Source organism: Triplophysa rosa, linkage group LG8 (genome assembly GCF_024868665.1).
Source record: "Triplophysa rosa linkage group LG8, Trosa_1v2, whole genome shotgun sequence".
Taxonomy (NCBI): Eukaryota; Metazoa; Chordata; class Actinopteri; order Cypriniformes; family Nemacheilidae; genus Triplophysa; species Triplophysa rosa.
Genome location: NC_079897.1, coordinates 23,986,318 through 24,098,184, shown reverse-complemented (window position 1 = coordinate 24,098,184; position 111,867 = coordinate 23,986,318). Strand labels below are relative to the sequence as shown.

Below are 111,867 nucleotides of genomic sequence, written 5' to 3'. Positions count from 1 at the left end.
ACATCAATCTGAGCAAAACGGGAAGCTATTAGGATCTGACACCTGCAATTGACTAGACTAACAGGATAGTTAAAGGCAGAAGTGTGTTAGTGTGTAAATCCCCTCTTACTCTCATTTCCTTACCTATCTCCCATTAATCCTTTTATGAGAACATCCAAATCCCCTAGGTTACACTTTCCTGTTGCCAAATTCAAACAATTTTTTATCAACCACAAACCTTTCACTTATTTCTCTAATCGTGTAGAGATTATTGACATCTTTTACATTTTCACACATGTGTAGAATGGTGCCTAAGGCAATGTTAACATAGGGAAAATGAAATTTTCATGAACTGAAATAGAAACTAAACAAACATTATTTTTATGGCTCTAGTCAACTAAAAATAAAAATTATTACAAATATTTCTGTTTTTGATTTACCCACCGGAATGTCCGACACATAAAAATAACTGTCACTTGTATTTGTATCCATTTCTTGACACCACAGTTCAGATTCGATTTTGGCAAACAAATGCAGTTTGTGTCCAGATCAGGTTTAGGTCAATGAGATCTGCTTACCTCAAAAGTAGAAAATAACCAAGTAATAATTTGCAGAATACTGTCAGGTCACATTTTTATCACTTGACCTTTCTTGATGTTAGAATGATTTTAAACACAGACCCTTAATTTACTGAAAAACATCTGTTGGATTAACAAAAAGTATGTACATTGGTTGCATATATTGAAGTTCAGCATAATTTATCTATGTTCAACATGTTAAACAAACATGATATTTATATGCAAACGTTTTATATTATGATTAAGGTTCTCAAGCATTTTTATATGTATTTGTTACATAAATGTTCGTTTATATTTTTCAAGATATTAAGTTCACAGAGCTTTAAGGAGCAATGTGGAGATTTAGTGGCGTCTAGTGGTAATATGGTGAATTGCAACCAACGGCTCACTCCATTCCTCACCCCTCTTTAATTCCGAAGCACTATGGCAACTGACACAGGCAGTGTCGCAAAAATGGGGTATGCAGTATATGTGGTGCATAGGGGCGCCGCACAAGGGGGTGCCATTGTGCCAAAATATTATTTGAAGTTTTTTTTAATAAAACGTAATTATATAATACGTTAATTATATACAATTATATAAAACGTTTACATTTTTTGTCTAGCATTTAAAACGAGTACAACAAATATATTTTATCAAGTTATTATGTCAACCGCTCACTCTGTGACGGTCACATGACCAAATGGATCAAAGAAAGCAAAGAAACGTCCCGAGGCGCAGAACAGAACAAGACATTGAAAAACAAATTAATTGACAAGTAAAATGAGGACAACAATCTCCAAGTGGATAAATATGGTATATCATTTAATCTCTGTTTAAGTTATTTACCTTGCCTGAGAGGTAGTTCATATCATAATATATGATATATTAACGTTAATATCAGTTCACCTCCACATCTCTGTGGCTTATAGAATAAGTCTATTTTTGTGAATGAGCTTTATAATTACATTACATTCGGGAGAGTCTGAGAAGGTTGTTAAAGCTGTTTAATCTTCCCACTATCACGCATATTAGCTAGTTGTCGGGCTCTTCATTAAACGTCAGACGCATCTTCCCCATACAACGCGAGAAGTGCAGTTTGAACGTCAGGCCCGTGTTCTTCATATAACGCGAGCAGATGCGTCTTCTGCAACCAGCACGAGCTGACGCGCGAAGCGCATAGCACCGGGAGATTGCGTGAGGACAGTGAAACAGCGCAAATTAACGTTTCTTAATAAAAATAAGAATAATTTATTATTTCAGTGTAAGTGAGTTTGTCTTTGTTTTACTTTAAGGATGTTGTGTTTTCATACAATATGAACCACAAACTAAAAATGTTGGCTGTCAAACGATTAATCGCGATTAATCGCATTCCAGAATAAAAGTTTGTGTTTACATAATATATATCTGTGTACTGTGCATAATAATTTTGTAGTTATTAACACATACACATGCATATATTTAAGGAAAATCTCAAAATTAATAAACATTTATATATAATTTCAATTATTAGTAAATATAAATAAATACATGTAAATATTTCCTAAATATATATCCATTTGTATGTGTTTATAAATACAAAATTAATATGCACAGTAGACATATAGTGTGTAAACACAAACTTTTATTCTGGATGTGATTAATCACGATTAATTGTTTGACAGCACTAGTTTTAAAGTAAGGGGAAAATCCAAAGATCTTTTATTTATTTGTGTTATAATAAATGTTATGGCCTTCTTTCATTTTTCAAAAAAAGTTTTATTATAAAGTTTCAGTAAAAGTATGTTTAAGATAGGCCACTGTTATATTGTTATGTTTTCATTAAATATTAATGAACCACAAAAAGGGGGGGCACCAAAACTGATCTCGCATACCCCTCAGAAAAGGTGCAGTTGCACCCCTGGACACAGGACAAACATCTCGTCACGTTTTCGCCTCTTTGCCTAAGGAGATAGCATATTTACGAAAACGCGCTCTGTAGAGAAGTTTGCCTGTTTAGGGCTAAACATGCCAAATTCCATGTACCAGGGGACCTGCGGTGTATATAGACAGAAATATCTCATTCTAAGGTAATAAAACCATAACTTCATTGTGTAAGGTCTTTATACACCTCTGAAAACAGTTATGTATATTATATTGCATTTCTGTCAATAGATCCTTCAAAAAATGACACACTGGAGCTTTAAAAGAAATCCAAGTTTAAAACGTAACCTCCCACATGCAGCCTAAGCAAAGGGTAACCACAAACGTTTAAAATATAACCTATAAACTGTTCTAAATCTCAAAGATAAATAAATATTAAAGACTAAAAGGTGTGTTCTCTCGCAGAAAATAACACTTAATTAAGAAAATTACTCTTGCACGATTACTTTTGCATTAACTTGTTTAAATGTAGTTGCAAAACTTTTTTTTCAGGAAGTATTTGCCACTCAGCCAAAAAGAACCAATGGCAAACATTTCATTGCTTTATCTTTGATAGGCCTATATGTGTTTGTTTTGATCAGCTTATTCAAACATAGCAACACCAAGAGACAGATGTGCCAGGAGCCTGACACAATAAAAAAAGGAAAAACTGAGTGTGTTTTAATCTCCCTATGAAAACATAGTGATGATCCACAGGCACTTACTTAACTCGTTGATATAATCAGATTAGCTCGCTTCAGCCGTCCCTTCCTCTGTTCCTAAGATTGCAAACACACTAATCTACCATGAGAAACATCCTCCCATAGACCCAATTTTCTGGGTTCATCACGTAATACCCGGACACTGAGGAGTTTGGGGGAGCTGCATGGTGATTGGCAAGCATTTGTTGTAAACAGCTTTAGTAGTACAAAAAGAGAGAGTACAACTCAAAAACTTGCATCCATCAAAATTGGCTTGGTAAAAAAACTGAATGGTACCTACAGTAACATCACCGATAATTCCTTAGAAAATTTCTCAGCGCTTTACTGAAATAAACTACTTGAATATGACAAACATTTGATAGTACAGAAAAGAAAAAACGTGTTGCAAAATACAAATGACGACAAAGGACCCAGGAATGATATCCAAACTGCTTTCATCGGTTCTTTATAGTTTACGCGTGATTTACAGATAGCCTACCTCATGATTCTTGCGGAAGCAGGGGTCTCCCATCCAAAATGCCTAATGGAAAATCCTCATAATGGCTTTAGGGTCGACCGCAGGTCAGAAGGAAAGAGCCAGTCAAACTGGGGGTACGGGGTGATGTCACAAGGGAGAGGCCCAGGATGGGTGATGTCATGAGAGTTGGTGGGGGAACGTAGCCGTGCTCACCCCACCAGGGAAGACGTTGGCTCTTTAAAAACGTTTTGTTCGACATGCTTCCTCCTTCGGTGGCCCGGGAGGTCAGAGTTCGCGAAAGACAAGGTCACGTGACTCACCTCCATGCTCAATTTGCTGAGGGTGTTTTCCAAATCAGAGCAAGCAGAGGAAGAGACCACTAATCACAGAAGCAGAAAACCCTTTTGTTGAATGAGCGTTCCCTATGAGGCAAGTGGAGGAAAATAATACCGTTTTAACAGTTAAGCTCATTTGTCATCCTGACAGCGCAGTAATAAAGATTTGTGATAAAAAAACTATAAACTATTAAACAGGTTTGGACAATGTTAAAAATTATGAGCATGGACGAGAAATCAAAGAGTGAACCAAACTGTCCACATTCAATTTATTTATTTTTCCTTACATGTAGACGGGATTATGAATACAAGCCTGATGGTTTAAAGTTCAGATTTATATGACTTTTTTAAAGGAATGTTTTTAAAGCACACCTGGTCCTAACTTGGGAATGCAGATCTGGTGAATTAGTTCTGGGGTGAAACAGCCGCTCATGATGCCCCAGGTCTAAAGTTAGAACCGGTACTTTAATGAATTTAGTGGAGAATATTAAAGACAGAAGTTTTTTGAGGCTTGGTTGTTACAAGCCTTTATTAATTTCCTTAATAATTTTAAAGATATTTTTAAGAATGTGGGAAACTACACAGTTCTGGGGTACCAGTAGATTTTTTCCCTACTATAGAAGTCAATAGAGCCCCATAACTGTTTGGTTAAAAACATGATTTTTTTTGTGTGTTTAGCAGTAACCATTTGGTAACAGCTTGAGGGTGGGTAAATGATGACAGAATTTTCATTTTTGGGTGATCTATACCTTTAAGAAAGCTGTGTATTGATCTAGTTAAAATCTCCAGATACAAACCATGATGTTAACTAAAAACACCAATTAACCTCACTCTCCTGTTCAATTTACCATCATTTCTAAATGCACTAACTAGGCTTATAATGTGGAACACAGTATGGACTCAATAAGACAACTGGAAGAAGTAAACACAGAGAGGTCGATTAGAGAAGTAGAGATGTGGAAGAGAAGGAAGATGTATCTGATCCGATCAAATTCTCCTGGCAAGCAAATGAGCAAAGGAATCTAGGGTGATGTGTTGCATCATCACTTTGAGTCTGTTGGATAACAGTAGGCTGTCTTATTATTATCTGAGGGCTTATCTGTTCGCTACAACAACCACCCAGCTTCCACAAAGCAACTGCAAAGAGTGAAACTTGAATGCTACTGCTTACTTTACATTCAACATTACATGCTGTCAACTAGCTTTGACAAAAGAATTTGCAAAATATGCATTATGTAAATTATAAATATTTCAAACAGTAAGTCTTGTGTATTTACAATACAGTAAATATTTAATATATACAGTATATTAAACAATTGAAAATTATTTAACTCGTGGCAGTCCAAAAATTACAAGGTGCACTGAAAAAAAAATGATTATGTGCCTTAGTAGATTTTATGAAAAGAAATGATTACAATATACTTACTATAATTATGTTCCTGTTTTTAACAAAAAAATTGAGTTCAAATAACGTAAAAATCTTGGGATTACTAATTTTGGTTGTTATGATTTTAATTATTTTGTTTGAGTAATTTTAATTGAACAAATTATTAAGTACAGTAAATCCAACTAAATTGTATTATGTTAAACCCATTTAAATTGGTCAGATTAAGTTTACTTCTTTATTTTGTGTTGAGACTACATAAATGATTTTTGTAGATATAACTACCTTGGCAGTTGATCTGTTGTTCCCAGCATGCTTTGTATCTGACTGCATTAGCAGATTAATTTTCCAGATTAACTGTAATTTTAAGTGTTTTTTCGTAAAAAGAAAGACTTGTTTTTTGTTTTTTGTTGATTTATCTTTGAGATTTAGTTTGGATTTTTAAGTTGTTACCATTGTTAAGAAGATCGGTGCTTGTGCTTTTTGTTCAGCGTAAGTTTTTATTGTTTACTTTAAGTAACATTTACTTGATAATTTAAGAAAAACTAAATGTATTTGTAATAAAGCTCAATAAAATGGAAGGAAGGAGGCGGGAACCGGCGAACATTCAAAACATTTAATCAAAAATAAATACACCAAAACTACAAAAGTAACAAGCTGGCAGCCACTCGCGGACGACTGCCGGCAACACAAACATAAACATAAACAAAACTTAACTAATGTCCGGGCCCGGTCCTCTCTCGCCGTATTTTCCTGCCGTTCGTCCTTTTATGCTTCCGATCTCCTCCGTGAGAGACACGAGGCCGGAATGACGCCCAGCTGACACTCATTATCAATCGCATCCCGGCCTCGCTTCCTCCTCCCACGGCTCTCGTCACGCCTCCCTCGTCACAGTATTTAACAAGTAGAATTTACTTTATTCTGCTTAGTAAGTTGTACTTGAATTATAGCAGCACATTTTACTTCAAAATGTTCGTGCACATTGTTACGAGGATTTTATTAAGCAAAAAAGTTATTTTATTCAGTGTGGGCTAAAATAATTTGAAATGTAAAGTGAAAGGTGAGCATTGCATTTAAGATGTAGTGCACCCCAATTTTGTTTCATTCTTCTGCAGAACCCAAAAGTAGATATTTCAAAGAATGCTTGTAACCAAACAACATTGCCCCCCATTGACTTTCATTAAATGGGCACAAAACCACTAAGACATTTCAACCTGATATCATGGAAATTCTGAATAATTTTATGAGGTGGCTTATGAATTTGTACGTTGTGAATCGTTCCAAAACGTACAATTACTCGAAAAAAGCAATACGGAAGCCCCGCCCCTAATCCAAACCCTAATGTCACAGGCGTGAAAGCATATCATACTAAAATGTATGAATGACATTGTACAAATGTATGCGTATAGTTACGTTTTTGCCGTGATATTGTGTTGGACAATTCGCAAAATATTTACTTTTTTGTTCCACAGAAGAAAGAGTCATACACGGGTTTTGCACAACGTGAAATGTAGAAGATTTTATTTGGGAGGTGGGGTGAACTATACAGTATTCTGTTCAATGTGCTCCAATCTATATTCGCGAAAAATCGACACAGTAAAGTTTCAGTATGCATATTGCAGAAATAGTACCAATACTATTCAAGATGTAGCCATTGTTTGCCTAATAGAGAAGCTTCAGTGGGTACCTGGTCAAAAAGAACATTTCACACTCTCTTTCCTGCTATCTGATATCGGCTTTATTCAATTTCTGAATCAATCCACAGGCTTTCTCATTTGCACTCACAAGGCAAACTACACCATGCGTCTGATCTGTTTGTAGCGCCAGAATCCAAAACGTGAGTTGGCATGTGACTAGCAGACCACAGTGTGATAGGCTACACCCATAGTTTGCACCTGTATACGTAATATATCTTCTCAACATTTACGTTTGATGTTTTTTCTGGCCCTGGGCCCCTCAATATTTGAAAGAAATTGCTACTGTGTGTGCGTATGTCGCACTTGTGTGCCATGAAGCCATTTTTCAGATAGCTGAAGGGAACTGTCTCCGCACATTTGGATTTGGCTCACAGTGACCTGTTCTTTTCTGCTTCTCTCCTTCGTTCTACTACATCCAGCCGGAGGCATGGAAAATCCCGACATCAGCCAGAGAAAATATTCCAGCAGACAAACTCAACTATTTGACGAAGCATAAATTTAAGTCAGCGTGCCGGGAGAAAGAGCAGAGAAGTTGTAAAAAGTATGTTGTAATTAAGATATGACCGGGTCAAAGACACCATTTTAAGGATGGCCTGGTATGTGAAAAACATTTCATCAGGTGTGAATAGTTTAGTGCGCCTCCTCCAACTAATATCGAGAGGACAAACACGCTCAAGAATGTGCAGATGCCCTTTTGAAGTTTATACTGTAGAAATGATAAATATCCAAACAATAAAAGACCTATTCCTCTTTATGTGAACCTGACAGTTTGAATATAAGACAGTGTGAAACTATGAGACCTCAAATGAAGGTAATAAAATGATGGATGAATGAATAACTAATATTGAAAACTGGTTTGTGTTTTGTGAAGGAGCAAACCTATCTACAAAGAGCTATAAACAACATACCTTTTTGTTCCATCAGTATCCCCCCATTGTAAGTTGAGACCCTTATTTTAATAAAGAAAACCTGTTTTTCTAATCACAGACAGTATTATGTTGACAACCAGTCTTGAAGGAAAACGAGTCGCTTCACTTCTGGTTATAGAGAAAATGATTTTGAAGGGTCTTGATTGCAATCAGTACCAAATTTGTCAATATTCTTTTTGGCACGAATATGAGGTGAAGATTACTTTACGCTTCGTTTAAACTTCAAACATGCATTTCAAGCTCGCGTGTGACAGGGAGGATCAGTGCGCAAGATACAGTTTCAAAGAGAGGAACTTTTTAAGTTATCCTAAAACATCTACCCCGCCCACCTACACATGTCAGTCACCAAATCTCTTTGGTTTTCTCTAGTTTTCTTCACACATAGAGCTTTTGTGTGTCTCGTACAGGATCTGAGCATAGACACAGGAAGTTCAAGCCGACCAGGGAATTGTGGGTGGACATGATGTCACAGTAGAGTTTTCTGGACAAAATATAATCGTGCCACCATATACATTTTTACAAACAAAAAGAATTGTGAAATATTGTACATATTTTTAAATATATTATTTGCAAATAATGAATAAAAAGCAGCCAATAAGAGGCCAGCATAGATGGAAACTCCTTCAGAGAGTGCTGTAAAAAATCTTTCCAGATCGAGACTTCAAAAAGCTGGATGATAAAATGCCAACTGTACGATTTGCAACTTTGAAGATGTTAAAATGTAACAAAAAGTAAATGCTTTTAGTCACAACATTATTCCCACAGTTACAATTGTGTGATGGGTTTACAATTATTCTAAAATGTAGAAAAAATGGTATACATATTATTTTTAAAAGTGCCATTTAAGTGGATGTCAAGAAATGTAGGAGGAAATAATTCTATCTTAAGCATTCATTCTTTCTTTTCGCTAGATCCATGCTTTTTATTTTTTGAAGGAATCGCTAAAAACATGGCTTGAAGGGATAGTTCACCCAAAAATGATCATTTACTCACCCTGGAAATTTCGCTGAACACAAAGAAAGATATTTGGAAGAATGATATTAACCAAATAGTTCTGGGGCACCATTGACTTCCATAGCAGGAAAAAACAGAAGAAATCATTTTGTACAGTTTTAGAACAACTTGAGGGTGAATAAATGATGACAGAATTTTCATTTTTGGGTAAAGGTTTTTCTATTTTAATCAACATACTTTCTGTTGACTTGCTTATCAATGTCTTTGTACTTAGACTGGGATAAGAGAAATGATGATGACATGGAAAAAGTTACACAGGCTGCTAAAACAGACACTCCTCATAAGTTATCACATGCTTCAAGGGGGAAATATTCTTCAGTAGTGACCTTGGGAATCTGGCTCATCTTTTAGCCAAACAAAATATCACCCAAACAAAATATGGATAAAAGTATCTTAAAGTACAACATTCCCTGGAATGCAACCAAACTATTGAAAAACAGCTTTTTCCTCACGAGAAAGAAACCCATTCCATCTGACCTCTTTTAGACCCACAAGATTAAAATCTGATTTGATCAGGATCAGAAATTCTGATGGATATGGAGAATGAATAAACACCACAATTCGTTTAAAGAGAGCCTAGGCTAATGCTGAAATATGAGAAATACTTAATACTTTGTGCGCGATGCCGGCCTTCTCTGTAAACCGATACCATAAAGTAGCAGACACGTGTGAAATAACCAAAGAAACGTTTCCAAAGCAGTGGAGCTGAAGGAAAGAGTGCGATGCCATTGGGGTGCCTCTATATTTTTTCAACCCCGATCAAGGACCAAGAACACTATACTTCCCAGCAGGCCTCTTTGGCAACTTCTGAGAAACAAGGAAATGGGATCTCCACAGAGTTTCTCTGAAGCCAAATCCCAATCTCACCCCACTCACTGGAGCTTCAGTTCTAATGAGTGATGTCTCCTAGTAATTACTCTTCTGTAGCCTATGTCCTTACGGTCAGCCACACTGATGATCCCCCTAAAAACAGAATCAACTATAACACACACTGACACATGCACAGACATTTGATTTGAAAAATAACTGAATTGTGGTAAAATTATATGAACATTCATAGGTTAAAATGCATAATTTCATATATCCCTACGTTTTACTGTAGTCGAGTAATGTAATGACCAGAATTAGGAAAATTTGCTTTAATTTTGAGCTTTAATTGAAATAGACAGTTTACAATAAGTCTGCTGGAGTAACTTTCTAAAAAATAGCAAACTAAAAGAAAGGGATGAGAGAAATACACTGTAAAACTTTGCTGTAGTTTTGCAGCAGGTTTGCCAGTAACTTACTGTAGATTTGATGACTAATTCATATTTTCCTATTAGTACTGTTTTTAAATTGAGTTTAAAACACTTTTGACTTTTGAGATTCAAAATGAGCAAGAAGACACGGGTCTCATTACTGGCATTAAACTGCAAAAATGACATTCTTCGACATTCGTAAAAATATTTAAAACTTCTTAAATTATGCTACATTTACATATCAAGAAAAGTGACCTACGATATTTATAAGGAAATATAAGAACTAGGTAAGTTTATGTTTAAAACTAAATTGTAAATTAAATCTACAGTAAGTTACTGGCAAACCTGCTGAAAAATTACAGCAAAGTTTTACAGTGTACTCGAAGGATGCACAAATAGTTAACAGTTTAAAGTTATACAGAGTGAAAAAATCAGAACAAGCATTACTGTATAACTTAGAGTAACGTTCTTCAAAAACAAAATGTGCCTACAACTAGACCATTGAACAATTTTCTATTTCTGATTTATTCCAAAATGACATTTATTTTGATTCGAGGCTTTACACGTAAGCCTCCGAGTTCCAGCGTTCCCATAAAATGGTTTTACTGTGAAAAGGGCGGATGTTGTTGAATTATGTGTGCTTTGAAACAATTTAATGTGGGCTTACTGCGTTGTTATTTATAGAAGGCGAGCTTTCGAGCGTGTTCCCGAGGTTGTGTTTATTTTGTTTCGCAGGGAGGGTGAAAACATTCTCCTCCAGAACTTGTATAAAGTCCTTCGCTTAAAAACACCACAAAGGAACGTAAGACAATGGCACTCTGTTGGGCAGACGGTGGGATGATCTGTGACTTTGATCTCGACTCCCTGTGCTGAGAACAGAGACCGTCCCAGAGATCACAGCCCCACAGACAGCCTTGCGTCTCCCTCAATACACCGCTGGCACACACTTGGCTCGATCAGCCCGCGATAACATCCGAGTCTGATTCCTCCCGCAGACTTCACACATGTGGGGCGAGACGACGACCAACGGAGCATCTCTCTGGCCTTGAGAAGCTGGGGGGTGGAAAGAGTGAGTATTGTAAACACTAATGCTTTTTCTCTTACGTTGGCCCACGCCATTTGTCATCATTTTTCTTTTTAAAAAACATCAAAACTGCTCTCAGATCACCTTTCATATTTGCCAGCAGCTGTAACGACAGTGAGCTCATTCAGTCCGTCTTGGACTGCTCAAATGGATGGGTTCTGTTTAAATTAAGCTCCGTTTCGAAGGAAGTTAAGTTGGATGGCAAATAACCTGGTTGTTTTTAACCTTTAAGACTGCCAAGTCTTCGACGGCTGCCCGTGCAGCTTTCACGAAAGACATGAACCCGGAAAATACAACACTGGCGCATTCACACGAAATGTGTATCCATGCAAATCAGTAAATACAAAAAAAACCCTGCTTCCTGTTAAATAGATTCCAAACAGCCTCATTTATACTACTACGAAAAAACTTTTAATGCATATGCAGCGGCATGAGCGAGCGCTGGCCCTTGGCTCCTGACGGCCCATTTTCTGCCAGCACGTCTCTGACTGCATGGTGTCCGCTCTGGCCGACAGTAGCACCTAAGCCAGGCCTGTGTTTGGTTTGGGAGTGAGGAAGTGCGGTGGGGCAGTAGAACTCGGTCTGGGCGGCACTGCCCTCCCCCCGTGCAAAAACTCCAGAGGCCTGCGTCCCAGACACTACTGCCATTCAGCTGCCCCGCGTGCTGGGGATAAAGTTGGGATTGTTTGTCAGCGTGCTGCAATGCGAGGAATGTAGAGCTCCGATTCCCCTCTGGGAAAGGAACATCGATGGGTGGACATTCTCTCCGTTTTCCTCTCTCTCCTCATTTTTCCTCAGTAACATTTACCCATCCAGCAGTAGCCACAATCATAGCGGTTGTGACTGAAGTGGAATAACAGATCGGATCTCTCCCTGGTGAGCTATTCTGAGTCCTAGCAACGCTGAGCTTAGAGGCCCGCAACCCCCTTTCGCATGAGGATTCCATATCCACAGTCCACCCCGCTGGCGTTTCCTCGCGCACTCCATCATTCGCCGTGACATCACGCTACTGTCGCACACACGCACGCCATTTCCTCCATAACACGGCCAACTGCACGCCACCAGCGCTACATTGTGACATATGAAGCCCCAGACAAGGGCTGTAGTTTTAACGAATATGCTCCTGAACTATACAAACTCGGCCTCTGCTGAGATTTTAAGGCTTCCTTTGAAGTCTTTTCCTCTACACATGAGCCCCCGGATCTGAAAAGAGAGGCTAATGCGGGGAGAACTTTCTCTTTAACTCGTTTAGGGTCCGAAAAGCCGGAGAGGGCTGGTGCTTGTTAGCTTTTGCAGGCCCACCAGGTCAGCCCTGTTATTGAGAGCAGCAGTAGCATGTGTTAGCCTTTAACTTCCACAGAATGAGGTCACTTTATGGGAGACATGTGACTACCAAAACAGTTTAATTAAAAACACCTACTGTAGTCAGACTACATCTGGTCTTCTGGACAGCTGTGTGCTCACGTGGCTCTAGAAAAGTACCATTGGCACGTTCTCTCTGCCAAGACTCAAAGGCGAATTAAACCAGGTGTAGGTCAATAGGTAACGGTCGTTCAATATGTTGGAGGATAATTTGGGAATCTTGGTCCCTGTGCTTAGTGTTTTACATTGGTTTTAAAGGGACAGTTCACCCAAAAATGAAAATTCTGTCATTTACTCATCCTCTTGTCATTTTAAAACTTACATGACTTTCTTTGTAGAAGATATTTTGAAGAATGTTGGTAACTGGACATTGGAAACTTATTAGCCTGTTAACAGTTTTGTGTCCATACAATAGAAACGAATGGGTACCGCAGTTGTTTCTCAAAATGTCTTCTTTTGTGTTCGGCAGAAGAAAGTCATACATGCTTCAAATCACAAGAGGTTGAGTAAATAATGACAGAATTTTCCTTTTTGGGTGAACTATCCCTTTAAGGTTAGCAAAACTGTCACTGACGGCGATACTAACTATAACAATATGCTGTGCCAACACAATTTCATTGCAATTCGTAACTATCATTCGCATGAATTCATACAAGCTCATTCGTATCTTTTATTAAAATCTGCTTTCAAGCCACTGATGGTTTGGTTTAGGGGTGGAGCCTCAGTATTGCTTTTTTAATCATCTCTTTTAGTACGATCATACTGTACAAATTCATACAAATTATCCATCTCATAAAAATAGTTTTGAAATCCCATGAGATCGTGCTGCCCAATTCGTAACTATTTTATGAGGTGGCTTTTTTGTAATGAATTCGTGTGATTTGCATGTTGTGAATCGTACAATATGATTACTAGAAAAAAGCGATGCTGAAGCCTCACCCATAACCCCGCCCCTAACCTTACCGTCACTGACATGAAAGCAAATTGTGCTAAAATGTACGAATGAGATTGCGCGAATTCATACGAATTAGCCGAAATTAGCCACAGCGTAAAATAGTTACGTTTTTGCCGTGAGATTGTGTTGAGCTGGCAGTGCACATGTGAAATATCTTAATGACAATACATGTAAAAATAAATATATTTAAACATAATTCCACATTCATTCCACACTATGTAACAACAAAAATCATGTTTTTTTTACCGTTCAAGCATAAAACATTTTTAGGATAAGCCATAAACCAATGGCAAGTCATGTTTGCATGCGTCAAAAATGGTTGACCCACTGATGTAAAGTCATTTCTCCCCTTGGTTTTTTTTCAACTCAACTCACTTTTATTGTCACATCACCACGTGTGGTGAGTGAAAGTCTTGGGTGCTTACTCCATACAAGTAGAATGCAGTTGGACAGACAACTGTATGACAAACAACTGTATGACTTTACAGACTTAAGTGACAGTATGTAGTGCAGACCAACAATGCAAAGTACAAAATACCAGTGGTTCTCAAACTTTTTTGTTGTAAGGCCCCCTTTGTGTAGAGTGCATTGCTTTGCGGCCCCCCAAATAAAGACTTGTAATCTTAAACTTAAAATTTTAATTAAACCAAGAAAATATTCAATGCTAAAACATCAATTCGTTTGGTTGGTGGCGTTGTTTTTCTGATGTTTGATTGCACAAAATTCATGATAATATCCATATTTCTAAAATGACGCAAAATTTGTGGCCCCCGGAACAATCTTGGGGACCCCAGTTTGAGAACCACTGCATTATACACATATGGACAGTATATACACAATATATACACATAAGTCGTTGAACATACACATTAAATATACAGGCGTACACGTGAACGTGCATGTGTAATGGATCAACCATATAGTGCACATAAGTAAGTTCAGTAAACCTGCTGTGATCTAATAGCAGTTGCTCAGCAGATAAACTCGCTGTGCTGACGGTGGGACTTTTGAACGTTGAGCAGCACTGCCGGAGGTTTCATCGCCTGTGCTTTACGACCTGTGCCGGCCTCTGCCAGACCAAATCCGTTGGAGCGGTAAATAGCCTATCGAGAGCTTTCTTTCCTCATCAATTTGCTCACACACTCTTGTTATTCGGACCACACATGCACAAACACACATGCAGATCGCCAGACCTCCTGTGAACATTAAATCTTTGCACATCTAATAAATACGCAGAACGTGTGGCAATAACATACATCAGATTTAATATGCCCGCAATGTTGCGTAGAAATGTCATAATGGCTGAGAGGCACTAAAAATGGGACAGCAGTAATATTAGAACTTTAAAATGAAAAAAAACAAAGCTTTACTTTTTTATTTTAGAAACCAAGTAGTTCATTCCTGGAGTCTCGGAACACATTATAATAAGTGACCTACCTTTCGCGCATCTTCAGGTTACAACTTTAATACATTCCTTGCAAGAATAGGACACCAATATTTGGTTTCTGCCTATTGAAAAGAGGCTCGCCCTAGTCATTTTTCCTTTCTGTCCTGTTTAAAATGAGAAAACATGTGATCACTTTCTTTTTCTTGCTTGAGGCTTAGGTGCACATGTTACACATTTCTGTCTTGACTTTCTGGGACTGTGTTGTTTCTCTGACACTCAACACTTGTTCTAAATGTTTCTTGTTGACGCCTTGTGATCTTTTTAATAAATCGTTTGCGTTGCCTGCAGCTGATTCTGAGTTATAATTTATATTCCTCATTAATGGAGATCATTATGCTTATTTGTGTGTCATGCATGTCAGACAGTTTTCAATGTCCCAGACAAGTTTAAATGCTTTATTAAATGACACAGAGTCATTTGTGTGTGTCACACACCTTTAAAATCAACTATTTATTTTTCAGATCTTACAAATTTAGCACATAATCCAATAATGAGTTGCGCTGTCAAATTAAAAGATCACAAATATTATCTATAATGAAGAGCTCTGACTTTCCAATTGAAATGAAAGTATAGCTAATTTGCATCTGTTCCAAATGCTACACTCGGTCACATTTATGAACACCATTTACATAATTCTCTAAACATTTAATATTGCACTTGTCTAGTGTCACACTGTCTGGTCAGTATTCTGGCTAAGTGAATCATGAATGAAGACAAGGACCGCCATTGTTCTAGGGTAAACAAGACAGACAGTCTGATTCATGGATGTTATTGGCATGGAGGGCAGAGACATACTTCCCAGCCCTACCAAAATATTAAACATCATATTTATATTTCCATGAAAGTTTTCCTTTCATACACATGGCACACACTTTTGGGAGAAATACATTTCTCAGTGTGGAATATATCTAGCAACATCGCATAGACAAATCGGCATTTCCATAGAATGAAATGATATTGTCGTGCGAGCACCCAAGGTGTTTGCCACAATTTGCGAACAATGTATTAAGTTACTGGTTTTGGGTTTCGCGTAAATGTAATGCTCCATTCATTGTAATGTTATTATTCGGTACATTTTCAAAAGCTTCTTAAGTTCAAATTGATGACGTTAAACGTGGGGATTATAGCGACATAAAAACATCTTTACAGACGACAGGTGTAGATAACAGATTACATCACAGGCCGAACTAATGTCATAGCTTGTCGCTTCTTGTCTAAAACAGGACAAACATGTCTATACGTGTACTGGCACGTCCCCGTTTCCCACATCCCACGGAATCAAATAACACTACGTCATTGTAATTTTCAAAACCACTGTCTGACAGGGTAAGTTTCACTAATGACACTGTTTGCAATGAGCAGGGACATTGCACGGTGCGTTTTTCCTTAAAGTTTCTTAGTGTTCTGAGTAACTAAGCAAGTTTATTCATATCCTCTTTAATAATGTGAAAACCAACACGAGGGAATAGGTGGAATAATATTTCCCAGTTATTCGAATGATTTAAGCCACATTACAGTTTGTTCTTTTGATATTATGTAAATAGAATGAGGCAAATATGAAAGGAAAGTTCCTCTCCGCTGACATACTGCCATGAAATATGTGCTCATGACCTTCCTGGAGAAACACCGATAGACACTTCGTGCAGAGTTTTACGAAAACCAAATAAAAGGCTCCGTAAGAAAATGATTTACGCCTCTTCTGTGGGACTATAATATATCCATGCTGTCAAGACACTGGTCACAGCTTAAATATCGAGTGAGACAGAGAGCTCTTTGCATAAACAACTACAGCATGATAAAGCGTGGGGCTACCAAGACCAAGTTCAAGGATTCAGTTTCCATGGAATGCATGAACTGTAAACTGCTTTGGATGAGCTATGGTCAGCTATAGGGTTCCCAGTTCTCACCGGCCAGTTTCATAATCGCATCTTCTTGAAACTAATAAGGTCAATGCTCACAAACCAACGTCAAACCTGAGACACCACTTTCGCGAGTTGTCACGATGAAAAATGTCAAACATGTTTTTGTGAAATAAAAGTATAGTTTGATGTTTTTTTCACTCTTGGTTTTAAAGAAAAGCTAAATATATTTACAATGTGTTCAATTATGTGATAGAAAATTTGTTGTTGTACAACAACCCTTAGGTTTCCACTGAGCGCCAAAGTATTCAGACCATTGTCTCCTTTGGATAAGCCACGTGCTATTACCAAGACTCTAGACAACATAACTCTAACTTTTCTCCCGGTGTTTTAATTACCTGGACAAAAATCTCATCTAATTCGAGACCAAAAGAGAATAACTAAAACACACCGAACTGAACTGCAATGTAACTTTACAGGGTAATTTAAAGTAAACGAAAACTGGGACGTGTTCAAAACTGGACCAACTTTTTAATTTGGCTGTTCGTCACTCATGTCTGCAAGTGCGTTTTTTTGACGAACCAAGATTAAAAGGCATAGTTCACCTAAAAACGAAAATGTTTTCATTAATAACTCACTCTCTAGTTGTTCATTTCATTTAGTTGTTCAGTAAGTTCATTTCTTTGAACACAAGGAAAAGTATTTTGAAGAATGTCAGCAACTGGCTTTTATGGGGCATCGTTGACTGCCATAGTAGAAAAAATAAAAATTATTCAAAATATCTCATTTTGTTTTAAACAGAACAAAAAATGATAGTTATTTATCCTAATACACGGACGCTCTTAGAAATACAGGTGTTTCACGATGCCGTAGAGCAGCCTTTTTTGTCTAAATGGTCCCATTACGAACCTTTAACATCCAAAGAACCTTTCTGTTTCACAAAAGGTTCTTTGTGTCGATAAAAGGTTATTCAGATTTTAAAGAGATGGTCCTTTTACTGAATGGTTATTTGTGGAACCAAAAATGGTTCTTCTATGGCATCACTGGGAAGAACCTTTCAAGCCCCTTTATTTTTAAGAGTTGGAAAGAAATATTTTGAAGGAAAAGATTGTTAAACTATTATAAACCAAAATGTAGTAGTGAATCGAACTGCAACTTGTTCAATTAGCAAATCCATGTGAACCTATTGTTGTTAAAAAAAAATAGTTTAAATCTACAGTATTTTAATAATCTTCAACATAAATTTTTTTATGTCTCTAGCTCGAACACCCTGTTTTGCGATGCAAGATAGCTGATGTTTACAAAAACAAAGTCATGTATATGGGATTATTCAAAGAAATATGATTCAGTCTCCAGGGGCAGCATGGGTGGGTTGACAAAAAAGCTTTTGTCTGTTACCTTTAGTGTCACACTAAAAAGAGGGGCCATTGTGCTTTAGAAAGGATCCTTATGGTTCATGACCTGGAACTGTAATGGATCCATTTCCTTAGATTAAGTGTCTGCGCATATTCAGGCCACATCAACACCACTCCATTTCATAAACACTCAGTTATAGAAAACCTTTCCAATTGCATTTCCACAGGCACACAAAGGCCTATGAATATATAACTAGGTTTAAATATCAATATTTATTCTTTTATGAACATGCTTGCTTAAATTAGATGGCAACCGCTTTATGATGTAAAAGAGGTCCAGAGAGATGAGTTTTGTGCTTTTTTTAATCACATGGAAATACATATGCCTCCATCCCTGAAAATAGAGATTTACAATCAACTAGGAGACAGAAAAAAATCTTGCGTAGAGAACACAGGTCTCAATTTTTTGTACAATGTTTTTAGGCACTTGGAATTACAACAGCAAACATTCCTTTCTGAATGACAAAAATAAAATATCTTTGGTCCTTTAAACAACCAAGAAGCAAAACAGAGGTTGATTGAAACCACAGTCTGGCAAAAAAAAGAGAATACATATTTAGGTTCACAACGACTTTCCCCCAGAACGCATTCTTCTCTTCCCATTTTCACATCCACTGAGCCTTTGACCGAAGCTATGATGCATTTAAGAAAAGAAAACGTTCAATCCCAAGACAATATTTCTGCTACATGTGAAAAGAGATTGAAAAACCCTTATACGCTTTGCAACACAAGTTACGATTGTAAGGATCGGCTCAAATCAGACATACAGCAGTGAACAGTCATTCAATACACGTCACATTTAGAAATTTCGCCATCGTTTCAAAAACTTCTGTACCAAAAAGTTTTTTAAACATTGACTTCATGTATGGTATTCATGGGCGCCATGAAAGGGGGAGGATTAAGATGATTCTAAGGGCCGTGGTCACACAGGGGCCCAGCACAAAATAAGACAATTTAGGGGTGGGACCTTGGGGCCCAAGTACAAATTAGCCGGGGGCCCAGAAAGCCTAGTGGCGCCCGATGGTATTCACTTGCTTGCATATCGACTTCACCACATGGGAAGTTGATGTGTATCTCTCTCTAACAGAGGATCTCTGGGTCAGTTACAGGGCAGCCACGTTGGGTAGGAATTACTGCAGGTGTGCACCAGCGGCTGCACACGAGCTATGTAGTAGTTACTGAAGTTGATGTCTCGCACGTAAGGGGCCGGCTGGTAATAGCACGTGACGTTGGTGACCGTAGGGATGGCGTTTTGTTCAGCCAGCACCCTAAGCGCTAGCATCGAGATAAGATTCAACGTTTGCCGCCTTTCGTGTCCCATTAAGCACACCGTACTTTCGTTGACCACGTGGTGCAACGTGACCAGACAGTCTTAACGTTTGTGTTCCATTCCGGCAAAGTGATTCTGCAGATAAGCCTCCAGCTTTCTCTGCTGTTCGACTATGTCTGGAAAGTCAATGAAGAACCGAGAGCACATGTACCGCTGGAGCAATTTCATCTCCGATTCGGAGGTGGCCTGAAACCCTCGCACCAGCAGGTGGCAATATTTTAAAAGTCCGCCTCCACGGATCTCCTCCGGGTTTCGCGTGGCGATGATCTTGTTGCACATATGGCCGAGAGCTTCTTCGAAGTCCCCGTACATGCTTTCTCCCAACACCGTCGGGTGGAAGCACTCGGACATGGGTGTCTCTGAACAACGGTCAAACAGAAGCAGAGAGTCCAAAACGATCTGAAAAGAGTCTACGCTGAACTCGAACTGGCGCCTCAGAGAGTCCACGAACTTGAGCTCCACGTTCTTCCCGGTGTTGTTGGAGAGTGAGATGAGACTCCAGCGGTCCGTGTCGTTGCAGACCTTCACCAGCTTTTGCACGTAGGCCTCTTTCAAAGTAAGTGGTGAGATCCTCTCCTTGCTGACACCTTCTGGTAGGAAGTCCAGCAGGCTGTCGAGAACCACGTCTTTAACCACGCGGAAGGCTTGATCGTCAGACAGTGAAACTCCAAATATCAGGTCCAAATCCTTGTACCCAAGCCCAGTGTCCTGGTGCAGAACGTGACTGGCAGCTGAGCCGTTCAACCTCACGTCCCGAACGGTGATGCCTCGCTCCTCCAAACGTGCTCGAACCACCTACGGAAACAGGTCAAGTTTAGAAATCAAGCAGTGAACGCAAAAAACTATGAAATTTGCTTTAAGATATGTACAATAGACAGACATAAGATGTGCTAGAAAATGTTTAAATCTATAATGAAGCTTTGATAGATGGTCACATGTTCTTCTGCATTTGACTTTGCGAACCCAAATAACTTCTTAATGATGACTACTTGCATATTAGCTCAAAAGAACTTTACTGCTCACACAGTACACCAGATGGTTCACCCAAAAATGAAAATTCTGTCATTATTTTCTCACCCTCTTGTCATTTTCAAACCTCCATGACTTTCTTTCTTCTGCAGAACACAAAAGATGATATTCTGAAGAATGTTGGTAACCAAACAGTGATGGTACCCATTCACTTCTATCGTATGGACACAAAACCAATGCAAGTCAATGGGTACCGTTGGTGTTCGGTTACCAACATTCTTCAAAATATCTTATTTTGTGTTCTGCAGTAGAAAGAAAGTCATACAGGTGAGTTATGACAGAATTTTCATTTTGGTGTGACCCGTCACTTAGAAATATGGGAAACATCTGCTGCATGCTGCTATTACACCACACCCAAGTCAATTTTTGTACTGTACATCATGTTCTGGTTGGAGCCATACAAAACTGCTTACTGAAAAACACACGAAACTACATGCTAAACGTTTCGCATGCAAGCACGTTTATGCATCCATTAGAAGATTAAAATGTGCTTAAATCAAACTCGCCGTCTCCATCATGAACGCACGTAACCTTCATTTTCCATAGCTCCGTCGGATTAGTTTCAATCAGTACACCTACTTTTCCTTCTGTCAATCAAATCATTAGCTTCCTATTTTTACATTATAGGTCAGACTGCAGCAACTGACCTAGTGCAAGCAGTGAAATTATACCCTGTGCGCATCCTTGATCCCCGTTGTGAAGGAAGATTTAGCACAGTATGGATATATTGCCCGTAAGGTAAGAAAAGGTTTTTTAAACGTTTAATGTCCATTCACACCAAAGACAATAACTATTTAAGACAGTTTTAAAGAGAACAGTGGGGTCCACATCGAAACTATACGGAGGAACAATGCTGTTAGGTTCACATTCAAATCGATTTTCATTTTTTCAGGTGATTAACGATAAAACAATAACAGAAATCCATTATGATTTAAAGGGCTTGTGCATTTAAAGTGTGAAACTGCAATGAACAAGCTTGATAACTATGTTTATTTTATCTGTTGGTGTGGACATTAATATAGTCATCATTATAGTTATTGGTGTTTGTCAACAAGCCTATAATTTTCATATTTAAATAAGGGGTGTATATAGGGCACACAAAAGTCGCAATGATATGGAAATCACAATATGACACCGTGCAATTATAAAACCCCTAAAGGGTATGACTGAATTAGTTAATAATCATTATACAGTACATTTCATCTCTACAGTACATAACACGGAGAACAGATCACATTTTTATGATTTTTTTTAAAGGAATAGTTCACCCTAAAATTTTAATGCTAGGGCTGCACCAGAATATACTGCCAGCGCAGTTGGCAATCAAACAAGAAAATACTCCAAACATTTTTCTAAATGAACTTAATACAGAAACGAAACGAAATATAATTTGCCAATAAAAAACAATAGAAACTATGTTAATCTGAGGCGTGCCGCTTCCGGCTCGCGCTGTTCTGTAGTTTATTAAAAGTTTATTCATTCTGAACTTGTCACGTGTCCATATTGCACCTAAATGCGACACTGCACTCCCTTGGGTCCGCAGCAACACACGTGAAGTCGATTGGATGAAGCGTTCTCGACAAATTAAAATGCAGACAGACAGACACAGAGATTCCTGCCTTTATTAGAGAGAAGCATATGTTCAGCCCCCTCCCTCGGAAGCTTCGGTGTTGATTACTACCGAAGCTCCAAAAATGGTATTCGGACCAGCCCTAAAAATGCATCATTTACTCACCCAGAAGTTTCAAAACTTGATGCTGAACACAAAAATATTTGGAAGAATGTTTGTAACCAAACAGTTCTGGGGCACTATTGACTACCATAGTAGGAAACAAAACTACTATGGTAGTCAATGGTGCCCCAGAACTGATTGGTTTTGCACATTCTTCAAAAAATAAGAAATTTATACAGATTTGTATATATTTGCAAATCATGACAGAATTTGTGTTTTTGAGTGAACTATCCCTTTAACACCAAGAGAATATTAATTTAATTCACAGGGGTGTTCCAATCCCTCTTCTGTTTTCTTGAATTTAGCCCGAACCGTAATTAAACACACCTGAAACAGCTAATCAAGGTCTTAAAGATTACTTGAAAATCACAAGCAGGTGTGTTTGATTGAAGCTGGAGCTAAACGCTGCAGGACACCCGGCTTCCAGGAACTAACTTGGGCACCCTTGAAATATAATGCAAATCTACTGTAAAGAAACGCTGACATGCTCGAAGCTCCGAACACGTTTCAATGCGTGTTCATGTAATTCCGTAGCATTTTATTACAATAGACTGAAAGTGATCTGGGTTCCAAAAGATATCTAGGAGAAATCATTCTTTCATTGACTTTGTGCTAATGTTCGGAGTTATAGAGTTTGTCTACATCACATGACAATTCTTAACACAAGGGCCATAGAGGGAAACCTGCCATGCTGAGTCAGATTCTCGATTGCATTCAAATGCTAGGTTTTATGGTTTAATTGTACATCACAGCCAAAAGCTCAGCAACCAGAACACCGTTTGATTGTGAAAACAGAGACAAAGTCCAAGTGATTAGATGGTGCCTTGAAAACCATCATATTAGATGAAAAGATTGAAAGAAAAACGGTAAATGGGCAGCCGACGTTCATCAATTTTGGGTTGTCATGTGGAGGTTGACTAATAAAACATCAAAGTTCGTTTTTTACAGGTTTGCCATTAAAAATAATAGGCAACACACATTATGGTGTTCGCTCTGAAACTTAATCCCTTCAAAGGGATGGCCTATTATGAAACGGAGATCGTCAAAAGTTTGAGTATTCGTGATTGTCCAGAAGAACTGGACACTAGGGTCAAGAGGGGAGGAAAATATTAGGTTCCACAACCATTTTAGTGTCTCAGTTTTATGCCACCGTGTAAAGCATTTACAGCATTTCAGACCACTGGAATGAAACGTCAGAACTTTCTAAGGGCCCTGCAACAGTTAAAGACTGCCATGGTCTCACGCAGTGCTGCCAGATGGGACATATGAAGTGCTGAATCTCAAGTAGAAGCCTTTAGGAGCATTTTTCAGAAACCATTTTAAACAGACCCTCTCTTGATGGGCGAGATGGGAAGCTGTAAAGGAAGTCATCTGGAGAAAAGATCAATATCTACTTGCGTGTAGATGCGAACTCGGTGCTTGTGTGTGAGAACAACTATTCTTTTCATGAAGAGAGCGCAGATTGTGGTTATCACTGGGCTGTGGGGAATCACGCAGTGTTGCATTGCATGGGATTAGGATCGGTCATGACTCAACTCGGTGCGGCAATCGTGAGAACGTCGAAGTCATTAACGTGGCTTAAATGTGCTCAGCGCACAGTTTTCTGGGATCTGCACGAGAGCCAAAGGCTGATAATGTTTCGTTGATTCTGGGGAATGCGGTTAAAAATCAAACAACCAAGCCACCTTTTTTTCCTTTCACATTTGGAAAGAATACGTCCTGAAACGCATAATAAATCGTTCGTGGTTTCTGAGCACTACTTATATTAGTGTTAGCTTTTATGTTACAAAATTTGACCGTTTATGGAATAATACAAGTATTAATCGATATTGTTAGCTTGTTGTTTGGGTGACTTACAGTTGGCAACGAAGCGTGTAGAGATGGCAGAAATAAAGTTACATTCGTGAATTTGCAGGACGATGTGCATTTAAGTCATACGTTTTTATCTCGTTTTGTTCCTTGGGATGGAACCCATGACCTTTGCGTTGCTAACGTAATGCACTACCAGCTGAGCTAACGAACACGCAAAAAAAGATAAGACGTGATAAGAGCCAATAAGACAATTAATAAAGTAAAAGCATCGTTAAGCAGACAAGCGATTAGTGACTGTCTAACATTATTCGTGTTCAAATTAGAAAATGTATAAATTACAAACAGGAAACGAAACAGAGCTTTTACTCGTGTTAATATGCAGAGACTAAAAATTTTTGCGTCACGTGCTTCATAGTTACCTGAACAATCTGTCGTGGCTGTACCGAAAGAGTCGGGAAGTTTCCACGTCCGTGAACGGGAACCGTCTCGCCAAGAATAGAGTCCAAACGTTGTACCTGCTCCCAAGATAACACGCAAAACCGCCGACACTGCTCTGACACATCACCGGAGGACATGGCGATGGAAAGAACAACCGAGTTGTACAAAAAAAGGCGAAAACTTCTGATTTATTCCGACAGATAACGCTGCCCTTTGAACACTTGCGTGGATAGATCTTCAGGTGAAGATCCTGAGCAGAAGTGTTATTTTTGCCAAAGCTCTTGTTATCGACTATATTGCAACGGTTCTTTAAATCATCCAGCTGCGCTCACGACTCACTTTCCCAATCCGCGTGCAGTCAGCAATTGGGTTACGAAAGCTACAGTGTGCTGGAAAGGAATTGCACGAGTGCTTTTTATGTCCGTGAGATTTGCATACCAGCGTCTCATTGGTTTGCTCATGAATTATTAAGAACGTTCGTTGGAAGACGTGCCTTGTTCATTGGCTTAAACCGCACCGTTGGACACGCCCATTTGTTTGGAATCGACAACCTAAGACATATGTTTCAATGGAAGTTTTAAGTTTCGTTTATTTATTTTAATAACAAATGTTTCATTTAAACAAAATATGTTTATCAGAAGCTATTTTGCATTTACATTCTATTATAAAAAATATATTTTAAAAGCACTAAACATTTTTTGCAAAATGTCAGATTAAAAGCAATTATATAATTCATGAATATCTAAAGCACACATATTGTTGCCTTTGTAAACATTTAACCCAAGGTTGCAGTCTGTAAATATGCGTTTCACTTTTTGCCTTGATCAGGAGAACGTGTAAGGGGGCCCAATATTTCTCACAAAAGATCTGGATTTTTGCATTATTTTTGTTAATAACACACAAATTCAAAAATAAAAAAGGGAAATTTTCCAACTAAGGAACTAAAAGATAGCATAAAGATCCTAGACAATGAAACGTAACATGAATGTATGGGAATTCACATGATACAGATCAGCAGGTTAGACATTTATTAATGTTGCCATTTTACTGCTATATTTATTTACACTGGCTTCTGGAGTAAGAGTTTAACATCAGGATCATGGATCTTTCTGGTCCAAGATTGGCAGTCAGAAAACCGAGTTAAAACAGGTATACAAAACACAACATGCTTGTTCTCCCAAATCTCAAATGTGAGATAAAAACGGAAAATCCGCAGATCCAAACTGCAGTAGGCTACATCAGAAACAAGCACTCGACATACAGGATGTTTTGAAATCACATTTACAGTTCTGATTAAACACAGCTGGAACGGTCAACTTCTACTGTTAAAAATGCAAATATTGTAACCACAGGGAAATCACAACTGTGACTGTCCTAAATCTGAACTTATTCCTCATATGCATTCGTAATAAAGATAATGTGCATATCAATTCCAGACTGTATACTGTTAACAGCATGTTTGTATGGAGTTTGTGAAAGACATCCACACATCTGTTCTGATTGGATTTATTTGGCTAAACAAAGGATGAAAAGAGAGGCGGCTAGAGGATGATGCTCTGCAACGTGGCATTTATGCACTTCATGGGATGACTCACAGCTTGCGAGCTGTTGAGCGGTCTTTGGGCTACAACAGCGGGGGGTTAGTCATAACAGATTTGTGTGTGTGATCAGACGTCTGAACCTCATATGTTTTTAATAGGGGAGGTCCTAACAGCGTGTGATGTCAACCAGATTTGGTTCCCCTGGCAACAGCATCCCCCGTCACCAGGCAGCGTGGAAGAGGGAGCCGTCATCAGTGTTCTGAGCAGGTGGTGATATGAGACACGTGCGTCATCAGCCTAAAAATAGCTTGCCTTGAGGTAGGAGGGCATTGTTGGTAATAACCCTTGACTGAAATGATTTAGAAAGGCAGCGCAATGTTAAAATGGGAGGAAAACAAAAGCAATGGGGAGACTGTTAGTTGTAACGTTTTTACTACTGTTATTATTTATTAGTTTTGGATTATTTTCTTAAAATTTAGGCATTTATTATTTATGGAGAATAGAATTAAAAAAATAAAAATTTGAGGTATAAATTTTCATTATCGCTGGCCCTGCGGACGAGTGCAGACGGGCAAAGGTAATGACAACCGTGGAACCCATATACGCGTCACTATTTGTCAACAATGAGAAAGGTGGGGCAGTCTCACACCCTTGAGAGTGTATATTTAATCCATTTTTTGTTTGTTTGTTCGTAATCCATCGCTTGCACAGTTCTGCCTCCTTTGGACATCTGAGACTTGTGGGTGGAGACTATTTGATAACACCCTGTAAAATGCCACATAACATACTGTAGGTTCAACAAGAAGACAGAATGAGAGAACTGCTGGTTTAGAGTGTTTTAACAGGTCAGCCAAACAAATTCAGGTCACAGGAGGTTTACAACCTCAATCTTGCTGTTATTAAGATTTTCATGGTCGCTAGTTCCTGTCAATGACTTACTCAACTATTTAAAGAATAGATACAAGGGCAGTGTATGTATGGAATATAGCAGTGTACCACTGCATAACTTGAGGACTGTTCATCAAAACTCGCTGCATGTAATAAATAGAAAATGACAAACAAGGCTGCTTTTGCCTCTGCGTGACCTTTGCTATATCAGGCGTAAGGTCCATGTAAGACAGAAAGAATGTACAGCTTCTTTACTAGCATGACACAAAGCCTGGAGAATGTCACAAGACTGATGTCCCCATGCAAAATAAGGCTGTAAATTAAAGTGATTAAGTAAGGCTTGACACAATAATGACGAGTACATAGAATTTGGTGTCATACTTTGAGAATATAACAGAAAAAGCAGATTAGCAATACCAATGACATTCAGTTACATAATACTGCCATTGGAAGAGCTATCCAGAGAGAGTTTTGGCTATCCATCATTTCAAAAACTGTACTTCCTCATGTGTCAAAATACACTGTCTGGACATGACAATAGAAAACTGCACAGCTGAAAAACTGTGAATAAGTGTATATCTTTAAAGGTCCAATGTGTAATTTTTTAGAGGATCTAATGACAGAAATGCAGTATAACATAACTATGTCTTCAGAGGTGTAAAGATCTTACATAATGAAGCGTTATGTTTTTATTACCTTAGAACGCGCTATTTCTATCTACATAGACCGTGGGTCCCCTTGCATGGAATTCGCCATGTTGTTTCTACAGTAGCCCTAAACGGACAAACTGCTCTACAAAGCGCGTTTGCTAAATACATTATCTCCTTCAGCAAAGAAGCGAAAACTTGACAACATCTTAGCCCTGTGTCATCTGTCGTACTGCTCCAAAAAGGAGGGGTGGAGTGAGCCATTGGTTGCAATTTGCAACCTCACCCCTAGATACCGCTAAATTTCATACACTGGACCTTTAAATAGTCTATGACCTATAGGAAAAGTCATACAGTATAATTTTAATCATTTTTAACTGCGTAAAAAAAAGAATCTCAACAGAGAAAAATATTGATGCAGATCAATCATTCCTCATGGCAACACCAATCTGTTTTATAGTTTTGGTGTTACTAGGCCATTTGTATTCTATTGTAGGCTTTGCTCCTGTCAATGTTTGATGAGATCCACAAGTTCTTATCTGGAAGTCCCATGAGGCTGTTCAACTTCTGGGATTGTGTTATGTAAGCTTAGCAGTATGTGCGATTCAAAAAACGCATTCTCGCTGACTCCAGGACTTTTACGGTACTGTGATGTTGCTCGAAAGAAACAGTCACTTAAACGCAGCTGAAGCAACATGATCAGCTTGTCTCATGTGGTTACAATTGAACAACCAAAAACACAACAGCAGTCCATTAGCACTGTTTAGTAAGTGTCTTGAATACCTGGTCAAGGTGCACAAAACCCAAATACTTGGTGAAACCAAACAGACAAAAGAAACAGCCCAACCCTTTATAATCTTCATACAGTCCATCTAACACACACAACTCTTTAAGTGACCTCCCTTTGTGATTAACAGCTTATACTGGTATGTTTGCTTTAGACTTGCGTCACGGATGGCCAGGTGTGCCACCTGCATGTTCTACTTCATTAACAAAGATTATATATACAGTACATGTATTTATTTATGTAACTATTCTCAGGTAATGCTGCCTGCCTACATAATTATAAGGTAAAGAAGCTGAGCACAATGAAAGATTGTGGCTTGGTGGCACTTATAGGTAGAGGGGTGGATGCTCTAAGCTTCGTTATGTTGCTCTTTTAAGAACAAGGGTCAGATTTACTGCCAGGCCTGTTGTTGCGCAAGGACATCTGAATTTGTATGTCGCAGGGGAAACTAAACGCGTGGGTGTATATTCACGAATGTAAGTTATGGTGCATACAAAAGGCACTCTCTAAAAGCATTTTTTTCCTTTTCAAGGGCATATTTTTGAGGGTGTTACATAGAACGGCTTAGATATCGTCGCTGTCTTCCGAAACCTCGGATGTCCAAATTCGCTGGTTTTCCGGGAATGGTAAAACACTGTACTTTTTAAATGATGAAATACTGTATTGTCAAAACTTGACAAGCACCTTTTAATACTTTTTATTGGTTACAAATGCAAAACCCAGTGACAAAGACAAAGGGTGACTAATAAAATCGCAAAATATGGAGATACGAGGTGTCAGAAGGACAGCAGCGATATATAACTGGATATAATTGCACATGAATGAAATGCATCCAAATTCTGGTATTGTCATTTGTCACAGACATTTGTAGTAGTAAAAATACAATATTTTGAATTTTAATATACTGGATTCGATTACAAATGCAGTAAATTTCAAAAGCGGCTTGAATGGATTTAAATCGCATTCAAATGCACTTGGGAATCTGATCCCTTTGTAAAGGGGGCGGGGGGTGGTGTACCTAAGAATATATTCAGGGTCTCCCCGGAACGGAACATCCCAGATTGGTGAGCAAACCCCAGCCATAACCATATCAGGAGTTACGCAACAAACCCTCATCTGAAATTCTATATTTCTCCTGGGTCCCTGCAGAGGCGGAACAAGAGAAGCAACGGTTGAATACTAAAGACCAGAATTTTCCGCTTCACCACCAGAGGAATCCTCTAGAACGCAAAAAACTGTCATCTGTTACTTCCATTGCAGCTCCAATGTATGCTATACTGTCCTGTTAACAAAACATTATAATAAACCTGTCTGTTATTTAATCCGAATGCTCTGTCTTGGCCTATGTCAATCCAAAACTTCATGTGGAAACATTTCATGCATTGCTGGCATATCTAAATACGGACGAGTGCTTCTCTGCCAAAGACTGAAAATGTGATCTACACTGTGAATAGATCAGCATGTGTCCCAAATCTAAAGCAACTCCTTCTAGACTGTTCTCGAAGATGAACAAAACAAAAAAAGTGTTGGTGCTCAGACAACCCAGTGTGCATGACTGAAGCTGCAAATCTAATCCTGAATTTGTATGTGGGGTGAAGCTGAACCGAGTATAAACCCAACAACGCCTGCAGCAAAAAGCTTTGACTTGCTTTCCAGAATCATCTGCCACATTGGAATTCAGCCTCACAGATGTGAAAAAGTGTTCAGCGTTTACTGGCAGCAGCACAGTCAGACTGGACACAGTGAAATGCATTCAGAAATTAAATAATAAATTGTTCTGGTTGAGACTTAAAGGTCCAGTGTGTGAAATTTAGCGGCATCTAGTGGTGAGGTTGCGAATTGCAACCAATGGCTCACTCCACCGTAGAGAGAAATAGCTCGTTCTAAGGTAATAAAAACATAACGCTTCATCACGTAAGGTCTTTATACACCTCTGAACACATTGTTATGTATATTATATTGCATTTCTGTCAACAGATCCTCCAAAAAAATACACAGTGGACCTCTAAGATCATTGAAGTTTTTGGTGGCTAAAATTTTACGGAGTGTCTATTTACACTGAGTACAAATAGCCCGCCTTGTTGGCAGAGATTATTTGCACTAGCTCCACCCACCAATATGTGATCGGAATAGAAAAAGTTTAAGAACGACACTATTTCTAACAGCATCTCTAGTGATGGAAGGTGTAAAGTCTGTATAACTTGGCACTGGAGACCAGGGTTCTAACCCACCTCTCACTGAAAAGGCTCTATTAATTTTTCAATTACATAACAGATCATAAAGGCTTTTTTAAAATAAAATTGATGTAAAACTTAAAATTAATTTTTATTCATAAAGTTTAGGTTTAGGGTAAGGTTAGGGGTATAGGTGTAAGGCTTTAATATCTCAGTAAGTTGCCATCATTTTAGTAATTTTTATCAATATAATGATTTACACTCTCCACTTACATTTTCTCCACTTTGGACATTATCTTTTGGATGATAAAGAGTAAAATAGACTAAAGAAACAGTCTGGTACATTTTCTAGCACAATTTAAGCGGACTAATTCAAGTTGCGTATCAGTCGAAATAATGGAGAATGAAAGATTCTCAAACCTGCATCTCTCTCTCACGAGCAAGGCTCCGATGAATATTTTAGGGATGCTATAGATGGTCACACGCATTCAGCGTCCCTCCACAGATTATACATCAGAGAGCACATCCATCTTTATACAGCTGCCACTCTATCTGCTGAAAGCAAAAAGATGCTACTGCCAACATTTTTTTTAGTCCATAATGACAGCTCATGACCTGCCAATGAAAACAGTGAGATACTATGATTTAAAGAACTGGGTTCCATCTTTAGTGCCCACAAGTAAAGAGCAGTGACAACAGATCCAAGACAAACCTCAATGATCCACAACAGTTGGACATTTGAAGGTGGCTCAGTTGTTATTCTTGTAATGCCACGCTGTAGTCCTCAGCTTCAACTTTAATGTTTCTTCTCTATTTGAAAGCTTAGTATTCATGGGTATATACAAATTCGGGTAACCTTTTCCTGCAGTGCTCAAACATTATATAGTTTTATCCATGAAATCACGAGCCTTCGCTTTGGTTAGTGATCTGAAGGTTGTTTAGATCATTTTTACTAACCTCTTTCACATATCTCAAACATCATTAAATGAATTTAATAAGGAAGACATGAGTAAGCTGGGATTGACTCAGAATCCGTTTACTACGTTGTGATGTCAGTTTGTGATCCCTCCTGACACACACGGTTTTTAAAATAATGTACAGATATCTACGTATGTTGCCATGTCAACCATGCTTGTGAATGAATCAGATGTCACTGAATGCATTTATATGCATAGCGTAAGAGCATGAGTTGAGGGGGTGGATGGCCGTTTGGTCCTTGTACACAGAGGGATTCAGCAATCAGGCAATTCCAGCATTATGGGTGTTATTTTCAGTAAAAACTTGAAATACAAATGCTCAGAAAATATATTACTAATATATTGAATCATCTGTTTATCAATCTGTATGCTCACGTATAAAGCACTTCATGGTCTAGCCCCCCAGTATCTCTCAGCACTTTTGACTCCCTATATACTCCTGGGCGTACTTTGCGTTCATCTCAGGCTGGGTTTTTGACTGTTCCACAGACACGCCTTCGAGATATTGGTGACAGGGCTTTCTCTTCCTGTGCTCCGAGACTGTGGAATGCTGTTCCCTCCCATATTAGAGATGCTCAGTCTTGAAGTATTTTTAAAACATGTTTTTTCGAGATAGCGTTTTTCTGATGGTTTTATTGTTTTACTTTTGTATTGTTGATTTCATGTGTATTTCGTTTTCTGTTTTTATGTAAAGTGCCCTGAGAAGCTGCTTTAAAGGCGCTATATAAAAATAAAGTTATTTTTGTTATTATTATATTTGACTAAACCCCTGTTGACCAGACGTCAGAAAAATCCATCTATGCACGAGTTTTCTATTTTAAAAGAGAGAAAAATGCATGCGTTGTGGAAGTGACGAAAAAGCATGCACGCTTTTGAGAGACAACATTGTAGGATTTTTGTGAATTAAAGTGTACCAAACCAGAAGCAATAATCACCAACAAATGCAGAAGATTAATTTAGCATTACATTTATGACGATCTAACAGGTAGCGTTCACTGGCAAGTTATGTAACCCATTTCGTCACTGCCTCGCTGATAAACACATTTATCAGTCACGGTATATACTATCAACCGATTTTATGTCATACGTCCTAAATCTAAGAGAGAAGTAACCAGGCAAACAAAGACGTCACATTGCACCACGGTGGACTGCACACCACTCTCCTACATTAGGTCTTGTGGAAGTCGACCTTTCAACAGTGCATGGTTTTATGGGGATTTTGCAGGGTTTATGACGGTGAGGAGATTGTTTTGGACGCAAAAGGAGTTTGTTTAATGTGTCACTATGCTCTTAGATTTATGAGTTCTAACATGCAACATTTTATGCTTTCCCATTTTTCCCATGCATGAAAGAAAAGTCAAATGCTTTAAGCTTCTGAACAGCATCATCTCTCTACCTTCACACAGAATTTACACAAATGTCAACAGTTGTGTTGACACTTGCTATGGAGAGAAAAAAAGTGCAGATAAGTTTGCGGTCCAGCTATGGTAAAAAACAAGATGAAGAGGTAGCCTATCTGCAAAAGATGTGGGATTACAGGACTCTGATAAAGTCTGACCTCCTAACAAACCAAAGACTTTCCACTGCACGTTTTTAGCTGAGAGCACTTTCCAATGCTATACAAAGAATCTCAAAGCACTTTGTGCTTAAAGTGTTATCTGTATTGCAATATTGCCAAAAACCTTTATTGTACTCATTTCAATAAAATCCAACAGTCCTTAACATTTAGCACAATCATGCCATGGTTGATGAATACCAGAAGCCATTAAAAAGATTCAGAGCACCTCAAGGTCCTAAGAACAGAGTAATTTATGAACACTTCTTCATCTAACAAAAGAGAACAAAATAGGGCTTCTTTCTCCCTTCTGGCTGGGTGAAATGTTGATCATCAGCCTCAGGAGGTCAAAATATTTTAGGACCTAAACATGTGAATATATAGCCTACATTTATATAATTGGCGCCATTTGCTGCGTATATCAAAATATTAAATATGGGACATTTGTAGGACATTTGAATATAAATTAGACCTGTCAAAGGATTAATCGCGATTAATCGCATCCAGAATAAAACTCTGCGTTTACATAATATATGTCTGCACTGTGTACTGTTTTTATTAATTTTGTATATATACGTGTATATATATATATACTGTATACACGTGTGTGTGTTTATAAATACAAAATGAATATGCACAGTACATAGACATATATTTATACACAAACTTTTATTCTGGATGCGATGAATTGTTTGACCTATAGATACAACCTAAAATTCTGTTGAAACGGGCCACGTTCAAAGCCACTGAAAAACACGAAAACATTTATGTTACTGTATGTGAGCTTATTTAACATTTATAACAGTTCTCACACCAACAAACCCATGTTTTTGTGACTCTTTTGCTTAAAAAAGGAAGAGGAAACGATATTGCATCAAACTGTACCACATTCCCGGAAAGTGTCCCATCTAACAGTAGAGAATCTCCCTGCATTGCAACAGCTATATGTTCTGTAGACACAGCCGGGTAACAACCTCAGTGCAATTATTTGACTAAAAAAAACCTTCACCCTTGGACAGTACATAGCAGGGGCATGCAAAGTGTGTGGGTGGTCCATTGGAACATAAAGGAGCGAACGGTTCAACCTTAAAGCCTAAAATAAAAAACTAAACCATAAAAAAAAAGTTTGGTAAAAGAGGACATAAATGCCTGCGTGGCCCGAGGGACCATCCGGTTCCAATGGGCACCGCAACATGAGGAGAACGTATCTGAGAACTGTGAGTAAATGCAACTCGCTGTCTATTAGCCAGCTCGGTCTAATCCTTTACCTGCCGAGCTACTGATCCAATTACGAGTGAAGGGCGATTTGAGGAAGCTCTGAGCTGAAGCCATTAACAAGTCTGTTACAAGCGTTGCCCTCTACACCGTGGCTTACCTTTGTCCCACATATGTGCCCCGTTCATTAGCAAAGGCAGCCGATGGAGTCAAGGCTTTTCCAACCTCCTGCAGGGCATCGTGAAGCAAATTAAATCTGAGGGAAGAAGAAAGTGGTGTGTTGCTTAAGGCTCATCCGTATATGAGTATTTCCTCTCAGTCTCACTTGGTTTAAGAACTTATAGAGTGAGCATCTGTTTTTGTGAATGATTTGATAAGCAACACAGAAGCTGTGAACAAATACCATAAACCTATACATTCCCCTTTTCTTCTTCTCCATGTGTTTGAATGAGGTGCTCTTTTGACACGTGAACACACTGTAAGGCGAAACTTCGCCCTCCTGCGATGCCACAATCGCTGGGTTTATAGTATTTCCCTCTCAGCACTCTTTATGGAAACCAATTCAAATTCTTGAGTAGAAAGGCATTGCCTAAATGCCACGCTATCAATATCATGCTAAATTTGAGATCCTGGGAAGTTCAATAATCACAGCGCCGTGCCCTCAAGCTAACAGTGTTTGTTCACCATTCATAAATCAAGTTTATGATGAGACCTTGTTGTTACATTACATGAAATGGTGAGAAAAGGCACATAACTCAAATCTTTCCTAATGATCACCTTTTTAAAGTAGCTGCAGATGCGGCACAGTTCAAATGTTACTTTACTCACCCTCGAGTTGTTCCAAATCTGTATACATTTCTTTCTTCTGATGAACAAAGAGAAAGATATTTAGAAGAATGCTTGTAACCAAACAGTTCTTGGCTACCATAGCAGGAAAATGGCTTTATAAATGTCTTTGTTCTGTTGAACACAAAAGAAGATATTTTGAAGAATGTGGGAAATCAGTTCTTGGGAACTTTTGATAACCATTGTAATTTTCCTACTATTGTAGTCAATGGTGGCCAAGAAATTCTTGGAGTTTGGATAGATGCAACTCTTCAGCTTTGAATTAAAGAATCTTGACTATTCACAAGCCATGCCTAAATCAATGCAGGCTTGCTTTCCCGGCTTACAATGAATCAGACGGAATAGGGCATAAACTCACATCTTTGAAGGGCTACACGTTCAAGTCTCTGCATATAGGATAAGCCCTTTGTACTGAACCCAGTATCCATCTGAAGAGCATTACGGTTTTGCCCTATACATCAATGGTTTGACATCTACTATAAAACGCTGCCCTTTTCATCTGACCAGAGCAATGCCTTTGTAGAATTCAGAGGACTATGGAACATTTCTTGGTTAACTGTGATTTATCATTCCGTGAAATCCAGTGCAAGAAATCAGAAACAATTTGATAATGGTTTAAAATTGAACAACTTTGATTTTGCATAAACAAAATAACCAGTGCATAATAATTCAAACTACACTTTAGACCTACCGATTTAGAATGCTCACAGGCATCAAAACTGAGAGGATTAAAAATGAACAATAAACTGAAATGATTTAAAAAGAGGTGAAAACAACCATTTAAAAATTAATGGAAAATGGATACAGAACACTTTTGACCTGTAAATGGTTTTTTGACATGTGGTAATGGTAATATTAGACACAGATGCTGAGAAACCTTGCCTTCATATTTTTATAGGCCTGTAAATCTATGGCTGTAAGCTTGCTGTTAAGGCTTAGCTAATGTAAAAAAAAGAAAAACATAACATGGGGTGAGCTTTTGAAGTCAGGCTGAAATGAAATTCCAAACAATACGTAACACCAATATGTTGAAAAGTATTACTACTTATGACTTGCTATTGAGGAATAGAAAACATAATTAAACTCTTTGTAAATCTGAAAAAAGCTAATTGCGATCTTGTTCTGTCCATATAAAGTGGTCTTAAAAGGTCCAAAAGTCTATAGAGAGCGGTCAGGCTGTGTTTTATAACCAACACACACCTTAACTTTTTTGCAAACGGATAAGAGTAAGACACTTATCATCTTTAGAACATGACTCCACCAGACATGTAACAACAAAGCAAAACAGAAAAACCCAAAGCCGCACATCAAGTTGATAACTTCATCATCTGATTATTAGCTTGACCCAGAGTCCTTTCAATGACAGACACCCAGATTCCTTTCATTGGGAATAATATACTGTTGGTTTTACTACAAAGACAAAAGCAAACTTCAACTTTTGCTAATATTTTCCTCCTCTATCGTTCCCAAATCTTGATTAAAAAACCATGTTGGCCATAGTTTAGAGAAAGAGGATGCAGAAACCCCAGCAATATGCATTTCCTTGATTTCAATTTGCAAAAGTTACATCAAACCAGAGTAAGTGTTAGCTTGAGGTCCCAGAGGTACAGCCAAAACAGTCAAGCTGACTAAGTAATAACTCCGCATCGGATCTTTGCAATGTGCATGAAAGGCGAACCCGTTCTGACATGTCCAAAATAGCTCAAGTATTATGAATGTGAAATGTTTGATAAGGCTATTAATAATAGCTCCAGGAAAAACAATGTCCTCATTTAATTCATGCAGAAGAGGTGGAAAACTGTGCCATCTACTGTTTAAATGAATACTACCAGATATACTGTGGCACATGACAAACAACTGTTATGACAGTTTGTCTTCCTTAAAACAGAACAAATGATTCTGTGTAACTTTCAAACAAAAAACCCCTGCATTGTTTTAACCATGCACAAAGCAATCACATGCCCATATCTAAAAATGACATTTGTTTATTTCCTCATCCTCACATACTTTCACTTACACCCTTGAGATGGAATAAAGGACAAAAATACAACATGTAAGTCAAAATGTAAAAATAATTGTATCTTCCCTCCGACACGTCTGGCAGTGATAATCTATTCTATTTAAGGTCTAGTTTTGAACACATAGCCATCAAATGCACTGTGCCAGACTCTCGATGGCTCTCGTAATTCTAATGGAAATAATCCATATTGCACCGGTTATCCATTAATCTGAAGGCAAAAGGTTTCAGTTACAATAGCTCTGCTCTCAATCTTAGAAACAAAACTTTAATAATAACAATCACGTCTTTAACCCACCAATATAAAGACAAGAAATACTACAGAGGCCAAAAACAGTGAAATTTATGTACACAATCATCCACATACATTGGTCGACTATGTTTTTGCAATTAATTAATAATTACATTTTATTTCGGGATTATCATCATCTAGACATTACAATTTTCTACTTTAAATTGCTAATGGATTTTAAATGAACCTAATGTCCAATCCACACATGGCTAGTTTAATTGTACTCGTGAGTACTTGAGTTGGGACTGTGCTTTTAATAAAAATGTTTGTTCTTAACTATCAACAGATATCACTTTCCTTTCATCTGGTTCTTTATGATTTAAGTAATCTCTTGGAATATCAGAATGCAAACAAGGAGTACAATAAGAAAGCGTTACACCCGAACAGATTGTACTTGAGCAGATTGAAGGAAAAGTGAAAACTTTGTGATGGAAATCTACACTTTGAAGCCCTTTAAAAAGAAACCATGAACGCAACTGCCATAGATGTAATAATCTGCTATGGGAAGAAAGAGCCATCATTTAAGTGCATGAATGTAGTAAACAAACCATTTTTGCTCAAATATATCAGTTAAGAGTCAACGTTACAACAGTAATAGCACACGTTTTTCTACTGTCATTGCGCCCTTGTTGTATTTGATATTTAATACATCTTTACAGCACTTTAACGTAGAAAAATCACAGTAAAATTCCAATCAGTCACACAAGTTTTGTGGTCTGTGCTGCTCTGTACAGTATTGTAATCGGCACAGATAATGGATATGATATAATTTATTCATGTTATTACAAATCATTTCTAGAACACCAAAGGAGATATTGGGCAGAATTTTGGGGACCAACCTCATATCTTCTCATGTGTGCCACAGGGTTAAAGTCAAAACGTGAATGAGTAAATGACATAAAATGTTCATTTTCTGATGAAATGTCCCTTTCAATTGAAGTCAGAGGTGCATACGTTTGGTTGTATGCCCAAACAAAACTGAAATGGTTAAAAATTCTACACTATGACACAAAGAGAAATACTAAGCAGTTAATACACTGTAACACAATAAGCCCTAACATTATACGGGAGGTTAAAACCCCTGAAAAACAGTAACAGCATACCGCGTACACCGTATATAAATGAAATCTAACACTTTAACAGCGAACTCTCCAATACACCATCAAAAAAGCTCTTCTATCTATTTGCCTGTTGGTATAAATACTTTTAAACCAATGAATATTGTAGAAGGGCTTTAACGCCATACAAAATGAACACAAGCACAGCATGCCTTGTGACTAAGACGCAAGGCTTTTCTTAGAAAAAAGGTAACCCTTCAAAGCATATTATTATTGCATTCAGTCTAAGCAATATGGCAAAAGGCTGAAAATGGCTCAGGGTTCTGAAAAACACTGTTCATCCGGTGACAATTTTGTGCAAAATGACTGAAAACAAAGCATCTCCTGAAAGACCCATTCTCATCTGTCGATTGATGGCGTATTTCCTGAGAGACTCCTGAGTATTAACGGTTGACAATTCCTCAAACAGTGTGACGCTGTTCTCAGTGGTAAGAAACCGAGAAGAGAATATTTGCACAAGGCTGCTGGTGGCAGATACATAGCGCTCAGTGCAGTGGAATAAAACCCACGTCAGGAGCGTCACTTAGTACAAGTGTTCTGTGGTTAAAGGTGTACGGAGGACTGGGTAGACGTATGGTGGGATTGTGGGTGTGAAGATCAGCCTGTTTGCTCCCTCTCTGAGAGCAGGATGTGTTTATTGGGCGTTGGGCCTGGCAGGCAGTGCAGCCGGTAGGGGGAGGCCTGCTGGGGGAAGAAACAGTGATGGTACCGAGTACACCTTCTTGGGTCACCGGGGTGGTCTTGGGCGCGCCCGGAGCACAGGTGCTCTGGATCACTGTGGAATGCGCCACGGATTCTAAAAACTCCTTTGTGCCTTGTGTGCACTGCAAAAAGAAGGTAACGTATGAATATTATAAACAATCAAAGACACTTACAAGGAAAATCAGAACCATCAATTGGAGGAAAATGTTATTGTTTTGGGTAGTTAAAAGGACTAGTTGATGTTAGACAATACAGCAATATAATACAGAGCATGATGCCAGAGGATGGAAAAGAAAGAAGTTAGTTGGAAAAAAAATGGTCCATGAGCTCAGGATGATACAGCGTGGATCTCCTGGGGACTCAAGTAGTGAATGAAAAGACTTCCTACATATTAGGATGAACATGCATCATGACAGATGGACGAGCGGAACATTTGTGCATGATAAGTACACTGCAATGAGCATTATCTACAAAGCCCATGACCACAGTCAACAGAATCCCCAGAGAGCGGGTGACAACGAGATAAGCACGGCCGAGCCGTGATGACACGGTAAGTAGGAAACAATGACATAATATAGGAAAAACTGCCGATCTCTGAAGACAGCACTAATGTATGAACGCATGACCATTACGAGATGGAGTGAAAACAGATGTCGGCTAACACTCGACACACCAGGAGCGGAATGGGAACAGAGAGCAGAAAACCATCCTAACAATTTCCTCTCTCATAACAAACGTGTCTCATGATTGTGGTTTCAAAGCAAAGAATGAAAGTCAAGCAAACAGTGTAAATAAAAAGCAGAATAACGCCCAAAGAGCCACGAGGAGGCTACGGAATGGCATGCAAGCAGCCCTGACACACCCTTACCATCAAACTTCACAGGATTGCAGGGTCATCAGGCAGTACATGAGAGAGCAAACTCCTGACAGTTCTCCTCCTGTGTGAGGTTTATATCTTAATACATCAGGGCTTGATACAAGTACATGTCAAAAAACACAATGACCTGACCTAAATATGCTAAAAATTCCAGGCTATAATCATAAAAGACACTGCTTTTACTACTTTCTCTGTCTGTGATGAATGAATACTCAGAATGAGTTTGGCCAAGCTTTGACCAAGGTGTCTAAATGTTAAGCATGTAGGAATACTACAATCATCACAGAACAACAACTCCCTAAAATCAGACTAATGAACAATATCCCAATTACTTATTTGAGCAACACACACCAAAATATAATAAATGATTAACTTCTTAAAAAGAATGAAAACTGAATAATTGATACGGTGACCAAAGGCACAATCATTTCTCTATAAAAATGCTTTAAAAACGCATTAAAATGATTTTAAAAGTCATCCTTTCAAACACCGATGCCATGCAGGCCAGCAGGTGGCGTTCTTACCATGTTTGGGTCATTTTTGGCCATGAAAGAAGGCAGATCAGCATCAGAGGTGACTGTTCCAGGTGCGTCATCGGAAGGCAAAAAGCCTCGTCTGTCGATCAAGCTTCAGAACAAGGTAGCATGAGGAGTCAGATTTTTGCTTCTCATATCATGAATTCTTAACTAAAAACTCTTCTTCATATTAAATACTTAAAATGGACATGAATGTTGACAGTAAATAAGTGTTAACCCTGCTTGAAAAGTATAGACAATGCATAGAGTTGTAAAAATAACCACTTCAGTGTTATAAATCAGCTTTTCTAACTATATCCTTACATCATCATTGCAAAAGTTGCAAATATGTTACTAATAGGTTACACACTAAAATCCTGTTTTTATGCATAATCTCCATTAAAGGGACGGTTCATCCAAAAATACAAATTCTGTCATCTTTTACTCACCTTCGATTTGTTCCAAATCTGTATAAATTTCTTTGTTCTAATGAACACAGAGAAAGATATTCGGAAGAATGCTTGTAACCATATACTACAATACTACCATATACACATACTTGGAAAACAAATGTATAGTATAATGCAATGCAAGTCACTTTGGATAAAAGCGTCTGCCAAATGCATAAATGTAAATGTAAATGTAAATAACTAAACAGTTCATGGCCCTCATTGACTACCATAGTAGGAAAAATGACTTCATAATTTTTTTGTTATGTTGAACACAAAAGAAGATATTTTGAATAATGAAGGACAGCAAACAGTTCTGGGGCACCTTTGACTACCATTGTTATTTGACCTACTATGGTAGTCATTGGGGTACAAGAACTGTTTGGTTACAAGCATTCGTCCAAATATCTTTCTCTGTGTTCAACCAAACAAAGAAAATTTATACAGGTTTGGAACAACTACAGACGAGTAAATCATGACAGAATTTTCATTTTTGGGTGAACATCCCTTTAATCACATACACTGACCTTTGTATCTTAAGAGGTTGGTTGATACTAAAAATACTTTCTGCCATGATGTTTACCACGAAATGTAATACACATGAGGGCTTTTCACACTGCGCTTAACCCCGGGTTATCTTCATTCTAAACCCTGCTTTCAACCCCAGGTTAACAAATGTTTCACACCTGTAATTTTGAAGCGGGGTTATCCCTTCATTTTACCTGGGGTTATGAAAGCAAGGTTAGCACCGCTTTTGCAGGGTTAACACTGCATTGCGGTGCCAAACGTGTTCAGTGTGAAACGAAGCGGGGGTAGAATGATACGAGCAGACACTTCGCAACAGACATCCAATCAAAAACTGAACAGCGCTTACCTCATTTCACAAGCTGTGTACAGTCACAGAAACTCCGTGTGTGCCGTGTAAACAATCTTTTGAGGTTTTTATTTATTTGAGCAAGTAACGTCTTAGGAGGCTTAAAACAGCCAAAAAGGATTTGCGAGGCGTAATTTTTTCTCGAATGCGAAACAAGGTATTCGTTTATTTAAAGGGACCACGCACTATTTTTATTCAGTCAGTTTGACGCTGCAGTATTTATCCAATCATGACTGTTGACTCCGCAAATAAGAATGTTAACCCAGGATTTAGTGATGTACAGTGGGAATTGTCAGGTTATGAATACCCAGGGTTATCTCTTAACCTCTGGTAAATTATAAGCAGTGTGAAACATGAAACAGATAACCCAAGACTCTGTTTACCTGGGGTTTAGAATAACCCGGGGTTAATGATTTCAAGTGTGAAAAGCCCTATGATGTACTGACCTGGGAGGCACGGGCCCACACAGCACCATACAGCAGTTAGTGAAGATGTTGTTATAGCTGTAGGGATTCCCTGATTCTTCCCCTCTTTTACTGGACCAAGAGCCTTTGATCTACATATATCAAAAACAAGAAGCGTTATTCAATTTGACTGTAATCTTTGCATTAAAAAATTGATTACATTTTTATAGAAATTACCATTGTATAATTCAATATTCTAATATATACATTTATATGGCTGATTAAATGAGCAATCTTTGTGATATTTACATCTTCGTTAGTCGTGAGATTAGAGGCCACCAGGTAAGTATGGAATCCTGACAGACCCAGAATGGACCAGATGGAGAAGAAGCAAATGACCAGCTCCGCAATAGTGCAGGAAGGGTTAAGGGTGCAAATCAGCTGTATAGTGTGTTGATGTCCAATAGTAAAACAAAAGTTATTAAAGGGCCATCTGTCGAAATCTATCCCATTTGCTTGTATTGTCATTCTGCCAGACCCTGTGGCCATCAACCAAAAATATCTCTCGGAGGTCATCCAGACCTGTGGCCTTCAACCGCAAACCTGAAAAGATGCTGGACACCTGCATGTAGTGGCAACTCTGGGCATGCTGAGAGAAAGGCAGGGTGTGGCGAGTCTTATAAACTGATTAGTGATGAAAGGGATTAGGACAATGGCGTAACCTACAGCAATGGTTCTGTAAACACAAAGTAAACACTGTTAACCTTTCTTTTGTGTTTTTAGGGATGGGTTGTGAAGAAACACGCATACCAAGGGATGGACAGAGGTATGAATAACGGTCCTGTGCAAATGTCAGGATTTTAGGTCCCAGAGAACACACATACTGATAAAATGCATAAAATAACTGACAAAATCATCTGCCAAATGCATAATGTAATATGTAAATGCATAAATGTAAAACAAAAAGGATATCTGGCTGGAGTCTCCTGTACTGCCTGGATGATGCCGTTCACACGTTGTGATCCTGTTGACGAAAAAAAAGAGTTACTGTACAATGACATCACTATCATCCGTTTTTGCTCCAAGAAAATTAAATATTTACAGGTTTGGTGCCATTTTAATTCAAAGGTTTGTGTCCAAAGCCCCCACTGACAGTACATCACAGACCTGTTTACAGTCTGTTTACTTTACCTGTTTCAGGTGATTTGATCACAAAAAACAATGTTAATGAAGTGTTACAATGTTAATACTGTAAAGATACGAGACTAGTAAACAGTACAGTGACTACTATTTACATAATTTTTTTGTTACATTAAAAAATACATTAACTTCATATAGAATTTATACATTAATTTTGTGTCATTTGCGGCAGGCTTAGATGTGACCATTCAAAAGACTAGCAATGTCATATAAACTGTCACGTTAAACTAGCATACAATATTAATAATAGCATATAACAATTCTAATGGAGACCATTTTAAGCACAGGCATGTTTTAGCATAGGAGAGACAAGAGGATGCAAGCAAATGCAAATCATTCACTTCAACTCGCCGCCGCTGTGATCCTAATTGAGTTTAAACTAAGTTAGCATGTCTCTCGCTGAGATAAATTGCTAACATTGCTAACCCTTAGTTTTGTTGGGGAGAAGGCTTCAACAAGCCTGAATACACAATCTTTTGCCATCAGATCACTCAGACTGCATCTGGAAGTAGTCAAAACACATTTGACCACGTTGTATGGCACTACTACAAGATGTCGCTGAAGTTGTTCCGATTCATCCTGAACAACAGCAAAAAAAACTCCCATATGAATCATCTATTTGATTAAAATAAGGTTGTAAATCTTATCAGTCGCATTCAAGACTAAAAGTGAACTGAATGCTAAATTAAGTGTTTTAAATGACAGGTAGAAAACATAAATGTAAACAAAAATGTGGCCATAAGCCATAGTCAATTTTTTGTTTAGCGAACCAGAACACTTTGACTTTGTGTCTGGCAATCATTTTGCACGTTTTCAGAACAGCCCACATATGGGAAGCAGGAGGCCAAGAGCATCATCTTGTTTCACGTGAAAGCTATTTTCATGATATTTGACCTTCGCATGATCAGTGTAAAGTTCAATTCTTGGGGGACTGTTTTTTGTACATTGCATTAGCATGATGCTACTTCTCCTGCTCAATCTCTTATCACAAGAGATGTGAGCTCAAAGCTTCTTTGTGTACGTGCATGTGTGTGTGACACTTCACTCGAAATCCAATCACAAGTGTAAAAGTAGATGCATTAGAGACGTGTGCACCTCAGCTGACCACTTGTGATCAGATCAAACCAAACCATATTTCAAGATGTAAACCAGGTCATGATCAAAAACTGCAGAGATTTGATCTCTGTGTGACGTAAAAAGCTTTGTGAAAGGACCAACTTACGCAAAGTGAGGTGAGTAATCACACAGCCAAAAATGAAGGAGGTCAGAAAGGACAGTGACACTATGAAGGTGTAAAAAAAGCGATAGTTGCGTTTCCCGACGCAGTTCCCCACCCAAGGACAGTGGTGGTCAAACCGCTCTGCAAGGGGAACAGAGAGTGCAATGTCACTTACAGGAAATGTCTGTGCATTTTTCATTAGTCACTTAAGTTGTCATTTGAGGAAGTGAAGGGTTAAGGCATTACCCTTTAAACGTGGAAATACTTTGTATGCTCAATAAAGAGATGCTGTCTTACCCACACAGTTGTCACACAGGCTGCAATGGGATGTCCGGGGTGGACGGAACATCTTGCAGGTGAAACAGTACTTGAGTTTGACCACCTGGTCATTTATAAGAATCTCTTTAGTGCGAGGAGGTGGACGATATGTTGAGGACCCAGAATTATCTTTAAAACATGATACACGTACATTAAAAACAACTTTCATGTCATACACACCAACCAAAAAATTTAAACTTACGTTTCTTTTTTAACAATGTCGCAATTTTCTTTCCGGTTAGGGACTCACCAATTTGTTTCTCAATGTCTGCAGCCTCATCTGGCAAAGCCCTTGGTAATATCCCTGGATCTGTGAAACTGGTTTGAAGGAGGGTGACGACCACGAACACAAATAACACCCCAGCAATCACTGGAATGAAGATGGTAAGGTGCTCCACCAGAAATGGGCAACTGTTAGAAATCAGACACAAAGTTAAAGACATAGACAATTACGGTAAGTTTGTGTGCTGGTCAGAGCAACATTAACTGGTGGAGATGTCTCTATTGTCAAACAATGGCGCGTGTGTGTGTGTGTGTGTGTGTAAATGTATACTCACTCAAACGTAAAAAATAAGCCACTGGTGATGAAAATAAGGCAGATGGTCATAGGGAGAACACCACATTGTCTAGATAACATAATACGTCCATCACAATAAAAGCGATTTTTTCCAGGAAAAACTTCCCATTTCCTCCGAAGGCGGTGGGAGCTTTTCCTCCCGCAGGACGGGGTGGGGGTCCGGGTGGTAGATGCTGTTAGTGCTCGGGGGTCTATTTGTTGATACTCACAGTTTTTCATTGTAAAAAATGTAATCGAAAGTACTATTCGACACTGTTTATTACACAGACTGCGACTTCTGATTGCTAACAGTTAACCTAAAACCAAGCCCAGTCTTAGAAACGAAAGCTTTTTTACGATTTTGCTTTCTGTTTATCAGCTGTGAACTTCCACGACATCTGCTGGTGATACCGTCATAAGTATAAAGTCTTTTAAAAACGACTTCTGATGTTTTTGTAAGGTAACTTAAATGTCAATACCATTTACAGGACGCAGAGCTAACGTTACCAAAATAAGTTAGCTCCGCAACAGAGGTCAACAAAGCACTATGTGCCGCTCAATGCACACGTTTGCCCCAAAATATCCAATTCAGGGAATATACCGACGAATTCATTATATTTTCATGACATGATAACGTTTACAGTCTTGCAAAATATGAGTCGCCATGACACTGAAGTCAGAAAGCTAAGCTAATACGGTTGACATTCCTCCTCACGCGCTAACTTACTCAACCGTCACGCAGACGACGCTCAGCTTCTCGCGTCACGGGCGCTCTGACGAAGATATTTAGTAGTTCAACCGTTAGAAAAATGTCTAATATTGAAATCTAGTTTAGATCATTGTAACTATCTGATTGCTAATGCAACACCCCGTTGATCGACGGACGCGACACAATGTTTACCCTAATGAAATCACTTCCTTAGCAGAGAATTACCTGAGCCAAGCGACCAATAACTCGAAAGGGTAGCGGCATCTCAGTCGACCAATGAAAAATTGTTTCCGGGACGTTACGCCCCGCCCTCTGTGTAGTGATTTCTTATTTACGGGAGCGAACGGCAGATGGATAGGGTGTAACGTTAGTATGTGTAACTGTGAACAAATGAAAATTACTACATCAACTTCATTTCAAACCCTTATTTATACTGTTAGCATACTTTTAACCAGCTAGATAGTGATATAAACAAAAATAAAAACAGAGGTAAACTGCAGACAGTTTACAATCTCTTATCAAAAGCTCAATTTACTTTTCAGACTGTTTACTTCAGAACTAAAACAGTCTGAACTTTCATGGGCGAAAACATAACAACAGTCAAGCATAGCATATATTTTCGGTTTGGAAACAATAGAACGTTTTGCCACACCAGCAATGTTTTGTTTAATGCAAGGCAAATCTTTGATACTTGAAAACTACTATATGACAAAAAATGTTTTCATTAAACAACTTGGCTGCCACAATATTTGTCAAGTTGTACAACATTCAAATATCCATTGGAATGTTATGAATAGTGAAACTATTTGGTCCAACAACGTTTTAGGTCCAGGGAAGAAAGTTACAGTGCAGAGCCAGACCTAAAAACCAGTATGATATGAAATACCCCAGGATGCAGCGTGTATAAAAGGAGCAACTCCTCCAGTGCATCAAAAGGTAAATAATTTGATTATTGCTACACATCCAGTCTTTCGCACTTTTGGCCCCAGATTTTAAGTGATCCTTCTGCTGTTGTCTTTGATCAGGGTTTAAACGATTTTCATCTTGTAGTAGAGGTTCATACTGACAAAGCAGGTGGCTACTGATCCAGAAAATCACAGGTGAGGAGGATGCAAGAAATCTTGTCAACACCTAAAACGACAACAAAAAACATGTTGAAATGACCAGCATATGTCCTATGTAAAACATGGTTCTTATCAATTTCAAGAGTCTTACCTGGACATGCATGCAGAACACTCCAAACAGAAGCAGGACAGAACTGTGCACAACATAAACAAAGACTCTTGGGTTATAAAAGCCATGTGTCTTTGTATGTTTTCCTTTGTCTCCAAGCCCCAGATACATACAAAACACTGGGGTAGCCTTTATGTATGTGTATGAGGCTACAAGCCCCAGAGTAGCAATGGGGAGTGCTAAAATAAAATTGGGAATTTGCTTTAAATGGAAGTATCGGAGAAAGCCCACGTCCCAATAAACATCTTGGATGTAGGAATAGAGAAGTGGAATTCGCCATTGGCACCAAATTGGTGTTGGAGACAATGCATCAGGCACGCGGTAACCTTTTTCTTCAGCCAGATTAAGCAGCAAAGGAGGAACCTGCTTATGAGTAAAAGTTGGGTGGCAGAATGTTTGGTAGCCATAAAACTGAAACAAACAAAATGGTAGTGCAATGACAGCTGAGTAAAATGCCCCTGTCAGCAAAAACCGAGCAAGTGCCCAGGCATAATGACACCATCTACTGCTCTCTATAGCTCCTTTACTAAGAGGCCGAGTATGGGCAAGCCTCCGTTGCAGGGTGAGGTACAGCAGAAATCCGGCATTCACAAGTCCATTGGCACGAGCACCGGTAGCAAATCCCAACAGAAGACAAGATCCAAAAGTGAACCCTTTTTCTAGAAGACAGAGGCCCTCAAAGGTGAGACCTGCAAAAAGAGTCTCGGAGTAGCCTGCTACCATAAAAACGTTGGCCGGCGTAAGACAGTACATTAGGACTGCAATAAGGGCAAGTTTTCTGTCTTGTAGCACCAGCCGACTCAGTTTGTATAGTGCCACAGCACTCAGGACGAAGAGAATGCTGTTGCCTATAGCTACGGCCACAAGTAAACGTCCATGCATTGAGAGCAATCCAGAGAGACCCCACAGTACAATGTCTGCCAATAATCGCAAAATGACAGGAAACAGAGGAAAGAATGCAAAGTTGTGTTCATATAAGTAACCTCGTTCTGCAATGAAGAGGAAATGCTCAGCATCCCAGCGACTAAGGCCACCAAGTAATGTTTCAATGGTGGGATCAAGCAGGAGAGGGGTCTCTGTTCGTGGTGGACTGAAGGCATCTGCAACATGGTCTGGAACAACCGCATTCAGTACAGCCTTCAAAATTCACAAAGATTTCATTTACAGACACTTGTGTAGTTCACAATTTGTGCAGTAGGTGGCACCCTAATCTCAATTTACAACTCAATGCATTTATTTATTCCATATAAAAACATTTTAAAAACAGTAAGTGTTTTTATCCAACACCATGAATATTTTAACTATAAAAACAATTTTAGGGCTATTGTATGCGCTTGTGTTTGACATACGTACCTGCAGAAAAAGAGAAAGCAATCGCGTAAGAGTGGCAAACCTTACAACTGTCCACACGTCATGATCTGTGCGATGGTTTGAAGTCGGCATATTTTGGTAGAGACTTAACGATTACAAAATTAGTGTTAGTTCAATCTCAGTATCAGGTGTAAATGAGTAACGTTAGACATGATTAATCTATAATTTAAACAATCAGCACAATTACGGATGCAGTATGCTTTCATTTCTGTAGCTGATAAAGCAACAAAATAATGCTAACAAAATACATTTTAAAGAACTGTATATTAGTGTTATTCTCTAATTTATCGCACCGAGACACTGAAGTTAGCGATAGTGCTCTCGAAGAAACGAGCGAAACATTCACTTCCGGTGTGGTGTTCTTTACATGTCAAAATAAAAGTCCCCAATCTTAAAGGTATTACGGACCAGAGATATAGATGTGTATACCAGGCTATGGATACTATAAACTTTTTGTGGTGCATTACTCATTATATATAGACAGCCCTCAACACTTATTAAACAAGTATTTTCCACACAAAATGCAGTATTACAAATGCGTTTTAGGTGTAGATTGCTTCAACTTTCACTTTACCATTAGCTTCTCATTACCCTTTTCTACAGACAATATTTTTCTAATTAGTAGCACAAGAACAATACTGAATTAAAATATTAACTAACATACTCAATTACATTCATTACATATACAAACAGCAGCTGAAAACAGCTTAAGTACTAATGCTATTCAAAACACTGAATTTTAGGAGGAGTCCATGCATTAACCGTAAATCTCAATGAAAATAATCACAAACATCTTACCAAGATTTAATGTACATTTATTCTTACCACGTGGAACATATAGTATAAAGATTTCATAGTGAATAAATGATATTCATCGAGCCAAAAAGGGAAAAAAACAAGGAATTTACATTAAGCTACATAGTCTGAGATACAAATATGCAGAATCCAGATCACTGGAGAAAAAAATATCTCAACTGTGTTTCTTCATCTAGAGTTATTTAGTTGTACCAGGAGATGAAATTAAAATTTTTCAGCCGTTCGCTGCACTATGGAGGAACCATGGAGGCCAAAAAGGTGGTTCAGTTTATATACCTAGGGATTCTGATGCAATAAACCCAACTTGAGTGTCCGCTCTCATCCTTGATAGATAAAAAGGGTTTAGAAGCAAGAATGTGTGAAAGACAGAGGGAGAGAAAGAGAGAAAAAGGTGTAAATGTACAACATCTTATATACAGAACAGCCTGGGCTGCATCTTAAGTTGAAAACCAGTCCTAGGAGGTGATTTCTTTATAGGGGTCAATCATACAATCAAGGGTTAAAGAGAAGAGGTCAGGGTGTTGTACGTTCTTGATACTTTGGGGAGTATTCTCTTCACCAGCAAACCGTTTAAAAACACTTTAAAAACTGAGCCAACATTGTCCCGTGTGGAACAGTGCAGTAGGTTTGTAGTATTAGTTGCAGTAACAGTTTCAGAGTACTGTACAGAAAATGAACGCTCATTTCTGCTGTACACACTTCTAGTAAAGTTGACTGTGTAGCATCAAAATACAACCACCAAACAAAGGTATCACCTGTATAGACTCCAAACGTGATCAAGAGCTGTGTATTATTTGCTCCCTCTTGGGAAAGACAAAAGGAACAATTAACCCCAAAACTCACTGTAAACAAGACAGTAACTTTGGTAAATAGTTTGTTTTTTCAAGCCATTTATTTTATTCATTTATTTTTTTATTATAAAAAAGTACTTCACCCCTCAGACAGGACACAAAAGTTGGGATCCCTGTCCGTGTCATCTAGTTGGCATCAGTGTTAAAGTTTGTGTCAGTGTGTTGAGGCTCTGGTTCATGATCCACAGCAAATCGTGATACCCTTCCCAAAGTGAGACGCAGAGAAAAGGGGGGGCCAGTGGGTGTATGAAAGGGCTTGCATAAATAAAAAAAACAAACAGTCATTTTCCTCTGCTTTCAGTTCCCGCTCACCAAGGGGAGGGGCAGGCATGGGGGAGGTATGAAAACCAGAGAAGGTGGAGCCACGGCTCCGCACAGCTGTCATGACTGGCCTATCAAAAACAGTACATCACAGATGACGTGGGACACCAAAGAGTTCATGAGGGGGGAGACGGAAAGGTCCAGAAGCCGTGATTCATAGAGCGTAAATTCAGAGTGGTTCTCCTCTACCTTAGCGAAAGCAAGCAGAGCCCGAGCAGCTCGCCGCATCATGTCCACACTTGTCGGCTCAAAGTGGGATCCCTGCATGTGTAGTAGGGACCCTTGGCTCTGCTGGAACTGCGTCGCAGCCAAGCTGTCCTCCAAGAAACCCAACAGATTCCCTACGCTCCCTTTCTGTACCGCAATGGCACGGGCTGCCATGCTGTCACCCTGTGCAAGATTGGCTAGCAACACGACCGCCATCTCCCGGCAGACAGGCACCTTTCGCTCGCCGACTAGTCGTACGAGGTTCCCAAACAGCTTCTCTAATCTACTAAAAGGTGGCGTTGCCAGAATGAGGTCCACATTGTTGTCCTGAATGCTGAGTTTACAGAGGGTCTCCAGGACTAGTCTCTGAGGGGACAATACACCGTTAAGCCCGAGGCTGGGGAAAGGGTCTTGAGCTTCGGCTGAAGGACAAACAGCCCAATGGAGCAAGCCATCCAGCAGCGGTAAGCAGATGCTCTCAGTGTAGACAGAGAAATCAAGCTGGCCTGAGATGTTGGCAAGAGTGACCAAACAATTTTCCCGCAGCAGTTCCAGACAGTCCCACCACCACTCGTCTTTCTTGTTACCGTGACTCTCATCCACCTCCTCTTCTTTCTCGTAGGTTAAAGGCGCCTGCTTGCGTTCTGGATGCCGATGGTGGAGAAGCAAGAGGCGACCTAGTATCAGCAACAGCCCTGGGTGCTTGGACATCTCCAAGTCGTTGCCCGGAATGAATGAGAGGCTGCGGATGATATTGGAGACGCAGATGCAGCGACGGGAGAGGGAATCTTGCCAGTCGGAGAGAGTGACGAGAGGAGCTTCATCCTTGCTGTGTGGCTCATCCTCTAGAATGGAGATGGGACGCTGACCCTGTGATGATGTACTTGGCCTGATGTTCTCTGGAGCGGTCATCTCTGATCCTTGTTTCTCTTGATCTGCCTCTTCGTTTGATTTCTCCCCAGAGGAAGTTTCTAAGCAGTCGGCAGGCCTTTCAGCTCTCGTTTCCAGAATTCCATCGGTTACTTCAGAGGATGACTGCTGTGAAGGCTGCCGCTCCACTTCCTTCCTGTGCTCTTCACTCGATGAGGATGGTGAAGGCACCTCAGCATCCTTCAGCGCTCCTCGTTTCTTGTCTGAGGCCTGGATGGGAAGCCGCTTCCACAGGTGTAACAGGTCAACTTTGCTTTCGAAGTGGGTCTGGATGTGTTCTGTTGTATCGCCTCCACCAATACTCCAGTGCAGCAGGCCGCTGTCAAATTCCTGTAACCGGCCAAGTTTATTCGAGCAGTCCACCACGAAAGGATCCTTCTTCCGTACAATCTTCAAAGGAAGTTTATCAAACTTGCTAGCCTGCTTGGGCTTCTCCTGAGTCACAGCAAGCTCGAGGGATGGTGGATCTAAAGTCTTGGCTTCTTTAGATGACTCTCCGTCTGTTGCTTGGCAGTCCATTTTCTTCCCAGAGTCTTCACAATTCCTGTGCTTTTCCTCCTGTTTTATCTGGAGAGGTTCTGGTGCTGTGTGTTGTTCTTGATGTTTTGACCTCTGCATTTCTTCTCCTTCATCTTCCTCCTCCGTTTCTCCGTCTTCCTCCATGCCCTCCACCAGTGTTTCATCATCCACAGTATTTTCATCCTTTTTGAGCACATTAGGATCCAACAGTGCTCTTTGTCCTGGATCACCAACCTCATATTCCTTCAGGATGCCAAAGATCTCAATGAGGCAACGCCGGAAATACTCAACAATTAGTTCCAGGAAACCCGGGAGCTTTAAAATAAATTAATAAATTATATGAGTTAATATGTTATGTCAAGGACGGGAATGAGAAGTATTCTTATTTCTGCACAATGACTCACCTGAACAAGGTTGAAATTCGAAATACTGTTGTCATCATACAACAGGATGTTAATGGTATCTAAAGCCCACGTGCTCTCAGCCAACAGTCCTGATTTTAGGGACATCATGACTCTCCATGCTTCTGGTGTTCCTATAAGAGGAACATAAGGTTACTCCAAATTTCACTTTTAGCTTGCACAAACGCACTCTGTAACAATTAATAACTCTTACCAATCTCTTTCATGGTAAGACGTCTACGAGGTTTGAGAACAGGCTGTGAAGCCTCTGTGGAGCCTGCAGGGAAGGGCATGTCTCTTCTCATCAGTGGAGGGTGTACGGAGGAAGGTACAATGTGTGATGCAGGGACTGGAGGTCCAGCCTTCTGCATTTTGATACTGCCAGGCATGTAGGGTGATTTGCTGGGTGAACTGCCGCTTTCCATGGGTCGGGGCATGGGCGTGGGGCTTGACACCTGTGGAATGTGGTTCTGCATGGCTTGGGGTGACTGATAGTTGGACTGCAAAGGTCTGGTCATTGGTGGGCCTGCACCGCCATACGGGGGCTGTCGAGGCCCAGGCCACTGGCCATCGTGATTCATACGTGGTTCAGATGACATCATCTCTTCGGAGCGGTTCATTGAATGGAAACCAGGGCCTTGGCCAGGACCAGCAGGAGGTCCCTGACGGTTTGGGTAACCGCCGTAGCCCATATCACCTCGGCCCTGCCACATACCGCCTTGAGGACCGTCGGGACCAGACTGCATTGGACTGCCCATCATTTGAAGCGGCATGGAACCCTGGGAGTTAGGACCCGCTGCCCCTGGCATCCGATCCCTTCCGAAAGGGAATGGGAACTGATTCTGAGGACCAGGTGGACGTCGCTCTGCGCCAGGGTATGAACTGTTAAACTGGTTAAACATATCCTGCTGACCACTTGAGGGACCACCAGGGGGAGCCTGTGATGGTGGCTGCTGCGCATTGTACGGCCCACCGAACATCTCGCCATCATGATGCCGTTTAGCTGGTGGGTAGCCTCCTTCACCTGGTCTTTTGTAGTTCTGTTTGCAAATTACATTGAAAATACATGACTAAGCGTTCATTAAAATGCAACAAGGTCTTATTCAAAAACATTGAATCATTTCATTAACTGGGACTGAAGGAGTCTCCTACCGTTTGTTGTTGCGGATAAATTCCAGGCTGCTGATTCGGATAGGAGCCACCAGGAGGCGCACCCTGCCCAGGATACTGATTACTATACGATTCATGCCTGCCCAAAACATGTAAGAAAATACAAATAAAGTATGTTTAATACAACCAATAATACAACACGTACACAAATACAACACAAATTAACTGATGGACTGACCGCTGTTGTTGTGGAGGGTAACGGTTTGGTGAGTACATCCCAGATTCAGCATTGGAAGGCATCATGTTTGGCTGTGGCACTCCAGGCCCCATGCTGCCTTCTGGGCCCATCCCTGACTCTGACCTACACAATGCAATAGACACAATAGTTCCCATGGAAACATTAAAAAAACAAAAATCAGAAGCCTAATCAAGAAAAATCTAGCAAGTCTAAGGTAAAGGTGTAAGTTTCTTTCCAAAGAAAAAGGAACTGTCCATAAAGCTATACCTTCTATCATAACTAGGACCAAATGAATATTGGTGCCTCTGACCCATGGGCACGTTCCCCATAGGGCCTGGTGGTCCTCTGTTATACTGATCACCGAGACCACTGTTAGGACCCTGTCCACCGGGTATAAACTGCTCTCCAACTAGAACCACAAAAACACATTACCTTGTGCATTTTACTCTGAAGTTAACAAAATGCCATACGTATTTAATTCTTTAGAAGATAAGAAAATTCAAACACGATATAAACCTTTGCGCATGCCACTGAAGTGGTCTTTGCTGGGTTCGTAGGGTCCCATTCGACCAGGCATCTCTGGAGTGCTCATGCCTGACTGGTAGCCAGAGTTGGGGGTCATAGTGTTCCGCCGAGAGAAGGCTGGGTCATTATCAGCAAATGGATCTTGTAGGTTCACACTGCTCCTATGAAACAGGACAGGTAAGGATTGGTTCACAGTCAAAACAAAACTAACAAAGAAAGTAGATAACCACCAAAACTCACCTGCCACTTTGCATTGGGGGCATCTGGCTGTGTGGAGTAGAGGCAGGAGTGGGAGGCTTCAAGTCTCCGCTTTCGGCCATGGAGCTGCTGGTAGACTGCGGTGTCTGGGGCCCCTGGAGAGAGCCAGATCCAGCTGTTCCAGGCAAAGAAAGGTCAAGAAGAGGAAATATTTTATATTTATACGCAAATAATTGTAGTAATAAAGCTATTCTCTTATAGAGGTTAAACATGTAGTTTAAACTTATACAACTAACCATTTGTAATATAAAGACAAAATGAATACTGTTAGCTACAATATAAATTCATAAATCTAAAAATGTGCTATTTCGCGAGTCTTTGTTTATGATCAAAAAATTTGTAAAACAATTACTCTGCCTAAGGTTTGGAATGGTAAGGCATCAGGTTGTGTCGTACATGTGATTGTTAAGGACTTGAGTTTAGAAAAGCCAAAGACACCAGCACTTACCTGGGGAGGGTGGCTGAATTTTGGCCTGATTCTTTTTGGTGTCTCCAGGAATTTCAGGTGGTGGGTCTTCTCCACGCTCGATCTTACATTCAAAAGCATATAGACACTGGATGTACTGCTTTTTCAACGAGCTGGCTGCACTGCTTGAGGTCCCCACATTCAGATTTGTGGCCAGCTCCCTCCATTTTTTATTCTTATTAACCTGCAATAACACAAAGCAAAAAATGAGCAAACATCCTTGAGAGAAAATGATAATCGTGTTGGTGATATTAAAAATATAATACAAGGACATGCGTGTACAATCTTGCTACAAAATGTTCTTTACAGCGATGCAATAAAAGAACCATTTCTTTCTATTTTAGAATCTAAAGAACCTTTTTCTACTACTATGAAACAAAAAATGTTAAAGGTTCTTTAAAAGGAATCGTTCAGACAACAATAGTTCTTCTACTGCTCCGTGAAGCACCTTTATTTTGAAGAGTGTATATGCAGATTCTTCCTACCTGTGTGAGACCTCCAATCTCCTTGACGGACATGTAGAGGCGGAAGAGATCGAGGGGTTTACGTCCCACAGCTGGTAGGTTACTCATGCCCAAGGCTTTTTCGTCAATGAAAGCCAGATAACGGTCCACCCACATCTTTCTTTCTGGCTCTGGGCCTAGCTCATACAATCGAGTGATCTTCTCATTGGTTGTTGTGGAGGAACTTGACTTCTGTGCAAAAACAATTGTTTTGAAAGATATTAGCAGGAAATGCAACTTCAATTTAACAATAACTTACATTTATTCAGACAATATATTCTCTTTTATACGCTTACGCAAACCTTTGATTTTGTTTCCGTCTTGGGTGTCCCCTCAACTTTATTATTCGATTTTTGTGCCTGGTTTGGTTTTACATCCATACCAAAATCAGGACCAGGGGACATGCCTAAGAGAAAAAGAGATACTTCAACTTCGACATGGGAGAAGATTTGCTTGTGCAAACAATAACATTGCATTTCTACCAATTGGACCAAAGAATGAATTACGTTTAAACAATTATACAAGTGTGTTTTCTATCTTACCACTAGTGTTGTTGGCCATGTTACCACCCATTGGGTAGGAAGGACCCTGGGTGTTCATCATTCCTGGCATGTTGTTCACTGACGGGCCATACGGAGGACCTGAACCCATCATACCAGGACCAGGAGACATATTGGGGTAACCTGGTAGTCTGTGATTTGAATAAATAAAAAAATCATTTAACACTTTACAAAGGCACAACTACTACTTGGTAATAAACAAAGATGTTAACCAAGGTCTGTGTACCTGTTGTGTATAGAGTTTGAGGGTCCGTGCTGCATTGCTGCAGCATCCTGCGGCTTTCTGTTGAGGCCTGGAGGTGGGCCCATCCCAGAGCCTACTTGAGGCGGCATGTTCACCATATTCGGGCCCATATTGGGACTCATGTTGGGTCCCATGTTAGGGCCGTAAGGACGTGCACCCATCTGGCCATGAGGCATCCTTCCAGAAGGCATGCCAGGATACAGTGGTCCTCCTCCTTGTCCGGACATAGGGTTCATAGATCCACTCATGCCAGGACCTGGATAATTGGCATTAGGCATGCCACTGTAACCAGGCTGCCTAGGGAAACCTGAAGAGACAACACGTTGTAACGTGAGCCCAAGTTTGTTTAGAAACACTGTCGAGGCCTTTGCTTTTTGTTTTGACCAATATATCTTACCTACAAAAACTATATTACGGAAATCCCATGATCCTCACCAAACTATTACTAATGGATATGATCCTTATTTAAACATGCATCTTTTAGAGAGGGGGGAAATGAATTAAAGTGGTAATCTAAACCAGAACTTCTGGTATGAAACTGTAAAAAAGTCTACAGATTACTTCTGGGCATCATCGATAAGCATTCAAGCAATCAAATGTTTTGTGGTACAGATGGCCCACTGTTTAAAAAAAAAATGGCCCACTGCATTTAAAGAGACTTCCGGGCCCTTGAGTGTATTTGCAGCCTGTAGTTCTGCTCTAACCCAGAGTCACTGTAGCAGCTCAACTGACGTGAGCCATGCTACGTCAATTCCCTTTTTTTTAACTGGAGCTAAAAATAGCCCCACTGTGATCTACTGGTTGCACAGAGGGAGACAGATGAAGAGTGAGGAGGATTTAGAGGGAGAGTAAGAACGGAGAACAGGTAAATTAAAAAGATCCAAAACTTAAAAATGTTTAGATCTCATTTTCACCTCCACTACAAATTAAACTTCTAGGACAAAACGTTTATGTGAAAGAAGTTCCCGTCTTGGACTAAAGAGATGCAAGACTAGAGATCACAACGATGTCATAACTAAAATGAACCTTTGACTACCATTTCAATTTCTCCTACTACTATGGTAGTCAATAGTGCCTCTGAAATGTTGGTTGCTCACATTATTTCAAATATCTTTCTTTGTGTTTAATCAAACAAAGACATTTATACAGGTTTGGAACAACTAGAGGGTGAGTAATTCATGACAGAATTCTAATTTTTGGGTGAACTATCCCTTTAATCCGTTTTCACTGCGACACCTACCTTGTGAGCCATATTGACCACCTTGAGGCGCATAGTTGGCCATAGAGTTGTTCTGCTGATAAGGAACCATCCCAGCATGGCCTCCAGATGACTGGCGAGGAGACAAAGCAGATCCAGATTGTGGAGACCCATAGGGTCCCATCTGAGGGTTTCTCTGCACATATCCTAAGACAGGATTAACGACAAGAGAAATTTAAAAAAGCACGATGATAGAAAACAAGGCCTCGTATCCTTGTGAGGTAGAACGTTTTTAGTCCAAGTTACCTCTCTCTTGGCCCATGCCAGGCATGTTCACTGAAGGGTGCATGACCCCATCAGACTGTCCACTTGAAGGCCGGGGAGGCATCTGGTTTCCTTTAAATATGCAAATCATGCTTAATGGTTAAAAAAGCACTTGGAGAAAAATGTATTGCTTGTTAGGATAAGAATGATATTATTATACTATATTCTGTTCATTTGTAGAGCATTACACACTTTAGCCTAAATATTGATAACCTTAGAAAATCATACTACCAAGTATCTTTGATGTTTCAATGACATTAACTTTACGATGTTTATTTAACATTATTTAGGGTTTACTAGCATTACCTGGTATGGTGGCAGGGGACAGAGGGCCAGAGCGAGATGCTGTGGCACTGGCGGGCGAGCCCACCGGCGGAGATGTGTGGGGGGAGAAAGGCGACTGTGCTGGATTACTCTGTTCTCCTTGACTGCTGGATACTCCAGATGTGCTGACTCCAGGGCTCAGAGCACCTTCTGTACCTGTAGGCAGGTCATCGATAGAACCGGAAAGGTCCTAGGTAAAGATAGAGGTTGAGAAAGTCAGAAATGAACGATTGAAAGAATTATTTCCATTAGACGGAAAGGGCAAAAAGGTGCATTATTTTTGCACCACTTAAAATTAAGCTTTCTGCCGTGTTAAATTTTGCAAAGCAACATTATCTACGGCAGCATCTGTATTCAACTACCATTTCATCATCCAATGAGCCACATTCAGCTTTCACAGAATTCCAAAATATCGCTGAAAACTCACGGGCAAACTCCGAATGGATCTTGGTTGTTTAAATTAGTTTAAACAATAAAGAAAGAAGAAATTACAATGTTCGAGATACATATTTGTTTTCTAGATAGCTCTTAAAGGCAGGATGCATGTTCCACTATAAAATCAACCTCCGTATTTATGCTCCAATAAACACTTCACGGTCTGAAAAATCCCCAAATCAGCACTACGATTTCAAACACAATTATACACCACAAACATTTCCTAAATAACTCCCCCAGTGACAGCTTTATCCACGCAACAATGAACTCTGGCACACTTTTTTCTGGGACACACACGCTGAAGTGCTCTCGTACACATACAATCACACAGCCAGAGGCTGCTGGCCTTGTTTATCTCATCTGGGAGCAAAAAAGTAAGATCACAGCGTCCCTGACGTTGCCATGGCTACAGCAGTCGACTGCACGTGTGCTGAGTCAGCACAGCTGGGTGTCTCCATGTGTCCTTTTTAAACACAGTCTGGCAGGTCACAACACACACACTCAAATGCAATTAAATCCCGCAGACAGAAGAGCAGAACTCACATGGCGAGGATGTGGAGGCACTGAAAGAACCATTGACGCCAAGACTTCAGGTTATCGTTAGAATTTTTAAAAAAAATAATTGTTTCTAATTGACTAAATGCAGACTTACTAAATGAAGATATAGACCAGCAAATAAAAATATGAACTTAAATGATTTTATTAGCTTGTGGAGACAGCTATGTAGGAAAACACTTTCTGGACGAGCGGGCTAAGTCATACAAAGAAAAGCTAATGGAAACACTACGGCTGCAGCTATCGATTCTTTTACTAATCGAGTATTCTACTGATTTTTCCATCGATTAATCGGGTATTCGGATAATAAGCACTTTTTCTTTATTAAAGAGCAATACTAAATATACAAGAGAAAATAAGACAGGTCTCTTAAAATGAGTAAAACAACTAATTTGTTTCCTTTTTAGAACAATTAAAGTTATTATTGCTGAAATTGCATACATTAATATCTGTGAAAATTAAACCCATTTAGTACATTCCTTTGCCATTTTAAATTCAAAATGCAATATAATACAAATATATAAGAAACATGAATAAAAATAGAAAGAATAATTTCAAAGGTAAACGACTAACTTCAGCTTATGCATGATGCATTTAGTTTATCTAAATTAGTCTTCGTTTCTTTTTTTACTATTAAATAGTAATATATAGCCTATGACTTTTATTTTGGCAGGTTGTCGGAAGACGCTTATTTTTTAGTATGTCTGTTTCTTCACTCAAACAATAACATGTTCGTGAATTAAACTCTCAGAGCAACTCCGGAGGTGAAGATCATGTCCTCATTCCACACAGACGCAGGCAAATTCATGAGCATCATGCGTGTAGCACGTTAAACTGTGCAGTTCATTCACGCAGACACGCAGAACAGCCAGATGACGTGTGTAAATAACAGGATTCGGCATCCACTAGTCCGCATCTAGTTTGATGGACTCAATGCAGCCGGAAAACAAGTTTCACTTGCAAAATAGACTAAAGCTAAGTAAAATAGCAGTTCTCCATTTCAATAAGCTATCAGTTATTTATCAGCATGAGAAATACGTGCGAGCGTGTGAAGAGTCTAAAATGCGTGTGAAGAGTCTAAAATGCGTGTGTCTCACGGTTAATGCATGAGACTTGAGAGCCCTGTAACATGAACAGAGTTTAGCGGGCTGTGCGTCAGTAATAACGGTCTGTGGGGAAACGCAGTGCTCCGTGTGTACTGTAGTTAAATGGATTAAACAAAGTTTCGAGGCAATAAAATTTGCCTCGATGATTTTTTGTATACGAATTACTCGAGTAACTCGAGGAACCGTTTCAGCTCTAGGAAACACTAAATGCTATGACTGACCAATCAAAATCAAGCATTCTACAGAGCCGTCAAATAAGAAAGTATAAAGACAAGTGCATATTTTATGGTCAAAAGTCTCTGTGAAAAGTTGTGTTCTAACTTCAGTATTGGGACATATTTCCAACTCAAACACAACAAATAAATGAGAAAAATAGAGGGTGTGGCTTGGTTTTTTCCACAGCAAAAAGAGTCACGTCTGATTCACAAATGGATTCAGAAATAGAGCCGCCCGAATCACAATAAGCTCATTAATGCTTTAGAAGAGCAATGTGGAGATTTTAGCTGCATCTAGTGGTGAGGTTGTGAATTGCAACCAATGGCTCACTCCACTCCTCCCCCCTCCCGTTCAAAGAACTACGGAGGATGACACAGGACAAAAATGTCCTTATTACACACAGCACCTTTAAGCATACTTGTATGTCTGTGAAGATCCACATTAACTGTCCGCCACTACAAAAATCACAGCCAAGTACAGCTGATGCTGAATCATATCTTGTAGAACCAGCCTTTCAGAATCACCAAATTAATGCAACAATCAGACAGTTTAAGTCAATTAAAAAGTTGCAGTAAGCACAACTGAACGCAGTCAAACGCAGCTTGTGCAAGATCAAAGAGGGAAGAGGAATGAGACTCACTGGTAGACTTGAGGGTCTGCCCTGCATGTCCTCTGTACTTCCTTTAGAAGCCAGAGGCTGATTGGAGGGAGGCGCACTGGACTGGGAGCTAAATGACTCCTGGGAAATCTCCTGTGGGAAACAAGGCAGCCCAGGTAAGTGTATACATAGGCATTTAAAGCGAGGTACACACTTGACGATTTTGCCATCTGAGACCAACATCAGGGATTGTGAGACATTTTCCCATTACATGTTCACCAACACCCATTTGCCACAAGTCTTCGCTTTACAAAGCATCACATTACACTGTATAGGATTTTATTAGCCAATTTGAAAAGCATCAACTGCAAAGGACCATAAAAATACAGTGTCCGCCCAACTTATGACAGTGGACACATTTGTGCATCTGTTGTTCTGCTTACAAAAGTTAAGGGTTGGTTAATGCCACAGCCTCTCTGTCAGTATGTTTTCACAGTTAAAAATAGCCTGCAACAATGCAGTTATTACTGTCCAATAAGAGTCTTTTAAAGTGATGGCACTGTCATATTAAGCGCATTCCAGACTTCAAATAAATGCAAAGGCAAGCAGTCATCCACTGTAGTTCAAACACAGCCGGCGAATAATAAACATTTGGACTGCAGCTACTGTGAATACATCTACACAAACATAAAAATGGGTTGCAAAGATCCCAGAGTAGAATTTCTTTGTTTACTTTTCAAGCTCACTCAGGGACACCAAACTGACAACAGATCTCCGTAATGTAAGCATTATGCACTTTATTACAGTGAAAAACCTCACGTTACCTGAGCAGGAGTAAACCGCTGATACGGCGATTGTTGCTGCTGCTGCTGCTGTTGTGGTGGGGGATTCTGGGAGTATGATGTGGGTTGCGTTTGCGACATCTGTCCTGCAGGCTGCTGGGATGCAGGTGTGGGCGTCTGTGGCGCCTGCTGTGATGGCGGCGGCTGGGAGCCTTGGCCGGGCGGGTAGCTAGGCTGGGTCTGGGATGCAGGAGGGGCCTGGGAGTTCCCCTGCTGAGGGGGCTGGGACTGAGGCACCTGTTGTTGGGGATATGGGGATTGCGCAGACTGGGGTGCTGCAGAGGCCTGCGAGTATGGGGATTGGGAAGGGCCTGGTGAGGGGCCGGGAATCTGCGCCTGGGGCTGCTGGGGCATGTGGGGATGTTGGTAAGGAGGACCGGCCTGTCCGTGTGGACCAGATGGTTGGGGGCCGTGAGGCTGCTGCGAATAAGGTCCTTGACCTCCCGGTTGCCCAGGGGAAGGCTGGGGGTATGGCGACTGCTGCTGGCCAGAGTGAGGCCCCTGACCATGCTGGCCATAATAGGGCTGTTGCCCCTGCTGCACGTACCCCCCTGGTCCCTGCTGTCCGTATGATGGCATCTGCGCAAACAAGTAGAATGGCACTAAAGATCATTAAACTCATGGTATTTCCTTTACTGACCTTCTGGCTCTACAGCATGCGGGTAAACAGACAAACAAGGAAACAAAAACTTCCTTTTATCAACATGATGTAGAGTTGTACACACATTAAAAGAGTGATCAAGAATGAATTGCTAAAAAACAGATTTTATGTCATGCATTCAGATGTAATGTTGCTTTTTCCTTTTGACTGAAGTGTAATAACACTGCAGGCAAACAAGTTTCTTGCTGTTAAATTCAGACAGAACAGTTTGTATAGCTGACAAACTTTACAAGCAATGCATTTGACTATTAAGACTTCAATAAAGTGACAAGTTTGCATCCTAAAACTGAACAATTTGGAAAAATGCATCACTTGCATAAAATACCACCCACAAAACATCTATATGTTAGATCTACATGTACTAGGGGTGTAACGATACACTCGGCTCACAATACGATACACATCTCGATATTTTGAACAAAATTCAAAAATGAAACGGAAATTCAAATAACATTTATTTTCAAAATATTAACAATTTCAGTAACTTATTTTGTTGCACAAACAACTTAAAGAATTTTAACATTTTAAGGGTTAACTGAAATTAGAATTAAGATCGGTGTCAATTTTGACAGCAAATTTTGATTTAATTTTAGTCATAGTCTTTTTAGTTTTAGTCATCCCAATTTATCATAGTTTTAGTCTATTTTTAGTTGACAAAATCTACATTATATTAGTCTACTAAAATCTATCTGGATTAACTAATTGAATTGGTGTAATTAAATGTTCCATACAAAGATTGAACTGTTTCGACATAATTTACATTACATTGGAAATAAATTAAACCAGGTCGTTACCTTTATTTTTCAGAAAAGTTGAGTAACTACTGGATATGCATTGTTGCAAATATTAGACCATGAACGACATGTAGCAGTTCATTCAGTCTCATTTTGACTCAATTGACTCGTTCGTTCAGTGAAGGGCGTGTTCATTCAGTACATTCAACCAATGAAACGCTCTGACAGAGCTCACGCTCAAGCGCTATTGGCTCGTGTCTCTTTGAAGCTGTGCTGTCTTTGCTTGAGACAGTAATGAATGAGAAAAATCTTTCAAAAAGACATATTACATAACCTGTATTACATTTCTTCAATCATGCAAATCACATACTTGTTTTTTAGCATGTCAATCGATCTTTTAATATACAGTACGACTCACTTCATCGCTTCTCTGATCGGAACAGCGCTGGATTCTTTTGGCTTTATGTTGCATATCACGTTAGCGGATAAATTAACATTGGCATTTAAAAACGCCTTTGTAATGAGTTTCGGGGTGACTCGCCTGCAGTCACTCTTCAAGTTTGCTGTGTTTTAACGGCGATTGTGATGGAAAATATGACGCTTTGTAAACCACTTTGAGACACAGATTGTGTCTTGTGCTTCTCTCTCTAGCGCATATGTGAGATAAGCACACGTGACGCGCTGGCGCAGAGTAGGTAGCGTCTTGACCGCTGAACGAATAGAATTAAACATATCGTAAAATATCCCCATCTCTCTATGATGCGCATCGTAACATTTTTGCATCGCGCAATATCGTAATACGAAGTATTGTTACACCCCTAACATGTACCCAAAGAACACTTGAAGCACCGACCTGTTGCCCATACTGTATACGTCCTTGCATGCCCATAGGGTATCTCTGAGGTCCAGGAGGCCCATAGCCCGGGCCTGCGTATGCAGGTCCCTGCTGGGGCGCCGTAGGAGGCCCCTGATGGGGAGGCTGCGAGTAAGGACCGCCTGACACATATGGCTGTCCTCGCATTTTCCCCATCTGATCCATTGAGCCTGGAGTCTACAAAACGAGAGGGACACATGAGTTGAGTAATGGACGGTAACTCATAAATAATGACCGGAAAATGAACGGCAAGGACGGAAAGAAAATGCAGGAGACCACAGGAGAAGTGAGAGAGAACAGCCAGAAGGGAAATGATAGTGGAAAACTGAGATGACAAAAAAAAGACAGCAGAAACACTCTGATTCCCACGGTTATTAACCTGACTGTTACCTTGCTCAGCCTTAGTTAAGGAAGTCAACAGTGCTATATATAACTCATTGCAAATGGAGGGCAGTCTGCCGAATATTTAACACATCCCAGCTGTAGCTCCGCTTGAGCCTCGGCCAAGCCAGCTTTTCCTTTTTTCGTAAAAAGACGGCAATCTTGGCACCGAATGAATGACACAGGGTTTAATGGCATGAGGGGAGAGGTCCAGTTTGACTCGCGATGAGAGCTAGTGTAGGCAACAGGATGAGGGGTCAAGTTGTAAAATATTGTAGTTGGAATATCAGCCATGTTTATTTTAGAATTGGCACATAATGGGGACAAAACATTTGCACAAATATGGATGGACACCAAAATGTTACAAACAGTTCCCCACATGTACTTCTGATAAATACAGAACATGGCAGTCGTTCAAGATGTAGCTGCCTGAATATAGATGTAGAATGCATTTAAGAATTAAATTATAGTTTTTCCTTTTAGAAACTAGACTCACCCACCAGTGACGACAATTTTACTGCATGTACAAACAGCTTTTTCAAATATGCCTGTGTCTTTAAAAAACAAAAATTGTACTTGTATTACATCTGTATGTAACAGTTCAGAAATGTTGAAATGTGAACGTTATTGTAAATATCATCATACACAGAAAACAGCGTGTGAACAGTAATGTTTGGTGGATATGCAGCAGTAACTGCAGTCCACCCCACGTTCTCTTTCAGAGGTCATCTCAAATTTAAATCAAGGTAAATTAAGATGCATGTTACAACCCAATATGTGCTACATTCTTGTTGCCTAATACAGTTACTTTCTTACTTCACTTATTTCTTACCTAAGAGTGTAAAACCACAGGGCAAGAATAATGTCTCGACACATTTCATCAGAAATTTAAAATGCACTTCAAACTTAACCTAGTCTTAATTTAGTCAACATTTAAAAAATGTTGAAACTTGCAGGTCAGTATAAAAGACATTTACAAAGATAAATAAAAACACGTTACGCAAGACCATCTAAACTAATAGTTCTGGTAGGTCATGACCATGAAAGGGACAGAGACCTGGTCATAAAGAGCATGGAACAATCGTGTTGGACTAAGGGTGGTTTCACATTCACACGCTCGCAATATTTGACCAATTACTACGCACTGGTTAACTGGCCAATCATAGCACACCTCGCTTTTCAGAGCGATAACCTTTGTAAAAAAAATTCAGAGAGGCGGGGCAAAGAGGAGATGCAAACATGCACGGTATGTGTAAAATACAGCATTTTTTTTTTACCTTAAATCGTGTATACACATTGCATCACATCTAAAATAAACCTTAATATGTGACCCTGGACAACAAAACCAGTTTTATGGGTCAATTTTTCGAAATTGAGATTTTTACATAATCTGAAAGCTGAATAAATAAACGTTCTATAGATATATGAGTTGTTAGAATAGGACAATATCTGGCTGAGATACAACCGTTTCAATCTCAGGAATCTGAGAGCGCAAAAAAATCTAAATATTGAGAAAATTGCCTTTGAAGTTGTTAATCAGGGGCACTGTGGCAGACCATCCACTCACAAAAATAAAGTTTTATATATTTAAGGTAGGAAATTTACAAAATATCTTCATGGAACATGATCTTTACTTAATATCCTAATGATTTTTGGCATAAAAGAAAAATAGATCATTTTGACCCACACAATGTATTTTTGTCTTTTACTAAAAATGTTCCCGTGCTACTTAAGACTGGTTTTGTGATCCAGGGTCACATATTAGTTTTAGCTGTGTCATACGACCCCTTTAGTCGAACCCGGGTGCGCAACAAAAGTGCTAATGTGAAACCGCCCTAAAATGCAATGCAATTAGGACAGCAAAAAAGCATTTAAAAACAGTTCACTTCACATATCCTTTCATGTGCAGCCAATCAAACTTTATCATATTTTGTCATCAGCAAGTTGTGTTCATTAGGCAATATGGGAACAGTAATCCAATATTTGGTGTGGTGTTTATTTCACGTGTTATGCTGGTAAATCTATGCATCAATGCTATAGTTTATAGATTAAACTTTTAAAATTCTGGCTAGACTTAAATCTGAATATTACTATTGGGTACATCTCAACAATAAACCACTCTAGACCTCAAGTGGCACCCAACATAGCACAAATGTAAAATCTGATGCTGTGAACCACTGGCATATACATGATATAACATATATTGTAGAAATGTATACTATATATGTCTATAGAGTAATAATAGCAAGATGAAAAAACCTGTACATTTTAAGAAGTATCACTAAATGCAAAAACCATAGTAGAATAATTATTATAATGTTTATGTACCCAGTAGCTTATTTTCGAAGATATTCCATTGTAATTAAATTGTAATTTAACTTCAGAAATGAGGAATATTAACTTTTAAAACAACTAATGAGGTTTAACACTGAAAGCTTGATTTGACATGTCTAAATCAAATCACAAAGCTCTTTTAAATTTTACCCAATAACCCAGAACATAAAATTATTTGGTTTCACAATGTAATGACAACATTTGACACATTCACTAAAAAGCTAGAAATTAAATAGTATGTAACATATAAAATGACATTTTCAACACTTCGGATGCCAAAGTAGAAGCCAAAAGGACAAAAATCTACATAACGCAAGACAGCAAACAACACTTTAAAATGACCTTTCCTTGTGCCTTGCCATGCTTAAGAAACGTGTGAAAATGACAGCATTTTATCTAGTGAACCGAAGTAACTCCGGTCTGTGTAAAAAACTGATTACAAAACAAGCCTTCATCACCAGCTTCTGCCTTGTTCACAGATGGGCACCGAGTCTGACTCCAACAAAACTGAACAAAACAATGTGTAAAATAACAAAACAAAAAAGCACACCATGTCACTATATCAGATTTGCACCAGTGAATTGTCTGGATGTCCGTTTTAGATTTGGTGTGAATTTAAACCTTTGAAATAAGGCCTAGTCTGGCAAGTACTTCAAGTATGAAATGGCTGAGGGCAAGTCGCTCTTGACATTTTCCAGTGTCCGAATGGAAAAATCAAATAAATAAAGGCAGCACATGGCTAATCTGCATAAGATAAAGTGAGGGCTCCCTTGGCAGGAGAGGCTGCTGGACGGGGCGCTCTGATTGGTCATGGGGGATGGGGTGGACACCAGAACACTTACAAATCAACTCAAGGCAGACAGGAGAGATTTCACAAGCTACAGTAAGCATAACCATAACCTCTTTCTCTTCGAGGTTCACAATTTCGGGGAGTTTAATGCTACATCAAAACTCATCAAGTAAATATCTTTAATTAACAAACATTTATAAACACAAGTTTTAAGAGCTATGATATTGCTTTTAGCAAAATTGCTCACACTTTACATTTTTTTAGCCCACACACATGTAGTGGAACTTTCAAAAAACCAAATGTTCAAAACATTATTGGACTTGGGGATAACCTAACAAATAGAATCCAGGAAGAGTCCAGGCAAACAACACAAAATTTTCTGTCACATGTAGGATACGTAACTGTTTGGTGATACGTAACCGTTTGGTGATACTGGTGAACGTTTAGATTGTTGAATGGTGTGACACCCACTGAATTTGCCATTAACTAAACCATCTTCACTTCCACACAAATGCAGTGTGGCAATACACAACGCTACTGAGAAAAATATCACATCATGTTTGCAATCAAAATGTTAAGGAATTGTGCAGGTACTGGAATTATACAAGACTGTAAAACAAATGTTTCCTCCTTCATTTGAATGATCAAAAACACGATACAGACAGAAAGGATACAAAAATTATGGTCCCCACTCCAAATGTAATATATAAGGACCTAAATGCAACATTAAAGCCTTTGAAACCAAGTTATTAAGTATAGTAAACAGATAAAGTGCAACCTGGACATACTGTACATCAACAATCAGGAACTGATAGAGCTCATAAGGACAAGAGTAGCACATCAACATAATAAATATAACTGATTCTATTAATAAGAATGAACAAAGATTCCCTACTGTATCATCTCAAACAAACTAAATAACCCTAATTGATGAGGCACATTCAGAGTCAGCAAAAATCTTGATCAATAGGGCAAACTCATCTTCCATTTTTAATTTGGTTTCTACTTCATTTTGATTTGAAAAAAAAGATGACAAATTATTAAGCACGAGTATTAAAATACAACCCCAATTAATTTTAGCAGTAATAAACTACTCCAAAGATTAAAAACAGCCGGATGTAAGCAAAACAGTTTACCTAAATGCATAAATTACAATCATTTCATAAAACCCCCAACTACACTTTAAGAGTGAGGTAAGCAACATATGAACTAATCAGCAGTGTTACATCATGTGTAATTATAAATGGCCAAGAGCACAGCATGCGGAGCCAATCAGATCTCAGCCAGCATGTCAACCCAAGACCAACTGTCTCCTGCCTTTGACAGGAGGATTTTACCTCCACAATTCAAATCCCACTGCAAACCAATCTGCACTTACTCAAATCACTCAGCTTGTGTTTACAAGCCGCTCGCAGAGAGATCGACATTCAATTTAGCCCACTGTTTAAAACCTAAGCTTTTTCCCAACAGATGCACAAGCTCTATTAGATTGAAGGCGGTTAAAATCCATTTTCATCAAAATAACAGACATTTCTAGAGTACACAAGTGTGCCACGAACGTACGCTGACGCGACGCGTTTTTTCTTCCACGTGAAACATTCGCTAATTTTATGCTAATTTTCATTAATTAATTACTGAACCGTCACGCACGACATTATAACTGGCCAAATGTCGCATGTTGGATAAATAAACGTGTGATTAATTGCAACAAAACGTAGATATCGGCTTTTGGACGGTTAAATTCGTTCAACCCTTCTCCGTGGAGAAGCGGGTTGAGCTAAATACGCATTTTCACTATTATTAAATCACTCGGACACCTAACGTTACCTTCAACTCATAATGGGGAAGAGTTTTAACGACACAAGGACGACCACGAACGCAGCTTTTCTAAAGTTTCGTCATTTTAAATAGAAACACAAGCTGTTAAATGGGCTGCTTGGAAAAACCAAGGAGGCAGCCATTTTATAGACTCTCTTGCTCAGACAATAGCAGGCACAGTGCGTTTCAGCCACTCATGTGACTCAAGCAAAGGGTAGAAGATAGGGGTTTTATATACACTAGAACTAAATTTTTACCTGGTTTCTACCCATGGGCTGTCCGGTACTTCCAGGACTCATGGGTTGCGGGTGATGGGTCCTTTGTTGCCAACCCGGATGGCCCCCACCATACTGCCCACTGCTGCCCATATCTGCTGGTCCCTTAGCACCATCCTGGCTGTTGTAGTCGCTAGGTGGGTAATTCGGGTAGCCTCTGGCACCGCTCGGGGAGGTCAGGAGCTGGTTGAGGGTCGGGGTGGATGTTGGCTGTGGATTTCCCATGTTATACCTCTGATTATTGTAAGATGCAGCCATAGATCCTCCCGCTGCTGGCTGCTGTTGCTTGGCTGACTGCCCCCCTACCGCCTGAGCTTGAGGAGCGCTGCGCGGGGAGTTCATGCCGTATCCCTGGCCCGGGTACGGGCTTCGGTTCCCGAACGGACTGTAGTTGTTGTACTGGTGGTTAGGAAAGCCGTGTTCGTGAGAGTTGGGCTGATACGGGTCCATTATGTTGCTCGACAGCGCGCCTGGTCCCGCTGCAGCTGCCATGCCAGGGCTTTGTTGTCCGCCATGTTGATGAAAAGGGGCCCGGCCGTATTGCTGACTATAGCCATGGGAAGGCGGCGTAAAACCGGGCGCGTGGTGATGTACCATACCGGGGTGGTTATTCCCGTCAGGTCCGGCGGTATCATTTTGATTATTGTTCACCCTCGACGGATTCCCGTTCCCGTTCTTCATCTCAGACTCCCCTCCTCCCCCAGCATTTCCAACATCGGCCCGGTCCTGCAGTTCCCCGCGACCCGGTGATACGCTCTCTAATCCCGGCTCCTTATTTTCCTGCTGCTTTTCCCCCGGTACCGACTCCTCCTTTGGGTCTCGATCCGGTTTTTTTAGTTCGGAAGGCGGACTGGTGTTGAGAGAGGTAGCGCTGGCGACCTGAGCGGCCATGATACCCCCCTCTCCCTCTCGGCGAGTCGGTCACAATCAAATGCTAAACATTGAATGTAAATACAGTAGTTTTACAACAATTTACCCGTGTCCCGACTCATCCCCACCCCTTACGCCGGACCGAATCCGGACTCCACCGTCGGCTCCGTTTTTAAGACTCTCTAGCACCGTAAATTGAGTTCCCGGGGAATGAAATTTACCCGACGCGGAATTTGTGGGGGGTTCTGTTGCAGAAGTAGACTACAGCCGAGGAACGGATCACACCAGCACGAGGCTCAGCTACATACAGCCATTTTACCGAGGTGCGCTGAGACCAGTAAAACATGGGTTGGACTCTCATCGGCGCACGGAACGGATTCGGGCGCGAGGGGGCTGGGTAGGGGGTGTTAAATTGACGTTGCATAACGACAAGGTTTAAAACGGCAATTTTTTGGGCAAAACTGTGGGTATAGGGAACTGAATGAAATCTTATAGCAGGTCATTATGATTGCATTATAGTTGCATGCATTCTTCCCTTGAAGTAACCTAGCTGGGATAGGCTGCTCCTACAGCTTGCTGTACTGGTTTTAGAAATGCACTGCCTTTGAAATAATGCTGTAAAGCCAGACACACACACACACACACACACACACACATGCACACCTAGTTTTCTTTAAACCATAAAACACACCGAGAGAAAAATATGAACAGACAGCCTGTATACACAAATCTAACAGAACAGGCCAGCAGTTTCGAAATTGTCCTTTAGGCTCACAAAGTAATTTTACTGTTTGTTGATGTGCACGAGAAACTGATGTTTATGGGGTTGTGCTGATTAAAATGCGTTAGGAAAATAAGAGAAGGGAGGGTTGGTGGTGGGTTGAGCTAGTCTGCAAGCAGGAAGTGAAAATGAAACGAGAGGGAGGGAGAGAGAGAAAGAAGAAAATCAGATAAACCACACAAAGTGGTTGAAAGGCAGAATACATTATCATCGCAAAATAAGCCCCTCTATTTATACTGTGGTTCAGTTTGGAATCTTAAAAGAGATAGAGCAAAAAATTCTCTGGGGGGGAAATCATTTTAGGAGAATAACAAGCCGTCTCTCGTTCTCCGCTCTCCCCACCCCCTCTCTCCCTGACTGTCTCTCTCTCTCTCTCTCTCTCTCTCTCTCTCTCTCTCTAGCTGAAGCGCTGCTCGTTGCAAAAGCAGCACAACTCTGCTTTGGTATCTCGGTGTGGGGGATGGGCAGAGCTGCACAGCGCACTGCTTAATGCAATGCAGAGCCTCTAGCATTGCTGGCCAACTCCTGTGAAGTAGGGAGATCCCCTCTGTCACTTTTTAAGAGCATACTTGTGTGAATCGAGTACATTTCTAATATAAATATATATATATATATATATATATAAAGCAGCAGGTAATTTAGAAATACAAAAAATATTTATAGGGAGCGTGATTAATTGTTTAATATAGACAACAACAACAGTAATTAATTTGACAAATAACTACAAATACTTTTACAAATAAATATAAAAATGTAAGGTTGACAGGCTCTCTCTTTCTCTCTGTTTATATATACAGTATATACAGTGTGTATATATATATATATATATATACACACACACAGTAGAGTGATCTTGCTTTTATGTTACACATTTTGTAATTCGTATAATTCAGCACCTGCTTAAAGTTTTGCCTTAAGAGCCAATAGTTACAAACTCTATCTCTCTGCCTCTCTACGTTCATATTTTGAGCTTGATTCACTGGACAACAAAAGATAAATTTACCATTAGATAAATTCGTATCAGTAGTACATGTAGACATTTTCAGAACATTTCATATAGGCCTATACTAAATGTATGATAAAAATATATATGTGATTAAGGAATCAAAAAGAAAAAGAAGCTATTAATTTAATTTAACCCTATTTCTTCATTTTCTTTACATTAATGAATCGTTCTTAAACTGAGATATTTAATAGCAGTAAATTTGTCAACAAAAAAAACGTTGACTAAAACAAAAATCTGATTGTACTTAACATCTTTACATCTAGTAAATAAGAGACAAAGAATCAAATGATTTGTGCCAAATTATGAAAATAATTATTTAATAAATACAGATTTTTAATTGTCGTTCTCTCAGTAAGGGGCTTGAAACAATTCCAATTGCTTGTCGACAGTTGTAATGAAACAGAGTACAAAAGTATGCTGCTTTTCTGTGTAAACACAACCATGTGTATTCAAAGCCGTTCATGACCCTCACTATGCCAATAAGCCACATGCATACGCTGCTGGTAAAGGGAGGAAACTGCTCAGCAGAGCCCTTCATTCAATCAGCGTTTCATTCAATCCCTTGTTCTCAGACACACCCCCACATGGGAATCTATAAAGTAGCAAGAGCAGACACAAGGAAGTTGGTCCTCAGCCAGCAGGTTGCTGGGCAGCCGTCACACACACAAAATTACTCTCTGAAGTGTGCTGGGGAAGGAAGTACCACTCAAGAGAGCCATAGGAAACCATAACTGGTACACAATCATAAGTTCAGCGCACATTCTAACATTCATACGTTTAATGTGTGTGGCTTTAAAATCTCATTATTATCCTTATAATGTGTTACTTTATGTAGCCTTATATATATGAGACACATTGCTATTTGACTTGTAAACACATTGTATGGCCTATTTGAAGGGGAATTTAACAAATTGTACAAATTAAAGGGATAGTACACCCAAAAATAAATTAAACTTAAATGAACTAAAATTCTGTCGTCATTTACTCACCTTCTTGTCATTTCAAACCTTTATGACTTTCTTTCTTCCACAGAACACAAACAAAAAAGATATTTTGAAGAATGTTGGTAACCGAACCACACCGGCCTTCATTCACTTCTATTGTATGGACACGAAACCAATGCAAGTGAATAGGGGCCTGTTACCAACATTCTTCAAAATATTTTCTTTTGTGTTCTGCGGAAGAAAGAAAGTCAAAGAGGTTTAAAATGACAAGAGGATGAGTAAATGATGACAGAATTTTAGGTGAACTATCCTTTTAATATCCTTTCTGATTCACTTTCATTTATTTTATAGATTCCATTTTGACCAGTGAATTATTCACATTTCACATGTTAAATATAAACTTATTTTTTTTAGAATAGCATTGTACCTTTCAACTAGGATCATACTTACTAAATGGCTGTAACTTGTGAGGGTGGAATCAACACTGTTGTATTCCATTTGTTTTATCCACAGAATTCAACCCTGACCTGAACATAAAGAAAGTGAATAATATACTAATAAAAAAACGGTAAAATATGTCTTGATCTTGTATCTCTTTGACTGCAATGGCCACTTGTCACATTCAGAATAACTAAACTTTTCTCATAACCCCAAAAATTGCTGAGAGCAAATATGGTTTATATGTCAAGCTTGCTTACTCTCAGACCCTGTAAAGCAGAAACAAATTTCACATTGCAAACTCCATTCCCTGTCTGCCTCCTGTTTTGCCCTGCGGATTGTGCTAAAATGTGGACTGGATAATAAATTGGCTGTTTCACAGTTTACTCTTTGGCTGAGGCTGAACACGTAGTTTTAATAAGACACACAGCATGCAATAGGACAGGCCAGTTTCTGCATTGAACACATTGTTATTGTGATCTGCACATTTGTTTTGCTATTTATAAAAGAATACCTCAGTATTTATAGTTTTATGTCTCAGTATATAATAGCATCACATCTAATTTGCTCAAATACAGGTGAGGCCGTTCCTTTAAGGCATATTATGCATGAATACGCTGTGCACAATTTCTATATCCATCCTTATGAGGATGATATCTCTATATCACATCATAACAAGACAGTGTCTATAATCTCATTTTGTTCAACATTTTCATACCACAAAGTGTATTTTTGCTAAAACAAAGCATTTTATGTTTTTTGGCAACATTACTTAAAAGCTATGTAAAATATAACATTAATAGTTCAATCTTGTCCAAAATGTTCTTCCATAATGTTGTTTGACATTTAAATCTTAAGATATAATTCTTATTAAATATTTAATCATGTTAAGCCATCTGACTGACACAAGATTTTTTAAACTTTAGGACAGGTACTGGGTGGACACGTATAAGAGATCTTAGCTAAGATTGCGTGAGCCTTTTCGTGATCCATCTCGTGTTTTCCACGACTTCCAACCAGAGTGCGCTAAGAGGCGAATCACCTCCTTCTGGTTCCCGGAATACATCCGTGCCTCACACAAGTATGTGTTAAGGTTACTGTTTTGAAGATTAATTCTTCAACGATGTTCTGACAATTTCATGTGTAAACTTAAGTGGCCTGATCATATTTACCTGACAATGGCAAGAAAAACTGGCCCAAAAACGTACGTTGTACAATCGCTGAGAACTAGCTAACATAGTTGTCATGTCTCCTTCTCGTGTACAATGCATTCCAGTGTTCTTCCGCGAGTGAGAAGGCCTTTTCAAGGTCCAGACTACACATTACGAGAAAGGTGTCCCGGCTTGATAAAGGTTCTCTGCTACAAGTTCGTAAAATACGCGCCCTATGTTTAGAAAACGTGTCAAAGAATCTCCCCAATGAATAAACGAATTTCATCCGTTAAAAAGTGATTTAAAAGACTATAAATAATTTAAACCATCAACATTCCCTTTCCCTAAACATATCTAACCATAGTATCACACCGGCCTCGTGTTTGATGGGTTTTCAGATTCGAATTGCATGATATTTGGTCAGAAAAGACAGCGACTGCAGTTTTTCCAAACGCAATGATAAACGAGTAAATGCTGACTACATTGCGGTGTGGAAAAGTAAACGCTGTGATAGTGACATCTAGTGGTGAAACCTCTGTTTACGTCCTCTTAATGGTAATGGGGAAGCTTAGCCCACTAACATGTAACATTCAACACAGCATTTAAGAAATCAATACTCAAATTTTCTAGTGTTAAATATTTAACAGCCTTTTTCCTAGTGCAAACACACAGTTTAAACTGGTATAGTAATAATATGTTTGCTTATATCGATACATCTTTGGACAGGTATTGTTTAGTCTGCGTTTTGCATTCTTCTGCTCCAATCTCTTTTTAAATTCGGCAATGTAATACACAGAATGATCTTTTATTTGTCAAATTGCTCATGTTTATAATTTCTGGCACTGTGGATAAAAGCTTCTTCTAATGACAATGTCTGTTATGTGTTTATTAAATGCGAGTACTTTATTGGAGAATAACTCTTCTGTGGAACAGAATTCAAGTGTCTCTAGCAGCAACTGTTATTTTATTACATCTTTTAAATGAGGCAGCTCTGCAAATAAGTTTTTTAAAACTTTTTAATCCACATAAAAAGGTCACAAATCCATAACTTCATCCTCCACAGTTTTCTCGTTGGCATCCACATATCTCTCCTGTACTCCAAGGGCACTGAAATAAATGGTTAAGGATAGTATATATATATATATATAATGTACATACAAGAAGAAAACACAGCTTTGTATAAAACAGAACGGAACAATAAATAATTTGTGTATTGTAGTTAAATTATAAACGGTTATTTTTAAAGGGACAGTTCCCCCCAAATAAAAATTAACTAGAAATATTCATAATTTACTCACCCTCGAGTTGTTCCAACTCTGTGTAAATTTCTTAGTTATGATAAACACAGAAAAAGATATTTGGAAGAATGTTTGTAACCAAAGAGTTACTGGCCACCATTGACTACCTTATTAGCAAAAATTACAATGATAGTCAAAAGTGACCCAGAATTATTTACTTTCCTATATTCTTCAAAATTCAACAGAATTTAGTTCTTGTTCAACAGAACAAATACGTTTATAAAGCAATTTTTCCTACTATGGTAGTCAATGGTGGCCAAGAACTGTTTGCTTACAAGCATTCTTCCAAAAACCTCTCTCTGTGTTCATTAGAACAAAACAATTTAAACAGATTTCGAACAACTTGAGGGTGAGTAAATGAAGACAGAATTTTCATTTTTGGGTGAACTGTTCCTTTAAATCTAAATAAAATATGTAACTTCATATTTATTAATGCCCTAACAAATGAAATGAAAGGATACGTGCTAAACTTGAAGTCTGCCCCAACAGCGGCAGACATCATGGCCTGCAGGTTTCTCTCTTCCAGGTCCCCAAAGCAGTAGCCATTGGCCTTGTCCACGGTTCGCAAAACCTGCATCATGCTTTCCTTATCCTATAGTGAAGCAACAATGGTCAAATGTTATGGATATTGTCAAAAAACATTCAGACATTAAACATAAATAAAACGTGAGCACTAACCTGCACATCAAGAGGTACAAAAGACACCAGGCTGTAGTCCTGGATCACCTCAGCCAACTTCTTATTCAGTTGGTGGAACTTCTTAAAGAAAGGATCTGAGGCGAGGTGCTCCACCAAATACGAAAGGTCAAGAACTTCAGTGAAGAAGTCCAAATTGAATGCTTGTAAGAGAGTTAAATACACACATATAATATATTATAGATTTTTTTCCAGCAAATTCAATATAAAACAAAAATCAGTGTGGAAACGTTTTAAAACGGGCTGAATCCATTTCTCTATTAAAGCTTGTATCATGTCATCTTACCAAGTTTGCCATACTGCTCAATGAGGTCCATTTTTGAGAGCACATTGACATGTGGCAATTCTATATGCAGCATGGTGGACAGTGATGTACACAGCACAGAGATGAACTTGGCTGGATCTGCACAGTAATGGGAATCCACCAGGTGCACTGAAGTCAGCTGCCAAAGATAAAGTGAGACAGGAGATACATATTAACAAATGAGAGAAAAGTGCAAGAGTAGTGCCAATGCAAACCACATGCTTACCCTAAAATTCCACTTAGACAGCTGTGCAAATATATTCTTTACTGAATTATGATGAGTGTACAGTTCCACCTGACCTGGGCAGTCAAAAAGGACATAACAGTCTTGATGGTGTTGTAGCTTCGCTTCTAACCAGTCCAAATTGGCTTCTAAATATTCCATACAATAGATGAGGCCGCCATTAGGGCCGAGTTTTAGACCGTCCATCACATCGTCAAGAGTGACCAGTTCAGATATGTCCACTGCACATGAATATGGCAATCCTTCGTTGGCAGGGTCCAGGTTAACAACGATCCCCTTGCGCCCGAGCTGACTCAGAAACTCCAGCATGCCCTGACAATAAGTGGTCTTACCTGAACCAGGTGGACCAATAACAACCTGGCCGAAACGTAGAGCTGATTTTGAAGGACGTGATGACATTATGACGTACGCAGGTTGACTACTATTGAAATATGTTGGTAGTCTACATCTAAAAGAGAATAAAAAAACAGCACATCTATCAGTAATGTTTTCAACAAATTATTTAGATATATTACAAACTATTCGAACTTAAAATATGGAATTAGAGTAGAATTACAGTTCAGTTCAGAAAGTCAAACGTAATATTACAAGCATTTTATTATTAATATTATTTAGCACATTTGCGCGGTCTGGTACTGTGCAAAGCACTTATAAACATGAGCTAATGAAAAACACGTACATGCTAGAATTCATGTATATCGTACAAAATCGAAATCGCTTTTCGTGTAGAGTGATAAACATGCTCAATAATATTCTTAAGCACAAACCTCTGAAACCAAATAAAGTATTTCCGTGCAACATCGAACGTGATGAAAACCGGATGTCTGGGATTTCAAAATAAAAGTCACCGGCTTGATTTAAAAAATCCTACGCCTTATTTTTGAACGCGGAAGTGAACGTTGTGACGTACTTACTTTTTGTCTCGAGACTTCTGTTTTATTAGCCGGTGTTGTACCGAATTTCGACTCCCCGTGAGAGTTTGACTCCCCTACTTCTGATTGGTTCATTCACTAGGATGCTGCTTTGTGATTGGTCCCTATCTCTAAAGCCCGCCCCTAAACCTAAGGAAATCAATGGAAGTGTTGTGGCGGCGGGAGCACGATCAAAAACACCATTAAAACAGATCCGGTGAATATTTTTCACCCGCCCCCCCCGATGTATTACATAGTGGGACGATGAAGTGACCTGATATATCATGTGAAGATATATTCAATTATTTCGTATTTTCTCTCGGAGTTGACTTCGATGCGCAGATATAAAATCACGGAGACGTAACGTTAAGCTACCAGTAATTTACATGCACAGTGGGAAAGTCGGTCGAAATTTGTTCATGACATAGACCACGAATTCGTGTTTTTAAAAGCAGATGTGAATCCCGTGGAGCAAACATTCCTGGATCCTTACAACTAATAATAACGGAAGAACGGAGACGGCTGGTTGCTCTTATATCGCAGGTCTCCACCGAGCTGCAGCATCCGTCACAACTTTCTAAAAACAACTCAAAACAAACTAACCAATAACGTTCTGTTTTATGTCTATTAAATAAAGCCAATATTTCATGTTGTTCATTCTCTCCCTTGTTTATTTCCGCTTTAATCCTCATAGTAACATGGCCTGGTAAACTAGGCTATCAGTACTGTTTAGCGTGTTGACAAAATGTTAAATGTGATTAGGATAAAAGCGTCTGCCAAATTAATCACCAGACCCTGTCATCTCTAGGAATCTCAGGCACTCCTCTCTGCTGGTTAAAATCCTACTTCTCTGGCAGATCCTTCAGGGTGTCATGGAGGTGCTCGCTGTCTACTGCTCACCACATGATCACTGGGGTCCCTCAGGGATCAGTGCTTGGACCGCTGCTTTTTTTCATCTACACAACATCCTTGGGACCAATCATACGGGCACACGGCTTCTCGTATCACTGTTATGCTGACGACACCCAGATTTACATCTCATGCCTTATTCAACATTATAAAGGTTGGACCCTATCTTACTGAGCATGCGGCACAACTCCTTGTCCAGGCCCTGGTAATCTCAGGACTACTGCAATGCTCTCCTTGCTGGTCTTCCTGCAAAGGCTATCAAACCTCTCCAGCTGGTTCAGAACGCAGCAGCACGCCTCGTCTTCCAACAGCCCAAAAGGGCTCATGTGACGGCCCTTTTCATCTCTCTCCACTGGCTACCGGTTGAAGCCCGTATCAGATTCAAGTCACTAATGCTTGCCTACAGGACTATCACAGGATCTGCACCGGCATACTTTCACACCCTCCTACACCCTACACCCCATCAAGAACCCTGCGTTCAGCAAACCAGCGGCGTCTTGTATTGCCTTCTCAAAAGGGCAGTAAATCACTTTTCCCGCTCATTCTCCTTCACAACTCCTTCCTGGTGGAACATTCTTCCTAACTCGGTCCGGTCAGCCACATCTCTCACAACATTCAAAAAACTACTTAAAACCCATCTCTTCTGTGAATACTTGACAGACAAATGAAAAAAAACCTCTCTTTTGTTGAATTGCTCCTGTTTGACATATCGCTTATTGCTCCCTGAACTCTCTGTAAGTCGCTTTGGATAAAAGCGTCTGCTAAATGACTGAATGTAAATGTCAAAACAGCACACTTGTCTCACTCGCAATACGACTGCCATTAGCTATAGTGCCAGTGGCTCACCGGAAGTCTAAACACAAACAGCTCAAAGATGGCAGCGCCCACATTTACACCAAAAATTCAAAGATAAAATCCAAAATAATAATTATTCAGGTTGCTGTTCATGTACAGAAAAAGTCACATGAGGTCTGCATTAAGCCTCTTGTGCTCTTCTTTCAGGGTACTCCTCCTGGTCAACAGTGACCAAACACCTAACATTACAACTTTTTGTCATACATTTTGTTGAAAACATAACTGATACTCATGGTGTATTTTTTCTACTAAATTCTCTTTTAAGAGATACTCAACCTGCGTAGGTCCTAATGTCATCACGTCCTTCAAAATCAACTCTTCGTTTTGGCCAGGTCGTTATTCATCCACCTGGTTCAGGTAAGACCACTTATTGTCAGGGCATGCTCTAGTTTCTGAGGCGCAAGGTGACTGTTGTTAACCTGGACCCTACCAACGAAGGATTTCCATATTCATGTAGACTTATTGTCAACTTTTGTTCAATAATATTATTTAATATTTAGGTTTCATGTAATATTTATGCAACATATATGATTCTTCCATTGAATTTTTTTCTATTATTATAATTTTACAATTAATGCAGCATTTTGGTAGAAGTATAGAAAAAGCCTTCAAATTCCATTTATTTTTAGTGGGAAATGCCATTGTGAATCATTACATGCTTGTATTTCTTCCTAAAGGCTTGTGAATTTCCTAGTTGTTTTTAGACATATTTACTTTTAGGTTTTTAATTTAATTTAGCCTCTTCAAATGTGTAATGTTTTTCTAATTTTCCATTAATTTCCTGCGGGAGTCATTCTGACCGAGGATCACAAGCGTGACTATATTTTAGGACTATTTACCCATTCCTATTCAAATCTGTTTGATTTTTTATAAAGCCAAATACCACAAATGGCAGGTTTCATTCTACGAATATAAAGAGAAACTTTCAGTCAATAGTGACCAAAGGCTACAACAAGGGTTAAGAAAATCATATTTTCTATTCTAAGTGTTAAAACCATTAAATTGCAGATATTATATTCTTTCAGAATTTGTACAGTCAATAAAACAACTCATTATGACCTGATCATGATCTTTATTTTACATTACAAAACATCAAAAAATCATACATGAGGGTAGAAAATGTCTAAAGAAAGATGGCATCTTACATCTAACAATATATTGATATTTGCAATTTAGTCTGCTTTTTTCTGAACAACCACAAGAACGATTACTTGCTTCGTGAGTGCTGGTAAAGTGATGTGACTAACAAAGAAATAGTACTAATGTTAAAAAGTAACTAAAACTCATAAAACAAGCACTCACATAATACATCCAGTATATTTACAGTAACCAAATCTGGACATAATATTCACTACCTCAAAAGTATCCAAAATATATATTTTAAGAAACCTAGTAATTAGGTCTGGCATTGAGCACTTGCTTTGCAGGGCAACACTTTACGCAGTGTGACAGAACAACTGTCTGACACGATACAAAAGCTATCCACCTGAGAACAGAGTTATACAGACACAGGGCAGGCTGAAGCATCATTGTTTCATTGTCCAAATAGAAATGATGAATCACTGAGCAATTCATGCCCAACCTGATCCTACAGGGAATATTATTTTGAAAATTCCAGGAGAAAACTTTGGGCAGGTACTACTCATCAAGGCCTTCGTCTTCCTCATCCTCTTCCCCTCTCTTGGCATCAACCTCAGCTGTGTCAGAGAACTCATGAAGGAGCACATACTCTCTACTGCTGAAGCCAAATTTCACCACGTCCTTCTCTTTGAGCTCATAGTAACGCTGGGGATCTATTCGCTGATTGTTCAGGTAGGTGCCATTACCGGAACCCAGATCAATGATGTACGGCTTCACTCTCCTGCCTGCGGTGCCATCTTCTCGTGTGAACTCCACCAATCTGGAGATGATAAAAGAAACAGAACAAAATCATGAGAAGAAATTTTCACTTTCAAGTGGACCAAAGGTAACAAAAAGATATTTCTATCTATACAAATGAAAAGACCCCAAAATGAAACCGCAAGCTTTCACAGAATAAAACAAGATGCAAATGAAATTGAATGGTGACCGAGCCTGCCACTCGTTTTCTATTTCCCTAAAAAACATACAGGTTTGAAAAACTCAGAAGATGCATAAGTAATGAATGTAATTTTAGCATTTACTAAATAAAACAATAAAATCTTAAATGTTCTGACCTGTACTGAAAAACAGCATGCTGTTTTGAACAAGAAGGGTGGTCGATAGGAATGTCTGCTATTTTCCTCTGTCGTCCAAGTAGATACGCACTCTGCCTGTGAATATACATGACCGGCAGCGGCTCATCATTTTTAAAGGGGTACAAGCGCCACCTTCTTTTAGGGATGCGGGCCTCGGGGGGCTCATTGTACTTGATCACCACTCCCCTGTACGTATTGGTATCTTCCACCAAGGCACCAGATAGTTCAAAGTTTGGCTTTTCCTTCTCAGCAGCAGGGGCGGAATCACTATTCTGTTGACCACCGAACTCAGCTTCATCCCCACTGCCGCTGTGAGCCTCTCGTCTGAAGCGATTCTCCCGTCGGCGTTCATTATGCTGTTCCCTCTCAGCTTGCTGTTGCTGCTGTATGTGGGCATCTCTTTCTCTTCCCCTATGCCTCTCCTGTTCTCGGTCTCGCTCTCTTTGACGGGGGCGTTCGCCCTCTCTGTTTAACCTGCGGTCATTTGAATCATCCCTTCTCTCACGATGTCTATGGGTTTCGGCTGCTCTGTGATCCTCTTGTTCCTAGAACAAAAATTCCTGTTAATATAGGGTTGGGAATCGTTTGAATTTGATCGATTCCGATTCCAATTCCGATTCTGCTTATCGATTTTGTTTCTTTTCGATTCCACAGTGGAAGTAAACATTTAGATATCAACCCGCGTTTTCATTTCGCCTGCTTATTGACTTGTTTGCAAAAAATATATATATTGATGAGCTCCATTTTGTGTATATGTACACATAGAACCATGTTTTTTATGATTTATTGCAATTTGTATTACAAAAGCTGAACTACATCATGGTTAAACTGTAGTAACTATAATGAAACTATGGTTAATTTGTGGTTCCTGTGCTTTTGAATGCAAATACTATAGGTAAACTATGCTTACTATAGTAAAAATATTGTTAATTTTCATAAAGGCTTTTATTGAGATATCAGTTTTCTGAAAATATGCACACAGGAATTGATAAGAGGAACTCAAATTTTAATCTCAAGTATCCGATTCCTAGCCTTTCGATTCCGATTCCAAATTGGAATTGATTTTCGATTCCCAACCCTATATTTCAGTCTTGGTACAGAATATATTCAAGACCATTTTGCAACTATTTATTATATTGCAAATTTACACTGACTGCAGTACGTTGATTCAATATGTAGTATGATATTACCCGCTTTATCCTAACGTCAGTTCCCCGATGTGGGCTTCTGCTCCTCCGGGGTCGAGGTGACCTCTCCTGCTGTCTGCCTGATGAACGGTCTCTTCTCGCTGGGGATCTGTCCTTTCTTCTAACCGGTGATCTACAAATACAGTTCAAAAAACATTCCGCGTGAACCGTTGACTAAAAAACAAAACGACATGTTGATCCCTCTCCCTCACGTTTCAAAGTTTTAACTGCGTGACACGACAGACACCAGGCACAGTGGCTTCATTCCGCTGACCTGTTTCGTAGATAAGCAAGGTTGTCAGGTGTAAAAGGCTCACCTGCTGTCTCGTCTTCTCGGTGGAGGGCTGCTGCTGCCGCGGCTGGATCCTGAAGAGGATCGGCGTGACCGCTGAGGCCGCACGGGGCTCTCTTTTTCCTCCTTGACTTTTATCTTCACATCCCGGGCAGGAGATTCTCTGTGTCGTCTCTTGTTATCCATTACGAAACGAGCTTACCTAGAAACTTCTTGAAAAATAAAAGTCGTTCATAACAAACGGGAGCGCATTCAAGCCACATTTACCAAACTTCCATGGGGACTTCCGGTTTGTAGCTTGAACGTTTGTGAAATGTGCTCCCCTTGAAAATACACAAGAAATAGTGGTTCCGGTTTTCTTTGGTTTTACTGAACGATGTAGCATAAGGTTAATGAATACGTCTGTATTGTAATTTAAGAAAGTGTTTGTATAAAAGGGTAAAGAATATAATAAAACATGCTGGTTAAACTCGGGCACTTAAAACTACAGCTCGATTTTTTTACACAATAACCAGACAATCATCGGGATTATTGAACAGGATATTAAACTCAATATCTTGAGTTTATATGCATTAGCTCATTTTATTGAGTTTAACATCTTGAGTTGATGTTATATACAATATATCGTGAACATACAGTACGTTGGAGACGTAACAATTTACTACTACATAAGCGCCACCTGGTGGTGGGATCACAACCAGTTTTGCGTCGTGTTTTATATCTCGAAAGGGTACATCGGCTACATATTCTTAAAATAACTCAAAGTAAAAGGACCAAAATAAACGATTTGTGTAATAAGATTATGATTAGGCACATAGTAGTAGATTGTTTTCACGGGTTTCCGGCAAGCGTAGTTGTCATAGCAACTGCAAACAATAAACCGAAACTTCTGCAGCAACACAAGTGCTTTCTAAGATTTTTACCGAAACGTAACATTTAATAGCCTTCTGTGCATTTTCACATTTTAACCATGATTACTCCACCCGACTCCTTGCTGAAGTACGATACTCCGGTGTTAGTGAGCAAAAATACCGAGAGGAAATCCCCAAAGGTAAGCGCTGACCTCAGCCACAAAAACTGAAATGTACTTCCAGTTATAAACAACTTAACTTTGTGTCTGGAGTGCTATACGCATGTTTCAAAGCTATAATAACACAATACATTATTATGGTCTCTCATTTCTTCTCAAGAGTCGCCCTTTAAAAGTGAGTCCTCAACAGATGTCAATCAATGCCCCTGTTCCACCTCCACCTAAACCAAAGAGTCCCTCAACGGATGCCAGCCAACAGCAAACAGAAGAGATCTTAAATGCTATTCTACCACCTAGGTATAAACCAACGGACTGATTTTACCCGCATGATGTCTAGCACACTGTAGTTCGCCTATTTGTTTGATCACTTAAATGTTGCAAACGGTTCTGCCATAGGGAATGGATGGAGGACAACCAGTTATGGGTGCAGCAGGTGTCCACCGCACCGTGCACACGGTCAGACGTCATTCATTTAAAAGAGCAGCTGCACAAAAAGCTAGAGCAGTACCAGGCCAAAGAGACAGGTATATGCTCCGTACGCAGGGAACTCTACTCTCAGTGCTTTGGTAAGAATGCACATATGACATGGCACATTGTCAGTAATATCAAAGGTCTCATGAAATCAACATAATTTTCCTTTCCACTCTCAGATGAGTTAATCAGACAGGTCACGGTTAACTGTGCGGAGCGGGGCCTTCTGGTGCTGCAAGTTAGAGATGAGATTCGCATGACTATTGCTGCCTATCAAACATTGTATGAGAGCAGCATCGCATTTGGCATGAGGAAAGCTCTCCAGGGTGAGCATGGAAAGCTGGACATGGAGAACAAGGTACACGGTTTAAAGGGATAGTAACCTTTGTCAGTAACCAAACAGATCTCATCCCCCGTAGTATTTATTTCCCCAATATGGCAGTAAATGGTGGATGAGATCTGTTTGGTTGCTGACATTCTTCCAAATATCTTCTTTTGTGTTCAGCAGAAGAAAGAAATGTATAACAATCTGAGGGTGATTAAATGATGACAGAATTTTGATTTTTAGGCGAACTGTCACTTTAATTGTAGTTGTAACAAAACTTTGGCCTACTTTGAATTATCTGTATATCAAGAGCTGACAAGCCCATGTTAAATTCGTGAAACTCTTGAATCGGACTGATAGACGTTGGAGTTGGAGAGCGAGAAGCGAGATTTGGAGAGGCTGGTGAATGAGCAGAAGGCTAAATGTGAGGCCATTGAGAGACGGGAAGCTGAGCGAAGGGAAATTGAGGAAAAGAAGCACGCCGAAGAGGTCCAGTTCCTCAAAAAAGCCAATCAGCAACTCAAGGTAAAACAGCTGGCAAGGAATGACATCACATTGTAACAAATCATTTTTGTTGTAACAAAACTGACTTTCATTTCTTTTCATTAGGCACAGCTGGAGAGTATAATTACCCTGAAGAACAAACCTTGAATTATTATAACTGTTAAAACGCACTAAATCTGAAGTTGTTTTTCTCACTTTTCAGTTTCAATGAATAAAATGCATGACATTACAACCCGTTTAGTATTTATTATTTTTGTCTCCAAGCAAGAGAACAGAAGGTACAAGAAACATAGGTACATGATTTGTATTTCAATACAGCTGAATCAGGACATTCTCTTAAGCTATAAGCTTTTAAAATGCACAGTCCTGAATTGAATGGTCACACTTCAGTCAAAATGTCCAATAGGATGGTCACAGTATGATTCAAGTGCATTAGAACGACTGTGTCACGGATCAACCAAACTTTCACCTCTACACAAATCACTGTGATTCCAATCTAGATGTTCCAACGTAGCCACCAACACGACTTTGGGAAAACTGGGTATTAATATAATGGGAATCTGGCCAGATCTTATCTCTTGGCTCGTTTTGCTCGCGTAGCATCCGGGGGCATTTTTCGGTTTTTATTCTTGTTCTTGACATTGTGCGTCTCGTATTAACGGACTCCGATTTTCTTTACTCTCTGGGCACGATCCAGTCGTCTTTTCTGTTGGAGGAAGTTGAGAGAAATTGACATAAATGTGGTGTGAGGAACTCTGATGAACCGCAGCAGAAAAACATGGAGAACAGTGCAAACCTCTTTGGATGTGAGTTTGGCAGGCTGTGAAGATTCCTCATCATCCAAAGCTTTCCTCTTTTTGCCCAATTGTGACACAGCTAGAAAACAAAAGACATGATGAGTGATATTACTCACTTCTTTGACCAATCACTGAAAAAGCTTCTAATTTCTAGTGTATATATGACCTGCATATATAGATTTCAAAATCCTTTCCCTTGTGTTTCTTCAGCACGTTTTATAAATGTTTGGCTCCTTTAAATCGCAGATCAGGGTGGGATGAATCATTTGACATCAACCCGTTGTTGGTTTTGATTTTACTTACCCTTCTGTTGTGGATTCTTTGGACTATTCTGCTTTGCTATGGTATTCATGAACACCTTTTCAGAAAGGCCTTTGGGAATTCTGTAAAAATGACATCAAAACAACACGTTTCAATGTTAATATCAATAAACAGTGGAAAAGTCAATTCAATGGGCCAATGCCCCAAGAAATGGCTGGGCAAACAAGGCTAAGCTCCGAGAAATCAAAATATAAGGGTACACAAACCGTAAGGCAGAGAAGCGTTTAGACTTGGCACGATCAAGAAACTGTTTCAATTTGGCTATTTTCTCATCCAGCTCTTTATTCACTTCTTGTGTGCTCTTAGTTGGGGACCCGACTACAGAGGACTCCTCCTGTTTCTCTTCATCGTTCTTCTCCACTTCTTCCTCGTCCTCCTCATTTTCTTCATCTTTCTCATCTTCTGATCCAGAGGGATCAGATATGTCAGGCATTTCAACAGGCACAAGATCTTCTTCACTGAACTCTGGGGCGACGTTTATTTTGCCAAAGTTTTGCTTGACATTGCCGAAGATCTTCTGCATGCCCTCATGTTTCTGTCTCAGAAGCTGTTCAGCTTCCTGCGTGCTGGATGATGCCCCCTCCACATTCTCCACTTCAAGTCTGTTTTCAAACTCTTCCGTCTCCATCTCGGGCACCTCCAGCGGTCGTGCGTTGCTCTGAAAAGATCCAATGTCAACGTGGTAACAATGTTTTAAAAAAAATGCCAGTATAAAGATTTGGAATGGAATTTTAGTCACTGTGGCCGACAGAAGGTTTTGTACCATGCAATCTTATACACGTTACAGGAAGCTGGGGCATATAAAAACAATGAATAAACAACAAAAACATTTCAAGGCGAGAGCCATTCAAGGAAATCCATTTCTAAATATTACATTACAGCTTTTAAGCTGAGAATTTAAGAATCCAAACTTTGCGGGAATGTTTGTAATGCTTGTAGTGAAATCGAAACCAAACATTAATTTACCTCTTCCTCCATCTCACCCCCAGGGGGCTTCACGAAAGAGGGGATCCGTCCTCTCTGCCAATCGTTTAAAACCATTTTAGAGACAGTACTCAGGTCTGGCTCTCCACCCTGTAATACAGGAACAGCCAAAAACAAGCATTTGAGAGACATCAGAAATGAAGATCCAAATTTACAGATAAAAGCAATGCAGCTAATCAACTTTCAGTCCAAGCCTCTAATGTCACTAAACTTAGTGGTTTTGGTAGAGTATTTCACAAAAGTATCTGGAATTTGCTATTCTAGCGTACAACAAGTGTTTTCCACCACCTCAAAGTAAACAAACTGTCACAACTCAACTCAATTTGACACCCTAGGGATACAGATTCATTCTACAATAGCGCCAAACCTTAAGTAATTTTCCGGTACGAAAGGCGAGCTTTTCCAGGAAATCTTCGGGGGAGCTCCAGGATGGAATTCGGTATGTTTTTTGGATGTACTCAGATTTCGCCCTCTCCAGCACCGCGCCGATGTGATCCTCTGGACTTCGGATCTTCTCCACTTGGACCTAAGAGAAAAGTGCAACAGATGCAAAGTGACGGGACGAAACCGCTGGGAACAGCAAATGAGAACCGTTCGCTAAGAGAGTGGAGACCATCTTACCACTCCCTTCAGTACGATGTCAGTCTCGCTGTCGTCTGAGGGGTAGACGACGCCAGGGCAGTCAATCAGGAAAATGCGTCTCATTAGTGTGATATACTGCCAGACCTTGGAAAGAAAGAAAACGACGGTCGGTAATGGCATAAAGGTTTCATTTAACAAACCACAAGACAGAAAATATTTCAACATAATAAACTGCATTTTCCACAAACAAGGCACCAATACACCATGTTCTTTGGAATTGTTGTGCTCAAATATTTAACCCCCCCATTATGTTACATTAGTACAGTTTTAAGTGTTCACAGATTGCTCCTAAACAATGAATTTACACATTACTTTGATTGAATTATTATAAAACACTACATTGTGTAATGCCGGCATCTATCGTTTGTTGCAAGTAACCAAGTAACTAAATTGCAATAAAACGCATCCTGATTTTTCTGAGACGGGAAAATCTTACTGGGTCAACATATTTGATATCAATCTTGTCAATTTAACTCATCACCTCAACCTACTGCTTTAAATTAAAGCAAAAACAGAGATTGATAAGAATGTTGTAAAAAGTTTTAATCTTTGTCTAAATGTTGTTGTTCCAATACCAAAAGGAAAAATCCACACACGGCTGGCTTTACGCAGGGCTTACACCTCCTCAAAACATATTTATTTAACGCTTCATCAGAAGCCATAGAAACCAGTGAAAAGTGCAAAACGTTTTCGAGACCATGAGTGTTTTTTGGATCTACGCACCGGATCAACTGTGTTCTTTAATATTGGACATTTGGCGCTGCTCCTCTTTTGTGACTCTGTCCAATACCAACAAGGATGTCAATAGGGCACAAAGTTTAATTTTAAAATGATAAACTAATTGATCATATAAAAACAGCAGAATGACGAAGTCTTTTAGGTTATTTTTCCCTACACTTTCACACAATCTCTGAAAGTGCATTCTTGTAGAATGAGGGGGAGTCCATTTTTCACACCAATACAAAAAGGTGGCTGCCAAAACCAAACTTCTGGAGACTTAAAACGTTTAAAATATTAACACATGTCTAGAGCTGGCACTTACTTGAATGTAATCTTACATTTTCTAGTGTGTTCTGAACAAAGCCAGATTTGTTTAATGTCAAAGACTCAAATCAATCAGCCGATGCCCATGATTATTAAATAGCAGTGTTGGGCAGTAGCTAGTTTAACTACATTTCTCAGTAGCGTGGTGGTAGCGTCGCTGTTTTCTGAATCAAATAGCTTATCAGTAGCAAAGCTCTTTTCTTGATCAAGTAGTGCGGTAGCGTCCAAAAAAGCGTCATTTTCCAAAGCATTTCTAAACCTCAAGCGCAAATCAGAAATACCGCTAAGGATCACTGATCCTGGATAAGTGACGCCACCACCACACACGGATCTGAGCGACATCCAATTGGCAACTATGGGTGCCACCCCAAAATAAAATGTTCTCTCATCGCACTCTTTCATGTATAACCTTAAGTCATTGAGTGTTTTAGTGATGTTAAATGTTCTTTGGTCATTTTCTTTATATTCTTGGATATTCCGGTAACAATCAATGATTTTTGTTGAAATCTGTAATGAGCGCCTCAGACTAATTTCAGGTTACAGAAAAAACAGCCTTAAACTGTTTGTCCTTTTTATTATTCATATTTTTATAATGTACTTTATGCACTTAAATAACTTACAACGTTATACAATTGTTTTGTAAACAATTATGGCACATTTGAGCAGCATTAAACAGTCTTTGTAATAAGCCATCGCTGATGCAACCTCCGCAGTTTTTGTTGATAATATTTTACTGTCTACATGCCATTATTCTTATTTGTTAAATTAATTGATTAAATCTACTGTAAGTATTTTATATAAAAGACAATGCACTAAGGTTACTAAAAATGCCTTTATGAAAAAAGAAAAACTGCCTGTGGAAATCATTTCCAATATTTGCCCCTTACTTGAAAACTTTGTTTCTGAATAATCTGTTTGACAGAGTCTGTTGATTACCGAGATAGCATTTGGAAAGAAGTCGGTTCAAAATAAAAATGAAATTTAAAAAAGTAGCTTAGATGTAGTAAGCTACATTTTCCATATCGCTGTAGCTTAGCTACATTTCCCAGGGTGATCGCTTTGGTGTAGTGAAGCTTCATTTAGTTACTTCAAGAGTAACTTTTAGCTTAGCTCACTACATTTTCCAAGTAGCTTGCCCAACACTGTTAAAGAGTAACTATTTTAAGATACAGTACAAAAACTTCAAACTGAGTGCCAAACAGCACAGTTGGTTGATTAATTTCCTGTGAATCAGTTCAAACTGCTCGTTTAAGCAAATCGACTCAAATCTTTACATTAATGATTCATTTAAGTCATCACCACTGGAGAGCTATACTATCAAGAGTTATTTTATCTTTCATCATTTATTCATCCTCATTTCATTCCAAACCTGTACGACTTACTTTCTTCTACATAACAAAAAAGAAGATATTTTGAAGAATGCTGATAACCAAATAACATTAGACCCCATTGACTTCCACTATATGAACACAAAACAACCGAGACATTATCTCAAAATATATTTTTGTGTTTTCCACAGAAGGAAGAGTCATATACAGGTTTAAGTGACATTTGGGTAAATAAATGATAACAGATTTTTAGGTGAACTATCCCTTTAATCAGTCAAGTCCACTCTACAAATGGATTTCAATTCTTACCTTAGTTTCACCAGCAATGGGTGCCACTTTGCAGACTTTTTTGGAGCGGAGAGTGTTGATAACCGAGCTCTTTCCAACGTTGGGGTAACCAATGAAACCAACACTGATCTGCTTTTTGTCTGAATGAAGCTGATCAAAAATGAAAAGGGACATAGTGAGGCAAATGAAAAATAGGCATTTCATTTCAAAGAAACACACATCGTTTGTTTCACGGTATTCATGTTTGGGATAAACAATCTGAATTTTTACCCCAGCAGTTTATAGGCATCCCCAAACATTTCGTTTTCACTATTTTAGGGCAACCAAGGAATAAAAAGTTGCCTTTCAAACTTTCAAAGCCTCTTTAAAGTCATTACACCTGCAGATTTATATTGCAGCCAGAGTAACGAGGATATTTTTCTGCAGTTTCTTACCTCGTAAAAGATACCTTTCAACTAAATTTATATTTTTTTAAGCTTGCCCTCCTTTTTAGTACTTCCAAGTTACTGTTCATGGCTGCGCTCCCAAAAATAGGGCCGAGACAGATGTGAAGACAGGAGCAGAACCTTATAGCATGGAGAATTGGGCCAAAACAGGGGGTTGGGTGCACCTGGTACAACTGGCCAACAATCTACTGACAGCATAGAAGACCAGTCGTGAGTGGAGATATATGTGTACTGCTGTGCATCTAAACCTGCCACCTTCTGTTCCCAAAGCATGATGTGTAGCGGACATAAAAGTACACTATAAACGATGAGGTCTTACCTTGCCAAACTGCCTCAGGAGCTGGATGAGCGAGCCCTTACCGAAAGAGTTGGTAAGGCTGGCTTGAAAGGCAAGAGTGGGATATTCCTGAGAAAGGATGGCTACCCAGCGTTTCTAAAACATGTTCACGAGAGCAAGAAATCAGTCAAGAATGTCCTCCAAAATGTCACAAGTTTTGCACAAAATGTCTAAAGACTACAAAGCATTTTTTATGTTTTAGACTGAGTTTCTTAAATGTTTGTTAAAGGAACAGTTGACCCTCAAGTTGTTCCAAATCTGTATACATTTATTTGTTCTGATGAACACAGAAAAAGATATTTGGAATAATGCTTGTAACCAAAAAGTTCTTCCTACCATAGTAGGAAAAATTGCTTGAACACAAAATAAGATATTTTGAAGAATGTAGGAAAGCAAACAGTTCTGGGGCACTTTTGACAACCATTGTCATTTTTCCTACTATGGTAGCCAATGTTGGCCAAGAACTGTTACAAGCATTCTTCCAAATATCTTTTTCTGTGCTCATCAGAACAAAGAGATTTACACTTATTTATACAATTTGTAAATGATGACAGAATTGTTATATTTGGGTGAACCGTCCCTTTAAAAAGTAAATATAAACAGGGAGACATTTGGTTTTATTTCGTACCGTGACCCACGTGGGAATGAGGTCACACTTATTAAGCACAAAAATGAGATGTTTCCAGGGTTTCTCTTTCTTTATGTAAGTTTCGATGCTCTTGGAACGTGTACCCATAGGGTCCCGAGCGTCCAACACTTGAATAACCACATCTGAGGAGTCGATAACCTGCGCAAAAACATTCAACGTAGAATATGTTATCAAATGACAGTATAATGGTTTACTGTTAACGAAGATATTGTTAAGTAAGGGCTACCTTATACAGCTCCCCCCAGATCCGCTTTGACTGTCCCTTTTTAAAGATTTCTTCCTGAACTTCATCCCTGCAGTGATAGGCAAACGCAATGGGTTCCTTATTTTGTCATGATTAGGACCGTCAGAAAACGTATGCGATGTTTTGTGGTGTTTTTGAAAAGTAGCTCACCGGACTCCGCTGTCCTCGGTCACCAAATCACGATCTTTCTCTGCGCTGTATGTCTGAGAGGAGGCCTCAGCCTGCTCGGCTAAATCCTTCAACTCGCCCGCCGACAAGTTGGGCCTCTTTCTCTGCGACTTCCGCCCAAACGTGGTCTCGAACGTCTCCGTGTCCAGAATGTGCACCTTGCAATTCTAAAAACGCATTTATTATTATTTCATTACTCATTTATAATGAACTAAATGTCCTGAAACCTTTCATACATCCTCTTCACAGTAATCATTTTAATATCTTGAAGAAGTTTGCAGTTCAAGTGTCTGATATTTAAAGCCTTTTAACTGTTTTGACATCTTTCTGGGGCTTGATTCATGGGAGGGCAGAATGTACTTATCAGCACATTTATGACTGGCCTATGAGCGAATGGACCAATCTATCGATGTCTTTTGTACGTTTCTGGACCTTGAAAACAACTACAACCACGATGTCTATGAGGAGGCCTGGAAATCTCTCGGATGTCTCCTAAATATATTTATCTGTGCTCCGAAGACGCCGGGAGGTCTCAAAACACGTTTAACGTCTTGTGGGTGAGTAAAACTATCTGAAAAACACACCATAGAAATTTCCAACATTTTAGAAAGTCTCCACAATTGTTTAATCGATTTACAAAACGTAAGAGAAGAAGACATCACAAGAACAGTCTAAAGGCATGCGATCAATAACAAAGCTATTTAAAATCAATACATTCACGGGTAAACATTTTATCATTATGTGTATGTCCTGGGCATCGAACCCACAACCTTTGTTCAGCTTAGGCAATGCAACTGAGCTACAGGAACGCTGTAAAGCATGCACTGAAACAGAAATAAAGATCACACAATACATAACCTGGGGTCTTATTTATAAAACTGCCGAAAACTGCCCCCATCCCATCCTTTATCTCCGTAACAAAATCACAAACGGCTTAACTTTTATAAAAAGTTATATAGTAAGCTATAATCGTATTTGATGCTTTCCTATTCCATGCAGTCGTGCCATCTCCTCCTCATGCGCTCATAGTGTGATGGTGAGACAGCGCTGAATAAATATTTAGATTGAATTTTTATTTAAGATTTGAGCTGGATTTCACAAGAAGGTGCAAACAATTATCACTCAATACAAGCGCAAATAACTCTGCAGATTTAATCTGCGTGATCATGTGAATATTTAACGGATATGAGGTGAAATTAAATGTGTAATGAGGCATTAATGCTTACAATCATCTTTTTTACAATCTAACTTGAGTTCAAACTCACTTGTGCCGCCCCTTGTCTCCAGAATGTGAGAGTTTGCTTACAGGTGCGCACATTCTCCGGGTCAAGTTTGCTTTGAATAGATCACAACCTTTGCGTGGAAAGTGGCGCACGCACTTTTCCAGCCTCGTTTTGTACATACGCAATGTTTATAAATGAGACCCCTGACCTGTAAATTCGACCAAAGCCAAATGGTTGCCAATTTGTTTCGGAACAAATGCCTCCATCACGACAGAATCTCAGAATTAGCAGAATTTCACACAGTTAAGATCTACAACTGTGCCAGGTCATTACCTTAAAAAACAAAACAAAACAAAACAGAAGCCATACCACTAATGCAGTAGAGGGTGGAATAAAACAAGCAATTTAAAGATCTTGTCAAAACCCGTAACATTTCTCGTAAGAAATCCTACTTCTGGTAAGATTACATGTAATGGGGACAATGATAAACAACCTGATTTGACCGCTAACCGCCACATCACAATGTGTTTAAAATATTTCTGAGAAAGCAGAGCAAAAATGTGAAGCGCCCACACATGCGCAGAGCTGCTGACATTCGGCCAGTGGTATTCACCAGTTGGTCAAACACCATTAAACACAATGAGAAGTAATGCAAGTCAATAACCGAGATGCAACATCGTCTAGTAGTTTTCCAAGGTGGAATAACAAACATCAAAGTGAGCAAGTCACAAGTCTGGGAGACATAAAGGAATGGTAGTGGTACGTTCATTTTACGTAGTCCTGAAAGGTTTTACTCACACTTGGAACAGTTTAAATGAAGAAAAATCTTCAATCGAGTCAACAAGATTGGTAAAAGGAACATGAGGAACTGAGCATAACACTGTTTTGTTCTGTTCTTTACTACTGGCAGCCCTTAGGCATTTAGGTGCCAATAGGCAAGTCCTCTTCCAGGTAAGTGCCATCCCTATGCTGACCTCCTGCTGATTTCACCTTGAAAAACCTAAAACTAGTCATAATGCATAAAAGAACCGGGCATTGGCTGACCTTCAAAATAGGGCGAGACAGCATTTACCCATGGCACCTGCAACTCGAGCCGGCTTTCAAAACATGTCAGATATGCCCAATTGGAAGCCACGTGTAAGTACATTCGTAGATGTGTACATTCCCTTCAATTCAATTTTATTATGACTTTATATTAGACTATATTTCATATTATTCCTAGGGCTGTCACACGATTAATCGTGACTAATCGTTTGCAAAATAAACGTTTTTGTTTACATAAAATATGTGTGTGTACTGTATATAATAATTATGAATATATAAATACATACACATATACATGTATATTTAAGAAATATTTACACATGTATATACATTCTTATATTTATACATAATTTATATTGTATGTAAACATAATTATTTAATATACACATATATCATTTTTCTTAAAATACATGGATGTGTGTGTATTTATATATTCATAATTATTATATACAGTACACACACATATTTTATGTAAACAAAAACTTTTATTTTGTAAACGATTAGTCGCGATTAATCGTGTTACAGCCCTAATTATTTCTCAAGCCAAGTTTTATGCATTTCTTCCGATTCCTTTTACTGTGGTTGTGTAAAGCACTTTGAAATACCATGACATGCAGACCTTGCCTTGCTTTAAAACTATAACAGATCTGCTACGACAGGGAAATGACAGTGCTATCTGTACATAAATAGCAAATAAATCCACAAAATGCCATTGCTCAAAATGCTACCTAGCTTGTTATACCATATGACAAAGTTGGAGAATACGAATCTATTGGCATTTGTATACTCACGTGTGCTTTGACTCGGTCGTGCAGCAAGGACATTGGTAGCTTGCTTTGTTTCATCACTACTCGGTAGGGATCTTTCCTGACTGCACTCATCTCGTCCTGGAATTTCTGCAAGGATGACTGCTTGATGACACGTGTATTGGCTGCATAAAGAGAGAATAGAACGATCTTATTCATTAGGAACGGTATGATATCTGACTTTTCTGTAATCCTATTAGGAAATAAAATGACAAAAGCCAACTCCTGTTAATATTCGTTCATAAACATTCAGATGCATTAAAAGTTAAAGCATAAATGCACTGGTCTTACCAAACCACTTGATGTTGGGTTCAACTCTGGCCACCGTGCCAGGAGCAAGCGTATTCTGGTACTGCAAAGGCCTGACCACTTTACCTAGACTATTACTGTGGGTATGAGCGAAATAAACATGCATGTCAATGACTTTAATTCTGACTAAACATCCTAGTCCAGAATATTACTTTTATAATATTTAGCCTGATGCTCAAATAAAGGACATTTCAATTTTGTAAGTAACTTGAGTGTTACCATCTCTGTTTCTGTCTGTACATATTCAAGCGTCTGATGGTGGCACGGTCCCTCATGTTGTTACCTCCAGCTCCCTTAACCCGGTCTGTGGGATAGACAAGGTTAAGATGGTCACTTTATAATACAGAACCATAAAAGCTGGTATTTATCAATATCTTTTAAACACGGCTGTTAACCGTGTCCACATATTTAATCAACAAAAGCAACCTTTGTGCCAAAGCCTAACAAGATTCTTGTAAAGTAATGACACGCATTATTTTATATATAAAATATTTGTGGAAAGAGAAAGCATTAAGCATATATCAGATGCATAAACATGCATACAATTGATATCATGAAAACATACAGTGGACATTTGATCATGTGGCCAATCATTGATTAGATTGAACACGTATGTTAAGTTCAGGTCGTGTACATTATGAAAGCATTAATAAACGCATCCAAACACTGTTAAGAGAATTCAAAATTACGGCTTGATAAGGATTTAAACGTTTCTAACTTCTATGCAAAAACAACACGATACAAATACACAGTGGTGGCGTAAGGACATTTGAAACGTTGCCAAGTGACAACAGACTATGACATTCTTGACAGACGCGGTGGTTACACAAAACACAAATTGTTTATTGATAATTCATGTATTCATGCAACAATGCAATACAATATGCAGCAGTAAAAACGTAATTTTAGATTGACTTGTATACGTCTTAATAACTGTGGGCTAACGTTTCAAGCTAATGTTCTTTAGCCCTTCACAGACAGCCAGTGCTTTTTTTGCCTTACCGGGATTGCTGCTGGAGCTGGAAGGGTTTATGGAGCTCTTCCCTTTGAATTTTGGTTTAACCATTGTGACAGGTTACTCGGGAGCGCTTCCAGTACTGTGAAATACAGAAATAAACACGGTTTTCAATCAAGTATAGATTTCCACGTGTTACAGTACACTATTAAATTCCGGAAGTACGTCATCAACAAAGCGACGATTCCCCTTTTCGCTGCACTGAAAACTGTTCAAAATGTTTTTGAGTGCTGTTTAACTTCTATAAGGTATATTTCAATCGTTGATTTTGTATTTTAAAGAAGAAATCCCATTTGTATGCGTTACGCAAATATATGGAAAGGAAAATAAGACTTTTAGGTAACGTTTGCTCTCTCATTGAAGCTTTAAACAGGGTGCACGTTTTACGTTATACATGATAAGATTCAAGATTTTTATAAACAGATAATGCACAATTAAATTAACACAAATGTACAAATGACCAATTATTATTTATCATTTTATTATATTATCATCCATTTGTTTACAGCCTAACTTTATACAGCTATATGTAGCTTAATGGTCTCATAAAATAAGGTTCGCCTCATCGTTTCTTGTACTTTAGTGAAGTACTATGTAAATACTGTTAATAAGGGTATATGTGTGTGATAAATCTTGGCATACATCAAAACACCATCACAGTATGGACAATTTCACTGTATCCCCAGAAGAGGGCATGCCTGGATAGACATTGTGTCATGTCTGATGCAATGTACCAGTTTACTACATCTTGTCAAGACTTTCTCTTCTACATTTAGGCCAGATAAAGACATCAATTTTAACTCTGTAATTTGACATTATAAAAATGGTTTGTTTCAACACTAATTAATGAGACCTTTTATGCAACTGTACCTTTTCGTAACTGTAACAAAAGGGGGGAAACAAATTGTGCATTTAATCAAAAATTAAAGGAACACTCTGATAAATTTGATCTGTTTGTGCCTGTACTAAAAATAAATGTGTGTTGTGTTGACAGCCGGTGTATCGTGTAAACCTAAAACCTGCACAGAGCTATTGTGGAATGCGTAGATAATGGGTTCTGGGGCAGCCCACACAGTCAATGAGAACCAGGCATACCTTGTATGATACTGTGAAATCTCAAATAATATAAATTCTTGTGTAATAATCTATAATGTCTCCTAATCTTGAAAAATCTAGAGAGAGAGAGAGAGAGAGAGAGAGAGAGAGAGATGGAACTTATTTATATTTCATTTTATTTGACTGAAATTCAATATACCAGCAACAGCACAATTTCAAGTTTTCAACTATCTTCTTACATGATTCATTCACTCCTCAGAGACAAATGTGAACTTGTGCACAGATTTACACTAATATTGTAGAAAATAGTTCAGGCTCTGGGATATTTGTCATTTTGTTTTCTCCAGCTGCTCGCTTTTACTCAGTTAAAATTGAATGTGACAGCATCTGAAATGCACTGCAAACAGAGGCCAACCAAGAAAGAAAAAAGAGAACAATATAACAAAAATCTCATAAATTATTTTCAGATTTATTTTTTCTTTTCAAGACCCGCATTTCTTTGAAGTTCTGCTTGTCATAAACAACAAGCTGACATCATATAAGAGAATGACAGGCAGAACGCTCCAAAATCATGATTTCTGAGATTTCCTTTTTCTTTTCTCAAAGGAGCCTCTCTGAAAGACTATTACTTTTGAATTGAATTGCGGTTGTGTGTAATTCTATATTTTGTTTGTAACCCGTTTATGAAAACTCCAGACTTTTTACTGATTTCTGTGATTGCTTAGCAAGAGCCTCAACAACTCGCCACAAAAATGTTTTTAAATGGTTGGATTCGAACAGCATATTAAAGAATTGTTTTTGGATGTTGCTTTTAAAATGTTTTAAAAATATGAAATGTTACCCTTGGCATCTCATGCATTGAATTTATTAGAGTAACCTGTGATGTTTGGTTGACGTTTGAGCTTTTAACTGATAATTAAACAATATCTTATGCTAAACACAAGCAAGGACACTCACTTTTATGCTAAACAAGAACAGAAGCTCAGGTTGAATAAACCTTTTTGGTTACCAGGATACAGTGAGCTACGTTATCCTAAAATAAACAATTCAGCGGGTATACGATTTTATTGAGATATTCAACAGCAGTTGTAAACAGGTGTGATCTGACAACTGACGCATAGACAGAGAGGTATTTCTATGACGGCTTGTTGATAGGTCTAATTCATTTTAGTCAGGGCAGGGAAACTGCTTGTTTGATTTTTCCGTCAAGATAAGGTAAAGTTGCAGGGTCATGATATTTCTTAAGATATTCACCTAATCTGTTCTCAGCAATGCCAGTAAACTGCCTGGCAGCCACATGGCAGAAAGTAAGGATGGAAATGCACCGTGCAGTTTAGGACCTGCATCACCCTTATAGTAGTATGTCCACTTGACTGAGATAATTTAGTATGAGATAATTTAAAGAAACATTAATATAGTATTTAATTAAAGATAACAGAAAAAAACTTTTTTCTAAAAAAGCATATTGGAAGATTTTTCTGGCAGGTTGCATTGTGACAACTTACCCCATATTGTATGACAACACTTAACCAAAGTTTGATGTGTGTTCAATACATCAAATATTTTCCTGGACAATAAATCGTGTTCAATATCTTTTTGGTATGTGCCTAAAAACTTTGTCTTGAGAAGAAGTGTGATATAGCCTCTCGCTCACCACGCCATGATGTAAGCACACTCAACTTAAACTCAAAAATGTGCAAAACGTTAACATAAATGAAGTTTGCAGTGAGGGTCAGGCAACAAAAAGAAACGACATTTTTCAGCCAGACATCTTGTACAGTCAAGTAATAAAGAGGGATTATTATAAAAAAGCACCACAGACAAAAACTGAAGCGCAACTGTGTCATATAACTCATATTTAGTGCAGAAAAAGCCCTGCAGTATAGATGTTCCCTTTCAACAGTCAGTCATGCCTTGCAGTCTCTTAACCTTCCCGAGGCGAATTATATCGGAGTCACTTGTAAAGGACACAAGATAAAAACAATAACAAAAAAAGAATTTCAAGAAAACACTTGACCAAAGGACAGCAATTATTCTTGTCTGCAAATGGACGATAAGAAGACTATGCCTGATATCATCATTTTTTTGGGCTAAACATGTCATTTCACCATAAATGAAAACTTTCAAAGAGGCAAAAAAAACAATAGATTAAAGACAAAATAGTTGCATTTTTATGCAAAGCAAATTTAAATCAGACAGAATGACCTAAACTGCCTTTTAGTTATTATTGTTAAGATATTCTTATGGAAATCTCTGCCTGCACACCATGAGGTAATAGCCAGAACTGAACGGAATCTAAGTTCGTAAAATGTTTGTTGTGTATGATTGAAATAGCTTTCTGAGGAGAAATAAAAGCGACAACAATAGAAGTTATGATAGAAGTCAAATTACTTGTTAAAATGGTAACACAATAAGTAATGCATTTTTGTAAACTTGTACAGTACACTAGGCTGGTATACTTAAGACCTCACAAGAAAAACGTCTAAATATTACTTTATATATAAATAAAGTTATCCTGTTTTGAATGTAAAAATATAATAAAACAAGCAAAAACAGACATTTCATAGAGACGGCACAGGAAGTCCATTTCCTCGAATTTAGAAATGCAGCCATTTAAATCATTCTTTTGTTTGTCAGAACATGCCAAAAATCAGAGCTTCTGGTAAAACAACAGAACCACAAATTTTAAATGATTTCTTATAAACAGTGCAATTAGGAAGTTTCTCCTGACTGTTCTCTGGTCAATCTGTAATATGCTGTGGCAGAAATCATAAACATTTTCCCCCCGCAAAATCATAGTTTCCTATTTGTCACCAGAAAAATACCAGATACACTGACCCCAAAAGCAGAATTTAAAAAAAAATTATACAATAACAAAAATAATTTGAGCAAACATGCTCAGTGTGAAGAGAGACGCATAAGCCAGCACCCTGGCTCGTGCATGTTTTTAATTTTTTTGTGGGGGGAGAACATTCCACTAATGCGTTTTATCCTCTCTTCAGTTATTCCTTCAGTCGTTTAGATCTTTGCTCCTTGTAGCCTCAGTTTTCACTCCACATAAATCACGGTCTGGCTTTATCTGCTGGCATCGGATGATGGAGAGCACCAGCGCGTTCCTTAAAGCATTTCTTCCATGTTTAAAACAACCACGTCATTAATGCTTGTATCACAGAAAATACAATGTTTTGCTTTAAACCTGTGAAGGCATATCTGTAATTTACTATTTAGTATAGAACATGAAATATGGTAATAATATGGTTAATGTTTGGATCTTTATAACTGGAACAGAGCGTGGTGGACCCAATGAACTTTGCTTTTTGGCGTTCTCAGCGGGGCTCTTTAAACTGTATGTCAGCACTAAATCTGTTCACAGATGAACAGGCAAACGCTCTTGACTTTGTATCATAGCATAAGACAAGAAAACATCTGTAAACCTGCTAGTCTTCAGTTTTAAGGACAGACACATTTGCATATATGCTGTATGATTTGTATCTCTGCTCATAGTGCAACTGCGGTTTTATTGACTTCAAATTGGATGTGTTGAATTTATTTTCCCTCAACAGAATTTAAAGCCTCGTTTCATATAATCAGAGAAATATCTATAATAAAACATATGGGAGCACTAAGCTATCTAGAAATATCAAATGTTAAATATCAAAACAGTTCACACAGCAGATAGACATCTGTCAGGGGTACAAGACATACATTCAAACACTTTGCATATGCTCTGACCAAAAACATTAGAACATTTTTCAGTTAACACCTGAAACTAGATTTTGCTTTATCTGATCAGTGCTAAACATAAGTGGAAAAGGGGTCAACTTTTTAAAACATTAATGTCCATTAATGTTTAACACAGATTATTATTGACCTGTTAAAATTTGAACACAGGTGGTCAGAGGAGACAGATTTTAGAGTTATGATTTTGCCAAGCATGATATGTTCCTTGATCAACATTTTCGTTAGTCCTGGAACAACATTCCTGTCAAAAAAAGATCCAAAACCTAACCATGACTTACGCCTCAAATCAGGGCAAAATTAGGTTCAAAAAATGGAATACGAGTCCTAAACCTAAATCTATCAATGACCCTACACTTAATTCTAAAATTTTATCGGCTGACATTACATTATAAAATAATAATGTTGATCCAAGAATATGTCCAAATTGGTGAAATCCAGCCTGATCTTCATAACTATTTTATAAGTGGCTATTTTGTATGTATTTGAACAAAATGAAATATGCAAAAATGTATGATGAAAGCAATAATGAAGTCACGTCACGAAATCAGATTGGACCAAAATCATACAAATTTTACAACCTCTTAAAATATTTTAGAAGGATTTGTGAGGGGGGTCACGTTTGTCTAAAAACGATGAAACCAGGTTGTAGAATTTCCACGTCCCATAGATACCTAACCTATTCCATGCTTACCTTTAACAGTGTGACAACTTCCTTCCTTTTGATAAGTCAAATATTCACAGTAATGGTTTTTGTCAAAATCCTGTGTTAATCTGAAGTAAAATGCTAAAAAATGCCTCCCCACCCACTATCTCAGTTTCACGAAGGTCTATCGCTGCCAGACCAAGTCTCTTTTAAGTCTAGCCAAAACAAACAAGCTATTCCGTCTCAAAAAGTCAGACGAGCTGTCATGAACCTCTAGTCTCTCTTTGCATCACATTTGTGCATCTGGTCTGCTGATGGTCATCAATGTCTGAATTGTTGTGATTTAAAAATACAGCTGAACTGAATAAATAAGATAATCATTTACAAGAGATTCTGAATTAGAAGTGGCTATGGTTATTAAAAAAAATCAAATACGCCACGTTTAGTCACTATGATTCAGTAGAGAATATTATTACAAATATACAGAACCAAGTAGCATCACTGGTCACCCAGCAGTTTATGGAAATTTTAACTTAAAATAAATGAAAATCCTGTCCTGTTTACAGGGTAAACTCAGAAGAACTTGCCCACGGGGCAAACCAGGAGATTGTGCTGTTTATCTTTGCCCTTTAAAATAGATAGGGACAACAGAGCAGGGCATTCTGCTCTCATTCCCCTGGACACAGGCTTCTGTTCTTTCATGGGTAAAGTATGACTGTAAAGTGTGACGCAGGTCCATTTCTCTAGAGGAAGTTACCCAGTAAGGATCAAAAGAGGGCACACTACTACAGCATAATCCATGCTATCTGTTTGCTTTCCTGTGGCTCAGTGGTTAGAGTCAATGCCAATGGCATGGGTTCGATCTCAGGGGATTGCACATAGTCAGAAACTAATGTATAATACAAAGCAATGTAAGTCTCTTTGGATAAAAGCGTCTGCCAAATGTATAAATGTAAATGTAAAACACTCAAGTTTCCATTCTTTCACTTACTGCTTAGAGAAAAGGAATTCAGAGATGTTAACAAGACCATTGCTGATTTTAGAATGATCCAACTTTGAAATTATAAACCAACGATGAAAGGAAATCCATAAAGAAAATCAGAGACTTTTGGAGATGTAACACAGATCAGATAAATTCAAGTTATAAGCAGTGTTGGGTGTAACTAGTTACTAAGTAATTAGTTACTGTAATTTAATGACTTTTCCCTTAACAAAGTAAAGTAAGGGATTTCTCTTATTTGTTCTGTAATTAAATTACAGTTACTTCTGATGTAACTGAATTTAATACTGTGATGTATACAATAGTGGAATTGACATTAAAATTCAAAATCTAACTTTAAAATGGATGCATTAATGTGTCTTTCTCACATTTGTTATACAAGTCAGTTAATAATTGTACTTTATGTAGTTTTATATGATTTATTTGAATGAATTAAGAGTCGTTTTATGTCTATCCTTGACTCACTTAACTAATCAAGGTTGATATAGGATATAGAAAGTAATTAGTAATAAGTATTTAAATACTTTTTGGAGAGAGTAATTTGTACAGTAATCTAATTACACTATTGAATGTGTAATTAGTAACTAGTAATTAATTACTTTTTCAGAGTAACTTACCCAACACTGGTTATAAGTACATGTAAATGGGTGGTAACCTGTTTGCCATTGTTCATTTTTGCATAATAAAAAACATGAATTGACTGTAAAATTGATTTAAAGATGAAAACAGTTCAAAACCTGTATTTGACTCTTTGTGGAACAGAAAAGAAGATATTTTGTGAAATGGCTCATTGGTTTTGTGTCCATACAATCAAAGTCAATGGGGTCCAATGCTTTTTGGTTTCCAACATTCTTCAAAATATCTTTGTTTGTATACTACTGCATAAAAAATGCTACAGAGGTGTATAATGACATGAGAGTAAATGACAAAAATAATTTTTGGGTGAACTATCCGTTTGCCATTTAATACAGTTTGCAGATGTTTTCATCTAGCGAGTTTTTACATTTTATAACTTTCATTCCTCATGAACTGAACCCATGACTCCGTCATTGCTTGCACCATGCTCTATCAGTTGAGTTACAGGAGTACAGCCATGAACACTTTGTTCTTTCCATTGTTAGATTTAATGCATAATTTTGCTGATTTATGAAGTATTTTTATTAACGAGAACCACCTAAAAAAATCCTCACAAGTCAGTTTCACAAGGTTTTTACTTAAACACATACACATAAAAATGATGGGGTGTATGAATAAAGGAGGACAAGCCAATTTTACTGTCACAGCCAGAATATGTCAATTTAAACCCTTACTTTACATGTCAACAAGCCGTTTGCCATTGACAATGTTTTTCCACATAACACGAGGGGAGTTTGTCAAAAAAGATATTTCTGAGCAGTCAGCCAACTAGCAACACTTTCCTTGTTGCCTTTGACTGTAAAATCAAATGACTTTTCTCGATACTCTTTACGCAGGTCTATGTCTGTTTGACATCAAGTTTACCAGATTTGATAAGTGTTTGGGTTTATATATGCGTATTCAGAAAACAGCCTTGACATTTCAGCAGCAGTTTCCAAGAGAAGTATTTGTAGTCTAGGTAAATAAAAGTCTATGGCTTGGAATATTTCAGCACCAACCTCTGTGTTTCTGTCTTTATGAATGCTAGAGTTATCATGGATTTGTCTAAAACCAGACCGCAGTACTCAAGAAAAGAGGTACAGGCTCTAAGTGCGAAAAGGTATGATGCACAGCAGGTATTCAACACAGCGTTCTTAAAGGGATAGTTCACCCAAAAATGAAAAACCTGTCATCATTTACTCACCTTCAAGTTGTCATTCCAAACATGTGTGACTTTCTTTTTTCTGCAGAACACAAACTTATATATTTTGAAGATGCAGCTTTATTGACTTGATCTGAAATGGTACAGACCTTGGTGGTACAGTTCATCCATTCATCACACTTGATGCTCTCTTGCACTTCAGATACAATGTGTTGATCGCCAGGTTTTTGTTGATCGGCTCTAACACAGTGACACTACAAGCGCCCTTCGTAACCACAATCCAGTAATATAACAGACCATCACTAAGGTGCTTCTGTTGCCTTCTAAGGTTACACATTCAAGTGTATTCACCCTTCCTCTTCAGATACAGGTCTAATGTCCTGCACCAACCTCAGTCAAAACACAAGATAATTGTTTTAACATGCAGGCTATTGTGACCTGTTTTTCCAGCATTGTCACAAAACAAGGTGCCACTACTCTCAATTCATTGGTGGTCATAAAAAAGGAATTAAAGGGATAAATCGGCCCCAAAATCATTACTTAGCCCCAGTCCCCATTCACTTTCATTGTATTGGAGAGAGCAGTGTCAACATTCTTTCAAAAGATCTGCTCTTGTGTTTTCATAGAAAGGAAAAAACCTCAACCTTACATCACTTCACTCTCTATTCTCCTCATCTCATAATGTGCACTCACTTCATAAAACATGAATAGTGCTTGTGCGATATCAGTACATAGCAGTAGCCTGATAATATCTTTATTCTACATACTCCAGAATGAAATATAACTACAGTTCAGAAGTTTCCTGTAGACTGGAAGAAGCTGGTAAGCACTGAGCGTGCTCAGAGCAATTGAATTATGACACAGCAGTTTCTGAGGCAAATATTTTTTGCTCACCAAGGAGACATTCCACACAATATATTTTGTTTCATATCATTGATAATGTCATCACACAACCGGCACCAGGACGTGTTCATCTTATGACAGCTCAATGCTTCCAGTTTAAAAGAACAAAACATTTACAAAAGCAGAAGAAGATCTAAACCAACTGAGAAATGAGCTGATGAGCAAATCCTGAGAGCAAGAATACAGAGGTATACAACATCAGTTTGATTGCGTTTCATTTCTGGTGGAGAAATATAATTAAAATGATGTTTCTTTGAGATCTATACAGACACTTAGCAGATTAAAGTGAAAAGCAGATTCAACAAAATATACAGTATGCCAACATACACATAAAATAAAACATTTAAAATATTGTACAGTACATGTACACCACAAAATATTGCATTATAGGGATAGTTCACCCAAAAATGAAAATTCTGTCATGAATTACTCGTTCCAAACCTGTATGAATTTCTTTGTTTGGTTGAACACAGAGAAATAAATTTGGACGAATGCTTGTAACCAAACAGATCTTGGACCTCATTGACTACTATAGTTGGAAAAATGACAATTGTAGTCAAAAGTGCCCCAGAACTGTTGCGGTATTAAATTCTTCAAAATATCTTCTTTTGTGTTCAACAGAACAAAAAAATATAGACAAACTTTTCCTACATGGTAGCGAATGGGGTCCAAGATAAGCATTATAAGCATTCTTCCAAATATCTTTCTCTGTGTTCATAAGAACAACGGAATTTATACAGATCTGGAACAACTCGGTGGTTAAGTTAATGATGACAGAATTTTTATTTTTGGGTGAACTGTCCCTTTAAGTGGTCAATAAGTAAAAGTGTCTAAATTCAAATAAATGTTTTGTGTGCAGACTTTTTAAACTTTTGGATGGGTCAGGATGACCTGCAGGGTTAAATGCGGCATTAAAAATGTTCTTTATTCACTGCCAGTTCTCAGAAAGGATGACAATTCAGCCAGTCATAACATTGAATGCATGTTCAAGGATCTGTAAATTACAGAAAGGACCCACATGCTCCTTTGATGAATGGACCTTGCCAGATAATGGTATTCTCTAGCCGAGAATTCATCTGCACTGCCAAGACTTGCTGCATTTTCTTCCATAAATTTAGTCATTTTGGTGAAACTGAGATCATATCGTTTCTGTCTGTCCAAGCTCCATGTGAAGCAACGGAAAATAATGTAACACGCTTAGGGTATCATCAGCAAAAAAGCTTGCATCACCATGGCAAACTCTTTCCCAAATCAAAGACGTGTACCCCTCTAAAACAAAGCAAACGATGCTGCTGCCAGGGCAATGACTGACCAAAAACATCTTGATTCACCAATTTTTTCCCAGTTCGCATCTCTTTGAGAATACGTGTTCTCTCTTAAGGATGAAGGGAATTTTGAGGTTCTTCCATGTTTCTGTCTATTAAGGTGCGGCTGGAGAAAATAAGAGGTGTCTGGTGCCATAACTTCATGAGGGTGTTTTCAATACCTGTGTTGAAAATCATGTACGACTGTTTGACGTCTGTGTAGGTGGAGGTCAGAGCATGTCTGGCACAGCAATATTATGACAACTCTATAAAATAAGGAGAATTTGTCATATGACAAATGAGCGATATAAAAAATGCAAATGATATACTGCACTCACACACAATCGATGTGTGTGATGAGAACATAAGTATGCAATTTACCGCCACCTCACTTAGCCTGTGGTTCGCACATCTGGAAGGGATCAGGTAAGAACGCAGAAGAAAAATTAAGAAGCACTTTAAACACTGCAAAATATTTAAATTGAGCGAGCTGATAGGACGTGTGAACATTGCACGCTCCTGCTGGAGGAATGCGAGTTGTGAGAGCATCTAGGCCTGATTTCAAGCAGACATAATTCCAATGCACAAAGAAAAGCTATGCTCTCAGACCGTCATTCATCATCAAGCTATTTTACCAAGAAGCCTTGTTTTCATCTTATAACATGCATGTCGTGCTGCGTTTTTAATTTGTGAAAGTCCATTGTTTAGACACACACGCAGGCGTTTATGTGCGTGTGTTTGGGGACCAGTCAACAGTGCCCTCAAAAAAATAAACATACTGCCAAGCTGCTAAACATATTTATGGAAAGTCAAAAATGCAGAAAGATTTGTGTGATGGTTAGGTTTAGAAATAGAGCTGGTTTAAAAATGAAGATTAGCTCAGTATAATGCAGTTAAAACTTTACCGTTATTATAAACAAAGTAGAGGTGAAATTGTGTATTTAATAAAAAAGAAAAAATCTAACATCAACAGGCCATTGTTACGTTCATGAAAGCTGGCCGATTTGTAGGCTATTAATTAAAGGAGAGCTGATGCGCATACTGTGGCTGCGTTTGCGCATTATAAATGCTCATAATGCAAATGGTAGAAAGCCTTGCTTGATTGTGCGCAAAACTGTGCGTTATAATTCTTAAAAACATATGTACATCTGGTTTTTCACCTCCGCAAAAGCTTTTAGCCTTTTCAAGCAGCCCATGAGTCCTTACCTGAGCCTGGGACGATTCCGGACTATATCATACTGCATAATATAACACAACTCGTATACTTGTTTTTAATTTCTTTACAGGTTTAGTCCTCATGTTTTCATTACATGAAAGTGAATGGCAAGGATATTAAAGATGCTTGGAACGACTTAAGGGTGAGTAAATAACAGCAGAATTTTGATGTATTATTTAAATAACAAACTCTTCTCATAAGATTAATGTCATCGCAAATGTGATTTGTCAGTGCAGCGCATTCTTTACAAGAATGAATAAAAAAATGTAGGGGTGGTTTTCCAGACAGGGCGCCTAGTCCCACACTAACTTAAATGTTAGAAGTGTATTAATCGAAAAAACTTGCACTGACATATATTCAAATATATCTGTACTACAGTGTTTTGTCTCAAGATGAACACTGATGGTTTTTTTGTAAATTGTGTTTTTAAGGCAGAGACCTGGTTTAAACTAATCACTGTCTGGGAAGCTGCCCCGTAAAGTGATCATGATGCAAGAGTCAGATCTCAGATTGTGTTTCCTATGTGTCATAGAACACATTTGTGCAGTCTTTTTCTATTACAAAGGTTTCATTTCTTGTCTGATCTAGAAATATCATATTTAAAGCAGTGTTTACTACAAAGTGACAGACTAATTAGGATCACGTTCCCATTTCCAGTACAGAGGGCGTATGTTTATGGTCACAAATTACTCACCGTTTTGACATTAACGTCAGTTTTGGCCTTCTGCAAAACAAAGACACTTTAACATTAAAGGGCTCATCGGATGAAAATCGGACTTTTCCCACATTTAAGTGCTATAATCGGGTCCTCGGTGCATCTACTAACTCAAGAACCCAGTAAGTTTGTTTTGGTAAGCCTTTCTCTGCAAGCCTGTGAGAAATCGAGCCGTTCAGATTTCGCTCCTGTTGTGACGTAAAGGGAGGCTCTTATTATAATGTTACCGCCCCTTAATCTACACAATTCCACCCACAGCTCTGCCGCCATTGTTGTTTTCACAAGCGACAGCGGTGTACTTGACGCCATGGCTAAAGTTTGTGGACAACATGCAAAATGTAATGTAGTTGGCTGCACAGATGAACACAAGTCTTGAGACAGAAGTGGATTTATTGAGACGTTTAAAACGAAACTAACCACTGAGGAGTTCAGGAAATATCATTTAGCTAACCTATTGCAGTACACGTGTGTTGTGTTGACACGCCGGACGGAAGGGGGGTGGGGTGCGCAGTAACTCATTATCATTTAAAGAGACATGCACCAAAACGGGTTGCTGTGAGCATAGCTGTTTTTGACAAGGCAAGAAGGGTTTTGTTTACAAAGTCATTGAGTGTTTTTAAGTAAAATATGTTACAGACATTTCATGAATACCCTAATAAATCATACCAACTTGTTGAAAGTGCTCATACGTTGAGCCCTTCAAATGAGGTACAAAAATGATGTCAAACACTCTTCTGGTAATTATTTGCCCTCCTTTGGCCCAAATAAGCCTAAATAGTGTGCATATTGGCTAATCAGAGTGTCTAAATTTTAGTTTTGAAACAATTTTGTGAGGTAAATTTGGTGCCTTTAAGGTTTTC

The 111,867-nt window shown here is 38.9% G+C and overlaps 8 protein-coding genes and 1 long non-coding RNA gene across 13 annotated transcripts; 2 read left to right on the top strand and 7 right to left on the bottom strand.

Moving 5' to 3' along the window:
* The first annotated feature begins 10,685 nt into the window (after nt 1-10,685).
* LOC130558410 (uncharacterized) lies at nt 10,686-21,673 on the top strand. Its single transcript, XR_008963427.1, has 2 exons — nt 10,686-11,283; nt 21,323-21,673. It is a non-coding gene; the product is annotated as an uncharacterized LOC130558410 (long non-coding RNA).
* tent5ba (terminal nucleotidyltransferase 5ba) lies at nt 18,624-25,061 on the bottom strand. The gene is made up of 2 exons (XM_057340777.1): nt 24,659-25,061; nt 18,624-20,461 (listed from the first exon to the last, which is right to left on the bottom strand). Exons 1-2 carry the CDS (start codon nt 24,812-24,814, stop codon nt 19,709-19,711), a joined length of 909 nt encoding a protein of 302 aa, XP_057196760.1. The 5' UTR covers nt 24,815-25,061; the 3' UTR covers nt 18,624-19,708.
* A 12,213-nt stretch (nt 25,062-37,274) lies between these two features.
* zdhhc18a (zinc finger DHHC-type palmitoyltransferase 18a) lies at nt 37,275-46,878 on the bottom strand. Of its 2 annotated transcripts, XM_057340207.1 has the most exons (10): nt 45,850-46,875; nt 45,543-45,703; nt 45,272-45,421; nt 44,978-45,115; nt 43,528-43,579; nt 42,865-42,967; nt 42,598-42,707; nt 40,838-40,940; nt 40,305-40,374; nt 39,445-39,558 (listed from the first exon to the last, which is right to left on the bottom strand). In XM_057340207.1, exons 1-9 carry the CDS (start codon nt 46,086-46,088, stop codon nt 40,333-40,335), a joined length of 1,098 nt encoding a protein of 365 aa, XP_057196190.1. In that variant the 5' UTR covers nt 46,089-46,875; the 3' UTR covers nt 39,445-39,558; nt 40,305-40,332. The 2 variants fall into 2 exon arrangements, with proteins under 2 accessions (XP_057196191.1, XP_057196190.1); XM_057340208.1 differs by lacking the exon at nt 40,305-40,374 and having other exon boundaries at nt 37,275-39,558; nt 45,850-46,878.
* An 89-nt stretch (nt 46,879-46,967) lies between these two features.
* pigv (phosphatidylinositol glycan anchor biosynthesis, class V) lies at nt 46,968-49,489 on the bottom strand. The gene is made up of 3 exons (XM_057340206.1): nt 49,144-49,489; nt 47,773-48,927; nt 46,968-47,688 (listed from the first exon to the last, which is right to left on the bottom strand). The coding sequence occupies exons 1-3, from the start codon at nt 49,231-49,233 to the stop codon at nt 47,380-47,382; spliced, it is 1,554 nt and encodes a 517-aa protein (XP_057196189.1). The 5' UTR covers nt 49,234-49,489; the 3' UTR covers nt 46,968-47,379.
* A 472-nt stretch (nt 49,490-49,961) lies between these two features.
* On the bottom strand, nt 49,962-71,792 carry arid1aa (AT rich interactive domain 1Aa (SWI-like)). 3 transcript variants are annotated; one of them, XM_057339658.1, is made up of 20 exons: nt 70,558-71,792; nt 64,957-65,154; nt 62,691-63,287; nt 61,909-62,019; nt 58,939-59,146; nt 58,615-58,704; nt 58,351-58,515; nt 57,093-57,417; nt 56,849-56,997; nt 56,609-56,712; nt 56,289-56,498; nt 55,786-55,987; nt 55,320-55,452; nt 55,071-55,240; nt 54,822-54,963; nt 54,555-54,677; nt 54,359-54,455; nt 53,421-54,246; nt 53,210-53,340; nt 49,962-53,120 (listed from the first exon to the last, which is right to left on the bottom strand). In XM_057339658.1, exons 1-20 carry the CDS (start codon nt 71,464-71,466, stop codon nt 51,210-51,212), a joined length of 6,801 nt encoding a protein of 2,266 aa, XP_057195641.1. In that variant the 5' UTR covers nt 71,467-71,792; the 3' UTR covers nt 49,962-51,209. The 3 variants fall into 3 exon arrangements, with proteins under 3 accessions (XP_057195641.1, XP_057195642.1, XP_057195643.1); XM_057339659.1 differs by having other exon boundaries at nt 55,071-55,234; XM_057339660.1 differs by lacking the exon at nt 61,909-62,019.
* A 4,845-nt stretch (nt 71,793-76,637) lies between these two features.
* gpn2 (GPN-loop GTPase 2) lies at nt 76,638-79,128 on the bottom strand. 2 transcript variants are annotated; one of them, XM_057340342.1, is made up of 6 exons: nt 79,075-79,128; nt 78,290-78,755; nt 78,046-78,202; nt 77,742-77,902; nt 77,525-77,655; nt 76,638-76,872 (listed from the first exon to the last, which is right to left on the bottom strand). In XM_057340342.1, the coding sequence occupies exons 2-6, from the start codon at nt 78,704-78,706 to the stop codon at nt 76,800-76,802; spliced, it is 939 nt and encodes a 312-aa protein (XP_057196325.1). In that variant the 5' UTR covers nt 78,707-78,755; nt 79,075-79,128; the 3' UTR covers nt 76,638-76,799. The 2 variants fall into 2 exon arrangements, with proteins under 2 accessions (XP_057196325.1, XP_057196324.1); XM_057340341.1 differs by lacking the exon at nt 79,075-79,128 and adding an exon at nt 78,987-79,071.
* Nucleotides 79,129-82,034: 2,906 nt separating this feature from the next.
* snip1 (Smad nuclear interacting protein) lies at nt 82,035-84,975 on the bottom strand. The gene is made up of 4 exons (XM_057340155.1): nt 84,703-84,975; nt 84,389-84,518; nt 83,178-83,743; nt 82,035-82,882 (listed from the first exon to the last, which is right to left on the bottom strand). The coding sequence occupies exons 1-4, from the start codon at nt 84,861-84,863 to the stop codon at nt 82,621-82,623; spliced, it is 1,119 nt and encodes a 372-aa protein (XP_057196138.1). The 5' UTR covers nt 84,864-84,975; the 3' UTR covers nt 82,035-82,620.
* A 320-nt stretch (nt 84,976-85,295) lies between these two features.
* On the top strand, nt 85,296-87,225 carry dnali1 (dynein, axonemal, light intermediate chain 1). Its single transcript, XM_057340783.1, has 6 exons — nt 85,296-85,728; nt 85,868-86,004; nt 86,104-86,273; nt 86,358-86,536; nt 86,864-87,028; nt 87,113-87,225. Exons 1-6 carry the CDS (start codon nt 85,648-85,650, stop codon nt 87,152-87,154), a joined length of 774 nt encoding a protein of 257 aa, XP_057196766.1. The 5' UTR covers nt 85,296-85,647; the 3' UTR covers nt 87,155-87,225.
* On the bottom strand, nt 87,224-98,805 carry gnl2 (guanine nucleotide binding protein-like 2 (nucleolar)). Its single transcript, XM_057340782.1, has 16 exons — nt 98,640-98,805; nt 97,857-97,941; nt 97,620-97,714; nt 97,314-97,453; nt 94,238-94,422; nt 94,070-94,136; nt 93,823-93,981; nt 93,177-93,290; nt 92,433-92,561; nt 89,731-89,835; nt 89,477-89,635; nt 89,092-89,199; nt 88,332-88,783; nt 88,108-88,187; nt 87,804-87,883; nt 87,224-87,713 (listed from the first exon to the last, which is right to left on the bottom strand). The coding sequence occupies exons 1-16, from the start codon at nt 98,701-98,703 to the stop codon at nt 87,663-87,665; spliced, it is 2,073 nt and encodes a 690-aa protein (XP_057196765.1). The 5' UTR covers nt 98,704-98,805; the 3' UTR covers nt 87,224-87,662.
* Between the last annotated feature and the right edge of the window lie 13,062 nt (nt 98,806-111,867).

Excerpts from the sequence above, each read along its gene's own strand:
- tent5ba (XM_057340777.1), bottom strand. The coding sequence starts at position 24,814 with ATGTCCTCCGGTGATGTGTCAGAGCAGTGTCGGCGGTTTTGCGTGTTA. Across the intron at positions 20,462-24,658 it reads AGCCACGACAGATTGTTCAG|GTGGTTCGAGCACGTTTGGA; the intron begins GTAACTATGAAG and ends CTGTTTCCGTAG.
- zdhhc18a (XM_057340208.1), bottom strand. The coding sequence starts at position 46,088 with ATGAAAAACTGTGAGTATCAACAAATAGACCCCCGAGCACTAACAGCA. Across the intron at positions 45,422-45,542 it reads AGACATTGAGAAACAAATTG|ATAATTCTGGGTCCTCAACA; the intron begins GTGAGTCCCTAA and ends CATGTTTTAAAG. Across the intron at positions 42,968-43,527 it reads GTACAGGAGACTCCAGCCAG|TATTGCGGAGCTGGTCATTT; the intron begins ATATCCTTTTTG and ends CCCTTCCTGCAC.
- pigv (XM_057340206.1), bottom strand. The coding sequence starts at position 49,233 with ATGCCGACTTCAAACCATCGCACAGATCATGACGTGTGGACAGTTGTA. Across the intron at positions 48,928-49,143 it reads TGCTTTCTCTTTTTCTGCAG|GCTGTACTGAATGCGGTTGT; the intron begins GTACGTATGTCA and ends TGAATTTTGAAG. Across the intron at positions 47,689-47,772 it reads TGTTCTGCATGCATGTCCAG|GTGTTGACAAGATTTCTTGC; the intron begins GTAAGACTCTTG and ends TTGTCGTTTTAG.
- arid1aa (XM_057339658.1), bottom strand. The coding sequence starts at position 71,466 with ATGGCCGCTCAGGTCGCCAGCGCTACCTCTCTCAACACCAGTCCGCCT. Across the intron at positions 65,155-70,557 it reads AGCCCATGGGTAGAAACCAG|ACTCCAGGCTCAATGGATCA; the intron begins GTAAAAATTTAG and ends CTCGTTTTGTAG. Across the intron at positions 56,713-56,848 it reads CATGGCCAACAACACTAGTG|GCATGTCCCCTGGTCCTGAT; the intron begins GTAAGATAGAAA and ends TTTTTCTCTTAG.
- gpn2 (XM_057340341.1), bottom strand. The coding sequence starts at position 79,048 with ATGTTTATCACTCTACACGAAAAGCGATTTCGATTTTGTACGATATAC. Across the intron at positions 77,903-78,045 it reads TGAGCAGTATGGCAAACTTG|CATTCAATTTGGACTTCTTC; the intron begins GTAAGATGACAT and ends CTCTCTTACAAG. Across the intron at positions 76,873-77,524 it reads GCAGACTTCAAGTTTAGCAC|TGCCCTTGGAGTACAGGAGA; the intron begins GTATCCTTTCAT and ends CATTTATTTCAG.
- snip1 (XM_057340155.1), bottom strand. The coding sequence starts at position 84,863 with ATGGATAACAAGAGACGACACAGAGAATCTCCTGCCCGGGATGTGAAG. Across the intron at positions 83,744-84,388 it reads CTGACGTTAGGATAAAGCGG|GAACAAGAGGATCACAGAGC; the intron begins GTAATATCATAC and ends TTTTTGTTCTAG. Across the intron at positions 82,883-83,177 it reads CATGCTGTTTTTCAGTACAG|ATTGGTGGAGTTCACACGAG; the intron begins GTCAGAACATTT and ends TATCATCTCCAG.
- dnali1 (XM_057340783.1), top strand. The coding sequence starts at position 85,648 with ATGATTACTCCACCCGACTCCTTGCTGAAGTACGATACTCCGGTGTTA. Across the intron at positions 85,729-85,867 it reads CCGAGAGGAAATCCCCAAAG|AGTCGCCCTTTAAAAGTGAG; the intron begins GTAAGCGCTGAC and ends TTTCTTCTCAAG. Across the intron at positions 86,537-86,863 it reads AGCTGGACATGGAGAACAAG|ACGTTGGAGTTGGAGAGCGA; the intron begins GTACACGGTTTA and ends TCGGACTGATAG.
- gnl2 (XM_057340782.1), bottom strand. The coding sequence starts at position 98,703 with ATGGTTAAACCAAAATTCAAAGGGAAGAGCTCCATAAACCCTTCCAGC. Across the intron at positions 97,715-97,856 it reads TACAGACAGAAACAGAGATG|TAATAGTCTAGGTAAAGTGG; the intron begins GTAACACTCAAG and ends TCATACCCACAG. Across the intron at positions 89,636-89,730 it reads ACATCGTACTGAAGGGAGTG|GTCCAAGTGGAGAAGATCCG; the intron begins GTAAGATGGTCT and ends CTTTTCTCTTAG.